The sequence below is a fragment of the Schistocerca piceifrons genome, chromosome 3 (genome assembly GCF_021461385.2).
Source record: "Schistocerca piceifrons isolate TAMUIC-IGC-003096 chromosome 3, iqSchPice1.1, whole genome shotgun sequence".
NCBI classification, from domain to species: Eukaryota; Metazoa; Arthropoda; class Insecta; order Orthoptera; family Acrididae; genus Schistocerca; species Schistocerca piceifrons.
The window spans coordinates 406,115,674-406,259,852 of NC_060140.1; positions in this window are offsets into that span (position 1 = coordinate 406,115,674).

A 144,179-nucleotide genomic window follows, 5' to 3' on the forward strand; every position below is an offset into this window, starting at 1 on the left:
TCTACACTGAACTTACGCGTTATTTTCATGTAAGCTATGCTTACCCTGCGTGGGATATGCTCCGAAATACTCAATAATGTTTTGGGACACATCGGGTGCCTCGCCGTCGTGGATTGGCCTTTCACGACGCGTTACACCTGGAAAGTTGCATCGGTTCTTAAACTTATCTCTGTATATCTGAGAATGTGCGCGGAAGGTAGACGTCGCTTTGGGAAACGTCTTGAATATGGCCTTCGTGCATCAGCTGTATTGCTGTGCGTCTCCAAACATATCAGTATCATATCGGTGTAGTCTTCACTGGAGTACATTGCACTTGTCACATGTTTGACTGTAAAACCTGACTCGACCTACAAACAGACGGCCAAGTGACCTGACCGGAGCGGAACCAGGAGGAAAAGGCATGCTGATTTCGGTTGTACGTGTACACTTCCCCTTTTCACAGCAGTGACAAGGCAACTTTTCTTCCACTAACGTGTGGGTGAAACATAATACGTATCGCCCATTAACAAGACAATGAACATCCGCCTAAATATAAATGGAAACTTCGACGGGAAATATAGTTGTAAGAGTTCCTCTAGTTTGTATGTTCATTCATGTAAGAGGTATGCCCCTCTAAAATTGAATTGTTGTTTTGAAAATAAAGCCATATGCACAAGATAAAATTCACCCTAAGATAAAATTTACTCAAACAGAACAAATAGTGTTCTGAAAGCGAATGAATATTTTTGAAACACGCAATGTAGTGTGCTGAGATGCTTTTAGTAATAGCTCCTACAACGGCCCGTTTGAACGTGATATGGTGCCATTCTATGACAGCTAGAGAATGGGAGAGTAAATACACAATGATATGCCTCTGCGCTGTGCTTTCATTAATCCCCGTCGTCAGGTGCAGCCATGCGGATAATCTAATTATTTGCATAACTGAATATAATGATGGGTGTTAATCTTCCGGTACTAGCTGATAATTTAATAAATGACAATACAGTGGGAGAGATATAATACCTCCCTTTTCGTGCCAATATATGATTGCCTCTAGCATAAAAAAAAATTACAGTATGTGACTTACACACTTTAACTGGTTACACCGTCCCATGCAGTTCCACGCGCCTCTGGTTTGGTTATCCATGAACTCAGTCCTTCGCTTTTCGGAGCGTGTAGTAGGGCATGCATCCATTTTACAGTCCCGTCAAAGAATAGTAACTAAAAAATTCAACATTAAGCGGAGACAACAACCGTTACACGTCATTGCTCTAAACATTTCCTTCATCACTTCAATACACTTAAAGGAAGTGGCCCAAATCAAAATGTTATCAGCAAATTCTTAAAGAATTTCCAATTACCGGCCGCCTTTAGCAGTTCACAATAGTTAATAATTACGATTTTAGTGACTTTGTAGAAAGCACCTCAAAACTCTACTTTTGGAAGAACTGACTAAAGAGAAACTTTAAGCTGAACAAAATTATTATAACTGTCAAGAGAAACACGCAGGCGAGTTGGTGATGAAGAAAAAAATCAACCAAATTTCTGAAAAACAAATAACACCACCATAATGAAGATCTCCCTGCGGTGGTGAAAGAGAAATTAATGCACAGATAGCTGTAACGCTTCAGTCTGGAATTTCGCGACCGCTACGGTCGCAGGTTCGAATACTGCCTCAGGCATGGATGTGTGTGATGTCCTTAGCTTAGTTAGGTTTAAGTAGTTCTAAGTTCTAGGGGACTGATGACCTGAGATGTTAAGTCCCATAGTGCTCAGAGCCATTTGAACCATTTGAATTTGATAGCTATAATAATCGCCCCCTCAGCACTACGTTAAAACTTGAAATACACATAATAGGCAGCATGGTGAGCTTGTTATCGGTGATGACCCAGAAATATTTACTTTAACAAACGGAGTGACACATCTTAACTGAGGAGCACTTCACAAATACGACACACTAGCCAGTACGGAACCTGATAACTGCGTGCATAAAACGGCTCAGAACCAGTGCTCCATTCGTCACTCAAGTTTATAAGTGAAGTTAAGGTTCAAAGCGTGCACCATAACATAAAACTTTAACTTAAGACATGATTCCGGCGTCCAAAGAACCCCATATATCAACTAAAACGGTCATGACACAACACTTACAACTTAATACTGCTGACACTTACTTGCCAGCCTTAACAAGAGAAGCAAAGCTTAACAGTACCGGCTTCATTCAGATTCAAGCCCGATTTATCAGCCGCAGTTCTCTTAACCACACAAAGGCGATACAGTTACACAAATGACTTCAGCTCTGCCACAATTAAAACAATCCTGGCACACGCCCTGGCTACTAAAGTTGTAACGTAATTGAGTTGCAACCAGTGGGATCAAAAACACTAAGGGATGCTCTTATACGAACACGAACAGATATGTCTTGAAGCATCAGTACTCTCACCGTATTCTCAATATTCAGCAGAGTGCAGATTCCCCAACCATTGCTGTTGTGTTTACAGCCTCACTTATGAACGCTAATTGTCCAGTTGCTCCCGCGGCCCAAAAGCCTTACAGCAGTGCCGTCTCATTCCTCGTCAAACCCGGCCTGCTCCACGTCAACACCATCTTGCAACACCGTCCTGCAACGAGCCCACGAGTCGCTCCAATTTCTGTTTCCTGGGGATGACTTCCCCGAGATCCAGATCCCCCCCCCCCCCCTCTCCCCTGCCACCACTAAACATAGTTCTGACCAGCCACCGTTGCCCTTTCCCTGTGTAAATCCCATGCTCCGTCCACTCAAATCAAAGAATACGTAAGTGAAGTATCGATATCGAATTGAGGCCAAGTGACAATTACTCACAAACTGACCATTCACCGATTGACTTGTTTCCTCCAGTCAGAGGACAGGAGACGAACGTCTACTCCTTTCAGAATAAAATTTTCCGTTTAGCGGCCTGAAATTTTGAAGGCGGCGCTCATAACTCTCAGCCAACGGCCTTGTCGCTGTGGTAACACCGGTTCCTGTCAGATCATCGAAGTTAACTGCTATCGGGATGGGCTAGCACTTGGATGGGTGACCGTCTGATCTGCCGAGCGCTCTTGACAAACAGGGTGTACTCAGACCTTGTGAGGCCAATTGAGGTAGTAGCTGCTCCGTTGCAAAAACTGACAACATGCCCCTCCACATCCGCATGCAATAACGCCTGCGGGCTGAGGATGACACGGCGGCCAGTCGGTACTGTTGGGCCTACATGGCCTGTTCGGGCGGAGTTTAGTTTAGTTTCTAGTTCGTAACTCTCGGATTTGAAACGGCCAACTGAGGGGCTCTGTGCCTACGGAAGCGTCTGCACGTGCGGTCTGACAACGTCAAGCCACAGCGTCGTCACCGGAGATGGATTCCAAATTAACGTTCAACTGCCTTCCCAGGCAGCTACTGCAACGCTTATCTAAGAGCCTCCACCTGAATTTCCCTAGTTTCAAGCATTTGTAATTACACTATGTTTATTCACAATGAGCGAGCACTCATGTTTGGGACAGCTGGTAATAGGTACGTGTTGTATTGACTGTTGATGTATTTAGCATGAGAATAAAGACATCCAAATTCAGGTTCCCAGCGTTATTTTCCTCCCTAGCATGGAAAATATCAGCGTGGAAAATACGAGTAAATTCATATTCTGTCGAGCTTGGTAAGACAAATCCATTTATGAGATGCGGAATGATCGAAGCCTTTCTGCCATTCTACAGCACTATCTTTGAAATATTTTCAGTTTCTCCTTTTCTGTTTCTAGTATGGTCCACTCTTATATCCCTTATAATGCAAATCTCCAGATGCGCACGACCAGGAACTTCCTCCTCGATTCCATATCCGCATTTAATTCCAGTGACACCCTTTTTTCGAAAACACTTCCTTCCTCCGCTGTACCAGTCTGCTTATGTTCTACGTCTACATACAAACTCCGCAAGCTCACATACCACTGTTTGACACTGCCTTTCCTTTTCCACTGGAAAACGGAGCGAGGAATAACCGACTTACTGTATCGTTAGTACCAACACCAGTTTCTCGCACCTGATTTTTCGCTGCTTATGCGACGTATATGTTTTGTGGCATTAGGATCGTTCTGCAGTTTATTGGAAACGCTGAAAAAGCCTCTCCATTTCTCCAGGGATTTCCATTTGAATAAATGTAGCATTTCCTTAATACTCCCAGTAAAAATATCTAGCAGCAAGCCTTTGATTTGTTTCTAATCCAGTCTCGTGGATATCCGGATGGTGAAAATAACTTTTCAGACCAGACAACGATGTATGAAAAAGAAGCCAAATTGATGAGTTATTTCCTTCATAGAAGAAAAACAAGGAGTATTGCCAAAAGATGAGTGAGCTGAGTGAATCAGTAAGCTGCGCTAATCCCGTTGAAAAGCTGCTTCAATCATATGGACATAGGGCCAGAGAGAGACCCTGTCAGTTTGGATAGAGGATTTGAATGAGCTCTGCTGCTGGCCATAATTTTCCATGGTAGTCCTCAGTAGATGTACGTTCCCAGGGATTGGGTAAGACCACAGTTCATACCCGTCTACAAGAAAAGAAAGTAGAATTCATCCATAGAGGTACCGTTCTGTATCACTCATTTGTGTTTGCAGCACAACTGAGAATTAGGATATAATCTGAATTATGCCCTAATAGGAGCAAATTAAACTCCACGGAAATCAGCATGGGTTCCGAAAATTCCGATCATGCAAATCTCAGCTTTCACTTTTTACTCACATTTCTTCCCGTTACACGTATGAAGAAAATTTGGGTGGCTGGTTGTGTCTAATCTTTCGAAAACCTTCGATTCATTACCTCGCCGTTATCATCTAAACTGGATATATAAATAGATATATAAATAAATTTTTCGGTGGATGGAAAATTTCCTCACACGCAGGACGCAGGTGTCCGCTCTCAGTGGAGAGCTGTCTACAGGTTGTGTAGATGTAGCTGCAGATGAAAATGAGTGGACATGGAAACGTGATGGCGTAAGGTGGTGTTTGTTGCTGTGGTCTTCATTCCGAAGAGTGGTTTGTTGCACCTCTCCACGCTAAGGTAATCTCTGAGTAGCTATTGCAGCCTCCTTCGTTCTGTATCTGCTTACTGTATTCATCCATTGGCCTTCCTCTACAATTTTTAACGCCCCCCCCCCCACCCCTCCGCACACACACACACACACACACACACACACACACACACACACACACACACACACACACACTCACTCACACGCGTCCCTGCAGTACTAAACTGGTGATCCCTTTACGTCTGAGAATGTGTCCTACCAATCGATCCCTTCTTATATTCAAATTGTGCCACACATTTCTTTTCTCCCCAGTTCTAATCAGTACCTCCTTGTTAGTTACGTGATATCAGCATTTTCTGGTCTCTTCTTGTGTAATCTATTTACCATCCATGTTCGCTTCAATACATGGCTACCCTCCATACAAATACTTTCAGGGAATAAGGCTAAATACTTGTAATCGACTTTTGCAGAACAAGAGGTAAAAGTTACGTTTTTGGCTATTTAGGAGAAAATTTTCGTGCTAAGACTGAATACAAATACAGTTGGATTCTGGCACGAAAGTATAAGCAGAAACCAGCCACTATTCAGAAAGCTACTTTTTAAATAAAAATAGAGCCGTTTGCCGTCACGAACCGACAGATTCATCTGCATGTTAGAATTACATTTTGTTGGTGCTGCACATGTGATGTTTCGTTGTGGCAAATATTCCTTTATTTGGTTCGTATTGCCAACGAAAATCATGAGTTACTTTACAGTACTGTTTACTGCGTTTTTAAAAGTTCATATTTCGCGAAATAGTAAACAAATTCAACATTTACTGAACTCTGAAGAGGCAGAGATAGATACCTAAATATTTCTGCCTCGGTATATGTTTATATACGGTGTACAAACATTCTTGTTCTCAGAGAGTACAGTACATAAACTTCCTTGTGGGCGAAAAATTTTTGTGTGTGTGTGTGTGTGTGTGTGTGTGTGTGTGTGTGTGTGTATATGTGTGTGTGTGGCCTAGTTTACACTGTATCATCAAAGTTCAAAAAGTGCTGAACCTCAGGTACTATTTCGCACAGAACGGTCTGGTTCAATAGTAGGCAACAGTTCCATAAAACATTGGAGAGTTTTCTGCCGCTTTATACAGCGACTAAGTGCTGCATTTTTCTTTTTTTTTTGCTTTTGTGGCAGTTAAAATACACCCTAGCTGCCCAAAATATTGTCTAAAACTGTGAAGTGACTATAGTGTATGCTGTCTCAGTTACAGTGTGTGATACGCGCAGAATACGTCATGAGAACCACCATTCCCATAATTTAGTCTGTAACAGGGTATTGCAAGCACACTCATCGGTCTCATACTGGCTTCGCAATGTTAGAATGTGCTTTCGTGGGTCTCGTAGAGATCTTAAATGTGTTAAAGAATTCCATGTCTTTGTTCTCTTTTAGGGAAAGCAGTTACAGGAGTCGAAACCTATGAAGGAGAGGTATTAATCGAAATGGGAGTTATATGGAGCTGTAGCCTATCCCCGATGTTATTCAGTATGTACACTGAGCACGCGGTTAAGGAAGCCAAGGAGAAAATTGGAAAGGTAATTTAGATTAAGTGACAGGTAAACAAAAAATTTTGACTTTTGTCGATGACATTGTAATTTTATCAAAGACGATGGAGAATTTACAAGTTAAACGGAAAGGGCAGTATCTTGAAAAGTGTCTGTGAAACGAATATCAAAGGAAGTAAAAAAAGAGTGGTGGAATGTAGTCGAATTATATCGGGCAATGCTTAGGGAATTACATCAGGAAATGAGGAACTAAAATTTCGGAGAGAGGTTTCGCTGCTTGAGTGGGAAAGTAACTGCACATGGGGGGTGGGGGACATAACATACAGGCTGACAGTAGAAACCAATACCTTTCTGAAAAATATAAATTTGATTTGTAAAAATCGAATTTAAAAATAAGTTATGAAGTTGGAGGTGTAGCCTTGTATGAAGGGCAGTCTTGCACAGAATTGAAATGTGAACAGTGAACGGTTCGGAGAAGGAGGGAATAGAATCTTTGGAATAGTACTGCTGTGGAAGAGTAGAGTAGACAATGTTGGGTAGATCGGATGGTGAAAGGTAGTGAATTGAAATGGGGGGAAAAGATGTATAGCACGACTTGACTAAAGGAAGAGGTCAGTTGATAGAATACAGCCAGAGGCATCAATGAATCATCAATTTGGTAACTGAAGAGCATGTGAGGGATAAAATTTGTATAAACAGATCTATGCTTGAGTACAGCAAGGAGGTTAAATTGATGTAAGTTGTAGCTATCGAATTATGATGAGACGTGCACAAGATGGATTATCCTTGAGAGCTACATCCAACCCGTCTGCGATTGCGGGCCAGAATAACAGTTTAGAAGACGATAATTTTTCACAGATTTTTTCCGCATCAGATTTGTACGTAAACTCATTCTGGGAGTTACCAGCAGGCTGTGTATTATTTTATTTAGTTTGCCGATTTATGTCATGGAGAACACAAGAAATCGCGGGGCTACCACATGCTATGAGATATTATGTCGTTTCTATAACCTCACAACGCTGGTCTTAGCACCGACACCACATCAAATACTACGATTTTGACAATCCTCTGTTAGTGAACGCTGCCTCAGAAACATACGATTATGTTTGATGTGTAACGCTGTAGTGTTTGCGTTGCTACGCTGACACCAGTGTTGCAGGATGTTCACTTTTGCTCACAGAATAGCACGTGTGGAAGTCTATGGGACAGGAATCTTCCACTACGGCGCAATCAAGAACGCTGGCTCATAGAAAAGTTCTTTATTATTCGGTCGTTCCTATATAGTAGGACGGTGGCTGTGGACCAGGTGCTTACCATGACTAGTGGCAGCGGGTGATTCCAGTGAGGTAGAGGAGAGCTGAGGCAATGTAACACTGGCTGGCGGCGAACTTACGGCTAGATCGGCACAGTCTTCCGATGGACCAAGGCGGTTGGCAGTCGCAGGCAGCAGCCGAGGCGAACACAGCACTCAAAAGATGGGACCCACGTAGAGGCTTTGCCTCGGCGGATGCAGTTTGAAGTCTGGAACCATCAGGGTCATCTGACAGCTCGTAGAGCAGTGTCTTCGCCTAGCTGATGACGCTGCTCGATGATGTTGTAGCGGGTATGCCACATGCCTGAACTTCATCTGGCGCAGAGTTTGCGCCGGATTAATGTACGCGCCGATGGAAGGAAATTTTTGGCTGAACTGGCGCATATACGGCGTGCTCTAGGGGCAACGGTCAAATTCAGGGATGTGAAGCGAACCATCATTTTATGCTTCATGTGAACATATGCCCAATTCCGAATGATTTTCAAGGTAGAGCACATTTAATGTACATTCTTATCCATTTTTTTGTATTTTTCAGTACTTTATCAGGTTTACATGCATACATGTACTACGGTAAGCAAACACTACAATGTGCGTTTTACATAATATCAACTGGAAACACGTGTTTTTAAGACGTTCACCTCTCCGGTTATACTGCATTACACATTACAACTGTTGAATAATTAACAATAAATATTTGGATATCAAACCATCAACTCCAGTGCAGTCGCGGTAGAATATGTTGCGGGGTTGTAGAAAAATATCCGCTACCAGTCACAACAAAAGGTTGTTTATTCGTCACACGACCGGTTTCGGGCTTGCGCCCATCTTCAGGTGTTTATTCATTCATTTACATGTTTGTACTGTTGGAGATCAAAAAAGATGAAGCACCATTATTACAGTTATGCTGTGATGATAGTTTTGCCACTTAGTACACACTTATGGTCATTTTCACGTCCATATATCAGGTATAGCTCCATATACACTATTATGTTGTGCACTCGTGAAATACACTATGTTTACATACAAACATGTGGGAGCCGCTAGCCCAAAAACGAAAGTAGACTAAATGTGTTCTACCTCGGAAACCATTCGGAATAGGTAATATGCCCATATGAATATTATTGCTTCAAATGACACATACCCGAATATTGACCATTTCGGTTGGGACATCACCCTGTATGCACTGAGGTGACAAAAGTCATGTAATATCTCCTCATATCGTGTCGGACCGCCTTTCGTCCAGCGTAGGGCCGCAACTCGACGTGTCGTGGTCTGAACAAGCACCATGCAGAAATATTGGGCCATGCTGCCTCTGTCGCCTTCCATAGTTGTGAAAGTGTTGCTGGTGCAGAAATATGCACACTAACTATCCTCACCAATATGTCCCATAAATGTTAGATAGGATTCATGTTGGGCGAACTGGGTGACCAAATCATTCACACCAAATGTCCAGAGTGTTCTTCAAATCAGTCGCGAACAATTGTGGTCTGGTAACATGGCGCATTGTCATTCATAGAAATTCCGTCACTGAATGGCTACAGATTGTCTCCAAGTAGCCCAACATAACCATCGATTCAGTCAGAACAGACGACCCAGTCCATCCCATGTAAACGCGGCCAACAACACTATGGAGCCACCACCAACTAGCACCGTTCCTTGTTGACTGCTTGGTTCCATGGCTTCATGTAGTCTGTGCCACACGCGAACCCTACCATCAACTCTTACCAACCTTCTTTCTTTCGGTCTTTGTCCCGCCTCAACGCGGGGTCGGCCGTGTTACTATTGCTTGGGCAGTGTTAGTTGCAGAGCGTGGCCGGATACCCTTCCTGCCGCCACCCCAAACCCTCTGGGACGGAACTAGTATATCTCAGCTGTCTGCATCTAGTTTAAGCCATGGAATAGTGCGAATGGTGTCAAATGTCTGCGAGTAGAGTAACTGAGGCGGAACGTGGGGACCAGCCCAGTACTGGCCTAGCGGGATGTGGAAAACCGCCTGAAAACCACCTCCAGGCTGGCCAGTATACTGGCCCTCCTCGTTAATCCACCAGGCGGATTCGATCCAGGGCCGTTGCGCCTACCCTGCTACCCTGGCGGGTTAAGCTCTTACCAACTGGAATCGGGAATCATCTCACCAGGACACGGTTTTCCAGTCGTCTAGGGCGCAACTAGTATGGTCACGCGCCCAGGAGAGGCGCTGAAGGCGACGTCGCGTGTTAGCAAAGGCACTCGGTTCAGTGGTGTGCTTCCATTGTCCATTAACGTCAAATTTCGCCGCGCTGCCTAGCGGATGTGTTCGTCTTACGTCCCAGATTTATGAATGCAGTTATTTCACGTAGTGGTGCACGTCTGCTAGCACTGATAACTCTACTCAAACGCCGCTGCTCTCGGTCGTTAAGTGAACGTTGTCCGTTGTGGGAGGTAATGCATAAAAGTGTAGTATTTTCGGCACGCTCTTGGGACTGTGGATCTCGGAATATTGAATTCCTTACCAGTTTCCGAAATGAAATGTGCCATGCATCTATCTCTAACTACTATTCTGCGTTCAAAGTCAGTTAACTCCCGTAGTGCGGATATAATCAGACGGGAAACCTTTTCACATGGCTCGCCTGAGTAAAAATGACAACTGCGGATATGGACTGTCCTCTGATACCTCGTGTACGAATTGTACCACTATCTGTGTATCTGCATATCGTTATCCCAGACTTTCCTCACCTCAGTGTACTAACCGTGACTAGGTGTGCTGTGAGAGGAGTCATGTTCGCATCACATAGCTGGCTGTGAAACGTTGATTTATCTTTAGCGCGTAGCATTTTGGCCCATCACTACTACAGATTGCTGTATCGCTGCGTTATTGCAGCGCCCAACTATAAAATCGTATAGGTGACTTGACCGCTTACCTCTGTTGGCTGTCGTGCCTGCCTGCAACCGATACCGCAACAGATGGAAACCTTAATCAGAAACTGCTAAACGCAATATGTCATCAAAGAAGCGGTTGAGATTTTGATGTACAGCAACTGCAGAGTACACTCAGTTGTACGTGGAAACGACTGCCAAGCTCCCACAGAGGAATAAGCTGAGTCATCCACCATTTAATGAAATCCGTATCGCTACTGATATTCCTCCGTCAAAAGCACAGATAAAATCTGTGGAAGGACTATGGAGCTTCCGTGGACATATTTCGACCAACTACATAAAATATATCTGTCTTAAAAGGTGACGAAACGGCAACCGGATTTTTGAAATTTCTTGTATTCATGCTACGTGAATTTCTTCAGATCTCAGTTATTAATTCCCAAAAACAGTTCTATATAACTTTCAAAAATTCTCGGTAAAACTTACTTTTTAAGTTTATGGACCGTCTTTAATATGCTAATGCAAGGTTAATTTTTCTCCACAGGTCGTATGGGTGTGTGGTAAAATGCTCACTTGTCATGTGTGTGCACTGCTATCGACGCACAGTCCCGTCAAAATTTTAAATAAATGTGTCTGTTTCACGAACACTTCCAGGAGGCGTAAAATAAATAAGGATGAAACTAGCTTAATTTGTATCTTTTGTTGTTTAAACAAGACTTTGTAAAATATCAGCAATCAGGAATTTATGTTTGCGATGAAAACTGGATTTTTGTGTGTAATATATGATTACAAAAATGGAGGCGTGTATTTTTCTTAGAAATATAAAATATATATCTGTTAATTGTTAGTATATATTTATATTTGAATGACATAAGTATTCGAACTGAAAGGAAGAAAAGATAATATCTGAAACTAGACTCGAAGAAGCAGTTACCAGTCTCCCGTGCTACTGATTTTTCTTTCTTTACGTATTTTATACTTCACGGAATAGCTAGAACACGCACCTGTAATTAACGGGAATCGAACCTTTGACCCATTCGTGACAGATGATCGGAAACCTGAAAGTCGACTTTCTCAAGAAATTTTGATAGTTACATAATTACAAGGAATCATTTTGGGGGATGTGTGTTTGAGTTTTGAACTTCATGTAAATGAAATATAAAAAGCTATCTAACGAACAAGGAATTGCTCGGGTGTTCATTTTGCCAGTTTTATACTGGAAACGAAAACAAAAATGAACTGTGTTTGTAGTTTAATAGCGAAAAAACTTTCGATTCCATTTATTCTTGAAAACATCTTTAACATTATCTCGAACAGCTTTTGTACACTGCTCGCTCCTGCTTCACGTGTCTACAATACGATTTTGTAAACATCTCTGCAGCAAAGCCTCTTCTTAGCTCTATAGACGCCTATTGTTTTCGCGTACAGCCGTTTGTTCTTCGCAGCTGGAAGCTGTCAGAACCGCTGCAAGGTGTTGGAGATTTCCGTAACTCGACTCGACTGTTGGAGCATCTTACTAGTAAAGAAATATCTATTAAAACCTCCTACCTGATGAGACATGTTCTCGTGCATCTCTGTACGTACAGTGATATATTTCTATAAGTTCATTCAGAGGCAGATGTGAATATTTTCTGCGAAATATATTGCGAATAGAGTTAGCAGCGAAGAAGTAATAAATTTCAAAGTCGGCAGCTTTTCGCTCATCACATATTTATGATATGTCCTTACCGACGTGTTACACTATGATATAATTTTTAGGTACGTTTTGCTGCATTTGTGGATACTGTCCGAGAAATGTATTGCGAATAGAGTTAGTAGCACACAAGTAATAAATTTAGACGTAATGAATGACGCTGTAGTTTTGTTTATGACATCTCATGAAGTGTAATAAATAAGTTGTTCTTACTCAACAGTGACCATTGCATGATAGAAAGGGATATGTGTACCAAGTCTTGTCGAAATCATTCAAATGGTTTGAAGAAGATGCAGAAGATACACTGAAGATACTGATTTTCCAGAACATTGTCGGGTGTTCGAGGAGTGCTGTGGTGAGTGTCTTCAACACGTGGCGAAACCGAGGTGAAACCACGTCCAGACGTCGTGAGATTGGTCAGCCACCCTTCATCAGAGATGTCGGACGTCGTGCTAAAACAGGACAGGCGGCGAACTGTGGCGGAACTAGCATCAGACCTTAAAGTTGGGCAGAGTACAACTGTGTCTGAACACAAAGTGCACCGAACACTCTTAATGATGGGCCTCTGCATATGCCAACGGTAACACGACGACATCGGCAACTACAACTCAAATGGGCACGTGACAGTTGGCACTGGACGCTGGCGCATTGGAAGGGCATTTCATGGTTTGATGAATCCCGATACCTTCTTCGTCATGCCGATGGGAGGCCGCAAATCCGTCGTTTTCCAGGAGGATAGCTCGTTGACGCCTGTACTATGGGACGGCGGCAAAGTGGCGGTGGCTCATTTATGTTCTAAGCTACATTCACGTGGACATCCATGGGTCCAGTGGAGGTCGTGCAAGACACCATGACGGCCTTGTACTATCGTACACTGGTTACGGATCACGTACACCCCATCATGATGGCCGGCCGGAGTGGCCGAGCGGTTCTAGGCGCTTCAGTCTGGAAGCGCGCGACCGCTACGGTCGCAGATTCGACTACTGCCTCTGGCGTGAATGTGTATGATGTCCTTTGGTTAGTTAGGCTTAAGTAGTTCTACGTTCTAGGTGACTGATGACCTCCGCTGTTAAGTCCCATAGTGCTCAGAACCATTTGATCATGATGGCCATATTTCCCGGCGGAATTGCCATTTTTCAAAAAGATAATACCTCATGTCACAAGGCCAGAAATGTGACGGAGTGGTTCAAGAGATACAGCGGCGAGATTCAATCCATGTACTCGCCCCCCAACTCCCAAGAGCTGATCCTGATCAAACACATCTGGCACGTGATTGAAAGTGGCGTCAGCACTCATCGCCCCCTCTTCGAAATTTACAGGACTTTTGTGTGCAGATGTGGTGCCGAATCCCTCCAGCGACCTACCAAGGTCTCTGTGCTTCCAATGCTTCCATGCCTCGACGCGTCGCCGCTGTTATCCGCGGCAAAGGCTGACATACCGGCTATTAGGTAGCTGTCATAATGTTCTGAATGGTCACTGCAAAGTGATGGCAGTGATATCACGTACACCAGCTGTAAAAGGGCAGTGCATTGCCGCAGCTGTCATTTGTACTCAGGTGACTCTCGTAAAAACATTTCCGACGTCCTTATGTGCCCACGACTGTAATTAACAGGCTTTGAAAGCTGAAGCTAGACGCATGGGACATTACATTTCAGAAATCGTTAGGGAATACAATATTCAGAGATCAACAGTGTCAAGAGCGTGCCGAGAACATCAGAATTCAGCTATTACTTCTCACCATGGCAACGCAGTAGCCGACGGCTTCACTTAACGACTGAGAGCAACGGCGTTTGTGTAGAGTTGTCTGTGTTAACAACAAGCAGCACTTCGGGAAATAACCGCAAAACTCAATGTGGGACGTAGGACGAACATATCTGTTAGGACAGTGCCACGAAATTAGCGTTATGGGGTATGGCAGCAGAGAGCGAGGCGAATGTCATTGCTAATAGCAATAGATCGACTGCAGTGTTTTTCCTAGGCTCGTGACCATAGCGGTTGGACCGTAGACGACTGGAGGACCGTGGCCTGGTCAAAGGAGTCCCGATTTCAGTTGGTAAGAGCTGATGCTAGAGAGCCGCGCGGGATTAGCCGAGCGGACTGTGTGGCTGGTCCCGGCGGAGGTTCGAGTCCTCCCTCGGGCATGGGTGTGTGTGTTTGTCCTTAGGATAATTTAGGTTAAGTAGTGTGTAAGCTTAGGGACTGATGACCTTAGCAGTTAAGTCCCACAAGATTTCACACACATTTGAACATTTTTTTGATGCTAGAGTTCGAGTGTGGCGCAGACCTTACGAAGCCATGGGCCCAAGTTGTGAACAAGGCACCGTGCAAGCTGGTGGTGGCGCCGTAATGAGATGGATTGGGTTCTCTGGTCCAATACAACTGATCATTAACCGGAAATGATTGTTTGGCTATATGGAGACAATACGTGGCATTTCAAGCATTTCATGTTCCCAAACAATGATGAAATTTTTATGGATGACAGTGCACTATGTTACGGGGCGATAGCTGTTCGTAAATGGTTTGAAGATGATTCTCGACAATTCGAACGAATGATTTGGCCACCCATATCGTCCGACATGAATCCCATCGAACATGTATGGGACTTAGTCAGAGGTGAGTTCGTGCAGAAAATCCTACACCTTCGCTATTATAGACCGCTATAACCTCTTCAGTCCCATGGTTACACATTCTTGGACTTCGAGGTTTCACTTCGTAAACTGATAAACAGTTTTTACTAACTTAAGACTGATGGTATGCGTTCGTGTAGGTTGCGTAGGTTCAGTTTCTGCCGCTATATCACAGCACATGAGTTGGTAAAAACTGTTTATTAATTTTACGAAGTGGAACCTCGAAGTCCATATACAGGGTGTTACAAAAAGGTACGGCCAAACTTTCAGGAAACATTCCTCACACACAAAGAAAGAAAATATGTTATGTGGACATGTGTCCGGAAACGATTACTTTCCATGTTAGATCTCATTGTATTGCTTCTCTTCAAATCACATTAATCATGGAATGGAAATACATAGCAACAGAACGTACCAGCGTGACTTCAAATACTTTGTTACAGGAAATGTTCAAAATGTCCTCCGTTAGCGAGGATACATGCATCCACCCTCCGTCGCACGGAATCCCTGATGCGCTGATGCAGCCCTGGAGAATGGCGTATTGTATCACAGCCGTGCACGATATGAGCACGAAGAGTCTTTACATTTGGTACCGGGGTTGCGTAGACAAAGAGTTTTCAAACGCCCCCATAGATGAAAGTCAAGAGGGTTGAGGTCAGGAGAGCGTGGAGGCCATGGAATTGGTCCGCCTCTACCAATCCATCGGTCACCGAATCTGTTGTTGAGAAGCGTACGAACACTTCGACTGAAATGTGCAGGCGCTCCATCGTGCATGAACCACATGTTGTGTCGTACTTGTAAAGGGACATGTTCTAGCAGCACAGGTCCGTATGAAATCATGATAACGTGCTCCAGTGAGCGTAGGTGGACGACGAAACTAAAATGAGCTCTAACATGGAAATTAAGCGTTTGCGGACACATGTCCACACAAGATCTTTTCTTTATTTGTGTGTGAGGAATGTTTCCTGAAAGTTTGGCCGTACCTTTTTGTAACACCCTGCATGTGTATCCATGGACTTGCGAGGATAAAGGCAGCGTGGCTCGTTATTTCTGAGACGATTCCACGACGAGTTGCTGCACTACGCCAGACAAATGGAGGTCGGACACAACATTAGGAGGAATCACGTGACTTTTGTCACTTTAGGGTACACACATACGTACAAAGGCACATATGTACATCCATTTTTGTAATATGTACGGATTTCGAAAAACCGATTGTTGTGTGATCCGCTTGGCAGTAGGAAAGCCGTGAAACATTTATATAAAATATTGCAGCTAAAAGCTACTTTCTCAAAGTTATTTGTCTATGAAATACGACACACAAGTTCTGCTTTAGTGCTACGGCGATCAGCATTTGTGGTGAGACGCGAGGCGTCCGGCACCACGTCGCAGTTATTTTGATGGGGCCCACGGACTGAGCTGGAAGCCATTCATTGCCGGCAGGTAGGCACTGCAGGCGGGTCGGGTGGCGACTAGCTGCCCAGGATTCATGGAGCCCGGGAGCCCACAGCCCGCAGCTACCGCCCCACAAAGGCGCGCCGGGGTGTCGCGTGCGCGGCTCGTTTATATTCATTGCAGGGGTTAGGCCACCCTCAGCCCCAGCCCGCGGCCTGCGGCGCCTCCCGTAAACGACGCCGCTACACCCCCCCCCCCCCCCCCCCACTCCGCTGCCGCCGGCAACCGCTTACAGACCACCCCTCCTCCAACCAACCCCCAGCCATGTCCGAGCTATACTACTTCCTGCTGAGATGTTTACGAAGAAGTCAGTCCTGTTCACTGGTAGCATTCAGTAAACCCAGGAGTTTTCTAGACGACCTTCAACACCAAAGCACGAGAAACGAAATGAATACCAAGAGTATAAATAATTCTACACAACTGTCCATCCGTACTCCTCTGGATCTCGCGCTCCTACATTTAACTTCTGCGCGTATAGTTTGAGAGTACTTTTGACCTCGACCCATGTCGTAAAGCGAAAGAGAACGTTAGGAAAGAAAGAAATTACTTCAGAGGGCAGTTCAGTGGTCATCATTCCATTATACCAACAACTTTCGACAAGTTCTCAATTGAATATCAGTGCAACTTTCACAAACCAGAATTATATTACATATCGTTGTTTGTGCTTACAAATTTATAAGCCTCTTCCTGTTGTCACATTGATTAACGGTCCATACATGACTCTAAAGAATATATATATATATATATATATATATATATATATATATATATATATATATAAATTACAAATATACTGGGTGAACATTAATAAAACCAACAAACTGTAGGGACGGATTCCTGACTGGCAATGGAGGAGAAAATATCCTATGACTGATCGTCCGCAAACGTACAATTGCCGCTAACGAATTAATGCTCCTCTGACTATTTCCGTGTGTTCCTTGTGTTCTGCAGTCTGTCTGACTGACGCATCGAACCGTAAGCAGCAGAATGTTCCGGTATTCATGTCGGGAATAGGCCGAGGTGATGTTTGTGTGTGGCCAAGCTGATGGAAACGGTCGAGAGGTATCACGGCCATACGACATCACAAAAAAATTGAACGCCTTTTTGAGTGTTTGTGTGATCAATGGTCCTTTCAAACAGACGAACGTGCAGGATGGCGGCAGACATCAGAGTTCTAGGACCAGGTTCTTCAGGATATTGAGACGAACTCTAGTACAAGCTCCAGGCAAGAGGCCCTCCAACATAGTGTAAGCCAAAGTACGATTATATGTATCCTGCATGACAACCTTACTAACCCTATTGTAAGTAGCGTGAATAAAACGTCACTATGTGTAAGAAGCGTGAAGTGCACTTTGAGTGTATCCTGATGGCTAAAAGAGCCACGCGCACTTTGAATAAGAAAATGCTATCTGACTTTGAAATCAACGTAAAAGATTGGGTCGTCACCAACTCTAGCCACACGACAAATAAGAGGTTGCGCTGAGTCGGAAAATTACTTAATTTATTCATGAGAAAAACTCACAAAAGAACATTCATTGTAAAGTCACTCATAAGGAATGGGATGTGATTATTAATATGATCCAGGCATGGTTCACGTGAATCGAATAGTGAATATAAAGTAAAGAGTGCGTGAACCCTGCGCATAAGTGCAGCTTGCAGCAACATTCCTGAAAAAAAGATCTATTCCAAAGCATTTTTGGAATAAAAAGGGACACTAATTATTGGACCTGTGTGCATGGAAACGCTATGAATGGCCTAACAAGGAAAACTACAAGGTAAATGGCGTAGGTTAAAGAGACGTAACGTCGGTACACTGGATAAGATTTAAGGTAAAATTATTTATTCCTTAAAACATGGATGTAATGCTTATATAGAACTGCTGTTGCCTGGGAACTAAGTACAGCTGCTTGTGAAAATCTATACGTTTCACAACAGACTCGTCTGCCCACGTAGTTCGCGGAGACACAATTTCTACGTACCGTGGCCAAATTTTAGTAACATCAGGCCACGCAGTCGCGAACAATTAACATTTTACAGAGGACACATTTGAAGAGACAAATGATAATGGCAGAGGGCCAACAAACTCTAATATTAACCCATGTTGATGGTTTACACCGGACATAAAGTAATGAGACAAAGAAAATTCGCAAAGAAGCAAAAATTACCATGGTTAGAATGCAGACACTCGCAATTGCAGGCACACAAACATTCAGAGTGAACCGAGGTCGCTTCAACATATACAACACTTTTGTGCTATGTTCTTCTTACGGATCAAAGTCAAGTCTGCACTAGGAATCAAACTGAAAGTCTGCAAAAGCCTTGCATTCCTTGCTACGTCCTAGAAAATTAATATTTATAAAATGAAACGCGAGAACAAAAGCTAAAACCTCCCCTCTTGATACGAGACAACGCGTCACGCCGTTAAGTCAACTCACCCTTCTTCGAGGAGACTTCGGTTGCAGACCCTTGGCGAGCTGGAAGCAGAATGACCATCTCACAAACTCCAAAGTCTCCCACGCGACCCCTGTGGCCAGGAAAACCCAGAGATGAGGCTTCCGCCACCAACCTAACACCGGTAACTTTCACACAAAGGGAGCAAACCTCTTTGCTTACCTGGAACCTACAAGCGTTGGCCATTCTGTACGACTACCGCTGATTCTCTGCAGCAGACTAAACCACCGTATAGCAAAATGAAACACACCCACATTCATGCATTCATTCACTCACGCATGTCAGAGAGTTCTGTACCACTGGAAATCAAATAAAATGATAATGAAAGGGGACTACAGGACGGTTCCACCATTGATGGTTTTTGCAACACACCATCACAATTATGGGATTTCTGTCATCAGTCCTCTTTAGCGACGAAGTAACTTCTAAGTGTCGTTAGCACTTTATTTATTGGTTATTAACAGAAGTCTGCAATGACTGAACAAGTCGTACTGTCTCATTCGTCGACGCAAACAAGATTATGAAATTAGGCACTGAGAATGTAAATTACGCATTTTGTTGACGTCTTCGGAAATACCATGTTCGACTTTGTTCTGTTGATTTGAAAATGGGTCTCGGCCCGACACTAGCTAGCGATTGAAAAATAAAATACTGCAACTTGCACTGGTTTTTCGTTCTATTGGTTAACAGAAGTTGCTGACGCAAGTTACTCCAGCATGCTGGAGGTTCGTAAAGTTAAAATAGTAGAAAATTGTTAAGGCTTTCGTGGCCACTTGTTGACAAACTGCCTAATGGCTTCTGTCTCGGGTTCTTCGGCCGACGTTCATCTAATGATTTTTCCGACGTTTCGCCAGCACGAGTGGCTGGCATTGTCAAAGCTTCACCCTCCATTGCCATAGATCCAACGGCGTACCGAAAACTAAGCGCAGATCCGACGCAGCGTATCACACGGAATACGAATCGATTAATCAAGGCGTCTTCTCTGCCGGCGGACATACAGAGAAACCTGCGCAACACAGAAGCCCTACCACCTCGGCTGTGTGTATTACCCAAGATCCATAAGAACAACGTCGCACTGAGACCGATCGTTAGCGCTCCTGGATCACCGACATACACTCCTGGAAATTGAAATAAGAACACCGTGAATTCATTGTCCCAGGAAGGGGAAACTTTATTGACACATTCCTGGGGTCAGATACATCACATGATCACACTGACAGAACCACAGGCACATAGACACAGGCAACAGAGCATGCACAATGTCGGCACTAGTACAGTGTATATCCACCTTTCGCAGCAATGCAGGCTGCTATTCTCCCATGGAGACGATCGTAGAGCTGCTGGATGTAGTCCTGTGGAACGGCTTGCCATGCCATTTCCACCTGGCGCCTCAGTTGGACCAGCGTTCGTGCTGGACGTGCAGACCGCGTGAGACGACGCTTCATCCAGTCCCAAACATGCTCAATGGGGGACAGATCCGGAGATCTTGCTGGCCAGGGTAGTTGACTTACACCTTCTAGAGCACGCTAGGTGGCACGGGATACATGCGGACGTGCATTGTCCTGTTGGAACAGCAAGTTCCCTTGCCGGTCTAGGAATGGTAGAACGATGGGTTCGATGACGGTTTGGATGTACCGTGCACTATTCAGTGTCCCCTCGACGATCACCAGTGGTGTACGGCCAGTGTAGGAGATCGCTCCCCACACCATGATGCCGGGTGTTGGCCCTGTGTGCCTCGGTCGTATGCAGTCCTGATTGTGGCGCTCACCTGCACGGCGCCAAACACGCATACGACCATCATTGGCACCAAGGCAGAAGCGACTCTCATCGCTGAAGACGACACGTCTCCATTCGTCCCTCCATTCACGCCTGTCGCGACACCACTGGAGGCGGGCTGCACGATGTTGGGGCGTGAGCGGAAGACGGCCTAACGGTGTGCGGGACCGTAGCCCAGCTTCATGGAGACGGTTGCGAATGGTCCTCGCCGATACCCCAGGAGCAACAGTGTCCCTAATTTGCTGGGAAGTGGCGGTGCGGTCCCCTACGGCACTGCGTAGGATCCTACGGTCTTGGCGTGCATCCGTGCGTCGCTGCGGTCCGGTCCCAGGTCGACGGGCACGTGCACCTTCCGCCGACCACTGGCGACAACATCGATGTACTGTGGAGACCTCACGCCCCACGTGTTGAGCAATTCGGCGGTACGTCCACCCGGCCTCCCGCATGACCACTATACGCCCTCGCTCAAAGTCTGTCAACTGCACTTACGGTTCACGTCCACGCTGTCGCGGCATGCTACCAGTGTTAAAGACTGCGATGGAGCTCCGTATGCCACGGCAAACTGGCTGACACTGACGGCGGCGGTGCACAAATGCTGCGCAGCTAGCGCCATTCGACGGCCAACACTGCGGTTCCTGGTGTGTCCGCTGTGCCGTGCGTGTGATCATTGCTTGTACAGCCCTCTCGCAGTGTCCGGAGCAAGTATGGTGGGTCTGACACACCGGTGTCAATGTGTTCTTTTTTCCATTTCCAGGAGTGTATAAACTGGCAAAACACTTGGCCTCTCTGCTCCAGCCACACGTGGGGAAGACCGACACATACATTAAGGACTCAGGACATTTCATTGAGAAGCTGAAGAAACTGAAACTTGCACCAAACGACATCTTGGTCAGCTTTGATGTTGTTTCATTATTTACGAAAGTGCCACCCAGTGACGCTCTGGAGCACATCGGTTCCATTCTCCCGCAGGACATCAGAAAGCTCTTCCATGCATGTCTCACCACGAGCTATTTCACGTGGAATGGAGATTTCTACGAACAGCTGGAAGGCGTCGCCATGGGTAGTCCTTTCAGTCCAGTGGTGGCCAACTTCTTCATGGACCAATTCGAAGCACAGGCACTGGACTCGGCGACTTGCAAACCTAAGGTGTGGTACAGGTACGTCGATGATACTTTCGTGGTGTGGAGCCATGGTGAAGAACAGCTCGGTGATTTCCTAAGACACTTGAACAGCCTCCATGCCAACATAACATTTACCATGGAAGTAGAAAAGGACAAGAAACTGCCATTTCTAGATGTGCTGGTCACAAGGGACGGCGAAAACCTGGGACACAGCGTGTATCGAAAACCGACACACACGGACAGATACCTGCACAAACTGTCAAACCACCACCCGAGCCAGAAAAGAGGCATGATTAGTACGCTCGTAACGAGAGCAGGACGAATATGTGAGCCGCAACACCTCAATAGAGAAATGCAACACCTGGAAACTGTCCTGAGGAGCAATGGGTACTCCAAAAATTATATTAAAAGTGTAACGGAGCCAAACACTCGGCGAAGTAAGGAACCAGGAAAAGAAATGTCGGGTACGGCCTTTCTGCCATACATTCCCAGAGTGACGGACAGAATCTGCCGTATATTGCGCAAACATGGCGTAAAGACGATTTTCACACCGACAAGGAAGATCAAAGAGTGTCTTAGATCGGCGAAGAAGAAAAGAGACCCACTTGCAATGTCGGGAATATACCGTACACCATGCACATGCGGAAAAGTTTATGTCGGAATGACTGGACGATCCATCAACACCAGGATCAAAGAGCATAAGCGACATTGCAGGTTGGGGCAGGTGGAGAAATCGGCCGTGGCAGAGCACGCACTTAATGAGACCGACCACGTAATAAAATTAGCCGACACGGAAGTTCTGGCTGTAGAGAAGCACTATCACACGCGCTTGTTCAGAGAGGCTGTAGAAATACAAAAACACGCGAACAGTTTGAACAAGAAAGAGGAAAGCCTTAAGGTCAACGGATCCTGGCTTCCCGTACTGCAGCGAACGACCGTCGCTGGTAGCAAGAGGAGAACCGCACCGTAAATGACCGCGGAGAAGCCCTCGGACGTTGGCGCGCCAGGTACATATAGTCTGCGCCCGCGAGCTCGGCTCCAGTTCACCACTGGCAATGGAGGGTGAAGCTTTGACAATGCCTCCACTCATGCTGGCGAAACGTCAGAAAAATCATCAGATGAACGTTGGCCGAAGAACCCGAGACAGAAGCCAATAGGCAGTTTGTTAAAATAGTAGCATTAATGAGTTACGTTTAGGACCAGTCTGAATAGCCGTGTGTGTTCGCACGCCAATTCCCGGGATCATGGAGACTTGTTTGTTGTGTGACATTAATCCTCTAATCATAAATCTTTGTTTCAGATACTCCTAACGAAACTAAATGGGAGACCGATTACCTCCTGAAGCGCAAACGGGATATTACTGTCACGGAATCCGATACTGTGAGATGAAACAGGCATTAAATTCACGTTCTGGCTAGAAGCTACATTAACTCAAACAGCGCCAACCTGGCGACGAACTGAGCACAGACTATGCACACATGAGGAGGACAGAGGCCACTGAGAGCGTGACTCCGATCCCGTGACGATCCGGATGACAGCGGAGAATGCGCCTAGTGATCTGCCCCAAGTATGGTAAAGTTAACGCAAGTGTCCCATACGTACTTCAGAGGGATTCTTCCAGAACATTGTAAATGCTATAAAGGGAGGACCCGCTCGAGAAAGAGAGAACGCAGTTCGGAACTCTTCTCGGACGCTACCCGTGTGTCGGTCGTCACCAGGTTGCAGACTTAGGACAGTAGGAGAACATCAGCAGAGTTTCATTAATGAGAAGATCACAAAAAAATTGAACGCCTTTTTGAGTGTTTGTGTGATCAATGGTCCTTTCAAACAGGGGCAGCTGGCTCGTAGTGCTGCCAAAGACAGTGCTAGCTTTCACTGAGTTAGAGTAACGCCATTCAGTAGTGTCAGACTTACACTTCCATTGAAACTAAATTATTCTGAATTTCATTACCGCTGAGCTTCCTTGAAAATTACACCGGGTTCTGTGTTTCCGAACACCATTGTAGTTTGTAGGTGGCTTGCAGGTCGGAGTCCTGCGAACTGCTCACACGACAGTCCCTCATCAGTTGCATCGAGCGCGGTAAGCCTTCATCGACTATTACATGTCCTTGTTTCTCCCTCTCACGACACGACATCATGCGAAACATTCAACTCAAATTATCTCACATCAGAGATTGCTGACGGAGTTGTGGATGATAGCAGGTGAAAACATTACTTGCACTTAAGATTTGTTTCGACAGCTAAAAAGTTTCACGCTTTCAGAAAATTGAGTAACATCATTAGTAAATATATCTCATGAACTTCCGGTACGTTACCTTAAAACTTAAGTGTCGTAAATAATACTAATTAGGAAACACCTGTCCCGGCGGGGTCAGGGATTTTCTCTGCCTCGTGATGGCTGGGTGTTGTGTGATGTCCTTAAGTTAGTTAGGTTTAAGTAGTTCTAAGTTCTAGGGGACTGATGACCATAGATGTTAAGTCCCATAGTGCTCAGAGCCATTTGAACCATTTTGAAACACCTGTTAATGTTCTGCTAAATTGCACTTAAGTGGTCACTAATCAACTTTCGCCTTCTTAGCCCCTCTTCAGGTGAAAACTGAATGTAGCAAACACAGATGAATCGATGTCCCACTTACAGAGAAATTATTTGTATAGAAGTTACAAATTTGACATTGAGTGTTTACATAGGAAAATATATAGAAGGTTTAATGGGTATAAATGCAGATATTTTTAGATATGGTGCCTTAATATGTACGCCTATGAGTGGTTGGTTGTTTTTTTCTGCGTCTAACAGCCTTCCCACAAACACATCACACTATGTACTAGTTGATGTTTTCTGCATGGTTGAAGCTGCATCACTAAGTAGGCTACTACTGTCAGTATAGACTAATGGTTTTGCGTCCATGCATCATACTTCAACATCGGACCTGGTCCCCATGAGAAATTTACCATTAATAGCTTGCTCTTGCTACTAGTGCTTGAAGGTACTGACCAACCCGAAAACATACTACTCCTAATAGCTACAATTATTAGTCTAAAAATTAAGACCTGTCCTCAGTCACCAATAAAAATATCTGCATTTATACCTGTTACACACTACCTTTATTATATAAACAGTATACGACATTTTTGTATCTTCCGTAAAAATAATATCTGTGTAAGTCGCACATCATTCTACCCGTGTTTGCGATATTCAGCAGTCACCTGATAAGGGCCTCAGAAGCCGAATGCTTGTTCGTGAGCATGTAAACATAAATCCGCAGAACGATAGTCAGCGTCTCCTATTTAGTATTACTATCTTGTTCTGCCAAGCACCGACGGAAAATGGACCCGATGTCGCAAAAAAATTAAAATGAAAATGTGGTGTATTTCTTCAAGAACACTCACAAGACATCGGTTACATCCATTTACACTATGTAATTTGCGACGTTAAGGATATTAAATGAAACGTGAAAAATTACGTATGTGTTACGTACAGGATGTGGCCTCCACGTGCTGCTGACGAACTGTCAGTCGTACAATATTTGTGAATAGAGTACAAGTTCCGAAACTGAGTGCGTAAACATCTTACATAATACAACTGCTTGATCGTGTGCAATTCTTCCCAGATAGTCAACTCCATTGCGTGTGACTCCTTCCTCAATATTTCGTGGCCTTCCAACAATGATGTGAAGTCGCTTACTTATTCTACAAACAGTGAGCTTTTTTATATCACTGGATCGAGAGACTGCTCTTTATCTCATGCACAGCACCTTTATTTCTTTTCATTGGAGCCTGCCGAAGTGGCCGAGTGGTTCTAGGCGTTTCAGTCTGGAACCTTGCGACCGCTACGGTCGCAGGTTCGAATCCTGCTTCGGGCATGGATGTATGTGATGTCCTTAGGTTAGTTAGGTTTAAGTAGTTCTAAGTTCTAGGGGACTGATGACCTAAGATGTTAAGTCCCATAGTGCTCAGAGCCATTTGAACCATTTTTTTCATTGGAAATTAATAAAAGCAGAGGACGTACAAGTATCTAATTTTAAAAAAATATCCTCTACCTATTTTCTTGCTTTTCTTTTCCAATAACACACCACACACTTACGTAGACATCGTGTTAAATAAGCATAAAGTAGCAGCAACTGCCGGCCGCGGTGGCCGTGCGGTTCTAGGCACTTCAGTCCGGAACCGCGTGACTGCTACGGTCGCTGGTTCGAATCCTACCTCGGGCATGGATGTGTGTGATGTCGAGACCCATAGTGCTCAGAGCCATTTGAACCATTTAGCAGCAACTGCACAGAATTCTAGTTACACTTCCAGTTTCCACCAGCCACGGTCATTATGAACAACTTTGGCACATAGCGTCTGCCCATGTGAAAATGAAATAGGTTGCGTCGGAAAAGTTTTTCTGGTGTAACCACAAGCGCCGGAACAACGAGGAAGAACGCAAGACCAGACAAGGCGGTGAGGCGTCGTCAGCCAGTAGCCCGCTGACAAGGACCGCGTCAATACAGGAGCGACCTCTACAAGCAGTGAATACAAGCGCCGCTTCTGCTAGCCTCGGCTGGACATTAGTGGGGTATTAGAATGGCCTAGCAGAGAGTGCTACGATATCAGATTGTACTGATCCATGTCCATTGCTTGTGTGAACACTGTGTATGTCAAGGACTCGGATTTATGCTGCATGTCGCCCGTCGCTTGCGACACCTTTGTACATTCAAGTTAAGTATTGTCAACCACCTTTACTGAAATAAAACTACTAAAGTTATTTGCTGGAATTGTTGTATAGCATTCCGAGAACCCAGCATCCGTTAAAGCACGCTATACGAGACGAGTGGGCGAGACCCCACAAAAGCAACTTAAAAAATAATTGATATGTGAAGAATTGATATGTGTAGCAAAAATTAATGGGGGAACAACAAATGATCTGCGTAACTTGAAAACTGAATGACATATTCAAAGTTGGGGCATCCGAGTGATGTGATAGGACCGGATGGAAGTTCATGAAACATAGTGTGAGAAGGAGAAGCAAGACAACGTTACCACGTTACGGAGAGCCTTGTCTGATGGTTTACAGAAGATAGAACATGCAGAGTAACAGGTAAAAAGTCAGAAATGAAAGAAATGTATACAAAGATGTAATACAGATAGCACTGATACAAAAAAGCTCAACAGAGGACTTAGGCTACAACCAAAGATGCAGACCGTCTAGCCAGCAGATAATAAGCGCACTGAACAAAATGTATGAACCACTCGCAGGAGAAATCACACTAATACTGTGCAACACCATCTCTAGTCTTGATAATGAACTGAATTTGGCGAAGAAGAGAGATTCCACAAACCTTTTCTGGTATGCTGTATCGAGCTGAGACCAGTAACAAGGGGGTGACTGGCCTGTTGTCAGGTCAGCTTAAGAAAACCCTTAGGATGTGAGTAAATATGCAAAAACATAAAAGTTGCGTACGAGTCAAATTTTCAGCTGTGTTTGCATATAGACTATACAATACATCGAATGAACAGGCGTAATATAAAACAAAGAGGATCTCATAGAAAGTATCAATGCAGTTGGTAAGTGATTTTTTTAGACAACATCTCATTTAAACATCAAATAGCTGCACAATAAATGTTTTTGTGATCTTAGACATTGTTTCGGGCAATGACCTTTATGAGGATCCGACCTATTAACCGGAGAACAAATAATATAAAAGAAACTCTTCTAGAAATAAAACCTTTGACAACAACGTTGTGCAAAACTACAGTTTTAACATATAAACTGGTACACGGAATAATGAATTTTGCAACAACTTCCATATACATTTCATATATGTAAGTATTTCGCATATCGTATTTATTAGTTGACTGCAGTCGACTCTTTCATGAAGACAGACCAGTAATGTTTGGCGGTGTCGTGGTGCCAGTAGTAGCCTGGCCAGAGGCCACGTGACCTTCGTCCTGATGCAAGCAGACAGTTCCCAATTGTCTTTAGTGGTCCATCAGACGCAAGACGTACCCAGATGTCTTGTCTGGGTCATATTCACTCGGCCACCGCTACTCGCAAAATGCTTCGTTCTTGACTTGTTTCTGTACTATGCGGACGTCCAGTACCTGGTCTACAGGTGTGACAACGTTCCACAGACGACTGCTCGATGCAACGACACACAAACGATACATTGTACCCATTGAGCAGCAATCCGCCAATACACCCGTTCACCTTACCATAGGTCCACAGTGGCTTAAGTTGTTCAGTAGGCGTACATACTTATCGGAGTGCATTCATAGTACCCTATAACGAGTGTTCCGCTGTGCACCTCTAAAGACAGCATAGTTAGTGCCTGTAGGCCTAAAACGAAGAGGCCTCCTGAGCGGAGCGCCATCTGATTTCTGATGACCATGTCTTTGACAAATGAATCATTAAAACTACAGTCCTTCAGTTTGCACATATTATAATGCCACTGAAAACAGTCCTCTGGGGTGTTGCATCTTATTTTGGGGGTATATATGGATGCAATAATCAAGCCAAAAATAACAGTAACATAACAAGTAAATCCATTAAACTTGCCATTAATTACATCACACACTTCGATATTTCACTTAAAAATTTCAGACCAACTTACTTACGAATCCAATTTATCAACCCATTTAACGAAAGATTTCGTATCTCTTCCGTTACAAGGCACAGGAGACTGTTTAATGCAGAAAAAAAGAAGAAAAGAAAAAAAGATAATACATGCTGATGTAACAAATATATATTGTATCACCTATGTTAAGACCTGGGGTGCAGATAATCAACGTAATTTATAGTTTAGATGCGACACAATTCAGAGTCGTTGACTTTTACCTCATTTCGTATTCAACAAATGAGTATATGCACTGGTATTCAAAACTTAAGGTGACAGCAACATAGCAAAAAATGCAATACCCTAGAGGATTGTGTTTAGTGGCACCATAATATGTGCAAATTTAAGGGTTGTAGTTTTAGTGATTCATTTGTCATAGACATGGTCATCGGCAATCAGATGGCGCTCCGCTCTGGAGGCTTCTTTGTTTTGGGTCTACAGGCAATAACTATGCTGTCTTTAGAGGTGCACAGAAACATGAAACTTGAACAATGCATAAAAACACGCAATGAGATGGACATAAATGACAGTTTTATTCAAAGACATAATTACACTGATGTCATTGCGATTCATGGTGATACCTCCGACATTACATAAAGCAACCAGTGTTCTTAATGGGGTCTGTGATCACCACTGACGGCAGTGCATACTCTGCAACGTGCTTCCATGCTGGCCACAAGATAGGTAAGCAGTTGCTGTGGTGAAGTAAATGAACTAATATTTTCAGTGCGTATTTATCATACCTTCAGCAGCTGACGGGCGTTGATACATATCAACGGGGACAGGTGAAAATCTGTGCCCCGACCGGTACTCGAACCCAGGATCTCCTGCTTACATGGCAGACGCTCTGTCCATCTCTCTCTTTCTTTCTTTTTTTTTTAAGTTTTGGCCCGTTGTTGATCGTTGGGTTTGGTCGTTGCGGACGTCACATGACATCCGTTAAAGTTCGTTTGTTGATCATTCCATTCAGTTTTTTACTACAGAGGCCAACCAGCTCTCTGAACGAACACGCTGATCTACCGTGCCGGCGTCCATCTGAGCCACCGAGGGCACAGAGGATACTGCGACTGCAGGGACTATCTCGCGCACGCCTCCCGCGAGACCCACATTCTCACCTTATATGTCCACACACTACATTCGTAGTGTCCCTACCCAACACACTCATTACTCGTGGAGGACATTCTTACCAAGTCCCGTAAGAGTTCGGGTAATATGTGTGCATCCGCACAGAAGAGGAAGGTCATGGCCGGTATTGTCAGGACTATATACTTATATGGAAATGGTGTCTGTTCTGTCGGACATGTCCGCAAGAACAGAAACCATTTCCATATAACTGATGGCTGTTGGTGCATGTGGATGTTCCAGTACGTCTCCCCAATGCATCCCACACCTGATCGATCGGATTTTAATCAAGAGAACTGGAGGGCCAGTCCATCTCACGTACCAAGAGTTTCTCCACTTGCCCTTGATCACGCATTGTCACCCATAAAAATGAAGTCAGGGCCGAAGGCGCCCTTGCAAGGACGTACACGGGTAAAGGAGTACAGGGTCACAAGAATACGTTGACTGGTGAGTGTACAGTGTTCAAAGAATTCGAGGTCAGTACGCCTATGCAACGTTATGCCTCCCCACACCGTAACACCTGGCCCATCCCAGTGATCAGGTTCTACAACATTCTTGGGTGCATTACGTGCTCCCACCTCTCACCTTACGAGAGTACGTCCAGCATGAGGCTTACCGGTTTCATTATGGTAATTTTTTAATTTATATCTTCACATGAAATGAGTAGAAAAATACTATTAGCCCCTAAATGGTGAAGTAAATGTAATATTTTCAGTGCGTATTTACCATACCTATTGTAAGTTGCCAAATGCAAAAGTTCTTATAACGCTCTCTGGTTACACAAAAATTTCTTGTTGTGATTGCAAGTTCCATAAACAAGACGTAGCAATTTCTTTCCGGTCGGGCATTTTTGTGCAGTCTTCAAGGTACTATCTAATTGAGTTGAAAACTTCTGATGGAGTGTCATAAATCTCTTATTGACTATGTCATTACTGGCGAAGTTTCCTTTCATTCACTTTTATTAAAGACTGGAGCATAATTACGTAAAATGACGTCGTGTTTGAGTCCTCCTTCGCTCTCTTTGATCTTCATCGTTACTTGGTCCAGTAACTTCGAAAGACGTCGTCCATTTACGACAAGAAAGAGCATTTTTTTGCTGCCCCTCCTTCGAAAACTGTTTTTACCGAGCAACACTGACATATTAGGAAAGTTAATACTTCATCACAGCTTTGAAAGCTGCTTTTAGTATTTTCTTTTATTCATATACTTCGGCACTAATGTAGCAAGTGTACTCCTTTTTATGTGATGCCACAAATTAAATTATAAGAAACCAAAGACTGTACTTTATGATGCGCTTGGTAGGAGCTACAGGCCCTCTCATACCGAATGTTTTATTCTAATAATTCAGATAAAATACGGAAATAAAGTACTGTAACGATGAGGTGTGGAACTGAACCGAACTTCTCCAGATTGTAGGCCTGTTGCATTACCCGAAGTACCATCACTGTTGCAAATGCGTCATTGAAATATATCATTTCCACGTTCAATTTTAATAGTACTTTGTGTACCAAATTTATTTTATACAGCCCATTTTCACGAGCTTTAGGCCATTGGAAAATGGATAACAATCCAGACCACGTGATTATACTGGACACTATGGTCATTAATCAACGATCATCACGGTTGTGTCTTCCACACATGCAGTCATCACTGCAGTTCTGGTTGAAGCCGAACTCGATCGAAAGGTCTTTGTTTTGCTCATGAGTACAACATTAGATTACTCAGTGTACTCTGAGGTGTTTTCTGTTTTTGTACAAGAGCAGACATAGCCTCAGTTCAGCTTGTAGAAGACGATTAGTAGCCTCCAGTGCACTCACTTCCACGGCTGTTCCTATGCTTCACGGTCGAGTTAATGCCCTAAACGAAATTGAGTGGCACAATATGACGTTGATGATGAGATAACGGTAGTTCCACGCAGCGGTTACATGGTGTGGTCAATTATCTCCTTATTACAGCAAACAACTCATAGTGTAACGTTTCTGGGTGGAGAGATATTTAATGCAATGCGAGAGAGGAGAATGTTCCACATTTGTCAATGTTAGGATGTGATTACTTGGTTCACATTCTCAAGATACCTCTTGTACCAGCTACCGATACTACGTCTTATACTTGCAACCTATGATTACGTGTCAGGAATAATACCCTTCCAACATTCATACCAATAATATTTATGCCACCATAATAGCATTTGTTGAAACGTCTAGTAGCGGCCACATTGAGTGCACGAACGAGCATAGTAGAATATTGCATAATAGAGAGGTGACTGTCATGAAACCATGGGAAAATGGGTGCACTGCTTGAAAATAAAACTTGACAGGATAAGATCAGCACACACACAAATGATGGCTCTGAGCACTTCAAACTTTGTACAACTTCAGTAGGCCACTGAAACAACTTAATGTGCAAGTAGTAATGTACACCATTCTGGCAATTCCGAGAAAATCGCAAGAGAAGTTTTACGCATCTGTTATGTACCTGATGTATCTGTGAAAAGGGGCTCGATATAAGAGGTGATTGTGGTCAAGTGGTTAGCTTTTCAAATGGCTCTGAGCGCTATGGGACTTAACTTCTGAGGTCATCAGTCCCCTAGAACTTAGAAATACTTAAACCTAACTAACCTAAGGACATCACACACATCCATGCCCGAGGCAGGATTCGAACCTGCGTCCGTAGGGTTCGCGCGGTTCCAGACTGAAGCGCCCAGAACCGCTCGGCCATCCCGGCCGGCGCACAAATGATAACGGCAACGACAAGAAATAACTTCAACATAAATTACCAAAGTCTGATGTCACTGAGAGATGTAATAAGTTACACGATAAATATGCTCCTCTAAAACTGTAAGAGTAAGGAGGGAATCTGCACTATGGCCTACAGGTCAGGTCCAACACCTAACGAGTATCAGAGACGCAACACCCGACATCTGATAATCACGTCACCCATAATCTAGTAAGCAACCGAGTTAGTCCGTGAGAAATCAAAGCTCAAGTATGGAAGTATGACCACTCGTTAAATGAGGACTCCCACAGGTTCGCAGTGCAAACGGAAATATTTGTCCGCAGCCGGTTAGCTTTACCACGGTCAGGAAGTCAATTGCACGAATTCGTTCAGCACCTACGAAACAAGAAAATATTACACCGCTGATGATCAGTTTCCTCAAGGATCCACTACTGCCCAGAATAACGGACATTTTAACCATTCTGTTACGTATTGCATCTTACAAACAGCCTGTAAGCTGTGACCCATAAAACCGACACCCAAAAAGGAATCTGCCACACAACCCTCGGGCTACAGGGCCATTTGCATTGTATCAGACTTATTTAAAGCTTTAGACTACTTACAAGGTGAGGCCACAACTTTGGGATCACAGATTTTCACCAAACCTTGTACACCTTTACTAGGCTATTAAAACAACATAACGTGCAAGTAAAAAGGTGCTCTACTCTGGCAATTCCAAGAAAATCACAAGAGAAGTTTCACTCGTCTGTTATGTGCCTTACGTATCTGTGAGTAGGTGCCTGTTGTTGGAGTTCATGGTGGTCAAGTGGTTACCGTTCCAGCTTTCTCTGATGAACGTGTCAGAGGTAACGATTCGGCTCCCACTCCAACTTAATTTTTAATCTACACTATCGGAAGAAACAGAGATTTTTCCAAATGTCGACGTGGTGTGTACTCTTTTAGAAACTCTGAATATTCCACGTAAATGCGAGAAAACTGCATTCATTCGATGTAGTAGACTCCATTTCAATTTATGTTTTTCATGTCTGTATGACAAATACCATCCTGCAGCGTGTGATGTCGAGAGCATGAGAGGTGGCATGAGCCCCCTCTCATATTTCTATCTTACGATTCTCCTCTCTAATTGCATGCGGTGGAAAGTTGCTATTCCTTCACATGCGGACTTCCCACGCAGCGTCTCTCGTCACCCAGGTGGTCCGCTGACAGGCAGGCACCATTGACCTCGAGAGGGTTAAGCCGACGGGTGGGAGGCAGTCGAGTGAATGCTTTCCAGACGCCGACATTGTCAAGAGACACGCCCTCCGGGGCCTGAAGTAGCGGCTGGGCTAGAGGTTCCGTTACTTCGCAGAAACTTAGCGAAAACACTTTCTGGCGGGCTACCAGCGAGGCGTGGGAATGACTTGTGTACCCAGGCAGTTGTGGCGGGAACATTCCCGCGCTTTCTGCAAAATAGTAACTGTGATTGGCTTGCTCAGGGCATAGCTCCGTGACGCAGCAAAAATCAGCGCAGAAATTGGCGCCAAGAATCTCCATTGGTGGAATGGTAGTGCTCCGGCAATGGAGTGGAATTTTCCGCCGGTTTTCGAGTTGCTGATTGGAACGTTTAACCACGGCCACTGTCGTGGGGGCGGGAATGTTCTGTGTTCGGCATGTACGGGTGCTCTGGGTGGTCGGCTCTCCCCTTTCGGTCGAGGACATCGAAGCAACCAGCCCTCGCCTCCGGTACGCCAGATCGTGTTCTGGCAGTTAAGAAGACAGTTTGGTAATGTATGTCCGCAGCACCGGCAGATAGGGATTTTCCTAGGTGATAATCAGAGCCCAGCAGAGTGCGCCTGTTCGTCTTTTTCTAACTTTGTTCTGTCTTGAGTAGCAGCAATTAATGTTGGGTTAGTCGTGTGTCTCTCTTAAGATTTGAGTGGCAAGGAATTGGCTCCACATACCACTTCGTCATAAACCTCACAATCTAGTTTAGGGACAACTTCACCTTCACAGCATTTGTTTGTGTATCCAATTTGAGCCAATTTGATCTATTATAAATGTTTCATGTGTTTTTGTTTATTATTTTGTGTTTAGTCTTAATAAATCATATTGTTATTTTGGACAGAACTTTCATTCTGTTAATCGGTAGAGCAACCCATCATTTCTCACTACGTTAATGAAACCTTCCTTTATTTAACTTATTTATCAAATTAAATTATTGCAGGTGCCAAACTCTTTTCTACTCCACTTGCAGGGTTGATTACAGTCAGTTCGCGTATATTTTTTAATCCTTGTGCAACAGCAAAAGTCGGAGTTAGAATAGGGGGGGCTTAGAGCATCATTTACATGTGTAGATTCTAGAATTTAGTGTTAAATACACTGCTAGCCCCGGCACCTCGCAAGCATATCCGACGAGTAATTGCACATCGTCACTTGCTATCTTACTGAATAACATCATTCACATCATTACTTGTCGAGGTTTGACTTGGGCTTTCAGGCCTGTCCCTCGTCATGAAAATTTAATTAAAAATGGTAAATAGTCAAATAACATATTAAATTTACGACAACATCATGAAACTGCATGTTTATTTTTATTATATAACCCCTCAAATTTCTTACAAATGAAATGTGACCAGTGATGGAAAAAAGTGTAGATTGAAAAACTGGTGTTGGCCCCTTTCCACAGATACATCAGGTACATAACAGATGCGTAAAATTTCTCTTGCGATTTTCTTGGAATTGCCAAAACAGTGTACATTACTACTTGCACGTTATGTTGTTTTAAAGGGCTGCTAAAGGCGTACAAAGTTTGATGTAAAATCGTGATCCCAACGTCGTGTCCTCTCCTTGTCAGTTCACGAACAGACTACTAACGGCTTAACATCAAGTCACCTTTTAGATGAATACCAGTCTAGAATCCGGCAAAAGTGACTGACGAACTGAAACAAGCAATGGACAAACAAGGGGCAACTGCTATTTCGTTTCTGGATTCCAGTAAAGCCTTTAACAATGTCGAATCTAACAATCTGGTTGAGAAACTCAAAAACCATGATTTGTATTCACATGCTGTACAATTACTCCACTCAGACCTTCTTTGTTTAATGATCTGAACAAAAAAGTCCTTTGGGGAGGAATGTAGTCATAGGGGTCCCGCAAAGAACACTACTGGTTCCTCTATTTTTCTCATTATATGTTAATGATGTAGAAACTGTCCCATTTCAAATATCACTACATGATGACTGCTTTCAGTTATACCTAAGACCATGTCCAACAAACCTGTGCACAGAAATCCATCATGTAAACGCTGATTTGCTTCTCTTACCGAAGTGGGTGCAGAACATAGTTTTGAAATTTAACCCATCTAAAACGCAAGCAACCTTAGTCGCTCAGAAATGATTAATTACCATGCAGTTCAGAGAATCTCCACCTTTAGTCGTAAACGACACAGAAAACACATTTTCATCTTCTGCAAAGAACTTGGGGATAATTCGGGACCGTAAATTTTACTGGGCTGAACACACAACTGCAGCCAGTAAGGAAAGGAATTCGTTCTCGAGCTTAAGAATAAACTCGTAGAGTCATTAACACTCCCGACACTTGGTGAAACTCTTCTCCAAAGATTTTCGTTTGAGAACTCTCGATGGCTAGAACTGGCGATAAATTCTTGGGTATACGGTTTTGACGTGCAATGTTTCGAGCACCACTCTTGCCTGCGAACCATTACCATGGCTTGAGCTGATAAACTCGGAGACTATCGTAACCTGTGTTTGCTCTAACGCCTTCTCAATCACTGTGCTCTTCCATTTATCAGCAATATTGAGTATAGCGTAGTGAAATATAAATCAGTCAAATTCCCTCCATATGTTCCTTCCTGGTGTACTGTGTACCGTACAGTAAGTCATGCACTACCCTCATGAGTTGCATCTTCTTGTTTTAATGTTAGCCGGCCGGAGTGGCCGAACTGTTCTAGACGCTACAGTCGTGAACCGCGCGACCGCTGCGGTTCAAAATGGTTCAAATGGCTCTGAGCACTATGGAACTCAACTGCTGATGTCATTAGTCCCCTAGAACTTAGAACTAGTTAAACCTAACTAACCTAAGGACATCACAAACATCCATGCCCGAGGCAGGATTCGAACCTGCAACCGTAGCGGTCTTGCGGTTCCAGACTGCAGCGCCTTTAACCGCACGGCCACTTCTAAGTTCTAGGGGACTGATGACCTCAGCAGTTAAGTCCCATAGTGCTCTGAGCCATTTGGACCATTTTTTAATCTTAAACCTCTTTTTCAGCACTCTTTTGACCACAGGAGATCAGCACGTACAGTGAAAGGAAACGCGAATTCTGACTGAAGTTGTGTACAGTGCGCTCCCTCTCCAGTCATACTGTTCTCTTTGTCAACAAGAGGGGTTGTAAATATGGGACGAGTGCCAGAGAATGAGCATGCATCACAGCAACGTTATTCGAACATTCCACTTCTCTCGAAGGATACTGCATCCACATCGAAATTTTAAGAGTCCACTAGATAGGGTGAACCCAGATCAGTCCAGTGTGATATTAATTTAATTTATATGTATTAGCAGGGGCAGTGAAACACGAAGAATAAACATCAGTCCAGCAGCATCTCAGTAGCCCTGCATGCCTGGCGGCAGCAGCCACCACGGACCAGGCAGTGCTGTCGCTGCTGTGGTACTAATTATTCTTGGAGTTTCACTGTCTATTTTAATACTTATCTATAACACTAATAAGGCACTAAACTAGTCTGGGACCTCTCTATCGATTGCGCACGTAATATTCCCCTTATCAAATCATTTTGTTTGTAACGGAAAACAAATCGACGCTTTCCGTCGACAGAGGGATTCGCTTGAAAGATTTGAAGACCACTATTTCTTCCAGTTGACCCCAGTTACACAATGCAATAATGAAGTTCCATATATCTACTGAAACATCAGAGAAAATGTGCCTGACGACTCTCAAAATGGCTCTGAGCACTATGGGACTTAACATCTATGGTCATCAGTCCCCTAGAACTTAGAACTACTTAAACCTAACTAACCTAAGGACAGCACACAACACCCAGCCATCACGAGGCAGAGAAAATCCCTGACCCCGCCGGGAATCGAACCCGGGAAGCCGGGCGCGGGAAGCGAGAACGCTACCGCACGACCACGAGTGGCGGAACTGACGACTCTAAGGAGAGTCACATGTACAACGTAAGATATCGTAGACATACCATGTTTAGTTACCAATCTGTGCCATTTCTGCAGTTAGTTAAGTTAATGCAAAAGCAATTATATGTGCGATTCAACTAAAAAAAGGAGCTACATCTAAGTTCAAGAGACCATTTTATTCATTTTACGGAGAACTTTATACTTAATTGCTCACTTGTCTTCCTCGAAGGCATATGGTTATCATTGTGCTCAAATATTAATTTTGTTCTATTTCTTCAATAAAAGAATTTTCTACGAGAGCTGGAATTATTATCCAAAATGGAATTACTCCCTTCCATGTAACAATTCATGAAATGATTACCATGTCTGTAACTACATAAATAAATGCAACGCAATTATGTAAGCATTACATCTAAAATGTAGAAGATATAACTAACTTCAAGAGATCCTTTTATTCGGTATAAAAGCATGTTTCCTGCGTATATATTTACGTTAATTGTAGCACTTGTGATACAGAAAAAGTAGCGTACAGTGGCTTGCGGGTTATAAATGAAGGTTTATATATGTAACCTTATTGGACGATGAAAACCTGTAAAATGGTTGTAAATATGCGTTTAATCTGCAGCACTAGCGTGTGGCTCTTTTACAGTTCTACGCTTGGAAGGGACAGGTCGGTAAGAGTAGCTCATTCAGTTTCATTACTTCTGGTGATGTTAATACCTAGAATGTTACGTGTGTGTCCTATTTATTTGAGGAGCTTCGGACTTTAGTCGAAATCTAATCACATGATACATTTTTGGATGTGGTGAAGGCCACGCCTAGTGGCAGAGCGGTTTCAGGCATTATGTCACGGATTTTGCGGTATATCCCGCCGTAGGTTCGAGTCCTCCCTCGGGCTTGGATATGTGTGTTGTTCTTAGCATAAGTTAGTTTCAGATAGTGAAAGTAGTGTGTACGTCTGCGGACCGATGACCTCAGCAGTTTGGTCCCTTAGGATTTCACACACATTTGAACATTCCGTTAATTGATTTCATAGTGATAGCTCACTTCGTGGAATCTTATTAAGCTGATTTTAACTCTAATTATAGTGTCTACTGACATTAATGTAACCACTTGTCAAAAGCGTGAATAACCATATTCTGCAGCGCGGACCGTTGCAGGAAGTGTAGAAAGAGAGTAATTGACATTATGGAAGGTACCGAGAGGGGTATGGAGCCATGTGGACTATAGTACCATGGCCAGCTGCTCCATATTTCTCAGTTGAGGATACACATCGCGAATAGCCCAACGAGTTGGTACTATAGATTCTCTGTTGGGTATAAATCCGGGAAGTTTGGTGGTGAAGAGAGTACGGAAAACTAATCCCGACGGCCTTCGGAACACGAAAGTTTCCTGCGAGCTGTGTGATAGGTTGCATTGTCCTGCTGGTAAATGTCTTCGTGCTGAAGAAAAACAGACTACTTTTAGGGGTGGTCATGGCCCCTAAGGATAGATGCCTACTGGTGTTGATATACTGTGACTCCCAGGTAATGCCACGAAAACATTCCAAAGACCATAATTGCTACAGGATGTATGCTTCCAGACCTTTCACCCCGTACGAACCAACGGTCATCTGTTCGATGGGGTATAAAATGCGATTCATCTGAAAAGGCCACCTGCTGCCATTCAGGGAACGTCCAGTTCTGGTACTGGCGTGATGAACAGTAGCCAACATGGTGCATGAACCAGGCGCCTCCTGCGGAGGCCCATACGTAGGAACGTTCGTTGAGCGGTCCTGGAGGAGACACTATTGGAGCCCCTTAGTTCATCTGGGCGGTTAGTTGCTGAACAGCTGCACGTCTTTTAGCCTGTGCACACGTCCACCCCTGTCGTCTATGGTCCGTGTTGCACTGCGGTTGCCTCGGCGCTGTTTTTGGATAGCGCTACATCGCCATGCAGGGTACACTTTAACCACTGCGACATACGATCAGCTTATAAACTTAACTGTTTCGGAAATGCTTCCACCTCTGGCCCAAAACTCAAATATAATTCCCTTTTGGATATCAGATAAACCGCTCCACACTGTTGTCCTCATCCCCCCCTCCCCCCCCCCCCCCCCGATGTGCTTTACGTACCCTACATCGCTACTGGTGCCCATGCCGCCTGCAAATGGTTATTGCACTATGACATCGAACATTGGTGGTAGCCACATCAAAGTGACTGCATCGCGTATGTTGAACGGTCATTTATATTAATCAGTATTTGGTCAAATAAATTACTGTACGAGTTTCTTAACTTGTTGAACTTTACTGTTAATTTCAGGGAGCTGTGCTGCGGCTCGCGTTGGTGCTGTTTGTAGGTTTCCGTCCTCTGTTGGAGGCCAGCCCGTATCGTTTAGCTGGTACGGTTGCAGTTGTTTGTCTTCTCCTCATGTTGACTGGCGCCACTTGGTTTCGCAAGCATTGCCTGTCCGCTAGTGACCGCAGTGGCGGTTATTGATATGTAACTGTGGTCCTATCTTTGGGGGCGACGTCGTTGTTCTTCTAGGTCGTATCAGTGTGCAGTTCTGTTAGGGACTCAGGAGGAGCCAGGAACACGCAGTGCGCGAACACGCCAGGACCACTGGCGGCGCGCATGGACTGCCGGATGGAAGGGCTGTGGTCACGATGGTGCACGACCTCGTCGGAAACAAGATTCTGCGGAATTTAAGATGAGTACATTTCAATCCAAGCAGAGAAACCTCCACCATTGTGACATCTCACGATTCTCCAGTGACTTGGGTTCGTGTTGCTGCTCGTAGTGTCGCCAAGATGAGGAGCAGCGAGTGGAGTGCTTGGAGAAGGCGGATCTGATTAGCTTTCCTCGACTTATTATTACTGCGTTCAGCTTGTTACAATTTGTTAAGTTCAACCAGAGGAATTTTTCCTGCCTTGTGGCCGCTGCCTGGGAGGTAGTGTATGTAATGGCGGTGTATGTTTTCTCGCCTTGCCACTGCTGTCTAGTAAGGCGTGTAGTTTTGACAGCTTTCTTGATTGTATGCCGTCGGTGATTCTTCTACTCTGGTGGTAGTGATTCCTTTCTCGTTCAGGGCGCTCTGAGCACAGTATTCTGCGGGCATAGTGCAGTCCGCCGCTTTCAGGTTGGACGTGTTATTCCATTCTTGCCTTTGGTCTATTGGACGTCAGGTAGCTTCAGCAAGATTATCATTAGTCATTCGTTAGACTGCCACTAGTCTGAGTTACCATCTTGTGAAGTGAATGCAACTCTTGGCTGACTATGTTATCGCTCGCGAAAGTGTTTTTTGCCGGACCTACTAAGCGGTCGATTCCTGGTGCACAGTCTGTGACTGGCCCTTGTGTCTTATTATTGTATTTGCAGTTTTATTGTATGTTTCTAAATTTTTATATATAATTGCCATTCTTGGTCTTACAGTAGGTTTAAATGATTGTGCTACCAAGTTTACCATCATTTTGTCTCACCTGTTTGGTGATCAGTTGCTTGTCATTTTAAATTAACCTTTGCTCTTGTATTTGCTGTTTTACTGTATGTTTTTTGAATTTTTTTATAATTGCCGTTCTTGACGTTAAAGGCCTTCAGCCGTGACTGTGGTTACTTGCCTTAAAATTCTAATTGGGATCACATTTAGTAAATTTTAACGCACTGAAAGCACTATTAATTACACAGTTCTTTATTCCTTCATAAATAACGTCTGATATTTTATTATTGCTGAGTCTATAATTACCATTTTAAAACAAATGTTTGTAATTGCAAAAGGGTACCAATAGTAATTTATTACGGCCCCGTCCACAATCGTAACCGAATTCTACCTTCCTTGACTACCAGATTTCATTCAGTACTACTTTACTGATAAATCTGAATTCAGAGCAGTTAATATATTCAATGTCTTTTTTTTATTGGTTCATATCTGTTGTACCGTCCAGACAATGAACCACCACCTGAGCGTCGCATACGACGCCGGCATCCTACGTTTTGTTCGTGTAGTCTCATGTCAGCTTACAACCCTGATGGAAGATGGCAAGCGGGTGCAATTGAATGCCAGATGACACTGTTATTTGCAGTACACAAATCATGCGAACTTCAATAGTAGATAATTTGTACAACAGATGACCTCGATGTTTATTCGATGTGAGTCTTTTGTAACGGCTGAAAATTTTGCAGCTATCACATTGCTACCTGCGCTGTTCACCAGTTAAGGGTCATGTAATTTGGCGAGCTGGAACAACGTCCACGAAGATTTAATTAAAGCCAGAATTCTCATCAAGAGTCGTGGCGCTCTATTGGGTGGCGTAATATGCCGCTACAGTGTCATGTCAGGCGGATGCTCACAGACAATGACGCACGGCGCGGACAACAGCTTGGAGAGCCACCCCGGTGCCCTGCACGACGCTGCTATTGTCCCCAGTTACGTCCAGGCGTAAGCGAAGCTTATACACACGTGAAACGCATCCTGCCGAATTAGTCGAAATTCCATTTTATCAAAGACATGAGATTACAATTATCCGTACAGTGACGGTACGGTACTCATCCTCTCGGGAAATGTTTCAGCAAATTTGTTTCATTTATCTCACTAGACCCCACCGAGTGCTGCATTGTGTCACCAAAAGCGCCTCAGCCAAAAAAAGCTGAGAAACAACGGCCTGCATTTCATGTCTCCCTAAACAGCAACATGTTAACATTTTATTTGCTGAAATCTCTTTCTAAACATTACTGGTATGTTCTTATTGGTGTAAGTTGTTTGAAGAATTACTGACTTATACACTGGTGTGGAAAACTTTAGGACTACAGTAACTTTAGCATGAAGTGTCGCTCCTAAGTAACAACACAGCTCGATGAATCTTGGGCCATGCATAGGTAGAACTGATACAGTATAGTACAGAAGGCAACTAAAAGAAAGCCGGCCGCGGTGGCCGAGCGGTTCTAGGCGCTAGAGTCCGGAAACGCGCTACTGCTACGGTCGCAGGTTCGAATCCTGCCTCGGGCATGGATGTGTGTGATGTCCTTAGGTTAGTTAGGTTTAAGTAGTTCTAAGTTCTAGAGGACTGATGACCTCAGATGTTAAGTCCTATGCTGTTCAGAGCCATTTGAACTATTTTTGAATTAAAAGAAATACATACTGAGACGAACAGAAACTACACTTTTATTGAAAGACAATAATTACATTGAAGGCGCCACGATTTGTTGCGGTCGGCTGGGCATTGCAAAAGGCCGACATGGCGCTTGATAGGATGACTGATCACCACGGACGGGCATATAGCCCAAGTTTGATCGAAACATGTTACTCGGCAGTGATACATCATGTGAGAGCTAGTTTCGTCGTGAACCCCTAGTTGGTAACACTCGTCCCGTAAACAGATATAAAATTTCGTTACACATTGTTAGGATACGTGCATTGTTAATTTGACCTGATGTTTCGACTATGCTTCAGGCGTGAGTTGAACTTACTATTATGCTGGTGTCCTTGGTTCATTTCCGAGGTAGTATTGTCTTACTTGTGCACATACCTCAGCCACAGGGTCGCACAGGCGGATATTACTGAGGAGGTAAGAACTTTCCTCAGTCAGATAGACAGATATTACTTTAAAGGACGACCTTTTTGTGTTATACACCTTAATTTACAAATATCTCTTTATTTGTAGGTGGCTAATAGCGAGTGGGCACCTGATGTTTCACAAAGAAGCAAAAGAATTGGGCTGATGGCTTTGGAGCAGTTCGAGTACAGATTCTTGTGTTCCTGAAGAAGGTCATCATAAGATTCAGACCATGACAGTGATTCTCAGAAAGATGTGAATGATGTTCTCAACTAGTCTGAGAATGAACAAGACAGTGTTGACTCTATTCAGAATAGGGGAAAAGATGCCACCGAAACTGATATAGCTTACCATGGCAAGACGAACTGTTTCATTTGGAGTTCCAGACCGCCCGTCTGCGGCACTAAGACACCACACAGTAATGTGATTGTCGTCATGGCCAAGCCCTGCCAATCAATTAGGTGTTGGTCCAGACCCTGAAGAAATATGGCGTTTGTTTTACAACTCTGAGGTTCTCGAATTTGGAAATTTGTGGTAAGGTCTTATGGGACCAAACTGCTGCGGTCATCGATCCCTAAGCTTACACACTATTTAATCTAGCTTAAAATGACTTACGGTAAGGACGACACACGCACTCATACCCGAGGGAGGACTCGAACCTCCGACGGGGAGAGCCGTGCGGACCGTGACAAGACGCCGCAGACCGCACGGCTACATCGCGCGGCACTGAGGTTTTGGATGAGATTGTAGTGTATACCAACTCAAAACTGCAATTCATAAGGAATAAATTAAAGAATCCTTCCTCCTCCAGCTATAAAGATAGAGAAAAATCTGAAATTGAGGCACTGATTGGTTCCATTATCAAGTCTAGACGAGGAAAATTGGCATCTAATGCAAATGACTGTACCAGACGTCCCATTATTCGTGCAAGTACGTCTCTAAAACATGAAGTTTAATGGTGGCTCTCATATTTGATGACGCATCTACTCTGCGAAGCGAAGAGATGACCCTCCAGCAGCTGTGTCCAACTTTTTCAGCATCTTTATTTCTGTCACAAGGTATACTACGTTGGATCTCATAATTCTGTTGATGAGAGTCTAATCCCATTTAGAGGTTGGTGCCGATTGGGAATATAAATGCGGAAGAAACCTGATAAATATGGCATAAAGGTCATGTGTGTCAGATACGCACACTCCTCAACGCTTATATTTATGTGGGGAAAGATAGCGATGGAGCAACACTTAGAAGAATAGAAGAAGTTCCAAAACTTGACTGAATCTGTGATTCGCCTATCCAATCGTATGTATGTATTAACAAACAGGAATATCACAGCAGATGATTGGTTTTCCTCCACTGAACGGTGTAAGACGCTGGTGAAAAACAAGATGACGTATGTTGGAACTCTAAAATCCGACAGAAGAGAAGTTCCAAAAGAGTTCCTTCCCGATCCACAGAAAGAAGTGTGCTCCTGTATTTATTGTTTCAATTAAGATGTTACACTGTCGTCATTTGTTCCAAAAAAACTCTAAGGTAGTTATAATGCTTTGTTCGATGCACTACTCTGCATATACCGATAAAAACACAAAATCCCAGAAATTATTTATTTCAGTAGTGCCACGAGATGTGGCGTAGACGCTCCAGACGTGAAGCACAGTAACTATTCAGCTAACCAGTGAACGACGAGGTGGCCATTGGCAATATTTTACTTTCTGATATCAGTGAGCTCCGCAAATGGCTGTGTTATGCACTTATGTAAGGGTGCAATGACAAGATTTGAGTTCATGAATAGAACAGAAATGAGCTTAGTCGGAAGACACATACAGAGAAGGCTTCATATTCAAAACTTATCGGATGAACTTAGCAAAACAGATATTTTGGGTGAAGAGCAGCGACAAACTAGTAAAGAGAAAAATACTGTCGTTACTGTCCCTACACACTGAACAGAATAACGGCAAACAAGCGCATGAAATGTTATAAACACAGTTGCTTCCAGTCTTCCATGTTAATATGTTAAATATATGCAGAAAGTTTGTAGCTTGTTTCTTTCCTCACTACCACATATATCAGTATATCTGATAAAACAGGTCAACATTACATACTATTTCATTGGAAACGCTATTGTATATATATTTTTTGAACTTTGTAAATGAATAATCAAATTTATAAATTATTCTATGAAGTAAATATACATAATTTCTGCATATTGTAAGGCAAATTATTATTTAAGCACAATCAAAATATTAGTATTAATATTTTATCACGCTTTTAATCGGTTATTTGATATCGATATTCGCTAAAGGGGACATAAATTGCAAAATTTGGTAATCTTAGTCTCCCAAGCGCATGTTACCTCTAGCGCACTTTTTTACAGGTTACCAATTAAGATTTAAGTTTTGCACGCCACTGACACCAGTGTATTTTCAAAGACTTATGTCACAAAAACTGATGATAAACCTGTTGAATAACTGCAAGTACAAGATTCTGACGCATTGTTTATGGAATACAATTTAAAGTTCAGTTATTACTGAGCTAATCAGAAGACGTACGACACTAACACTAGCAGAAAGCATCTGTATCGAAAGCAAAACTATCTGTATTACAACCAAAACACAAGTTATTAATGGTTTACATTTCGCTCGCTAATACCACACAGTTCATTACTTGGAATCTGCTTATTTTCTCTAAGCGACATCTGCGTTATGAGCCAAACAGTGTTACGACATTTATTAGTACATACAAGTTTCACTCCATCAAAATAAATTCCCAGAAACGCCATCCTTGCAAGTTGTAAGTTTCTCGTGTGTTTCTGCTATTGTATGTAGTTCACCTTTACTGCGCTGGGATAAGGATGAATAAGCGCACTACATGAGTAATGACTAAGATATGTGACTCTGTGTTTAGTTTATCTGTGGTTGACTTGCTAGTCAGTCTGTTGTGCAGCGTTGGGGAGTTCCTGATTGACGCATAGTAGCGAGCAGATGAGTTTTCCAGAGAATAAGATCTTTTTTTTCATCTGGAATATTTTATTATGGATACGGAAACTCATTTATAATACGTTACCGTTCTTTATATTGACGGAGAAAATTTTGGAGGAGTTTTAAAGGTAATGAAGACACGCCTAAAAAAGATATGTTTGTCGAAACTATTAACTGTGGGAAATCTTTGTTCCTCCGATAAATAATAACTTTCATGTTAATTTAATCTCAGCATGACGACTATCTGCTTCTACTACTTCCTGGAACCACACTAGAGATTGCTGTCTTGCTGCCCGAAGCATATTTTCCAAATGTGGCCACAGCTCATGCTCTGATTGAAAATCACACATGCCATGCTGCATTATTAGCCATAGCAACAATAACTTCAACACCTAGTGGCACAATTGAGCGCCGGCATCTCCCAGGAACAATTCCCAAATCGCCAGTTAATTCGAGCTTATGAATCACGTTCTTCAACCTCGATGCAGAAAGTGGATCTCTCCACATTCCTTTAATGTATCGATACTCGTGGAGCGCAGCGACATTACTGCTGTTGTTTCGATTAACCAGCTTTACGAGTAAAGCACTGCTCGTCTTATCCAGACCCATGTTGACTGTATGCAGCTATAATGCACAGTGTTGCTTACGTTTCAACACGACGTCGCCGTTCCAGTACCAGCGCCTACAGTAAATAGTTTTCCATCTAAGCTGGCTCAAGTAGCGCAAGTATAATTATAACCACCTTGTGCGTTGACAGAAGCAGAAAGGTTGCACATTCAGCTTTGAATAAAGTTTCTGTCAATTTTAGCCGACAAGTTTTCGTGAGAACTATGTAGTCTTTCTTCCAAAGATTCGAACTTGAGTTCCCCGAGTATACAACGTTTTCCAACACATGGCAGGGATGGCACTGTAACCAGTAGTACAGAGGCGGACAAAAATATTCAGACATAGGTCACATGCGTATCTCAGGGTCAATTGTGACTGATGCATACACTGATGCAAAGCTGAATGGGTATCTGCGTATGTGCAATAATGCAGGGAGCATTTCGAAAGACGTCGACTATGTGAATGTTACCGTAGCCTCTACCTGGAACTACATTAGTTCTGTGGTACCACCACAGACGCGTGTTTCACGCGGGTCAAAAGTAATCAGACACCGGCCCGCTTGACAAGGTAGCTGCAGTCGGAAGGCACAACTCGGCGGCAGTAGGCAGTCAGTTGTCTCGTACTACAGGAAAGGACTCGTCAAAAAAGACCAACGTAGCGCCATGCCTCGTAAAGGTAGGGAAACGACAGTCGAAGACTGAAGGCTTATTATGCGGCTGCATAGTGAGGGAAAATCATATGTAGAAATAAGCAATGTCCTCAACCGAAGCAGAAAAACTATATTTAGTATCGTTCAGAAATGGAAAGAAGAAAAACTCTCGTCAACCGTCCGCGACAGGGGCGTCGTTAGAAACTCACGAACAGAGACAAGAGGAAGATAGTTCTAATGGCGAAAAACGACCCGTGGACAACAGCCTCTGCTATAGCTGCAGAAATGGCAAGAGGCGTTCGTACCGAAGTTAGAACATTGCGCAGATGCCTGAACGGTGCCAAGGTACTAACCGTTCGCCGGTAAGTGTAATGTAAGAAATCAGATGTTTCTTGCAGAAGAATGTGCCGGTAAAGATGTGACCTTTTGGATAAGACTCTGTGGACTGATGAATGGAAAATTACATTGAGGCACGTGGCCACAGATTAGTGTGGCGTCAAGCAAACACAGAGTGGAAGCCCAAAAACATGCAAGCAACCATAAAAATGGAGGCAGCAGTGTGATGATGTGGGGGTGCATCTCTTCTAGCTGACGAACTTATCATTATTGAAGGCACCATGGATAAATTTGTCTGTCTCGATACACGCAAACAAAATCAGACGAAAAGTGCTGCGAAATTGGATCTTGGAGGTATCTTTTATTTTCAACAAGACAATGATCCTAAGCATACAGCGGAAATGGTCAAACTGTGGATCCTATACAACACGCCTCATCGCCTCATTTCCCCACCGCAGTCTCAGGAGCTCAATCCATCGAAAAACTCGCAAATGAACTGAAAACGATACTACAAAAACGCCATGTGAGCAGTTTGACACATTTTCGTGCATTGATAGAAAAAGAATAGGTGAATATCGTTTCGGATGCAACGAAAAAGGCTGTTTGCTCCATGCCACAAAGATTGAGGGCTGTAATGCAGAGAAACTGACGCATCCCAAGTACTGACTGAGGAGTGAATACTTTTGCCCATTGTATATTTCGATTTTCTTTTTTTAAAGTAAGGCGTGTTTTGTTTCTTGTTGTTCTGCATACTTCATATTGACACATGTATTACACACCTGCAAAAGAATAAAATATACGCTTTGCGTTAAAAACACATTTAAGGTTTACTTCTCTAATTACTCCGAGTGTCTGAATACTTTTGTCCGCCTCTGTATGTGGTGAAGAAGCAAATAGTCGACCTTGGTTGCATGGATATATTTATTATTTATTTACCGATGAATATTAGATACCGAGCATACAGAATAACCCAGAAAATAATTGCCCTCGTCAAGTATTTGAAAACATATCGCGGTGTTTTGGTTTAACCATGCGATGTAGACCAATGAAGCAAAACAGGATGAATCCTATATAGATCTTTCAAAGTGATGGAGCACAGCAGTCAGTCGTCTTTTTCTTTCATTTAATAAAAGCAAATCTAGATTTCGACTAATGCCTGTTATTCGGGCTTTTGTCACAGTTCATTCAAGACTCAAGTCTTGAATGAACTGTAATTGAAACCCGAATAACAGGGGACGACGTATTAGGACATTTATTGAAACTACGAAATAGTGCAATGATAATGTCTAGGCACTATCCGATTTCTAGATTTGCGTTAATAAAACCTGAAAGAAAAGGACGGCTGGCTGTTGTGGCCCATGTTTTTGAAAATCATGTCACAGTCGTTGAGTGCTCCACATACATAATGGAAGGTAACTACATGGATCTGTCATCGTGCAAATATGTCGGACGTGTGGACTCTCATGTCTGGACTACTCACGTAGTGCAGTTATTTGCTGGGACGTTCCGTATACTCAGTACCGATGTACCCAACACCGTTAATATTTAGCCGATATGAAGGTTTTTTTTTTTTTTTTTTTACACATCGTCTGCACCAACTTGTTACGATCGTACTAGCACCGCGTCTCTGAATTCGTTCGATGTCTGTCCTCATGCCTAATCGACAAAAGCTCCAAACACTGGAATAATATTCTAGACTCTGTCGCACTAGTGTGCTGCACACGATGCTCCTTACAGATGCATCGCACTACCTCCACTTCCAACAAATCTTCTACTCACCTTCACTAATAGTGATTTCAAGTGACCACCCATTTTGTATCGTCTAATGGTATTAGTCCCAAAAATACTTACGAGATGTGGCGTGCTCAAGACGCACACCATTAATCGTGTAATTAGATACTGTACGAGTATGTCAAATGTCGTGCTGCGGTAGAAACACATGTTCCCGTCAGATCACGAAAGTTAAGCATCGTCAGGCGCGGCCAGTACTTGGATGGGTGACCTCCGTATACGCCGCGTGCTGTTCGTAATTTTCCCTATGCCTCTGCGGCAGAGAGGACAGGAGGGGTGGTGGCTTAAGGTTCCTGATCACCAGTCATTGGGCCATTGGCCTGGATCAAATTTCACACCTCTCCGCATTGTCTCATGGTGAGAGGGCGGGAGACACTGTTTACGGTGATCCGTCCGTAGGATGAGAAGAGGACTTTAAACTCGGAGGACCACTAATTGCTATTCGAGAGTAGTAGGCTATGTGCTGGCACCGGGTTTCTCACTCTCCCTTCTCTCGTTATCATCCAACGAAATCACGACACCTCACACACGCACGCACGCACACACACACACACACACACACACACACACACACACACACACACACACATACACAACATAGTCACTTACAATTAACTGTCACAGTTAAACACACAACGTTCGCGCTTCGCAAAGGAAAGGTACCTACGGCTCCGAAGAAACGAGAACACCGAAATTCACTGGGCTGAACCTGTCCTGGGTGTCCCGGCCAACCAAGCTATACGACTTCACTTACCATAAGACTATTTCTTGTTGTTATTGGCATTATCTTAAATTAATTCGATTCAAAGTGAGCAGCCCTCCCATCAGCCTATGTAAATTTGGTGTAAGTCTTTCTGCATTTTTTTTACGATTATCTAAAGATGATACTGTTCTGCAAACTTCTGCATTGTCAGCTAACAATATTAGTGCTGCTGATCCTATCTGCTAATTACGTAAGAGCATACTGAAAGAATTAGAACTTCTCCTATGCTTATTGGAAACTCACCCAATGTTGCTTTCGTTTCCGTGAAACGTTGGCCATCCAGCATAAAGAATTGGATTCTATGAGTGAAATATTCATCCAGCCAGTCACGGATTGAGAAGTTGTCGATGATGTAGTGCCGAACACTTTGAGGAAATTTCAGAAGACAGAACCTTCCTGTTTACTTATATATGTATGTCCTTAGCAAGACGTCGTGTATGAGTAAGGCAAGGTGTGTTTCACACGAGTGACTTTCTTTATATTTATATCATCAAGAGGTGATATTAAATAATACTTCATTCTTCTGTGCAGTAAAATAATATGTAATAGCAGCTATTAGTGTATAACGTGTTCCATACAGTATATCGAGCTGTCGACCACATTTTAAAAATATTATGTGCTAGTTAACCCGTATCTTCTATGATTGTATTAGATTCCTGTTACGGATGGCATCATATATTGTTTTCTCAACAATCCTGTGTGAATTGTGGTAAACTGTAGACGTATCGCACAGTTATTGTGTGATGTGGCTTGTTAATGTCCATGGAGGCTAAACTGTCTAATCGTGATCGAAATAACTTGACTTCTCTATATCTAATTTTTTTTTAATAAATGGGAACAGCCTCATTCAGGAAAATAGCTTCACTCAAACTACGAGGGCACATTGAAAAGTGATGCCTCCTAAGTTTTTATCCGAAAAGTTTCAGAGATTTTTAAACAAAACAAACGTTATTAACATTCTGCATCTTTATTCTTAATATCTACACATTTATAGCCGTCTGCTGCTAGAGGGCACCGAATTGTAGTTTATATAATGGCGGTAGGTAACGTAACTATGTCGTTGCAATAGAAACAGCTTGATGTAATCGAGTTTAGAAACTGAAGAGTTCGTTCACACGTGAAGCATCCTCTTTGAAAATGAGAAATGATAGTTTGTTCAACTGACTGAAATGGCTCTAAGCACTATGGGACGGTAGACCGTTTGCCGGGTGCAGGTCTTTTGATTTGACGCCACTTCGGCGACTTGCGCGTCGATGGGGATGGAATGATGATGAATAGGACAACACAACACCCAGTCCCTGAGTGGAGAAAATCTCCTACCCCGCCGGGAATCGAACCCAGGCCCTTAGGATCGACAGTCTGTCGCGCTGACCACTCAGCTACCAGGGGCGGACTTATGGGACGGTGAAAAGCTGCCTATAATGAAGGCGGACAGCAAGACATTACTTAAAAGGAAACAAAAGAAGAAAATTCCAATAAAAGCCAGTGTCCTGCACCTGTCCAAAAATGTACCGTAAATCTTATTTGCTTGGGTCAGTATTTGCATACCGCATGCAGCGTACTGAATTTCCCACTTAGAAGCTGCTCCAAGAGTTTGCGGCTTTTTGAGGAGAGTGGCTGCGCCACTTGGTTCTGCAGAGCGGTTCACCTCGTGCCGTACAGTGAGGCCAGCTTTAAGATATCATGCAGACAGAGGAGATTCCGCAGACTGGCCCGTTTAACGAGAACACTGCCGCTGCTGCCACTGCTGCTACTGCTGTGGGGTCCCTGACTGGGAGCCGTAATGAAGAGCCCTCGCCGCTGAGGTTTTACTGTGCGCAGCCGCCGTGCCAGACGAGAGTCAGCCAGCTCGTCTGCGGGGCGCGCCGGCCCCGCTTTTATAACGTTTTACGGCTTTTAAAGAATTTCATCTCTCCGTTGTCCCATCGTAAAGTTCCCCAGGGCGCCCTTTTATACCCATTCCGATTGAAAGAAAAGTGGCGTCTGTAAACGTAAACAGAAGACACATCCCCTGGAAGCCTCATTTACTACCAAAGTAGGAGATTGTTTCGGCGTGCTATCTCCTGCTCCTGCAAACTGAATTTACTGTAAACTGAAGATTCAAAAGACCGGAGCGAGGGGGTGAAAAAGCCTCGCTGATCGTCATTATCGAGTACTTATGAATAGGCTGCCACAGAAATTGTCGGTGTGAAACAAATCCTACTTAGATTCGTGACGCCAGCATAGAGCACAGTAGCAGTGTCTTGGGAGCGGAAGCAGTGGGAACGTCTCGTGGGATTGTGAACAATAAGGAAAAAGTTCAGAAGATCGCTCCCGGTAGCGTAATGAACAAATGCTTAGAAACACATTCTTCCCTTAGTACACGTTGAAAATTGTCTCTTCATTTGTATTTTACTTTCATTTTGCCAAATTTATTCTTGCTCTCCTAATTTCGGGGTTTTATCTTTCGCAGAGCTTAGCCTGTTTATGCTGTGGAGAGCTTCGGTTGGTCGAAATTGATACATTTTGTACCTTTGCAGGACTGCTTAGGTCATCAGCAAATGGGAAACGTTCGTGGTTGTGGATCCACGGGGTAATACAGTTTCTATTGACTTTTCACCTTTCTGTTCCTCGCTACATTTTGGGTGAGATATTTTCAGTTGCATCCCATGGTGAATAATAAATGAACATATAGGTTATCTGAGACGTGCATTCTAGATGTTCGCTCAGTTATCTCGCATCCACTCAGCATAAGTGCAGTGGCCTCCTCGCACTTGGTGAAACGAAGGTTCATATCTTGCTAATTTCTCGTGAAATGAAGCTGATTGTAGGGTCGGAGAATATCTTTTGAACTCGTCCTCTTGTGGATTCAAGCTTATCATCCTCTCCTGTATTATAAATGGTTTCTTGACCTTAAGCCGGCCGGGGTGGCCGTGCGGTTCGAAGCGCTACAGTGTGGAACCGCGCGACCGCTACGGTCGCAGGTTCGAATCCTGCCTCGGGCATGGATGTGTGTGATGTCCTTAGGTTAGTTAGGTTTAAGCAGTTCTAAGTTCTATGGGACTGATAACCTCAGACGTTGAGTCCCATAGTGCTTAGAGCCATTTGAACCATTTTTCTTGACCTTATAGTACATGTGTATTGATAATATGTAACTTTATTACTCTGTTTCAGAAAGTCGCTTTGTATTAACTACATTGAGAACTTATGTGGATTTTTGACTTACCTGCACTGTTTTGAGAACAGTTCATATGCAAATATGTATATATCAGTCGTACATTATCTCTGAATTATTTCTTTCAACGAGTTATTTGATTTTCTATCTTACGCAACATAATTACACGCTGCTATATCGCTATCTTGTTCCCACCTCAAACCAGAGGCCTCCTCACATCCTTGCTCGCCGGCCAGGGTGGCCGAGCGGTTCTAGGTGCTACAGTCTGGAACCGCGCGACCGCTACGGTCGCAGGTTCGAATCCTGTCTAGGGCATGGATGTGTGTGGTGTCCTTAGGTTAGTTAGGTATCAGTAGTTCTAAGTTCTAGGCGACTGATGACCTCAGGAGTTAAGTCGCATAGTCCTCCTAGCCATTTGAACCATCCTTGCTCAAATATGGCATGAAAATGTAACGAAATTTAGTCATATACTACCTCTGAAAACGATTTGCAATAAATGTCCTGTTCATTGCACGGTTTAAGGTTACAGTCGACAGAGGTGAGTCATTTGATACTGTTGTAGAAGACATGATTTCAGAATACAGTCCGTTGTATTCCGGTATAATGGTAAGATGTTCTATGGAGCACATGATAGCGAGGAGCTTCCTATTTACAGTAGTATTCCGTTCTTAAATCATATCCTGAACTACGTGGTTTAACGAAATGTTTAAATGTTCAATGCGCAACACAGTTGAAGGATAATGTGTTCTAAACGCCCTAATTTCCTCCTGTCGGGAAGCATAAGTTTGAAATAACTAATTGATGAGGGTCAACAGCGGCCATAATCGAGGAGGGTTTTTTTTCTTTTTTTGTATCATCCTGTCTGCAACAGGAACCCTGTTTTAAGGTAAGGGCACAACACAGGGTAGTGATGCTCTGCACTCCATCACCCAGTTAGGTCACACAGTGGCAATGCACGGAAATCGCTTTGGAAAGGATGGTGGCTGAAACCCAGATTTAGGTTTCCCTTGCATCGTTTAAGAAAACTGCCTGGATGTCTCCCCAGAAAATGGCATGGCTGATTTCTTAATCCATTATTGGTGAAACCGAATTTGGGCTCCACCGCTAATGCTAGCAACGTCGACTTCTTTTTTGCCAACGGCCGATTTTTCAGTTTAACTCGTGCGCGTCCCTCATGACACACCGAAATATTTTCACCGTACCTTTTAGTACTTACAGTGCTGCCGAATTAAAATTGCAGCACAATAAAGACTGCACATAACAATGGTAAACTGGCATGAAGAGTATTACACACTTGGATGTAAAAAAAAAATCATCACTTCAATGTTGCATAGGAGTAATGCCATCTACGTCCTGCACACGAGGAAAGATTACGCAGCGAATTTCTCATTGAAAAGGTTACTATGAACTTCATGTTATTCCTTGTGTAAGAGACACGTCGCCACTTGTAGGAGTTCGATTGTAGCATAATTGTGGCGTATCGCGACTGCGGTTAACCCTTCTGTCACACTGGTGCACAGGTTAGCTGGCAACACAAAACTGTTATGCGAATATGGAATAAGTGCATCAGGAAAACCATACCCAACCAAGTGCTGGATCGTAAAGGCACCACGCGGTTAGTGCGCCAGAGCATAGACATATTATTCCCTCGTTCGTACAGGATCGTACAGCCTCGATTCTGAAATAGGCTTTGCAGCAAAAGAAATATGTACATGGACTTTGCAAAAACATATGAAGCACCAAGACCTTAGAGATGACATTTATCGCTGAAACAACTGGTTTTTAGTTATATCGGCTTTGAAAAAACCTGAATATTAAAACCGCTTAAAATAAGCTGTTTATGAAATAGCTTATTTTCGGTTTTTGTTGCTATTGCTTCCCGTAATAAACGTAGAAATCTAACAGATACTGAAAAATATTGCCTCCTTCAGTGTCAAGATACATAGGATCGAAATACTAAATTAAATTTGCAAATAAAAAGAAAAAGTAGTCAGTTCACCATTCGCTGTTCTTTTCGAAAAGTGATAAGTGTTTGAAGACCACAAAAAGTCATCAGTATTCTCTTAGTCATACTAACATTTTTAAAACTATGCCCAAGAATCACATTGCAATCGAGGATCATTCCACCAATCGGGCATGAGGAATAGTCAGTGCAAAGGGGTGAAAACTGAGCTTTAAGCACCATTTTTCACCTTAATTTGAGTGTTTTCAAGAGCTACAAGTAGATAAAAGCAAACTATCTATACACAGGAAACAGATAAATTACTTTTTGTTTTTACTGTATACAATCAATGAATTTTTAAGTTATAAGATTTTCCTTATTTGATGACAGAGACATGAATACATTCAGCATATAATTGAGGACGAAGGTTGTGAGTGCTAATCACAGATGCAGAGGCTGGCACAGGTGCGAAATTCGTGGCGATCTGCATCAAACCAGTCAGAAGACTGATGACCCAAAAAAAGAAAAAAAGGAACCAAGAAGTGTCATCATGCCTGCTGCTACCTCTGGCGTGACAGCAGAGAGAGAAGCGCCGATAGCGAAGTGGCCACTGCCAGCTCTGGAAACAGCCGTGGCTACGCGTCTTCTCTTCAGACGAGTGAGTGCTGGTTCTGCGTTCAGCATCTCGATGGTTTTATCCACGTCCGACGATTCCGAGGGGAAAGAAGCCTTCCATACTGAAATCGTCATCGTTACATAGAGGATTCTAACACTTGGCGTTATAGTGTAGGGTGCCATTGGACACACAACGTGATTATCTCTAATTCACATTGATGGTAATGTGCAAAGAAACCGTTACAATTTCTGTGTTGTGGCCGATAACTGTGCTCTGTCTTTGAAGTACAGCGGTTAAACAAAAATATGGAAACACCGCGAGAAATACCTGTTTGAACATAAATTCAGATGCTAGAGAAGCGTGCATGTTGCGCTGTTGTATTCGATGAAGATGGCATCTGTGGAATGTCCTGCATACATTTCAAGTGTCAGTCGTGGCCAAAAGAGTGTTTTGTGTAGCTGTGAGTGCGTTATGTTCGAGCTAACTGACTTTGAACGTGGTCAAATTGTTATTGCTCGTATGGCGGGTGCCCCCATAACGAAAGTAGCCGAAGAGTTTGGTGGGTCAACAGACACCGCATCCAACATTTATGCCGCATACAGAGAAGGTGCAAAAAAATCATCCACTAAGTGAAATCTGGAACAAAAGTGTGTATTAAGTGATCATTGAAGAGAACTGTGACGAATAATGAGAAGACGACAGCTGAAAATGTCTCAGCAGAACGGAATGTCACCTAGGCAATACTGTCGGTGTCAAACTAATACGAAGGGAGCTGCATAAGCAGAAAACTGCAAGGGAGCTGCATTTCCAAAACCACTCATCAGTTATGCAAATGCCCTTAACAGGGAAACATGGTGCTGAAGCCATGAAACCTACACTGTGGAGCAATGCAAGAATGTCATTCGATCAAATGAGTTTTGCTTCACATTGTTTCCATCTTCTATCCAGATGTATGTCCTATGATTAAAACGGATGGAGGGGGGTTTGGTGATCATTTGAGCAGCCGTACCGTGCCATTCTATGGGCCCCATGGTTACTCTGCAACGTCACATTAACTTCAAGGACTGTGTGACCATTTGGCTGATCAGGTTCATCCTGTGGTATGATGCAATGTTTATTTATTTATTTATTTTTCTTAATGGCTTTCACAACGTGCTCATACATCTATATCATCAGTGGAATGTCAATTATTACGGTACGAACGTAAGGACAACATAACACAACAGTCAGTCATCTACCAGACAAAATCTCCAACTCGGCTGGGAATCAAACCCATGCTGGTTCCCCAGGGCTCCTCTTCATACAGATGTAATCGTGCACGTCTTGTTTTGTGACCACGAGTACGAACTGTCGCATCTGTCCTGGCCACCACATCTCAATATTATCCGGCCATTGACGTTTACTTTAGTGAGAAGGATGCGCGATAGCTATTCACCATCATCGTTACCTGAATTTGACATTATTTTGTAGCAAGTGCGGTTAAGATGACATTGAAACCTATACCGGACCTGTATTTATCCATTCAGAGACGCCTGGAAGCCACTGGGTTTCCTACGCCGTATATGGCTTGAAAATGTGTTTTTGGTGTTTCCACACTTTTGTCCAACCCCTGTACCTGTGACGTGTTTCAACAAGGCCAGAGAGTAACCTAAATTGCCAATACCGTCCGGGCCTAGTCCGATATTGTGTGGCCAACACATTCTCCATATTTCCCACCTAAAGTATGTGTCTGTCCGTGGGTTGGCAAGAGACTGGCACTCTACAACTCACCAGCCACTACCACTGACGAATTCTGATACAAAGCTGGAGGAGCGTGGAATTACGTCCATCGTAAGTCCGAAAAGTTCCGGGCCTGATTTTATTCCTGACATATAAGCTACAACGTCGCTCTTAACTATGGTGGCAGCTTTAAATAACAACTGTAAACAACAAATCTGCAACCTTTCAAACAATTCCGATGGATAGCACAGCACTACTAAACCATCGAAATTGCGTCTACCGAAGAACCTCATAAGAAGGACTTAGTGTTATCGAAACGAACATACCACAAAAGGACAAAGTGCAGGAAGGCTCTGTCACGGTTCGCCAAGACCGAAGAAAGCACTGGTCATCGCCCTGCTTAACGCTTATGGTATTATCGAACTTTCTTCGGTCTTGGCGAACCATCAGAGACCCGTTCTGCACTTTGTCGTTTTGTGGCAGGTTCGTATTAATAACACCAAATCTCGTTAGCCGTTAATTCAATTACAGCTTGTCCCTTGTAACGAGTAACTTCTGTACATGGCATTATGATGGTTCGCTACGTCTTTGCCATATATCGGAATCGCTCGAAACATCGCAGACTTGTCGGTTGTTCAAGCTGCAATCGTACTTACTCTGCTGACGTCTTTTATACGCCAGTAATAAAATCAGTCTCCGAACATTTTGGACTGACGGCGTGCACGTATTTATCAAACAAAGAACTATCAAAAACTACAGTACAGTCCAGATTCGATGTGCCAATCAGGAAAAATCGCCGTGACCATTGAAGCAATCATCTCAGCGGTAAAGCGGATAGAACACACCAGTTTGGTGAAACAATGTGTCCTGCTATGTGAAGAAGTCCGCAACTGTCTCCTTCACATCCTCATCCGACAGGATTCGTCGACCCTTCAACGAATTGTTTATGGGTCCGAAGACCTGATAATCGCATGGGGAGAGATGAAGACTTCTGGGCGAGTGTTCGAGTGTCTCCCACTTGGCGCAACTTCTCATCTCTCCCAAATCGACCGACCTACTGTGCCGAATCGCAACCGGCACGAATCTTGGCGTGCCATTTCGCAACAGTGGTTTTCAACAGATATGCTGCCCCTACACGTTCTCCATTCTGCGATGGATGTCTCCTGATGTCTGTCCTTCAGCAGCACGGGGTCCAGTTGGGAAGACTTTGCTAATAACAACGTCTTAGTTCACGTTTCCACATTAACCGAATCCATGTTCTAAAGATACGAGTACCACGCAATTCCCCTGCCTACATGTCATTGCTGATGTATCACTATCGGAGTCGCGTTACACTGCATATAAGCTTCAGCAGCGCCGTCAGTTCGACTCTATTCCCAGCCATGTTATGGCTGTTGTTGTTATCTTGTGCGCTAAATTTCGTACCTTGTGTACCCACAAATCACGTACAAGGTTAATAAAGTATTCCTCCTGCTACACCGCATACGCGCATATTTTGTTGAATGCTATCCATCCCAGTGCTATAATTTTAATGGTGACAAGCACATTTAATGGGCTAATGTTGTTTTATGTACGAGTACCGTTAAGTAAGTAATGTAACCCTTTTCTTTCTTGAAAGTAGGTTGGTTCTGTTCAGGATTCCGATAAACAACATTAATCCCCACTCTTTCGGCTACAAATTCCTATTTTTCGACATAATCTCCGCTCAGTCATACGCCATTCGCCACCTTTCTGGGAGGGTCTATATTCCCGCGTGGTACCATTCTACCTTCGACGACAAAACCAACGTCCTGCTGCATCAGTAACCTCTCCGTCATCGACGTTCTGCTTCCCATGGAGTGCATCCTTCATTGGGCCAAACATACGGAAATCGGAATGTGTGGATGAGGAAGAGAAGTCGAATAAGGTTTTGTGTGCCCCTCCTGGTGCGTAGATCCATGTAAGGCCACGAGATGTCGTGGAGAAGGTGGAGCTCGATGACATTTTTGTGGCGACGACACTTTGAAGACGTTCCTACATTAGACCTTTCAGTTGATCGTCCTTGAGGGGGGACATAAAAGAGAACAATCCGTTGATGAACTCGCGTTCGATAGCCTGTAACGATGTTCGACAAAAGATTATCAAGATCACACTCGTAGGTGGAAGCAATACTGCGCAGGTGGTCCTTCGTTGCTCTTTAAGCCTTCTGTTAGGCTGCGAGGAACCCAGGGGGCACATATCTTTGAGCACCTAAACTGGTGGACATGTGCCAGCACTACCAACAGAGACGTCCTGTTGAGAAGCGAGTTGTTTGACTGTGATCCGTCGATCACTTTGAATGAGAGTGTCTGCACGTTCCCACACTGCAGGAGTCACAGCTGTGTGCGGCTGGTCAGCTCGTGGGAGATCGGCCAAGTTTGTGCGAGCTTGTTGCGATGATGACGGACGCCTTGCCCAACGACTCACCATGATTTTGTTCACTGCCACGTCTCGGTAAGCATTCTGCAAGCGCCTTTGAATATCTGCGATGCTTCGGTTTTCCACTGACAGAAACTCAATGACACCTCTCTGCTTGGAATTCACCTCCGTTACAGACACCATTTTGAAGGCTAGATATCGCAACGCCACCTGTCGAAAATTCATGAAACTATAGGGATTGAAGCAGGAATATTCCACAATGTTTCACAATAAATTCCGCATTTTTCAGCCGAAATTGGCCGAGCAATGAAATGTGTTATTATATTTTGCACACGCAGCTTTTTTAGTATATTTCAGTTATAGCATCATGGACGATTTTACTGTAGGCAGAGTCGTAATCCGTGAGAGGTTCCGTTATCCCCTTGAGCGCAGGCATATACTCAGGTCTGAACTAGTTGATCTATTCAGAATACGGTATTCAGTGAAAGTTGCACGGCACTGAGACCGGGATCAAACAGGCGGCTGGGCTGCGACACTGGGGCGCCTAATGAAGTGGGGCTCCCGCCGCCCACGGGGCGTGCAATTACTCGCTCGCTACGTGGCCGTGGGCCGCGCCACCCCAGGAACTTGCGGCTTGCTTCTTGCGGTGGCCTAGCAGCGGAGCGGTGTGTGGTGCGGGTAGCAGAGGCGCAGGGGCCAGCCGCTAGGCGGCTGACTTGTCAGCGAGGGTGGCCGCTGGGCTTTAGACTTGATGAGGGAGGTGAGGCGCAGCCAGTCTGAAACCATCTAACTGAACTAAGCTTCAGACATCCGATTACTATCACTTAAACCACGAGATGACTTGTTAAACAGGGATCACACGAGAGTGGGCAGAAAGCTTTCGACATGGTAGGGTAAGGCTCTGCTCTAGAGATCAAAAAACTGGGACTGATGGTCTACCGCTAAAATTAATGCCTAGAAAGGAAAAAATATGTGGACTGAATCCCGAATGAACCTCAGAATCTTTCAACCTCGTTTGATACATCATGCACCGTGGACGTCAGCTGGTTAAGTAATTGACAATATTAATCAAATTTATTTTATTTTGGCTACAACCAGTTTCAGCATTCTACTGTTCCGTGTGGGGCCTGAAGATGGCATAGTGGAATGCCGAAAATGGTTGTCGTCAAAATAAAATAAAGTAATATCTTAGCCACATGGCTGTTGGAGAATTTCATTAATACTGAGAAGTACAGAATATTTCAGTCTTCCGGAAAACCCGGCTTCACCCCTCAGCATTGTGAAAATGCGCAAGCAGCGACACTTTCTTCGGATTCCACGTTAAATTGTGGGTCCACTTCCCGTGGTAGGTAATGAGGGGAACCACAGATTTTGGTAGGTCGTTGGACAATATCGACTAATTTGGTTGCATAATGGGCAACCAAGACGTTTTCTCTTGAGGACGTTGCTGCAGTGTACATGCAACTCAGAACGACTCGTATACTGGCATTTAAGCACCGACGTGTAGGTAGGATACTAGTGTGGCATTCTTGTCTTTACAATCTGCATGTGGTAAACGCGGAAACATGAGCTATGGCGACGTTATTACCAAATTCGTTCAGACAGCACCAATATACTATTTTTCTTTTTGTGCCTGCCAAAGGACACAGATAATGAACGTGTGTGTAGGGCAGCATGTCTGCCGAAACCCAACGATATGGAGTGGAGCGCCAAGTTGCGTGCTGGTTGCGATTCGTCCCTGCATCGCAAATGTCATCTCAGAAGTTAGACCAATTAAAGTGGGAGACACTCAAGCACTCGCCCTGTAGTCATGATCTCTCCCCATGCTATAATCACCCCTTTGGTCCCGTAAGAAAGGCATTAAAGAGCCAACGACTCCTGTCGAATGAGGATATGCAGCAGGCAGCTAAGGACTTCTTCACGCAGCAGGACAGATTGTCTTACCAAATGTGTATCTTCAGCTTGGTGCGCAGGCAGGATGATGGCCTCAGTTCTGTGATTTTGCCTGGATATCAAACGGTTCTGCCATGTAAGGCTTTCGAAAGGAAACTTTTTGATCGCCCCTGTCGGTTTCATGTATCAGTTGAATTATTCATTTATTCTTTTGAGTGAAGCCCGTCTGTGGGAGCAACCAAATGGTAAGAGACGACGCAGTCCGCTCATTGAATTCTGAGCAGACACATTTCATAGTTTTGCAGTTGTCGAGTGAACTCTCTTTTCGCCTGTCGTCTCTAACGTTCCGATATTTGCTTTCTATTAAGTGCCAATAAGTAACTTCAAGTTAAGTTTTTCGTCCATGTGTATGACCAGTAATAGTGAACTTTCCGTCTGGATCACAATGCCGAAATGTTCCTCGCAATACATTCAGTGCAAGGATGATCACTATTATGAACCTGTATTAATTAGAAAATTTAGAAACATTAACTAATGGTGACAACTACTTTGCAAAATAAAAATAAAATTCTTCCAAGTGAGAGTACATGCTTAAAAAGCGGTTGATTAAGTCACCAAAAACATGTATTTTATATGCTTTCTGTTCACGTCATCTCGCTATTTATGAAAGTAGTACTATCGGTGATGGATGCAAACCAGCGGGAAGGTAGAGAATTGAAACAAACAATAACTGTTCATTTGTATAAACAAAAATTTATAATGTAGCATTAAGTATTAACCTTTTAAAACCAACCAAAAACCATATTGATTGCCACAAGTACGAAAAATTTGTCGTGAATTAATTGAATATATCAATTTTGGAAACACTTCTTTTTAGCAAATATAATTTTTATTTTCCTCTCTTTGAAATTAGGTACGTTATTTGTCTCTAAAAAAGAAGCCAGCTGTAATCGTGGTTACATATAACCGAAGAGGCTGAAAAAGTATGTAAGTGAAATCATTCAAAGCTGGAGAAAACATTCATCTAACCGTCAGTCCTCCGTTTTCTTTCATGAAAAGAAACCAGTCAAAACAGGAGAGCGCGTTAACACATTTTTACAGCTGGCATGGTCGCAGGGACTAGTTTCATTCGGTTGTTTTAGCTCAAAAGGCTCTGAGCACTATGCGACTTAACTGCAGAGGTCATCAGTCGCCTAGAACTTAGAACCAATTAAACTTAACTAACTGAAGGACAGCACGCACATCCATGCCCGAGGCACGATTCGAACCTGCGACCGTAGCGGTCGCTCGGCTCCAGTCTGCAGCGCCCAGAACCGCACGGCCACTCCGGCCGCCTCGGTTGTTTTATTCGACTAGAAAATCCGACTGCTCAAAAAACAGTCGATGTGCCAGTTGGTTGTGAAAACCAGACGGCTATCTCATTACTGGAAGACCACTGGAAGGGGACTCGTTATGGGTCTCCTCTCGGTCAGTCAGTCGAATGGTAAAATATCCATGTTAGCGGGGAATTCGGATGTTATAGTGACCTGATACTGGACCGTGTGGGAATGTGTGGTAAGGAATAATCGTTGTCAGAATTACGGTCGACTACGTCTGACAAGGAAGGATCATAATATTGTGTACCAAGCATCGGACCATGTTTGTGACAGGGTCCAGGACATCGTTGCAGTCCTCTGACAGATCCGATGCAGCCTGCCACAACTTTCTCTCCTGAACCAAACTCATAACCTCAGAGTAGTACTTCCAGTGTACATCCTCAACTATCTGTTCAATATATTCCCCCTTACAGTTTCTGCTCGCTTCAGCAACGTGGAAGTCAATCCCCGATGTTGCGAGCTAATATCCCTCAGATGTTCGGGCTCACATGCGGTTCGTCTTCGTCGAAATGTCTTGGCTCAAACTCGTCTGAGGGTTGAACCATACGTGTCGCATTACACGTCCTAAATTACACACCTGTGACCATTCGGTTGAATTGTCTGGCTGATGACAAGTATTCAAAATACAAAGTTAATGCAACATATAATATCAGTAATATTAATATCTGAACTAAATTAACGACCCATAAACGATGTATGCCACACAGTTGCGATTTGGTTAGAATAATGTTTATTCAGAAAGTAAGCTAATAGCGAAAATGGTTGTACTTAGAGTTACTGTTGCACTCGAGGGCATACCACACAGCGAGAAATTTTCCAAGTCGTCCACTTCCTAGCTGCCTAAAGACCTACTGTCCGCTTTCGCGTCTCAATCCGAACTGTACCCTTTGGTGTCTGCAGCCGAACTGTCCGCTTTCGCGTCTGCACCCGTACTGTCCCTCTGCCCGTTACCGGCCGCGTTTCCCTCGCGCCGATTATCCTCCCTCAACTGACTTGGGCAGTTCCCTTTCCAGAAGCCGTCCATCTCATTGGCACAGATTAGTCTACATTATTTTACATTTTAACACATTTAAATAATCCAAGCTTGACCACTTTTACGTTCTAAATAGAGTGACAATAATAGCCATTACATAATAAACGTTAAACTCGTTTACATAAAACCAATACAATTTCCTTCTTAGCTTTGAATGCCATGGCCAGTAGCCTTGCACCAGTGTGCTTTCTGATAAATAAAGACCAAAAGTAACTATTATTCACTAAACGTTACAGCAAATATTCTATTACCTAATGATTCAATAAGCTGTCATCGTTCAATCTGTTTCGCGTGGAGGAAATGATGATCTGATACTTAACTGAAAATACTGATAACTTAAATTTACTATATCTTTTGAACAAGTAAAGTTACAGACTTGATATTTACAAAATATGTCGTTTTAATGAGGCGCTTCCATATGAAATGTCGATCGTCAAGATTGACCAAAGCTTTCAGATTTTAGCATTCACGTCTTTGTTACTGTCAATTTCACTTTAACAGTAAATCCTAAACTATTATAGATATGATCAATATTCAAGTTTTATTGGGATCACCATGAAAATTTATGGAGGAAAGCAGATTAAAATTGCTGTGGCTTCATTCCCTGAAGTAATACAGAATTAAATAGTTTCCATAAATGTTTCTCTTTATGGACAATCTCAGGTCTGCCATATTTAACACTGCTGCATCTCCTTGGCCACAAACGCCTTATACTGGGTTTTCCAATGACGTAGATTCTCGTCTGTCTCACTCGCACACTACAGCGCTTATGCCTCAATAGACAATAGACGCCTGTGAATTTCCACATCTCGTGGTGAATCTGCGCCCTTTGTGGCACATGGTCCTGGACGACAGGGTTCGTTTCACAATACCTGTAGGCTGACTCTTTAGTCCATATATTTAAATGAGGGCGAATGCTCGTTAACTCACAGTGTGTAAACATGGGTCTTTACGTCCTGACCCTTACTTGTCAACGTTTTATGGATATTTCTTTCGTTGCCGTCTTTGCTGGGAACCTCATTTATTATCTTAAACAGACACATAATTTTCGACATCTTTCTACAGCAATGTATCTCAAACGCTGCGATTCTCTTCTTTTACAGTTTTCTCAGAGTGTACGACTCACTATCATACAATACTGCGCTCCAGATGTACATTCTCAGAAATGATATCCTCAGAGTATGATCAATATTTGACACAAGCAGACTTCTCTAGGTTAGAGATAACCTATTTTCCTGTGCTAGTCTGCCTTTTCTGTCCCCCCGTCGCTTATTTTGCTTCCAGGGTAACATAATTCCTACACTTCCTGTACTATGTGATCCACAATTGTTATGGTAAGTTCTTCACCAGTCTTATTTCTGCAATTACATATTACTTTCTTCTTCATGTATACTCAATCTTTATTCTATGCACAGTGGCCTGTTCATTCCATTCAGTATATGCTATATCTCCCCACGTTCACTGGATGGAGCAATGTCATCAGCGAATCTTATCGATATCCTTTCACCATGTGTTTTAATCGCACTCCTGGACCTCTCTTTTCTTTCCGTCATTGCTTCTCAGTTCATAAACTAGAGAAGAATCCCGGGGTTGCCCAGGTATCGTATGTGAGAATATTGTGTGTAAAATGAATCGTGAATGTAGTTAGAAGTAAAGCGATAAATTATAACGCCATGTCTCATGTGATAATTTTACCGCGTGAAAGATGGAAAAGTATCAAGCGACAAACATTTTTCTTTTCATCATTTCGTAGGAGTTGTCAGCGAAAAAGAAGTTTCTGAGAGCTTTTAAACAATGTGTAAAATTTTCTGCCCTACGCTAATTGCTCTCGTTCTCGAAAACTGGGTGAATAAAGTCTAGGAATTCACGCGTCGAGGACTACGATTCTTTTTCACCCCCACCCCTTTGTTACGTAGGTGGGCCTTACCCCCAAAGTGATTGTTGCTTGACAGTGAGGCATATATGTACCATGTTTTGTGGAAATCGGTCAAGTGGTTTAGGAGGAGATGTGGTACATGCACACACGCGACTGCACAACAACAAACACACACACGCCGACTGTCGGCAACAGAAACCAATACATTGCATTGAAACAAGCGCTCAGTTCATAGTGCTGTGGAATGTGGAAAAAAGACCGCAAATTGGCATTCATAAGAAGAAGACCAACACCAAAACTGCAACAGGAGCGTAATATGTAAGAAACTGTCCACACAACCGGCCACTGATGATGCCTTGCAGAAAATAAAGGCGAAACGCGTATGGCACTAAAATTGTGTTTTATTCAGTTGCAGTCAGACGGTCCATAAGTAAAAGTTATTAATATACCGTAATATGTCCCAGACGTGTATCTGCAGCAGTTTTCCAGAACTTCTAGAGAAGCAAAATGAGTAATTTCGTAAAATTTTTAATTTATTAACTGCTTGGATCGATTTGTTTTTTAAATTCCAGACAACTGCACAAAGATTTCAAAGGAAGTTGTAGATAATTTAATTTTGGAAAAATCGTGGCAATAACTTTAACTGAAACTGTATGTATAAGCCTGATAATCTGTTTTTATTAATACCATAGCACAAGTAAATTCATGTTAAACCGGAAAAAAAACAAGGGTCAGCGTTAAGGAATTGTACAGCGCACATACAGTTTTACAATATATTCACAATAAATGTTCAGAAATATCTCCACCGAGTTCAGTGCTTTTAGCTGCACGTGTACGAACAGAGTTTGTTGCTCGTTTCAGTTTCACAGGATTGTTCTTAATTTCGTCTTTTGCATTCATAATGCGAGCAAGTAATGCCTCAAGTGTATTTACTTTGTTCTCATAAACTATGTCCTCCTTCCATCCCCATACAAAAAAATCCATTGATGTTAAATCGGGCGATCTGGGTGGCCACAAACGTGTAACACCACGACCAATCCATTTCTGGGCAAAATGTTCATTTAAATGTGTAGTAATGGTGTAAGTGAAACGTGGAGGCGCACCGTCATGTTGAAAATACATCTGCAATCGCGTAGCAAGTGGAACATCTTCGAGCAAGCGGGGCATTTCTTCTTGAAGGAAATGTAAGTACGTCTCGCCAGTTAGACGTCGTGGGAAAACGAATGGTCCAATAATGTGTGTGTTGATTGTACCACACCACACATTTATGCTAAATCGCTGCTGGAAATTGCGTTGCACTGTTGCATGTGGGTTTGCTTCAGACAAAACGTGCTCGTTATGTAAATTGTTCACACCATTTCCAGTAAACTGTGCTTCATCAGTAAATAAAACGTATTTGCGTAACTGCCGAATAGTATTTAACAAGTTGCACAACTCCAGGCGAAGGGCAGAATCTCCTGAATGTAAATGATTCACTTTTTGTTTATGGCAAAGATATAGATTATTGTACTTCAGTGTACGCCATACCTTACAGTGTGAAATACCTAATCCTTGAGAGATACGTCGTGTACTGGTAACCTGTCTATGTCGAACAGTATCCATAATATCCTCATCAACGTCTCCACGTATCGAGCACTCGTATTGATTATGAACGGTAGGTAGAGAACCTGTCTCCTGTAGCATTCGAAATACCCAACTAGTGGTTCGTGCATTCTAATTCTCCGAGCTCCATAACGTACGCAATATTCGTTAACTCCAGCCGTATCATTACCATAATATTTGCCATAAAAAGCACCATATCGGCGTATACCACTGTCGTAAATTTGAAAGGCATTCATATTTCATAAATAATCTACAAACTGCAACAGTTCCTATGTGGTTTCAGTTAAATGCACTGTTGTTATTATGTTCTTACGCTGAACAATACAGAAAACTAACTCGTTTCAAGGTTAGGAAACGACTGAAATAACTCACTAATGGTTACCAACAATAACATAAACGTTTCTATATTCTTAATAGAAAGTAAACAAATTTATTTGTATAATAATCTTTGCTTCTTTGGATGTTCTGGAAAACTACTGCTGATACACGTCTGGGACATGTTTTATTAGATTCACCCGACCAGTAACAACAAAAAGATGGAAATCGTGCTTTACTTTATCCTCATACAGTTTTTCCCTGGCTTCGTATTAGCGAAGGTGCTAAATTTCCGGTAAAATCTTTTATTAGCCGTAACTCCGTATTTAAAAATTTGCGGACCTATGTTTATATGAACTTTTTTCTGTAGCTTTACTTGTAGAGTAACATATTGAAATATTTGAGTATCTTCGTAAATCATCCTGTATATCGTTATTCCTAACATGACAGTGACATGGCGTACCTTCGTAGGTGTTTCGGTGAATCTATCGTAGGAGACCTGCTTCCTGTGACTGGGTGTGACGAGAGCCTTCGAGTCTTTCTTGAAGGTCCGATATCAAAACTGTTTATAGAATTCAGAAAATCTCTGACTTCCCCACAATGCCAATGCCGTTACTATGTGCGACACAAAGACTCCAACTGAATGAGAACCGACGTCCTTGTCCGACAGTGGGATGGGGCGTAATTCGCTGTGTACTGGCACGTGCACCCGTTCTAGCCGACGACGATCCACAAAGTGTCGCCCAAGACTGCGATGGAGGAGGGATTTCCCGAATAGACATACTCCTGGTAGGGCCTTTGACATGAGGAGTTTAGTACCTTCAGTGTCTCATGTCCGTACACTCGCGATCTGGTCGCTGATATTGCGCATCTTACCCATACTGCGCTCTATTGTCACGGTGATGAGCAGTGGGCGGATTTACGACCTCCCGAGTACCTATCTCGACTATTGTGTTCACCGTGGTAACAGGCTCGCTGTCTTGCCTATACAGCAACCGTCTTTAGTTAATTGCATCAAGCATCCAAGGGAGAGAATGCATAAAATGCATGTCATATCTATTGTCACATAACGCTGCCGGTACACATGCTCACGATAGTTCGTACTGGCGTGCCACTTACGCTCTTAAGACACTTAAAACATCTGGCACGGCGGTATATAAACTGTGGTGCCAAATAGCATAAAATCAATTATAATTCACTGAAAATAAAAGTACGACACGTAAAGTAGTGGCACTCACTGCGTTCGTACCTAGAAAAGGAAAACTTAATTACATTTGCGCAGAGCTAGCTTTTGACAAATTGTAAAATATTTTATATGGTCAATAATGAAATGTACCAACCACATTTAGTCTTCGTTCTATATATATATATATATATATATATATATATATATATATATATATATATATATATATATATATATATATATATATATATATATATATATATATATAACTTGATTTCAACATTCTGTGTGGAGACACTCTAGATACTGGCAACTACACAGGTGATAAATGTCAAACCAAGGATGGTGCAGAGCGGCTGCATAAACCGATTCTAGTGACTAAAGTCATCCCGAGTATACCTACTATGTGTCATATGTAACAATCAGCATTTGTAACTGTTATACATGAAAATCTAACCAACGTTACGTTGCTTGCACAATTACGGTGAAATAAATCATTCATTAACAATGTACGACAGTAGCATTTCTTTCTTCAGTGATATTGAAGGAATTAGCTGCGGTCTTCTCAAACCCTTATGGACGCAGATAACTGTATGAAGCCGGCCGGAGTGGCGGTGCGGTTCTAGGTGTTACAGTCTGGAACCCGAGCGACCGCTCCGGTCGCAGGTTCGAATCCTGCCTCGAGCATGGATGTGTGTGATGTCCTTAGGTTAGTTAGGTTTAATTAGTTCTAAGTTCTAGGCGACTGATGACCTCAGAAGTTAAAGTCGCATAGTGCTCAGAGCCATTTGATTTAACTGTATGGAGCTCAAATACTGTGTGCTAAGCGCGAACAATATGCTTGGTTTCTGACTATGTAAACAAAAACCCAGTTTGGATAAAATAATTTTGGTTATTGGGCTGCGTCATTTGAAACTACCAAAAGAAATAAATTGCCGACGTCTCCACCGACTTGCTGACCACCTCTTCAGGGCAGTTCTCAAGCGCAGTTTCAGATTAATTCGTTTTTATCTTGTGAAAAGTCTGTATGCCTTATATGAGAGCTTGTTAAAAAGTAACGCTTGCGAAATTTTTATTCTATTCTCAATGTCGGTGAAGGTATTCCGTGTCATGCATATCACTCGGCCGACTTCCTCGCTGCGCTGACACAAGTTACAGCCTCTGCCGCTAGAGGGCGCTCAACTGTAGCGTGTAGAGTGGCTGTGTGTCATGTAACTATATTGGTGCGTGAGAAACAGTGTATTGTAATAGAGTTTCGAAATCGACGAGTTCGTGTACACATGGAGCACCCCTCATTTCGTATGACAACGCCAGACACACACGATCGCTGCGACATCTGCAACACCTTGACGCCGTGGGTTCGCTGTCATCGATCATGCTCCATGTAGCCCCGACACGAATGCATCAGATTTTAATCTGTTTCCAGAACTTAAAGAATACCTCCGAGGACTTCAGTTTGATAATAATAAAGCGATGGACGCACAGATGAGATTGTGGCTCCGTCACCAAGGTCAAACATTCTACAGTGACGGTTTCATCAAAGTGATCTCTCGTTGGAAGACGCCAAGGCGACTATGTCGAGAGAAAAATATGTGTACATGAAGAAATCAGAAGTAAAATGTTAATAAAGTCTGTATTATTTAAAAAGCTTTGAGAATTTTCACAAAGAAAATTCGGAGGCATCACGTTTCAGCATGCCATCGTAAAATACGCTTGTAACTGTGCTGACCTAATCAGCCGTCACGTAATGAGAGGAAGCTGAGTGACTGAGCATTACATGGATTGTGACCAGGCCGCCAGAAGTGTGAACACTTTAGTGAAACGTATAACTACCAACGTTAAAGTACTAATGCTTTTTAAAAAGCATCAGCATATCATTAGAAACGTTTGAACGCCTACCACGTAGCTTGGCAAACTAATAGTAAATGTATCTCAGTTTTGCCATTGTCACAACGCGAATATAAATTATGCTTCTGTGGGGATCCATAGCCTCTAAGAGTTTAACAAAAGAATACATTATCTATTGTAGGCTGTATTGTGCTTTATTGAAATCGTGGTATTAGCTAATTTCGGCGGTGAGGCATTACTAAGCACAATTGTTATGTCGTATATTACATTTCGTGTTCATCCCAATCTTTTATATCACATGCACGAAACGAGAAATCTTATTCCATCGTAACAACTATAACGAATCTAAATGCTAATAAGTTTTGCGGGCAGGAACGAATTCTAGTACTAGTTATTAAGTTGGTATACTAGTTCGCCATCTTCAGTCCTCCAAGTTTATATGAGAAGTGAATGTCACCGTCCACGCTCTGTACGTTGTCTTACTCGGGAGTTTCATATCATCAGTCACGGACAGATGACATATTCTGCTAGGTGAGCACTTCTTAACAAGCGTCAGTCATACACACAATCACAAGACGACTATTCCCCCCCCCCCCAACGCTTTACAAACTACTTTTTCTATTATTTCTTAATATTCGCTTATATTAAGTTCTCGTTTCCTTGTGGAACTTAGTTTTACCTCGATGCTGAGCTACTTTTTTGCTACTATAAATGTTAATTTTAATTATAGGTTTGTTTAGTTATCTTTGATTTCCGACTTGGAACTCAGACCTCAGCCACAATCAGGCATTGAAATAAATCCAGTGGCGACAAGCGCAAATTTGTGCCCTACTGGAATTCGAATCCCGATTTCTCCATTTACGCGAAAATCACTTCGGCTGTCTGAACACGCTTCACCCAAATTCTCAACCTGTGGTACACTACACATGAACTTTTACTTTCCATTATCCTCGCTGCTCGCAGCTCCACCTGATTCCCACAAGAGTTGGGACGTAGAGTACTTTCGCTCTGAAGATACCATTTTTCGCCGTGAGGTGCGTATACAGAGGGTGTCTCCCCCATCGCTCGTCAGGCGCATTTTGTCCGTCCGTTCGGCAGATATTTGCAATTTGTGTTTTCCAAAGAGTAAATGGAGTCAGCCCAAACAAATACAGCTCATCGCGTCCTTCACGTGGTGCCAAGCGTCGGCAGAAAGTGTCGGTTTGCTTCCAGTTATGAGAAAAATGAGATTTAAATCGGAATTTTATAGGTTCTGTTCCATTGAGCGGTCCCAAATTAATTTAGTTTCATCGATAATTATTAATAGGCATGGTGAAACACGAAGAATCACCAGTAATCAGCAGCGACAGTACCAAATTGACTGCAACCGTCAAGCTGCAACGTTGCTCAGTGCCTACTCGTGGAGTACTGATTTGTCTTCATGTTTTAGTGTCCCTCATAAAAAATAACGATAAAAAATAGCACTCCACTAATTTGTGATTGTTCAGTGGAATGGACACGTAAAATTCCGCTTTATATATCAATTTGTTAGTAACGGGAGACAAACCGACACTTTCTGTCGACACTGGACGTCGCATGAAAGACTTGATGCGCTATTTTTGTTTGGACTGAATCCAGCTATGCACTGCAAAAAAGAAATTGCAAATATCTGTCGAAACACGAGAAAATGCGCCTAATGACCCATAAGAGAGACAGATTGTTCACAGTATTATTATATGTGTGGACGCGTCCGAAAGAACAGACACTACACGTATAAAATCTGATTTTCAAATGGTTCAAATGGCTATGAGCACTATGGGACTTACCATCTGAAGTCATCAGTCCCCTACAACTTAGATGCACTTAAACCTAACTAACCTAAGGATCTCACACACATCCGTGCCCGAGGCAGGATTCCAGCCTGCGACCGTAGTGGTCGCGCGGTTCCAGACTAAAGCTCCTAGAACCGCTCGGCCACTGCAGCCGGCTTCTGATTTTCTGAGACCGTATTTGACGTACAGTCTTCAGTAACCACCCCGTGACGACAGTTATCTGTCCCAACTCTTCGTCCAAGAGTGGCTGCATCAGTGTTCTTGTTTTCTTGGAGGACACTTCCGGGAATCCAAAGTGATTTTGATCTGCAATGCGATACAACCTGATTGTGGCACTTGCCCAGTGTAGCGACCCTTTTTTCTATACCGACTTCCGTATCTTGCATGAAAGTAGGAATGTTAATTTATCTATACATTGACTGGTGTTGAGGGGTTTTGTTTTATCCCGGCTAATTCTTAACTTAACCACAGTGAGTCACTAGACGTATTGTCTTCCCACTTCTGAAGGAAAAAACCATAAGTAAATTAGTACTAGTGTTTTCAGTAGAGTCTCATTCACTTGTTTCAGTTACTAGTCTGCAGTTTATTCTTGATGAAAATCACGTAACCTAATTATTTATGAACCTAAATCGAAGTAAAGTTCAAGACGAATAGTCAGTTTCAAATGAACACGTTGTTTTATTTGTCAATAATTATTAATAAATCAGTTCATTCACACGATCGCATTCAAAGGGGTTCTTTGAATAAGTATCTAATCTGGAATCCCGTCAATATCAGAGATACTAAACAATGTTCTGTCACTTTCGATAAAAAGATTGTTCCCGTTTAATATCCATAAACTGTCGCGAACTGTGATTACTAGTCGCGTGAAGTAAAGCTTTTCCACTATCACAATACAAAGTCCGAATCTGTCCAAAAATCGTTAATTACGTAAAATATTTAAATCTTCACATGAAGTGAAGTTAAAGTCAGAGAGATTATTGATCACCTCCCCGTTCCTCTAATATGACAGAAGTTCTAATTCTGATCTGAAATTAATGCTTCCCGAAAAACAATCTCGTCGCGATTTATTCTTGCGTCCTGGTTTAATAAAGCTCCTATTGTTGCTTCCTAAAGCTGTACGTCCTAATTGACTTCGAACAGACTAGAGGATAGTGACTGGAGTATCATAATTGCATTGTATGTCTATTTATACTTTAGTAAACGCTGTCTTTGGTGTTCAAGACCTACGTTCTGTGACTATAATATTGATTTTCTCATATATAAGAATAACTAATCATTTAACCATTTCTATCGTTTTTCCCCCCTCCCATGCTTCCAAAATTTATGATTAACATTTCTTTTCTTTTTCAATTATTTTTCTATTATAGATTTCCCTCTATTTGCCTCTTATTCCTATTTCGTAAATTACTACTTGCGGAGGGGCTTGGGACATTTTCTAAATTTATATTTCGAGGGTATGGGAGCTAATTTGGGAGCTATTTTGGTTTATTAACACCGAGAGGCGTTGTAGGTATCACACCAGTCAGCGCAGAAAAACACACATAATTTTAGTGTCTATCATTTTAAATATGTTTTTCATATCTGCACGGAAGGACTGTACTGTTATATATCTCACATCTCTCAAGACGTCGCCGGTGGTCTTCGTTTAATCGTCACAGTTACAATGTCTTCTCCTTACAGCTGCTACCCCCTTCTGAATAAACAGAGGAGCTGCGTGTCCCAGCGGGCCAAAGCGAGTGGCGGGAACGCGGGTAGAAGTTTCGCGGCATGAATATGCAGGCCGCGTCTAGTTACGAGCGATGTGACGTCGCTGCCGCAGTATCTGGCGAGTGCGAACATGCACGTGGCGCTGCCGCCGCCGCCGCTCCCGCTCAACTCCGGGGATAAAATCAGGCAGCGCGGAAACAAATGCGTGCTATCTGGCCCGCCAGCAAAGCAGAGTAAGTGTTCCACGGAAATTGCTCGTGCGTCGCCTGCGTTGTGAGCGTCTGAACCACGCCACGCTCCTAGCAGCCTCCAACGAGCTTCAAGGCACCTCAAAACTTTTCTGGTTTCGTTATGCGGTGGGAACCAGTATGACGTGTAAATTCCGTGCGATAGCACGTGTTGGCTTCTTTAGCTTCTCCTGAAGAAGCGGTAATACCGCGGAAAGGACATAAGAGTCATTATTATCTGTGCTGCCACTGATGCAGGCAGCGCATGTATACTAAATTTATTAAGTCAAAAGCAGTAAAGCTGTAACCATATACTAGCCCTGTAACTTTACTCAAACAAGAAAAACAAGGAGCAAGAAAATTTAGTAAACATGATTCTTGGACATTAAATATAGTTCTTACAAGTATACAGTTCTCATGTTGTTGAATGATATGTGTGCATTGACCCACAGATGCGTTCAGTTACTAGAAATACGCTGACATCCAACCGATGCAAATCATGTAATATGATGAGCACAGCAGCCCCAAACTCGTGCGCATAAGGTGTCAATGTGAAATACCACACGGCTTACGAGAAAAAAAGCACACTTGTGATAGGTTTGCGCGCACGCTGTAGAATGGCGTTTCCAAAATTTATGTACTTCAGAAAAATATTTATTTAATACGTGAGGAAATCAGAATCTGCGAAACATGAGTATCCACTGAATTAGTAGAAACACGTGTGAGCAATTTTTTAACGAATAATCCCAAATATTATAGAGAAGGATGTGAAAAAAACGACTAGATTCATTTTGCGGCAACAATGTTGTCGTAGATCGACAGATTACAATAATAAGACTGGCACAACATTTCATTTGGAAGAGAAAACAGGTATTAAATTACCTTTTTCAATTGGAAGCCTCATTTTATCCAATAGCCTTTTCCAAAAATCGATTCACCTCGTCAGGGGATTCCGAGGCAATGTGGCGACTACGACGCGCGATGCTGATATTTGAAAATTCTGCACTGAAAAGGATGTTTTCAGATCCGTAATACACTCCTGGAAATTGAAATAAGAACACCGTGAATTCATTGTCCCAGGAACGGGAAACTTTATTGACACATTCCTCGGGGCAGATACATGACATGATCACACTGACAGAACCACAGGCACATAGACACAGGCAACAGAGCCTGCACAATGTCGGCACTAGTACAGTGTATATCCACCTTTCGCAGCAATGCAGGCTGCTATTCTCCCATGGAGACGATCGTAGAGATGCTGGATGTAGTCCTGTGGAACAGCTTGCCATGCCATTTCCACCTGGCGCCTCAGATGGACCAGCGTTCGTGCTGGACGTGCAGACCGCGTGAGACGACGCTTCATCCAGTCCCAAACATGCTCAATGGGGGACAGATCCGGAGATCTTGCTGGCCAGGGTAGTTGACTTACACCTTCTAGAGCACGTTGCGTGGCACGGGATACATGCGGACGTGCATTGTCCTCTTGGAACAGCAAGTTCCCTTGCCGGTCTAGGAATGGTAGAACGATGGGTTCGATGACGGTTTGGATGTACCGTGCCCTATTCAGTGTCCCCTCGACGATCACCAGTGGTGTACGGCCAGTGTAGGAGATCGCTCCCCACACCATGATGCCGGGTGTTGGCCCTGTGTGCCTCGGTCGTATGCAGTCCTGATTGTGGCGCTCACCTGCACGCCGCCAAACACGCATACGACCATCATTGGCACCAAGGCAGAAGCGACTCTCATCGCTGAAGACGACACGTCTCCATTCGTCCCTCCATTCACGCCTGTCGCGACACCACTGGAGGCGGGCTGCACGATGTTGGGGCGTGAGCGGAAGACGGCCTAACGGTGTGCGGGACCGTAGCCCAGCTTCATGGAGACGGTTGCAAATGGTCCTCGCCGATACCCCAGGAGCAACAGTGTCCCTAATTTGCTGGGAAGTGGCGGTGCGGTCCCCTACGGCACTGCGTAGGATCCTACGGTCTTGGCGTGCATCCGTGCGTCGCTGCGGTCCGGTCCCAGGTCGATGGGCACGTGCACCTTCCGCCGACCACTGGCGACAATATCGATGTACTGTGGAGACCTCACTCCCCACGTGTTGAGCAATTCGGCGGTACGTCCACCCGGCCTCCCGCATGCCCACTATACGCCCTCGCTCAAAGTCCGTCAACTGCACATACGGTTCACGTCCACGTTGTCGCGGCATGCTACCAGTGTTAAAGACTGCGATGGAGCCCCGTATGCCACGGCAAACTGGCTGACACTGACGGCGGCGGTGCACAAATGCTGCGCAGCTAGCGCCATTCGACGGCCAACACCGCGGTTCCTGGTGTGTCCGCTGTGCCGTGCGTGTGATCATTGCTTGTACAGCCCTCTCGCAGTGTCCGGAGCAAGTATGGTGGATCTGACACACCGGTGTCAGTGTGTTCTTTTTTTCCATTTCCAGGAGTGTATATCTATTGGAGTTAAGGGTAAGACTCTCCTGTACTGTTACAGCTGTGGATGTTTGTTTAGTGTCGCGAAATTTTAGTTTCAGTGTCTGCCCCACCTGGGGGTAAACAGCACTGAGGGGTAAAATTAAATTTTTTGAAGGGGAAATACAAAAGAGTTCGACAGTGTTTCGGTCATGAAACTGAGTTACTTTTAAAATATCATTACTCTTATCACTGTTTCATAAAACTGTAACACTAATTACGTAAATTTTTGAAATACTGGGATTAAAGTGAGACACAATGTGATGGTTGCAGGTTTTGAAACGAATGTGTGATCGTCGTCTATCTCACTTAATCCACTCACTATTCAAATGATTTATAGTTTGTACGAAGCAAAATTGAGACATGTACGTCATATGTGCATCAATATCTCATGAAAGTGGCTTCTCGGAGTAGTAAGTAGTTCCCGTAATGGACCAGACATTGCTTCATTATTCACTTCACAAAAAATAAACGAACTAATCAACAGCACAATACAATAGTAGTATGTAATGAATACTAGTTCTTCACCAAGTCCCTACAGAATATTATTATTATTATTATTATTATTGTTATTGTTAAAGGCTACGGTCATACACAATGCACTGTCATCCTAAAGTCTTCCAATTTCTTATAGTTCAAAAGTAATGAGATCAGAAATCAAGAAACTATAGTGCACACATTTTATCTGGGTTGATTTTGGTTCAGAATGCAGGCTGTAGGTGAAACAAGGGTCGCTATGGAGAGTAGTGGTGCAGAGGAAGTAAGTTTTAGCAAGTGTCTACCCTCAGTGTAGATAGCTAGCTTTCTCTCCTAAAAAGGAATCGTAGGAAGCACTCGCAATTCGCAATGGACTGAGAATTGCTTAATGAAATAGGAGGTTGTTAGGAATAAGCAGTAACCACTATGTCGCTGACTCATTACTTATTAGTTGAATAAACCATCTACCAGAAAAAAGAACAATCATCTTTATGATTTTGAAATTCATTTTATTGCTAGTTCAGTTAGCCGCTAATGTTGATAATGATGTGGGCGGTGGAGTAGCTAGTACCTGACTAAAGACGGGGCTAATTCTATCGGAAAGGCTGAAAATCTTGACGCTACCCTACTCCCTGGGACTCGCGAAACAATTCCCATTCAATGACTAGACGACCCATTTCAAGGTTTTCATACAGACGCGTTGTTTTATTATGAGCAACTGGTCTTCCTCCATTGCACACTCGAAAACTTAGTCCATTGATGAATAATTATTACCGTCTTTATGCAGTCCTCATCGATATGAAATATATACTGATGAGCCAAAACATTGTCACCACTTGCTTGATAGCTTGGTTATCCGTCTTTAGAACGAAATACATCACTGGTTCTGCGTATCAGGGATCCGACAGTTTGCTAGCAGATTTGTAGAGGTATGTATCAGTAGATGACCCAGCTTACATCATGTAATTCACGTAAATAACGGGCTGCTGATTGGCGTATGCAGTAGTGGCTGCAAGTAGCGACCCAGATGTGTTCCGTAGAGTATACGTGAGGCGAATCTGGTCGCTGAGACGTCAACGTGCGTTCACAATAATGCTCCTCAAACCATTGTAGAACAGTTCTGGCTCGGAGACATGGACAGTTGTACTGCTGAATGATTACGTCGGCGTCGCAGAAGACGTCAAGCATGAAGGGACGCAGTTGGTTCGCAGCTGTCAGTAGGTCTTCAATTACTACCACAGGTTCTATGCAAGAGCAGAGAATGTCTCCCATAGGAAAATACTGCTCTCACTAGCCTCCATCCCTGGCGCACTGCCGGCCGCTGTGGCCGAGCGGTTCTAGGCGCTTCAGTCTGGAACTGCGCGACCGCTACGGTCGTAGGTTCGAATCCTGCCTCGGGCATGAATGTGTGTGATGTCCTTAGGTTAGTTAGCTTTAAGTAGTTCAAAGGTCTTGGGGACTGATGACCTCAGAAGTTAAGTCACATAGTGCTTAGAGCCATTTGAACCATTTGAACCTGGCGCACTGCACGTTTCGAGCTGCCGTTCACCTCGATGACGCCATTTATCGGGACGACTATGGACCTTGTGTAGCAAAAATGTTTTTCACCAGAAAGTCGAAACACTTCCACTGATCATGAACACTGACGGTCCCGTGCCCACTGCAATTATAATTGACAATATCTGTGGGTCAACATTTGAACGCGTAGTGGTGGTCTGCTGCGGAGCTCCATCTTCAACAATGTACGATGAACGATGTGCTCCGAAACACTTGTGCGTGCACCAGCATTGTGCTCTTTCGGTAGAGATGCCACATACCATCATCTACCCTGCTTTCCAGAGTAGGCAAGCCTCCGAACCTGACGTTCTTTGAAGAGTCGCAGCCGTCCAACCATTTAGCGCCTAGCGGTAGTTTCAGTATCCTTCTACCTCATTCCGTAGATGTTGACGACAGCAGCACGTTTCCATTTTCGAAAGCAGGCTCCCTTACAGCAAAGTATATACGAGTATATCGAAATATTTTTGTTCATAGGTATATATGACTTGAATTTACGAGGGTTGTTCGGAAAGTAAGGCACGATCGGTCGCGAAATGGAAACCACAGTGAAAATAACAACCGGTTCCTTTTTTTTTTCTCTGCATATTTAACTACACCTTCCAGGTACTTCTCCACATCGTCGCCTCTCCGACTTAAACATTTGTCGGAGCGTTATATCAAATTTCCAACACCACCGTCATAGAAGGCAGCCGCCTGTGCTTTCCGATAATTCTCTGTGCTGGTCTAAAGCACCCAAGTGCTGTCTTCGTATCCAGCGTTTCATGTGAACAGAAATGATACTCAGGATGAGCCAATTAGGGCTGTGTTGTGGGTGATCGAACACTTCCCATCGAAAAAGCTGCAGGAGCGTCTTCACTACCCCTGCAGAGTGCAACTAAGAATTACCTTGAAGAATGAAGTGCGTGGCAGTCGTGTTAGGGGGCTACATTCATTAAGGCGAATCCTCACAGCGAGCCCTCCTACTTGGTGGGAGACATTGTTGTTCTAGGCACCTTTACTCGCTCACAGTGCGCCCACAACTGGAAAGAGCGTCTTGATGCGATCGACGGGCACGCTAGAGACCGCCCAAATCGTCTGTGAAAATTCTCGTCGGATTTTCACAGTGGTTTCCATTTCGCGACTGATCGTTCCTCTCTTTACGAATATCCCTGGTATTTACAGTTTATTTTGGTATTCTTTTTGGAATTGTTGTCCTAGACATCAGAGGGCGTCAAAATGGTCACCCAGCCCTTCCTACCTCGCTGTTCGACCCCCTTCCCCCAAATCAACCAACCAAACAACAAACCTACCAACCAGCCCTTACTGTGTGTGATATTATGAAACAAGAGACTTCCTAGAGGGTCGTTAGGCCGCACACACGATCTCCTTATTTAACAGCAATAGATACATTTTATGGTGTTATCTAAAGAATCGTTTTTATGTTATTGAACCTACACCCCAAATGACTTCAAACAGCTCTTCGATACAGCTTGTCGCTCCATGACACACCAACATTTGCAGTGAGTTGCGCATTCAGGTACTATTCAACAACGATATTGTAGCACTTGGCATCCAGTGGCCAGTGAACACACGGTGACATTACAGTAAACAGGTACGGTAGTGATTAAGGAAAACGCATGATTTTCTCCGCTCGAGAACTTGACATTGTGCTGACCTTACGTTCGTATCTTCATAATTCACATTCCACTATTGAGATGGCTGAATGGGCACGTCCTGGAGCCATGAAAAAACTTATCGTATGTAATTGATATTCAGGCAGTTGTATGTATACTATTAAGTAGTTCACCATGTCCTCATGAAATAACACGATAAAAACTCACAATAAGCCAAACGAAGAGCCCTGACTCCATGGTGCAATATTATAGTCTACCAATAAATGAGCACTCGTTGCAGAACATCACTTAGATAAAGTTTCCGCTACGAAAACTTCCATCTGAACAAAGCACTTAGGACTCCCCTTGATTTGATTTAAACTGAGTTGAATATAGTTGGTTGTGCGTAATTACATTAGCTACATGACAGGAAAAATAATGTTTTATTTCAAAAAAATTACTTTTTTGCTGTAATTCTGTGGTAAATAAGTAAATAAACTATCAATAATTCAAGGGAGAGATTGACGTCAGTCGCAACTGGGAACTGAAGTAATTCATTAGTGAAAGTTGAAAATTTGTACCGAACCGGAATTCGAAACCCTCGATTTTCGAGAGCAGTCTCGTTAACCATCTCGGCCATCCAGACACGCTTCCCCTCCCACCCAAATTCTCAACTGGTCACACGCTATTCCACACAACGAATAATGTTTCTTACATTTACCTATTCAGATAGGTAAGCCTTTCACCTACTATCTTGAAAGTTGCAGAGAAGATCTTATCACCAGCATCTCGTATATTATAATAAATGGTACACCAGTTATGTGGTCAATGAAACGTGCAGCTCCCTTGACAATCTAACATTTACGTCACGTGCTAGCGCTGCCTCTTTAAGGGTTGACTCCGCTTGGGAGCTTAAGATAGACACACGATGTGTGGCACACGTGTGGCTTCCGTACTTTATGTTCGCAACTCTGATTTCTTGTATGTCGAATTTTCATCCAGCATCCCATTTTTTCAATTAATGAATAAATATGAATACCGAGATAAGTTTATCTATTATTTCCACCTTTGGTCACACAAAAAATATCAGCACTAATTGCAAAATATGAAGATAAACTGTAGATCTGGACCTCCAGACTAGGTAACGAGGCGTAATAGTTAAGTCACAGTGTCCACGAGACATTTGTTGGTACAGTGAAACTTGCCAGTAAATAATAATAGGTACAAAGCAGAGAGATATTTACTGCCCACAACAACAGCTGCTTTATCGCAGATAAATCTGTTATGTTACCACGTTAAATTGTGCGCGTCGGTACTTTCAGATTTTGTCAGTTGGCTTTATTAAATTATTGCAAACCCTTTTTTCCATCCTTTCATGAACTGTACGAGTGAAACACGACTTCATGAATGAACTGAGGCACACTTAGTTTTAATGTGTAGAGCTGTAAAATGATTTCCTCTATGTACAGTTTAGCTTCTCTCACAGCGTCTTAAAGGAAACATTTGAAAATGATTTTTAAAACCTCAAACCCGATCATGGAAGTATAAAGATCCTACCAGTGCCTGTTGAAAGATCATATATTGCTCTCATGAGACATTACAGCCGCTACCTCATATGAAACATACAGATATAACTGTAAGGCGTACATAATATTTGTTTCTTAGGAGAGGATTAACGGACGACTTGAAATCTAGTGCCAACGGCCTTGCCGCAGTGGTAACAACGGTTTCTTTCGGGTCACCCAAATTAAGTGCTGTTGGGCGTGGCTAATAGCTGGATGGGTTACCGTCCAGGTTTGCCGTGAGCTGTTGGCGAGTGGGGTGGACTCAGCCCTTGTTATTATTTCCCACGTGGAAGCGAATTGCCACCTACCATCTCTAAGCTGTGAGATATTAACATTATACAAGTAACTGTAAGAAATGGAAATAATGAAAAGTGAGGTATGACTAATTCAATATTGCACGACTTTATCTGGAGACATGTTACAGGGTGGTGCGAAAGTGTTGGTAGGTAGTCTGTGGCACTGCGGCTGCTGGTATTGTAAGTTATGAATTGAACAGAGCTGGAGGACTTTTAAGATGAAAACATTCAGCGTGTAAAACTTGAATGTGAAGATAAAATGCACGGATACAGATAGTGAAATGCAGCTAGTGGATGTAATGTTGAATATAAGGAGAGTATGTGTAGTACTGTAAGTTCCTACGTACTAAATCGGCATATCCCATGTAGTTCCACTACAAATCTTGAAATTTGAGTCAAGTGTCCATAGGTATGGTCTTGAGTTCGCAACAGCAGCAAGAATAGTTCATTAAGTAATGTAGAGGATGTACAACCTATCGCCACCTATAGTTTCCATTTTATCCATGAACGTGATATTGTTCCTACGTTCTCTGTGCATTTTTAGCATTTCTCTTCTCACACATAAAAATAACCAAATTATCACCTTTTATCAACTACATACAATGAATCAGTTAGAGCAGTGCATCCAAAATCCATTCGCAATGAATAAATACACTGCCTGCCCGAAAACGTGAAGTAAACGTAACTTCGTACACGCTCGCACAACCCGCGGGTGTGTATATGAACAGAGTTACAATTCTCTCTGACAGCTAGAAAGATCACAAAGTGTATTAGAGTTGTTCGCGTTTAATGTTGTTATCAGGTCTGGTAGGGTGTATAAGGAGCATTAACAGCGACTACGAAGACATGGAGATGCCGCCTGACAGGGTTGAAAGGGTCCTCATTCTAAGTCTCTATTTGGTCACTTTCTGAATCGTGGATTATCCAGGTTTGTAAGACATTCGGATGTGACAGGGACCAGATGCTGGACAGTATGGGCAGTCATACTCGTCGGCAAGGTTACGGGCGATCATATTTGATCACCACAAGGGATGTTCGCCGCGTCGTGCACCAAGCGTATCGTAGCCCCTCCGCATCTGAGCCTGTCATCCAAGAACAGGTAAGGCACTTCTCCCAACATTCTGTATCATCTGCACCATTGGCCGAAATTAGCAGTAACCGGACAAGGGAATTACCGTTTCATGCACCACAACACAAACGGCTGTACCTGGAGTGGCGTCGTGACAGGGAGCATACACGTGATAAATGGTGCGTTGTGTTCAGCTATGAACACCGTCAGCGAGTATAGCGATCGAGCTGAGGAGAGGTTCCAGCCACCATTGTTTTGGAAAGGCACGGTGGTGTCGCTACTGGTGTCATGGTGTGGGGACCCGCCGGGTATGACTTCAGGTCATGGATGGTAGTGAGTCAGGAAACTCTGATGCCACAGCGGCACGACACAGTCATCCTGCGTTCTCGTGTTTTAACTCTCAACGGACAGTATCGTATTACCGTTTTTCATCAGGACAATGCTTGTAGACAAATGGCACCTATCTCTATAAACTGTGTATGATGCTTAGAGTCGAGTCGGCGTGGGCTGGGTGCAGCACCTTCGCGAGTCTAACCAAGAACGTAACACGATATTGTAAACGTTTCTATGGCAACGCCTTAGTGCTGTTAAAGATCTGAAAGCGGCTACTGTTTGCGTCTGCATCCGCTAGCGCTTTGCAGTTGAAAGCTGCAAAGAGCTCTACGAACTGTCAGGGAAGTATTACGCCGTCTCGATTACAGATACTTCCGTGGCCAGCAAAATCCCCTTACCTGTCATCGATAGAATATGTGTGAGACCAGATCTGACGTCTACTTCGTCCCAGTGCCGGAAGCCTAAGCCTAGATACCGAGGACCAGCTACAACAGTCGCGAGTTGGCTGGCCTAATGACACCTTACCGAACTGAATCAACCATGTTCCCAGGCCAGAGTGGGTGGTATGTGGTACTGATATGTGGACCCATACTGTGAAGCTCTTTGTAAATTTGACTCGACTTTCAACTGAAATAACATCACATATCCTGTCAACTCACGAAGCTTCAACCCGTTTCCTCCTCCATTTCTGTGTGCTTTCCTCTCTTTTAACAGGCAGTGTATTTGGTAATACCTTATTTTTCACTCCTTCTGGACATTTGACTGAGGCACCTTGTAATATTTATATCTTTCAGTAAAAGTTTTAAGTGTATATTCTCATCTCGAATTTTGATATGACTTACAATTCTGACAGTAGTTGATCTTTTTCATCAGAGTTCGAATACCCTTCCACTTCAGTGATGACGGGAACCTAACTGAAGAGTGGGATCTAGACACAAAATAACTTGCGTCAGCCACGGTTCCACTTGTCATGGCATTCAGGTCACATGAGGCTGGTCTTTGGTCGACTACGAGAAATAACTGTTCTGACTGATGGCTTGATTGAGGCTGTATTTCGGTTTCGAGAGCTGAAGTCTCTTTTTGGAACTCCGGTTGTGTTGTTTAAGTTGATTCCGTTTTTACTCATTTGTAGAGACCCAAACCCTTGTTACTTACAATGGTCACATTGTCTACGATCATTTGTAAAGTCGACTTAGCGACGGTTTTGGTATCTGTGTACTACGTTCTAGGAGGCAGCCACGTGCCTAATTTGTCAGGCTAAGGCACAAGAAGAGTAGTTGATGGTAAGTATGATATGCAACGACACTGAAACACTTTTCCACAGTATGAAACGACCAGGTTACATACCTAGAAAGGTTGCGAAAGCTAATGCCCTCACGTACGTGCTTTAATCATCCACTTAATTTATTGTAAAACATATTTATCAGCTGTTTATTAGAGATAACAAATCGTTTTCTTCATATGTCATTCCCTAAGTATAATCGTTAAAGTATAAACAACGTCAGCCTCACCCAAGGAAAACAGGCTCCACCATCACTAATTACTACTCTAGAAAGGACGTCATAACAATTTTGTGGCTGCAGAATGTTTTTATTTTGGTACTACATTTTCGCCGGCCGGGGTGGCCGAGCGGATCTAGGCGCTACAGTCTGGAACCGCGCGACCGCTACTGTCACAGGTTCGAATCCTGCCTCGGGCATGGGTGTGTGTGATGTCCTTAGTTAGGTTTAAGTAGTTCTAAGTTACAGGGGACTGATGACCTTAGAAGTTAAGTCCCGTAGTGCTCAGAGCCATTTGAACTACATTTTCGGCGTTACGCCATTGTCAAGTACAAATAATTGTTACAGTATTATAACACTGGTATACTTATGCTTCATAATGTCAACAGTGGCAATACCAGCATCGTCTTCATCTTCCAAAGACTGTTGGGCAATCGTTTTCCCTTGTATTTTGATGTCTTCTTCATTTATTGATAATTTTGGCAGTTTGTTACTTACAATTGATTTTGGTCTGCTTTTGTTCTTGGTTAAAAAAAATGGCTCTGAGCACTAAGGGACTTAACATCTGAGGTCATCAGTCCCCTATAACTTAGAACTACTTAAACCTAACCAACCTAAGGACATCACACACATCCATGCCCGAGGCAGGATTCGAACCTGCGACCGTAGCAGTCCCGCGATTCCCGACTGAAGCGCCTAGAACCACGGCCGGCTTTGTTCTTGATGCCTCCTAGGTTTTGTTCCCCAAACGTTCTCCTTCCAATATGTCTGTTAAAAATTGATGTTATGTTTTCATTTTTTTGTAATTGCTGTAACGTTTCTCTCCTTACTGAATACTTTTGGAACATCTCCATTGACATTTATTTGTGCCTATCTGGTCCTCGTTAGTCTTTTCCAAAATCACGTGTCCATAGGAGCTAGGGCTTTTGCCTTTCACAATTTTCATCTTTCACAGCCATATAGAAATGTTCTCCAAATGAACGACAAATAATTATTTTTCTTCTCTAGAGTTAACGGTCTGTTCGCCTATAGTTGTTTGGCAACAGATAATTAGAAACTTTTGTAGCCATAAACGGAATATGACGTTCTTTCGACGATTCACACGAATTGCAGACCCAGGTTACAAGTAATGTGCCAATTTTACCCTCACACGCGTTATTATATCCCTCTGGCGTGCAATAAGACAGTTGTCAGGTCATTAAAAGTACAATACATAAATGAATTTCTACCAGTACCTCGCACAAATTTTCTGAAGTTTTTCAAGTGATATAGAGTAATAGACATAATAATCCTCAATCACTCGCAGCTATGGATTTCGAAAAACAGGATTGTTATAACACAGGAGGAAAACAGAAATCGCAAGATATTCACTGCGTAGAAGCACGCTTTTTTCAAGTCGTGTATCCGACGAAGAAGTTTGAGTCACTGCAAATTACGCCGTAATGAAGAAAGTCGCGCTAGAGTCATCCGTTGCATTTTATTCCGTCTGCAAATTCTCTTAATAAAAGGAAGAGGCGCACCCGATTTCTGGGCGAAATTGAAATTTCCTTTCCGTTAGTAGAGGGTCTATTGAATTCTAATGGAGGTATAAGTTAGTAATTGTTAGGGGAACTCTGCGAAGAAGCACAGGCTGCGGAATAGGCCAGCCAGGTTTTGTGTTTTAATTATCGGTCTCCCCACCCCTCGGCGCAGGGTGGGCCGTGCCACAGCAATTACGAGCGGCCCAGCCACGCACCCTTTTCACCCGCCAGGACCGCCCCCTCCGCTCGCCACCCTTCCCCCACCCCCGTCTTTCCCTACCGGAGAAAGGAAGCGCGGCAGTTGGCAGATGAGGGAGTCAGCAGACCTTTACGCGAGGCGTGGCTGGAATGGTCAGCAGGGAAGCGCAGCGCCGCGCCCACCGGGTAAACGGCAGCGCGCTGGCGGATGAGCTGCATGGCCACACGTCTCTCTCTCTCTGAGGGTCAGTCTGAAGTAGCGGTGTAAATCCCACACCTCGTTACTGCAGAGAAATCGAGTAGCGAGCGAGCTGGTGCGGTGCTTAATCACGCTGCACTTGTATCTGCAGCAGGGCGATTCTAATCCTCTGCCGCTCATCCTGATTTAAGTTAACCACCGTTTACCGGAAGCTCATCAAGCGGATGCCGGAATGGCTGCTTACGTGAAATTACCAAAATTGTCCTACCTCATCCACTTCAATGTCTAATGAGGCCAATGTCAACTGAGCCTTCTTTGTATGTCTTGTCTATTAGAAGCTTAGTCTTCTTCTTCCATCAAGTTGCAGGTTTTATGGTTCGGAACGATTTCAGTTCAACTTTTGCTAAATTTTTTTTATTTGGTCTGTCAGCATTTATTTTTCCTCTGTTTTGTTGTAATGGAAACTCATCGCCGTTTCCATACACAAGTTACACGATTCTGTTTTCAAGTTTCTTGTGCTGCATTTTTGCCAGGAAGCTGTATATAAAATGCAGTAGCTCAAACAGAAAAATTGCGTTTTGCATGCTGCACTTCTTTTTATATATACGAGGTAGAATCCAAAATTTTCGGGACTGGTGCTGCCATCTGGAAAATAGGAATAGTAGATCTTTGCACCGCTAGGTGGCGAGAGCTGCATATATGATGAGTCAGTGTGCCGAGTGGCATTCAGCTGCGAGGACGTGTTGTGTCTCCACAGTGATTTCCGTAATAGTGTTTGGTGTGCGGCTGTTTTACGATGGATCCGAGAACAGAGCAGCGCGTGTGCATCAAATTCTGTGCGAATATAGGGAAAAGTGCTAAAGAGACCCTTGCAATGATTCAAAAAGTGTTTGGGGCACGCATGTGTTTGAGTGGCATGCTCGGTTCAGGCCCGATCGACGTCGAATCGTTCAAGACCTTGCGGATGAAGTGGTTATTGGCCGAGCGGTTCTAGGCGCTTCAGTCCGGAACCGCGCGACTGCTACGGTCGCAGTTTCGAATCCTGCCTCGGGCATGGATTTGTGTGATGTCCTTAGGTTAGTAAGGTTCAAGCAGTTGTAAGTTCTAGGTGACTGGTGACCTCAGATGTAAAGTCCCATATTGCTCAGAACCATTTGAACCATTTTTTTTTTCTTTTTGGCTGATTAATTGGGCATGCATCGCTTCACCGCAAAATTTGTGACAAGGATCTTGACCGCCGATCAGAAGGCACAGCGTGTTGAAGCGTGCACGGACCTTCGTCAGACCGCACCTGATGATCCAACCTTCGTGTCACGGTTTATAACCGGCGACGCGAGCTAGATTTACGGCTATGGCCCAGAGACAAAGCATCAGTCGTCCCAGTGGAAAGCCCGGGCTCTCCAAGACCCAAAAAAGCGAGACAGGTGAAGAGCAAAGTGAAGAGCATGATCATCGTTTCCTTTGATACCAAGGGAATTGTACACAAAGAATTCGTCCCACTCAACCAAACAGAGAATACCGCGTACTACTGTGACGTTTTGCGACAGCTCCATGAAAACGTGCGGCGGCGACGGCTCGGACTTTGGCGTCAAGGGAACTGGCTGCTGCATCAGGACAACACTCCCTGTCACACATCCTTGTTCACCAGGACCTTTTTTGCAAAAAATAACATGGCTGTTGTACCCCACCCACCGTACTCGCCAGATTTGGCACCTTGCGACTTTGCGCTATTCCCAAAACTGAAACTCGAGTTGAAAGGCCGCCGGTTCGACACTCTAGAGCGAATTCAAGAAGCAGCGCTGGCGGTAATAAACACAAGAACAAGACTTCCAGAATACGTTTGGCCAGTGGCAGAAGCGCTGGGACCGGTGTGTACGTGCGGATGGGAACTACTTCGAGGGCGATAGTGACCATTAGTCCAAAGGTAAGGTTTTCGACAGATGGCAGCACCAGTCCCAAAAATTTTGGGTAGCACCTCGTATTCTGCTCGCAGACGCGTTTCGTCTTAATTGCACAGCATCTTAGTGGGTGTCAGATCAGCGTCTAATTCCACAAGATTTCGGGATTGCAGCCGGATCTCATCGACTTCTTTCCACGATATTTCGGCTGACAACCTTACAGCTATCTTCAGGGGAGTGTTTGACACTGGAGATTGCTAGTGCAAGTCGCTCTATTTATACGCAAAAGTGTCGCAGGCGCGCATGCGCAAGTTACCGTAGCATGCGCGCCACCTGTCGATTCCAAGGCCCTCTACAATATTACTGCATCTATGGAGCGCCAACGAATGCGTGAAAAAAGTAAAACATGCACGCAGACGTGTCCAAAACATAAAATGCAAAATATCAATATTAAAATTAAAATTACTTGTCGCTCGACATGTCAGAAGGCATAAAAAGTTTTCTTTTGGTTGAAATTAAAGAAATCAACGGGTCCCAGGCCTTATTCAATAAAAAGCCGCCATCACGATTAATGAGATTTTCCGCTAAACGTATTTCCACGGATTCCTTCACAACTGAATCCCAGCAGGATGTCGATGGGGCCAAGATTTTCGTGGCCGAATAATCCATAGTATGTCCTGTGGAAATACAATGTTCGGCTATGGCCGACTTACTGGGCTGTAAAAGGCGAGTGTGGCGCTCATGTTCAACGCAGCGGCCGTGTACTGTGCGTGTGGTTTGACCAATGTAGGCTTTCCCACACTCGCAAGGTATTTTATAAATTCCAGTCTTCCGTAATCCCAGATCATCCTTGGCTGAGCCCAGAAGAGCACGAGTCTTTGTAGGTGGCCGGGGGATTGCTTTCACACATGTTTCTTTAAAATTCTGCCTACTTTCGATGAAATGTTCCCGACATATGGGAGAAATTCTCTGGAATTAAACACCTCCTTATCCTCTTGATCTTGTGGGTGGTCACGTTTTTTCCTCCTTAAAGCAGTACTGACCTGATGTGCAGAATTTCCATTATGTTGAAATACCGATTTCAAGTGCTCTAATTCGTCTGCAAGGCTGTCTTTATCAGACACGACATGTGCCCTATGCACCAACGTTCGACGAACACCCATAGTTTGTGACGGGTGATGACAGCTTGACGCCTGCAGGTACAGATCCGTATGCGTGGGTTTTCGATAGACTGAATGCCCCAATGACCCATCCACCCTGCGTTTAACCATAACGTCCAGAAATGGTAGGCAACCATCCTGTTCAACTTCCATCGTAAACTGAATGTTTGTGTGGATGGAATTCAGATGTTGTAAAAACTGTGAAAGCTCTTCTTCACCGTGAGGCCACACTACAAAGGTATCGTCCACGTACTAGATGACTAGATAAATCATATGTTGGAGCACCGACATTGCTCACTATGGGGCGTAAGGGCACATTATCCTTATGGATCTTTGGAAGACCATGTAAGCTTGATAAAGACCCTACTCGGAAAGTAAAAAGGAAAACGTCAGAGTTGCTAAACCCCTCTTCTCTGCCGCAAGAAGTTGTGAAAAGATTGAGACCTCACAGTTCTGTTCCACCTAGGTTTTATGGTCTTCCAAAGATCGATAAGGATAATGTGCCCTTACGCCCCGCAGTGAGCAATGTCGGTGCTCCAACATATGATTTATCTAGTCATTTGGCTTTGCTTCTGAGACCTTCCGTTGGCAAATGTACGCACCATATTCGCAACTCTGCGGACTTTATCAATAGACTGAGAACACTATAGCTGAAGGATTCGGACTTGTTAGTAAGTTTCGATGTCGTTTCACTCTTCACGAGGGCCCCTCTTTTGGACTCATTGTCACTTATCGGTAATAAGTTTACGGCCGATATAACGGTGCTGTTTCACCATGCCCTGTCCTCTACTTACTTTCTATTTAATAATGAATATTTTGAGCAACTTGACGGTGTTGCCATGGGCAGTCCTCTGTCCCCTCTGGTAGCAAACTTTTCTATGGAAGACTTTGAGGAGGGGGCTCTCGATTCGGCGATGTTGAAACCAACAGTCTTCTGGCGGTACGTGGACGATACCTTTGTAGTGTGGCCTCACGGTGAAGAAGAGCTTTCACAGTTTTTACAACATCTGAATTCCATCCACACAAACATTCAGTTTACGATGGAAGTTGAACAGGATGGTTGCCTACCATTTCTGGACGTTATGGTTAAACGCAGGGTGGATGGGTCATTGGGGCATTCGGTCTATCGAAAACCCACGCATACGGATCTGTACCTGCAGGCGTCAAGCTGTCATCACCCGTCACAAAGTATGGGTGTTCGTCGAACGTTGGTGCATAGGGCACATGTCGTGTCTGATAAAGACAGCCTTGCAGACGAATTAGAGCACTTGAAATCGGTATTTCAACATAATGGATATTCTGCACATCAGGTCAGTACTGCTTTAAGGAGGAAAAAACGTGACCACCCACAAGATCAAGAGGATAAGGAGGTGTTTAATTCCAGAGAATTTCTCCCATATGTCGGGAACATTTCATCGAAAGTAGGCAGAATTTTAAAGAAACATGTGTGAAAGCAATCTCCCGGCCACCTGCAAAGACTCGTGCTCTTCTGGGCTCAGCCAAGGATGATCTGGGATTACGGAAGACTGGAATTTATAAAATACCTTGCGAGTTTGGGAAAGCCTACATTGGTCAAACCACACGCACAGTACACGACCGCTGCGTTGAACATGAGCGCCACACTCGCCTTTTACAGCCCAGTAAGTCGGCCATAGCCGAACATTGTATTTCCACAGGACATACTATGGATTATTCGGCCACGAAAATCTTGGCCCCATCGAGATCCTTCTGGGATTCAGTTGTGAAGGAATCCGTGGAAATACGTTTAGCGGAAAATCTGATTAATCGTGATGGCGGCTTTTTATTGAATAAGGCCTGGGAACCGTTGGTTTCTTTAATTTCAACCAAAAGAAAACTTTTTATGCCTTCTGACATGTCGAGCGACAAGTAATTTTAATTTTAATATTGAAATTTTGCATTTTATGTTTTGGACACGACTGCGTGCATGTTTTACTTTTTTCACGCATTCGTTGGCGCTCCATAGGTGCAGTAATATTGTAGAGGGCCTTGGAATCGACAGGTGGCGCGCATGCTACGGTAACTTGCGCATGCGCGCCTGCGGCACTTTTGCGTATAAATAGAGCGACTTGCACTAGCAATCTCCAGTGTCAAACACTCCCCTGAAGATAGCTGTAAGGTTGTCAGCCGAAATATCGTGGAAAGAAGTCAATGAGATCCGGCTGCAATCCCGAAATCTTGTGGAATATTCGATACGCCGAGAAAATTTCAAGAGTCACAGCGTCTAATTAATTATTTTTAAGCCAAACAGCTTTCTCTCAGGTCTCAAACTAGTTGAAAGTTTATGTGTAAATTGAAGGGGATCACTGCTGAGAGCTTCACCGTGACATTACGTGGAATCATCGGCGACGAACGAAAATGTACAGCGGACCAGGATTCGAACCCGGGATCTCCTGCTTAGTAGGCACGAGTGTTAACTACTGCACGGACGACCTCGGCACACCACACGGACGATACATATTCCTACCGGGCGCCACCTATTCCTAGTCCCAGTCCATTACACTCACTGTTCCCTACTCTGAGTTTCCCACTGGAGGTTGGGCGTGTTTATGCATCGGCGCTGTAGAAAGTGCATCCATTGTCCAGCTAGACGTATTAATTATATGAATGCGTCGTGTCTGTTCAGTCGGACATGCCTGAAAGAACAGACACCACGCATTCATACAATGGTTAAAAGTTGCAGCTTTCCTTTTAGTCAATCTTTTCAACATATAGCACTGTAGCTGTCATTTTCTGTTTGACATATTATGATAGTTAGTGTTATAGCAAAAGCAAAACTACAGTCTTGCAACCAGTTTGCCATCTGAGGAGAGCTATTTGGCTTAAAAATAATGAATTAGACGCAATTTTGACACCCACTGAAGATGCCTTGTAACTATTAGTCGAGTTATGTTCCGGAGACATTTCCTCGCGTCATTCAAACTTCGTTGTACATTTCTTCGTTCCAATCCATATTATAGTATATGAAAGGTGTAGCCGCCGTTCTATGGACGCCACTTCTGCGACAGATCTTGCGTAGACCTTAGCTGAGCATCAGAGTTCATTGATTTGATGCTATGTTGAGAACTGTTTCAAGATAAAAACTTATTTTATCTTTGCAATGTAGCTAACTGGATTGTATTCTAAACTGATCTAAGATTAATGTGAGGAAAGCATTAGGTAATTGCTAGTATACACTTCTGTGAATTACTTATTTTCCTCACTAACAATTTAAGACAGCAAAGGAATAATCTGTAAAAGTTATGCAATTGTAAATTTCATGTGCAATTTCTTGATCATTTCCGGAAGGCAGAATTACATATTCGCTAGTCACACTAAATTTTATTGTGATGACACAGGAACGTGCTATACATGTTGAATATTAAAGCCTACAGTAATTTGCGTGTGTGTGTGTGTGTGTGTGTGTGTGTGTGTGTGTGTGTGTGTGTGTGTGTTTTGGGGAAGGAGACCAGACAGCGAGGTCATCGGTCTCATCGGCTGAGGGAAGGACGCGGAAGGAAGTTGGCCGTGTCCTTTGAAAGGAACCATCCCGGCATTTGCCTGGAGCGATTTAGGGAAATCACGGAAAACCTAAATCAAGATGGCCGGACGCGGGATTGAACCGTCGTCCTCCCGAATGCGAGTCCAGTGTCTAACCACTGCGCCACCTCGCTCGGTTCCAGTAATTTGCATCTTTTCTAATGCCACCTGCCGGCAGATAAGAAGTTTTATTGTTGTATTGAATACTAGCACTTTGAAACAAAGCTTTATTTAATCAGGGCTCGATTATATGATAGCCCGTGAGCAATATTGGATAATTTTCATTTGCGTTCAGATTTTTGATAAGACGTAAGTGCTGATGAGTGCTGACGGTTGTTTGGTGTACGTAAGATTTTTAGAGGGTCCAATGCCACTCATTTCTCTGGTACTACTTTCAGTGCATGGATAATAGGGGATTTATGTAACCGATTGTGAGTTTTAAGCATACTGTTTTATCACAGAGGATATAGTTGTTATGATGCTCTTCCTAAAATTATTTTAGCTCGTTTTCTTGAATCTACGAGCAAATTGCGGAGGCGTATCTGCGCCACTGTCTAAAATTATATTTGGCTTTAGATTGTTATACACTATAGTCACGGTGAGATGAGCGTTTTCGGTTTATGAATATTGCTCCGTTTTTGTGGCAGTCATTTGCTGCAGTAAAATTGAACCATCAATGGTGTCTTGGTGAAATACAACTAGAAAGAAATTTATTACACCCATATGAACCTAGGCATCTCAATCATATAATCTATTTTAAATATCAACAATATCAAAACAAGTGTAACTGAATGGTTTGGTAACGGAAAAAAGTGAGGGAGGGAGCAACTAAGAGGGAAGCCAAGGCTTCATGGGCAGGTTCAGACAGATGTAGATTCTGGTAGTTAAGCACAGATGAGGACGCTTACACAGCAAAGACTGGAATGGAAAGATACAACACCAACGACAGTTTAATGAACTGGAACTGAATCTCAGGGGGTGCAGAGGAAATGAGAAGTCTGCTTTGAAGACAACCATTTTAAACTAAAAAGTAAATTTTAGTTTATCTAAATGATAAGCAAAAAAGTGGAATCATAGTTAGTTGTTGTTTGGGAGTCTTCAATCATTAGTACAGACGCTTTAACTAAATAATTATTATATGTACTTGAAAACAACGTGATACAGCAAATTGCTCAATGTTATCGATAAATATTGCATATTTAAAATTCTGGTGATCTATCTGAAAAACTAAGATAATTCTGTAATATGTTCATTTTCTTCAAAATAGTTGGACATTTCCCATTAATCACTCGTACGATCAGTCACAATGATGTGGAGTAAGTCCTCTCACATACACATGTAAATATGGCTACCATTAACCATTTTTGAACTGTGGTGAGCTATTTGCAACAAAATTGGTGATGAATACATATAATGTGAAGCAGTACTTAAAATGCCTAACTTCTTAAATAGATGTCTACAAGATGATGGCGGGCGAGAACCAAATTTCGTTCTTAAAAACACTTTTTTGAGCAATATTAATTTTCGTTTTTATAGATGAGTTACCACAAAGCGTTATTACATGAGGCATTTTTGAATGAAAACTTACCGATTTGGCTCTCCCCACTCACTCAACGTGTGCTGTGTCTGTACTGAATTACTTCAGTTCGAAAAGGGGTTTTCCCACTTCAAATTCTGATCAATGTGGATACAAAAAAAGTTTGAATTTTTCGGCTTAGTTATTATTTCATCACCATTTGTTACATTTGTCACTGATGTAGCTCCTGTAGGTGTACAGAGCTGAAAATATTCTCATTTAGAAAATGAGAGTCACTCTGTACAAACTCACTCAATAATACTTTTAAGAACATTATTTGTCATGTCTTCTGTTGCTATACGTATTTTGATTACAATACTATTGTCATCTGGTAAAAGAACTAATTCCTCGGAGTTTTGTTCCGATTATGAATCTTTCGTTGGTCTCTTGTAATTTTAGATCTACTGTATCTTATCATGACGCTAAAGAACAGTACAAAAATTTCCTGATAACCTTTAAAAATAAGTTGAAAAAAGTTACTTCTCTTTTAATATGTATGTAACCTGGATAAGAAAGAATGATAGAGCATGTCTACATCTCGTCAAGCACATGAATTAAATATCGTAAAGTGGTTCACGAAAATGTGACTGCAGTCGCTAACAGAAAACAGTGTAAATATTTTTCCTGTGTTCCGAGCTAAATTAAAAGTTGCAAAAGGTCACCATCCCGTACCTATCACGTAGGTCGTCAATTGTACACTGCAGATTCATTTCTTTCCTGCGCAATACATACCGTTCGTTAGCGAACTTACAGATTTTGTTATATGTTTGACAACATAGAAGATAATAGCGCTAAACTTATACACCAGTAATTAATCTTTTTCAGGTTGTTCGGAACTGTGTCTAATTTAATATCCACTCCGCATTGTAACGCCTGTCGACTGCCTGATGTTTACATATGAGCAGAATGGTTATCACTGTGCACCGAGGACCTTAATAATGAAGGAACTTGGTACTGGGTAATCCAACATCGCATACCACGTCACCCACAGTTTCTTAATTCGTGTCTCTTGTGGAAAGAGACTGTCGTCATTAATAGGTTAGGGGAGGCCAAAAGGCTACTTACAAAACGATCTGCCTGCTAAGATAAATACCCATTCCTAACTGCAATTACCACTTAGACGTAGAGAACTTCACGCCCTTTTAACAGAAAAGAACACTGCTCGAATTATAGGTTTGAATATTAGTTCGCACTCTGATTAATTATAAGTTGTTTGAAAAATCTAAACTCTAGAACTTCATTAGACTTCGTAAAAGCGTTTTTCAATTTAAGTTTAAGTTTTTAGCTCCTTCATGCATAGTTCCTTCATTTGATTACTTTATAGTAAAGGCAAGCAGAATGGGCAGTTTCTATTCGAAAACAGTGTTCTGATAAAAAGGTTCAATACATTTTGCGACCTATATGGAAAGTAATTTAAGTTTCATAACACTTTTCTGAAATTTGTATTTGCTTTGGACAACTAACGGTATCTACTTGAAAGTTAAATAATAATTTGCGATTGAAACATTTTTCAGACAACAATAAACAACATCAGAATATTCAAAAGAATTTTCGCTGTGACCACTTACCTTCTGCAAGTTTACATTTGCCTCTGAGCACTATCGGACGTAACATCTATGGTCATCAGTCCCCTAGAACTTAGAACTACTTAAAATTTACATTTGATTAGGTAACATGTATACTGCAAATTTGATGTGGCAGAGAGAGAGAATTGGCACACGTGATAGCCAAAGATCATCGAGATACGGGGTATATCAGCTGTTTTCCAGTAGTAACAGTATGTGATGTAGTTTGTACATTAACGCGAAAAATCTAATTATAATCGGGAGAAAGAAGGATGTATATGGAGAGAAGACATATAATTATTGTCCATATTTTTCCAAAAACCGGATCATAGAAGTTGCATACAATTCCGAATCTTACTAATTCGTTGTCGTCGACGACAATACATAATTTTTTCGCAGTAAGTCGAGCTTCCCTGTCTTTACACAGTCAGGTACCAATCGGCAGTTCGTGCTATAAATTTCTTTCGTTATAATCATGGCAACTTTGGTAGAAGATTGTTGTTTCCTCCTGGTCCAGTGCTCTCCACTCAGTGGCACCCGTTAGCAAATCTCACGACGAATCTATCCACTCTCGCGCTTAATAGAACGGTCCTGTCTTTGCTTATCGCAAGTTACGAATATCATCCTTGAGAAACGGATGGACGTCATTAATTCCCACCTATCCTTTCTCTTTCTTTCCCCGTTACCTATTTCACGCAAAAGGCGCCATAGCACTATGAACTGTACCTTCGGTCCTGTGTGTGTCCATGAGGCCAAGTACACATGCCAACTCCGAAACTACAAACTAAGAATTATTACTGAGTGGTGGCGACCTATTATGGTTTTTCACATAGGTAATGACTTTCCGGACGTAGCAGTTTTTTAACTAGGTAGAAGAGTTCCTTAAAATAAAGTCCGTCTTCGTGTGGTCACACTCAGCACCACTAAAAGAGACTTCCCTGCGACCACATCACCTCAAACATCTCCCGCTCTACAGAAGGTCGACATACGCAAAACGATTCGATAACGTTCTGGAAACATACAGCTTAAATTGTCCAACTATTGTCCCTGTGCTTTTCTAACAGCTGGCTGAAATGGTTCAAATGCACAAGGGACTTAACTGAGGTCATCAGCCCCCTAGAACTTAGAACTACTTAAACCTAACTAACCTAAGGACATCACACACATCCATGGCCGAGGCAGTATGTAGCGGTCGCGCGGTCCCAGACTGAAGCGCCTACAACCGCTCGGCCACAACGGCCGGCCAGCTGGCTGAGAAGAGCCGCCTACTGCTCTGTCCATGGAAGTATTCCACGCGTGCCTGTTTCATTTGTTCCTCTATGGGCACGCAACTTTCTCAAGGTGCGAATGAAAACAGACATAATACACAATTGACGCCTCGTGAGAGACGTCATTTCTACGGTATTAAATTTCAGTGCAGTCTTTTGGAAAATTCTTACTATCATGAAAATAAAGCAAAGAATTACTTAACCAAGTCGTGGAAGGAAGAAAGATCTCCATAATAAAATGGTTCAAATGGCTCTGAGCACTATGGGACTTAACATCTGTGGTCATCAATCCCCTAGAACTTAGAACTACTTAAACCTAACTAACCTAAGGACATCACACACATCCATGCCCGAGGCAGGAGTCGAACCTGCGACCGTAGCAGTCGCGCGGTTCCGGACTGAGCGCCTTAACGATCTTCATAATACAAGTAGTAGGCAAAGGTGCTACGGTTCAATTTGTGGACACTTGCTAGTTGTACTAGAATACCATAGAAAATAGAAACTAAACAGTTGTACAGTATTCTCAGTACAGGGTTTAAGAATCTCTTGTCGACGATGACGACATTGCTGGCCAGTGTGGCCGAGTAGTTGTAGGCGCTTCACTCTGGAACTGCGCGACCGCCACAGTCGCAGGTTCGAATTCTACCTCTGGCATGGATGTGTGTGATGTCCTTATGTTAGTTAGGTGTAATTAGTTCTAAGTCTAGGGGACTGATGACCTCATCTGTTAAGTCCCATAGTGCTCAGAACCATTTGAACCATTTGATGACGACATTCTCCTATCTAACTTACGCTGAGTGAACTACTTAATTCCTTTTGAATTGTCCTGTATTATGTCACAAACCTCATGACAGACAATAAATAGAGATTTTTTTTTTAAATTAGGAATTAGTTTATCAACGTCCATAGGACCGCTTGTATGACACTGTAAAACAATATAGGAAAGAATATGGAAGGATGTAGAGTCAGAGTTAGTTGCACAAGATTGAGTATGACAGTTCAGTAATGGCACCGAATGGATTCGGCCATTTCGACTTTATCGACATTACCGTTTCAGATTTTTCGAAGTACGGTAAGAAAATAAATCAGAATGAACGGATGAGGACTTGATATGATCTACATTTAGAATACAAGGCTAGTGGCTTCATTACTGTACCACCTGATACTGCAATTCTATAATTTCCACGTACAGGACTGTTTCAAATGTCAGAAACACTACACTTGACTATACAGTACACAGCTCCGAGTAGAAAGTACCTCATTGTTCTTACAATGAGGCTTTCGTCTAACTCTAGTTAAATACGTCGTGCTCCTTGTCCTTCTTACGTCGATAGTCGTGGCACACCGACGTTTCACATCTCCTGCTGACGATGTTATCTAACCTTTAACTAGAATGTCTTGGATCCCGTATTAGAACCCAGAGACTGCTGAAATTTTGAATAAATATCACTACCAGTAGCATCCAAAGATTTCTGGAATCATGAGAAACCCTAGGGCTGCGAACGGTCGGTCAAAGAGGTCAAAAGAATCGGATAAAGGTTCGGGGCACCCTCTTGCCCTTTCGATTGGAAACTGCCGTTACAAGGCGGAATAATTAACCACTTAATGAAAGATACATAATGAGTGTCCACAGGACATGCGGACTGTAAATGTAGACTATTATTAACCCTCCGTTTAGATCTCCTGGATGGAATCATTCACGGGGAAGTGATCACGAGAGAAAAATTAAATAATCAACGAAAGGATAACATTTTACGAGTCGGAGCAGGGAAAACCGGTGGTAGGTGAGCTAGAGAATCTGAAAAGGAAAATGCAGAGACTTAGTTTAGATATAGTGATACTCAATGAAGTGGAAATAAGACAAACACTCATGGTCAGACTAACAAAGGGTATCTGATTAAGATAGATACATCAATGGTGGTGGAAGGTGGAATAACGGTATAATAGTTCCATGAGCATCGAAAAAAATAGTTCAAATAGCTCTAACTCCCCTAGACTTAGAACTACTTAAACTTAATAACTTAAGGACATCACACACATCCATGCCCGAGGCAGAATTCGAACCTGTGACCGTAGCAGCAGCGCAGTTCCGGACTGAAGCGCCTAGAACCGCTCGGCCACAACGGTCGGCTCGGCATCGACATAAAAACAACAGTGCAGGCGTGTATGCCGACGCCACATGTAGATGAGGTAGAATATTGAATAGATAATTTAGTCTACATCTACATCCACGGGATTAATCTGCAACTCACAATCAAGTGCCTGGCAGAGCGTTCGTCGGACCAGTTTCAAGCTGTTTCTACAGCGTTTCACTGTCAAACAGCGCGCTGAAAAAACGGGAACTTAAATCTTCCAGTGCGAGCTCTGATTTCTCTTAATTTCTTATGATGGTGATTTCTTCCTATGTATGTGGGATCCAACATAATATTTTTGCGTCCGGAGAAGAAAGCTGGAAATTGAAATTTCATGAGAAGACCTGCTGCTACAAAAAGCACTTTCCTTGTAATGATTGCCCCCTAATTTGCGTATCATATACGTAGCAGCACTCCCCTATTTCGCGTTAATACAAAACGAGCTCTCCTTCTTTGAACTTTTTCAATGTCCGTCAATTCTATCTGATGCGCAACTGTATTACAGAAGAGGCAGGACAAGCGTAGTTAGGCAACCTCGTTAGACGACCTGTTGCATTTTCTAAGTGCTCTGCCGTTCTGATGTAAGTCTTCATAATTGTAATCCCTAAGTCTCAGCTGAATTCTCAGCGATTCGATATGTGTGACTTATCGTGTAACCGATATTTAGCGGATTCCACTTAGTTCTCATACGGATTACATGGATACTTTCCATTATTTAGAGCCAATTGCCACTTTTAACAACATACAGCACGAAAAAGGAGACGATAATTTAATAATCACGGGAAATTTTAATTCGTTATTAGGGGAAAGAGCAGAAGACTGGTTTGACCGGAGAAAGATCAAATGAGTGCTGCAATAAATTGCAGCTAGTAACGACGAATATGCCGTTCAAAAATTATAAGAGGACAACGTATACTTCGTAGTGGCGAGATAACACAAGAAGATTCAGTGAATTACGTCTTGGTTAGACAGAGGTTACGAAATCAGACAATGGATTAGAAGATGAACACAGGGCAATCATAGGAATTGGACAAACATAGGTACAAAGGAAGTATCGGCGTGGAACCTTTGATATCAGAAGACATACTTCAAATAGTAGACGACAGAAGCAAATAAAAACTATTCAGGGGAATACGGAAATACATCAACGTGAAATACAAAGGAATTAAAGACATTAGCTGCCAGTGAGCTTTGATTTAAATCAATGGGGAAAGTTGAAAATTTATGCCAGACTGGAATTCGAACCCAGGTCTCTTGCTCACTAGGCAGATAAGCTCACCACTACGCCATCCGGACACAGTGATCATCGCAACTCCACGTACTACCCTAGCACGCCTCCCAAATTCCCAGCTTATCTACACACCACTAATGTAGTGCCTCTTGCCCATTATAATTACTAGCAGCATTTTGTCGAATCCCGTAAGAATTTGAGCATGGCATGCAGTCGCATTGAAGTGATCAATCCTCGCCTTAATTACATATGGAGTGTCTGTTCTCTTGTGACATGTCCGAAAGAACAGACAACACATACACAGCGCAGTGAGGGATTTAGAAACGAAATAAGTGGGAAATGACTGCAGGAAAAATGAGAAGAAATAGGGAAAGAAATGGCCGTCGGAAGGGCTGATTCAGCATACAGAAAAAGACAAGCAACCTCCGGTGACATTAAAAGCAAGGGCTTCAATAGTAGAAAGTACTAGAGTAAACGCAGAGTAGATACTGCATAGGTCGGCACAGAGCAAATACTGTAGGGCAAAACAGGATTTAAATATATTCAACAGATACTTTATGATGTTGCGTGCAAGTGCTACTTTGGGGTAAAGTGGAATTTGTGACGGGCAGCACCAAACAAATCTAAAGATTATTGACAAAGAAAGATAACGAATGACAGTCGGAGTACAAAAAGGTATGTGCCTTTCCGGGCGTGGGCATCACGTTCGACAGTAGCTGCGCGGTGGAGTTGTCAGAAAGAGGTTTACAGTGAACTGGACCGCCGATGGTGCGCTAACGAATAGCGACGCAGCTCCGGCAGAGAGACCGCACCTCCTTCACTTGCGGATGGCACGCTCGCTCTGAAAGCCTGAAAGCCTCCTTGGGCGCAAGTGTTTGCTCGCTGCTCATCCTGAGAGTGCGTTAAGTTTGTCACCGACCGGGCTTACCGCGTCCCAGGCAGGTGCTACCATTAGCGTGGGATACGCTGAGCCGCCGAAGTCATTAGAGCTGGATGAAATGAGGCTATGCAAACGGAGACCGTAGCCAGACTTAAAGTCTCAACGGCAACGTCCATTTTATAACTACTAATTTGATTTTAGTGGTTACTGAAAAGAGGACCGTGTTTTGGCTTCTGTAAATATGCTAGATGCTCGATAAATAGACTTGTATGTAAATAGGCACTTGTGATGAAACTGGATGCATGTACATCCCAGAAGACCACCTAGAAAAATTCACTTTGCATTGAATGTATTTGTTTGCTTCCTTAAGAGGTGTGACAGACATAAAGGAAGTATGACATATGACATCTCCGGTGACGATATAGCTGGAAATCGTGAGTGGCAATATGATAACATCTCCCAGTCATTAATATTTTTGTAATTGAACTATGTGCTTCAAAATTTTTTTGTTGAAATTGACTCACGAGAAGAATGTAACAAGGATCTGGAGATTTCTATAGCACAAGTGACGGAAGTCTTGTTTTATTGGCAAGAGTTATCACAATTCCGCTTCTCTGAATACCGTATAATGTACAGCGGTTGGACAAAAATATGGATACAATACAAACGAAACACATTACCGTGCCTAATACGGAGTAGGAAAAGCTTTGGCATTCAAAATATCTTCCAGTGGACTCCGAATGGATAAATAAAGGCCTTGTTTGGTTTTCAAATGAATCATATGATGAAACTTCCTGCCAGATTAAAATTGTGTGCCGGACCGAGACTGGAACACTGGACCTTTGCCTTTCGCGGTAAGGTGCTCTACCAACTGAGCTACCCAAGCACGACTCATGCCCCGTCCACACACCTTTAATTCCGCCAGTACCTCGTCTCCTACCTTCTTATCAGCGCAAACTCCGCTCCAGAGTGAAAATTTCGTATCCCCCAGGCTGTGGCTTAGCCATGTCTCCGCCATATCCTTTGTTCCAGGAGTGCTAGTTCTGCAAGGTTCACAGGAGAGCTTCTGTTAAGTTTGGAAGGTAGGAGACGAGGTACTGGCGGAAACAAAGCTGTGAGGACGGTATGTGAGTCGTGCTTGGGTAGCTCAGTTGGTAGAGCACTTGCCCGCGAAAGGCAAATGTCCCGTGTTCGAGTCTCGGTCTGTCACACAGTTTTAATCTGCCAGGAAGTTTCATATTAGCGCACACTCCACTGCAGAGTGAAAATTTCATTCTAGAATCTTATGATACTCTTCTTCCAAAACAGTGGCAAGTTCAGGTAACTATGATGAAACTGGATAGCGAACACTCACCCTTCTCTCCAAAGTAGACAGACAACAGAGGCTCAATTATAGTGGCATCTGGCCACTGCAGGGCCAGGCCAGATACTACAATTCATCCTCACCCTCACAAAACCAGTCTTGAACAACGCGACCTATTTCAACACAGATCCTGTCTCCTTGGGACACAGCATCACCATTGGAGAACAAACACTGTACCATGGGATGGACCTGACCAGACAATATGGCCACCCAGTCATTAGCACTAATGCGACCTTGCAGAGTAACTAATGGGTCGGAATATCGCCATCTGGCTGCCAAATCCCGCCACATTTCACTATTTGGACGCAAATTCGACCATTAGTTGGTAACAGACCCCTAGCCAAAAGACGTTCCTCCAATGTCCCATAGTCCAAGTGTTAAAGCGTCGGTCCCCCGTTTTCCTGTTATGGGCATTTCAATTGCTTATTTTCTGTTATGAGCATTTTCATTGCAATTAGTGGTTTTTTAATTCCAGTTCACCCGCTACATTCTTGCTCCTGGAGCTCCCTTGTTTTGCTAAAAGCAGGGATACCGACTGTGACATTGAGATCTGCAGTGACTTTTGGCGCTATCGTCCTATATTTCGTCACAATCCTCTTCTATGACTGTTCGTCACGATCACTGAAAATAAACCTTCGTCCTTGTTGTGACTTAGCATATGATGCTATTTTGTTTTCTCTGTATGCTATTGAAATCTTCGATAAGGTGCATCTTGAATACCAAACACTTCGGCTACCTTGGTTAAGGAAGTGCCTAATATACGAGCAACAACGATTTTCCGCCGTTCGAATTCACTTGACTTCGACATAATGCACTTATAACTACAATGGCCACAGTTCTCACCACGACTAACACTTACAATTTATTGAGAACATTGTACAGATGTCATTCGTGGTCAAGTACAGCAGTGCAAAGTGGAGGCTTGGCTAGCATCTGGATAGATGCATGGTGGCCATTAAAATCGCAACACCAGGAAACATAGAAAGTAACAAAGCTTTGCGAATTGTGCGCACTTCATGCTCTAATCCATATGGTACCGAGTGAATCGTCTGCTAAAATTTCTCGCTAGGGGCATGAGAGTGGCGCCAGCAATGCTACTGTGAGGGTGCAAATCAGGTTTGCTTCAAATACGGGCTGCAACGAGCGTCAGCCATGGTTGCCTTTGAAATTGCATCTGGTCACTTGATGTTAGTCGAGAATGCCCCTAAGACGACAAAGACGACATATTTCATATTTATTTAATCGTGTGGCTAGGGCCCCCCGTCGGGGAGGCCGTTCGCCGGGTGCCGGTATTTCAATTTGACGCCACTTCGACCACCTGCAGTCGATGAGGATGATAGGATGAGGATGAGGACAGCCCAACACCCAGTCCCTGGGAGGAGAAAATAATCCGACCCAGCGGGAAATCGAACCCGGGCCCAGAGGATTGACAATCCGTGACGCTGACCATTCAACTACCGGGGGCGGACAAAGACGCCATAGCCAACACCTCACTGAGTTTGAACGAGGTCAGGTAATATGGCTACAAGATGCTGGATGTTGCCTCTGTAATTTTGCAGGAAGACTTGGCAGGAATACTGACACTATATGATCGCTAGCAGCGGAGGTCACGAGAATGTATGGTGGCAACGAGACTGAGCCCCGGACGGCCACTTGGCAGTACCTAGAGAGAAGAGTACGGTGGTCAGAGTGTGGCTCTGGCGCATCGTACAGCATCTGATGCAAGAATTTGAGCAGCAGTTGGCACCACAGTGATACAACGAACTATTACAAGTCAGTTATGTCAAGATCAGCTCCCAATCGGACGCCCTATAGTGTGTATTCCACTGACACAAAACCACACAGTCATTTGCGACTTCAATGGTGTTAAGCGGGACCTCACTGGAAAGCAGGTTAAAGATCTCTTGTATTTTCTGCCTCGGTGCCAGTGGTAGCCGTGTTTTGGTTAGGAGGCCAGTTGACGGCCTGCATCCAACATGTCTGCGTGTCAGACACACTGGATCTGCAGCCGGAGTTATGATCTGAGATGCGATTTTGCATGGTAGCAGAAGCACTTCTGTGGTTGTCCCACGTTCCCTGATTGCAAAATTGTATGTCATTCTTGCGATCGACCTGTTGTGGTGCCATTCATGAACAACATTTCAGGGAGTGTTTTTCAACAGGATAATACTTGCTTCTATTCCGCTGTTGACTTGGCCTGCTCGATGATCTTTCCCCAATCGAGCACGTATGGGACATCATCGGACGCCAAGTGCAGCGTCGTTCACGGCCGACCAAGCGTAACAGGCATGGAACTCCATCGCACAAACTGACGCCCGTACAACACAATGCATGACCATTTACATGCTTCAATTCAACACTCTGGAGGTTATACTGATTATCAATATACCAGCATTTCACATTTATCTATAATCTTGCAATGTCAATCAGTTACATACATTAACTAGAGAAAAAATGTATTGTCTAAATTTCATTACTCTACACTAATAATTTTTGGGGATGCGATTTTTTTTCCATTAGTGTATGTACCCAACTGTCTGCGTATAGTGTTATGAAAGTGAAAGAGTGAGAACGTTTTCGAAATGTTTGCAAAACCTGTAACAGAGGTGTGACTTGTGTACCACCTGTTTGGGTGGGTGTAGGAAACCTCCTAAACTACACATGCGGGCTGGCCAGCACATCGGCTTTCGCTGATAGTCCGCCGGGAGTATTCGATCTGCGGCCGACGCACCTAGCGGAATCCGGGAAATGGGATGCTAACACGGGTGACTGTCCGCGCGGGTGAACACCACTTTTGTCGAAGTTGTTAGAGCGGGCAACATGAGTTCTTGCTTAATCTTGCAGGTAAATGTCCGAATACCTCAAAGGTAGGTCGCAGTCATCGCCATATAAATTACCGGATTTGAGAAAAAGAAATATGTACCCAACGGCATCTCATACTACCACGCCAGTTGCTGCACCGGGATGATGAGCCTTCACACCTAGATACTCTCATCGTGAAGCTGTAAGTAGAGCAGGAGGCAACCTGTGATGACCAGCTTGCTGGGCACACCATGTAGGCGCGTTTCTGTCTACTGTCGCCATACGATGTCACAGTGCTAACAGTCCAGACTCCTTGGCACTGTCAGTGTGTGATATCTTGTCTTCCTGCAAACAAGCCCATTTCATGACTCGAGATATGTGACGTGTTGACGGCCGGGTAGGCGCGCGGTCTCGGGCGTCTTGTCACGGCCCGCGCGGCTCTCTCTGTCGGAGGTTCGAGTCCTCCCTTGGGCATCGGTGTGTGTGTTGTCCATAGCGTAGATTAGTTTAAGATAGATTACGTAGTGTGGAACACGTGAGGCAATACTGACCTTATCACTTATCTTAGAAGAAAGATTAAGGAAAGGGAAATCTACGTTTCCAGCGTTTGTAGACTTAGAGAAAGCTTTTCGCATTGTTGACTGGAATACTCTCTTTCAGATTCTAAAGGTTGCAGGGATAAAATGCAGGGAGCAAAAGGCTATTTACAATTTGTACAGAAACTAGATGGCAGTTATAAGAGTCGAGGGGCATGAAAGGAAAGCAGTGGTTGGGAAGGGAGTGAGACAGGGTTGTAGCCTTTCGCCGATGTTATTCAATCTGCATATTGAGCAAGCAGTAAAGGAAACAAAAGAAAAATTGGGAGTGGGAATTAAAATCCATGGAGAAGAAATAAAAACTTCGAGGTTTGCCGATGACATTGTTATTCTGTCAGAGACAGCAAAGGACTTATAAGAGCAGTTGAACGGAATGGACAGTGTCTTGAAAGGAGGATATAAGATGCACATCAACAAAAGCAAAACGAGGATAATGGAACGAAATCGAATTAAATCGGGTGACGCTGAGGGAATTAGATTAGCAAATGAGACACTTAAAGTAGTAAATGAGTTTTGCTATTTGATGAGCAAAATAAATGATGAAGGTCGAAGTAGAGAGGATATAAAATGTTGACTGGCAATGGCAAGGACAGTGTTTCTGAAGAAGAGAAATTTGTTAACATCGAGTATAGATTTAAGTGTCAGGAAGTCGTTTCTGAAAGTATTTTTATGGCGTGTAGCCATGTATGCAAGTGAAACATGGACGATAAATAGCTTGGACAAGAATAGAATAGAAGCTTTCGATATGTGGTGCTACAGAAGAATGCTGAAGATTAGATGGGTAGATCACATAACTAATGAGGAGGTATTGAATAGAATTGGGGAAAATTGGAGTTTGTGGCACAACTTGACTAGTAGAAGGGTTCGGTTGGTAGGACATGTTCTGAGGCATCAAGGGATCACCAATTTAGTACTGGAGGGCTGTGTGGAGGGTAAAAATCGTAGAGAGAGACCAAGAGATGAATACACTAAGCAGATTCAGAAGGATGTAGGCTGCAGTAGGTACTGGGAGATGAAGAAGCTTGCAAAATGCTTCAAATGCCTCTGAGCACTATGCACTATGCAACTTAACTTCTGAGGTCATCAGTCGCCTAGAACTTAGAACTAATTAAACCTAACTAACCTAAGGACACCACACACATCCATGCCCGAGGCAGGATTCGAACCTGCGACCGTAGCGGTCACGAGGTTCCAGACTGAAGCGCCTAGAACCGCACGGCCACACCGGCCGGCTAAGAAGCAGCTTGCACAGGATAGAGTAGCATGGAGAGCTGCATCAAACCAGTCTCAGGACTGAAGACCACCACAACAACAAGTAGTGTGTAAGTTTGACGACCGATAACCTAAGCAGTTTGGTCCCTTAAAATCTTACCACAAATTTACAATTTTTTGACGTGCTGAGTGGAAAATAAGTCCTTTCGGGTGCTGGTCCTGTGAGATCGTAGAGCTCCTGCATGACCTTGAGCATGTTCCTCCTTAAATCAGTTAATAAAGGCAATACTTCAGTTCCAGATTGTTAACAGTTAGATTCCTTTCAGAGTATGTTGATAAGGTACCTCCATGGCTAGCAATCATACATAACCACTCGCTCCCCGAAATATCCGTACCTAAAAACTGGTAACTTCACTGGTCATGCCAATAACTAAGAAAGGCTATATGACTATTGCGCTGAATTCACACCCATATCACTGACGTCGATTTCAGTAGTTATTTGGGCGTTGTTCTAGACGAGATAAGAAACTTTCTAGAGCATGTAAAATGTGTTTGAACAATGCGAATTGGCTAGAATAAAACGAGTTATTGGCATGTAATAAGCATGACTTCAGGAAATATTACTCTTTTGCAACAAAAGCAGCTTTTTATTCACATGAAGTAATGAGTGCTGTCGATAGAGGATCTCAAATTGTTTCGATATTTCTAGATTCCCAGAAGGCTTTTAATACAGTTCCTCACAAGACATGTAATCAAATTGCGTGCCTGTGGAGTATCGTCCCAGCTGTGCTACTGGATCAGTGATTTCCTGTCAGAATGGTCGCTATTGGTAAAGATCATCAAGTCATCGAGTAAAACTGAAGTGATATCTGACGTTCCCCAAGGAAGTGTTATAGGACCTCTGCTGCTCCTAAGGTATCTAAGGATTTCAGGAGATATTCTACGCACTTGCCTTGGATTCATTGAAGATGATGCTGTCATTATCGTCTCTTAAAGTCATCAGAAGATCAAACACAATTGCCAAATGATTTAAATGAATTATCTAGGTGGGTAGAAAAGTGACAACTGACTCTAAATAATGAGAAGTATGAAGTCATCCACATGAGTATCAAATGGAATCTACTAAATTTCTGTTTTTACATAAATTGCACAAATGTATAGGATCTCAATTCAAGTACAAACCTTGGAATTAAAATTCAGAAAATGCTGTGGTGAAGGCGAACCAAGGACTACGTTTTATTGGCAGAACAGGTGTACTAAAGATACTGCTTCCATTACGCTTGTCCGACCTCTTCTGGAATACTGCTGTACGGTGTGGGATCCTTAGCTGATAGCGTGTCTGTACTTTCAGACAGGTCCGAAAGAACAGACACCATACCCATTCTGGCAATACCGGCCAGGACTTTCTTCTTCTGTGCAGATGCACCATATTACCCTAACTCTTAGGGCACTTGGTAAGAATGTCTTCCACGAGTAATGAATGAGTGTGTTAGGTAGGGACATTACGAATGTAGTGTGTGGGCATATAAGGTGGGAATGTGGGTCTCGCGGAAGGCGTGCGCGAGATCGTCCCTGCAGTCGCCTTCGGTGGCTCAGATGTATAGCGCGCCTGCCATGTAAGCAGAAGTCCGGGGTTCGAGTCCCGATCGTGGCACACATTTTCACCTGTCCACGTTGATATATATCAACGCCCGTCAGCAGCTGAAGGTATTAATGTATAATTCTAATCTCGATATCAACTGTTGTGTGATTTTATCCAACGACATCTACTCCCTACACTTCTTACTACTACCTACGTCCATCCCCGGTAGCCGAATGGTCAGCGTGAAGGATTGTCAATGCTCTGGGCCCGGATTCGATTCCCGGCTGCATCGGGGAATTTTCTCCGCCCAGGGACTGGGTGTTGTGCTGTCCTCGTCGTCATCCTTTCATTCTCATCGACTGCAGGTTGCCGAAGTGGCGTCAAATTGAAAGACAGGCACCCGGCGAAGGTTCTGCCCGAACAAAGAAATACTTCTACCTATTACATGCGCGACAGGCTTTTTTTTAAATTGTACAGTTACTGACATAAATTTTCATCACTGTCTGTATGGTGTTAAGAATTTGTAAGGGGTTAGGAGAAATTATTTTGTACTTTCCGATACAATTTGAAAACCTTTTATATTAAAAATTTTCTTATTTAAATTATTATTTTGTGCTTTTCAGTCTCGTTTGAGTGATATTTATCTAACGATTTTAAAGATTTTGACGAGATTGCAACAGAGACATGTGTTAAAATGCAGTTTCTCTTCACGTGAGTCAACCAGTATATTGCTTCCTCCGACGTATATCTCGAGAAACGGCAGTGAAATTAAAAATTAGGACAGAATAGAGACGACACAGTGGCTTAGCAGTAATCGTTCGTAATGCGAAACATTCCCTACTGAAAAACGAGGAGATATCAATGGTACACAAAGTATTCTCCGCCGCACGCCAGACAGGAAAGAGAACCAATATTCCATTCCCATCCATTTTTGAGCTACGCCGAAAGTTTCAGATCTGTGGATCATCGGGAAGTTACTTTAAGATCAATTGCATAATTTGTACTGAACAGACAAACGAATAAGAAACATGCTTCTCACTTCTGTGATTCAATTGCCACCGGCTAACATCCACGATGAACAATAATATCTGATGGTAAAAAGAGATGTATATCATGTCTGTAAAACGGTATGAAGTATGCATGTGTAAACAGAATAGTACACGTATTACAATAATGTAAGTTATCAATCACTTTTGAATATCAAGTCATTTACTGGAAATTTGTTGGTACTTTCCTCTAATATGTAACCGTAACACCAGTCAATAATGAAGGCTATATTTCAAAGTAGTGTCTCAACCACTAAAATTTTAAATTTATTTATCTGTACAACATTGGAAACAGATATGGCGTAAGGACGTAATTAGCCGTCACATTTAACATACGTGAATATACCAGCTCTTTCAACAAACCGAAGTTGATGAGTAACAACATTAGATCAGTTACGAAGTTCAAGATTGGAAGAACGGTTGACGTTTCGTACTTATTCCTATTGTGTGTTCTCAGTGTTTTGACACGGCATCGGATGTGCAAAACTGCTGCCGCAAGACACAGTGATGGATATAGCGTACATGTTGCTTAAAAATGACAGTTGAAATTACAACGTAAAGGTAGCTAATGCATACGAAACACAACCTACATAATATTAAATATTCATATACGTATAAATTTGGATTATCTACAAAAATACGAAATCACTGAAAAGACTCAGATAGGAGAATATATTTACGTTAGCAAAATGAAAGAGGCTATAGTAAATTTTTCCTTCTCATAATACTGTCAATCTCGTTCAGGAGGTAGCAAACATGCCTTTTACCGTAAGATTGATTACGGTATCGGAGCATCCTTACAACGGCGCTGTATGCGCCACGATCGGTTTTTGTTGAATTCGATAATTGGATGCTCTTGGCCTGATTTATTGGAGACTCGCGTCACAAAAGCTTTCATTGCGACATCAACAGCCAACGCTGACAGTGGTACGAAAATGGGTGCTATAAAACGACCCCCCACAATGTTCACGTGAAAGGTGACAGCTGGCTTTCAAATTGCCCCCGCTTCACAGTTACGTCAACCTTTGTGTAAAAAGAGCAACGAACGCAGTGGTGAAGGAAATAGGAAAATGAAATATAGTTTCCGTTATTCGATGCTTCGTGCTTGGGGGTTTACAGCGGTCGCGTCTCTTACTGACAGGACTTATGCAACTGAACACCAAAAAACATCCCAACGATAACGAAACCAGTGGCAGGGCCGGTTCTACAAACAAATCATTAGGCACGCTGAATAAAGAAAAACCATTCCACCGGTGATATCCGAGGTCTTTGAATTAAATTTTATAGTGAACCGTCACTAATGAGAAATCGGTAACAGTATATTCCCGACAGCCGCGTGAGAAAATGCCATTTTTCCGGGGCCCATATCTCGCTTTCTGTTCATCACAGAGATGAAGAGTTCAAGTGTTTTAGATAACCGTTCGCCTAGCGACCATATGTGTACTTATCGGAAGAACGGCAATACTGTAGCTACCATATAGTACAGGGTCAAAATCTAAACATTACACACTTCCTCCACTCCAGGTGAATTAAGCAAATCGGTTAGATTTTCCACATTAGGTGTTATGTAGGTCGGCTTATAAAACACCGTTCGTTTCACGTGCGGTACCTGAGAAAAACAGGTCAAACCATGATTTTCAGGTACCACAGGTAAAAAATTTTGCGGGTGGCCACTTCTGTAATTTCTGTTCGTGGCAAGTAGTCGAAATCTTTGCCGTACTTTCTTAAGATGATGTTCTCAGGCGACGTTGAAAATTTTTAAATTCATCACCCGTTACCTAAATCCAGAGGTTCAAAGCTACCGTGCTATGAACGTGAAATACGCACGTAATATTCATCTGAGGCGTAAATGTGGTTTCAGCTAACGCAGTGAACGCGCGACAAAGGTTCTAAGGTCGTCACAAGGGCTCTAAAGGCAAACTATGTTTTTAGTCAGCATTTTTCCCAATAAAACTCTATGACGCTCTGTCTCTGTGTAATGGACAATTTACGTTAGTAAAAATATGCCCAAAGTGGTACTGCAGTGAAAATGAATGGACTAAAAAAGACCTTAAAATGCCTAAAAAGAACTTAAAATGACGGCCAAAGATGGAAAGACTGAAAAATCGGTAAAATCTTTCTAATAACATTTTTACTCTTTGGTGATACAAATCATAAGTTTGAGATGTTCGATGAATTGTGATCGATGTTTTCTCATCAGATCAGTGACCAGACAAAATATAACACAATTTGTTTTGTATTAATCTTACGTTATGCGTACTTATTTGTTGTTTGTATGTGTTAAAGTGTGTAATGTGTCGAATAATATAAATTAACTATGAAAATTTTACTGAACTATTTAATTCGCTTTATATAAATTTTACATCCTGCTGTGGCAAGGAAAAGAACGGAACCTTGGAAAAATGCCGCTGCAAGAGCACAGAAACGGTGAATATGTTCTTCTTTAAACGATTCTGACAGAAAAATAGGGAACCAGCTGCTTCGATCCTTATTCCGCTAGCTTCACCAAAAATTTTGGCATGTGAACATACCCACACTCTTTGTGTGCTGAAGGAGGGCAGCAGCGAGACAGTGACTGTGGAAGAGAGAGATGGCAGTGTTAGTGGGAGAGACGGTCATGGCGGAAGACAAATTGGCAAATAAAGTGAAAAAGAGTTGTATGAAGACAATAGTAGCGGGAGCCAAAGATAGAGGGCATACTGAAGCCCAATGAGAGACTGCGATAGTAAGAAGACAGAGATGGACGGAGAAGTATTTGGAGCAAAAGAGAGAGGAGGCAGTGAAAATTAAAAGTACATATGACTGGAGACTGTGAACTCTAGTACGTAGATATAGAGGAGTGTGCGTTTTGGACAGAAATTTTAGACACTTGGGTACAAGGGAAATTATAAATTTAACCCCCCACCCATTCAGAATTTTTCAGATGCCGAGGTATGGTGGAGAAACAGTGTCAGTGGGAGAGAAGCCAGTCGTAGTGACATCTAATTTGCCAGGGCTGGAGCTTTAATAGTGGACAATATTTATTTACAGATCGTACTAAATAGACACGTGTTTCAAAGTTTTATGGACATTTAAAGTAGTCACCAGCATTATGTATAACCCGTTGCCAGTGATGCGGAAGTCGTAGGATACTCTTAGCAGTGACAGTTGTGTCGACAGTTCGAGCGGCGCGGTCTATTGCCCGACGAATTTGCAGCAGTTGTAATGCGAATGCCGTGAAGTGTTTCGTACTGTTTTGAAATTAAGTTGAGCTCACGAGGGCTTAAGTCAGGGGAGTGCAGTGGATGGTACGGCACTTGCCAGCCCTATCAGTCAAACACATCACTAACAGCTTGCACTGTACGTGCTTGAACATTGTCCCTTAAAGTGATGGTCAGGTCCTGCAGAAAGTGTGATCACTTCCGTCTCTAAGCTGGTGATAGGTTGTGTTCCAAAAATGAACAGCATAGAGACAGAAGTGTTGACACTTTCTGCAGGACCTGACGATTATTTTGTAGGACAATGCTCAAGCACGTACAGTGCAAGCTGTTAATGATTTGTTTGACTGAAGGGGCTGCTAAGTGCTATACCACGTACTGCACACCCCTAACTTAAGTCCTCGTCAGTTCAACTCGATTTCTAAACGCCACGGCATTCGCTTAAGAACTGCTACAAATTGGTCGGGCAATAGACCGCGCCGCTCGGGCTGTCAACACAACTGGCACTGCTAAGAGTATCCTACGACTCCACATCGCAGGCAACGGGTTATACACAATGCTGGTGACTACTTTGAAGGTCAGTAAAACTTTGAAACACGTATCTACTTTCAAAGAGCTGTAAATCAAGAGTTGCCACTATTAAAGTTCCAACCCTCGTATATGAATGAGACAGAAAGGAAACGGTAAAAGAGAAACATTTATAGACAGTGTCAGGGGGAGGATGATGCTCAGTATGCAAGCTTATCTGGAGACTGGTTAACAGGCTTTATAATTTCTGAGTAAAAAGAACGCGAATATGTTCGCATGCCAATATTTTTGGTAGGAAAGGCCAAATGGGGTTGAGGCTTTCAAAGAGGAACATACTCGTTTTTATTGTGCTGAGGCAGGAGCATTTCTCCGCTGGTATCGCTCTACTTAAACAAAGTAAGTAGGCATCAGAACCCTTTAAAGCACACAAAAAGAAAATGTTTCCCGACCTGAGGATGCCCTTAAATAGCACATCGTTGAATTATTGTTGCTTGTAGAGAAATAATTTGTGTGTAGCTTTTGATGGTCTCATACTCCTACAACATGACGTTATAAATGAGAAAAGTATCTGTGTCTGTGGAGATAAATATGCTTATACTGGAAAACATAAAAAGTGGATGTAAAGAGTGATTAAAGCCTTTATTAATCGCAAAAACGCTGTGACTTTCTAGCACAGGAATTCAGCAGTACAGCTTCACAGAAACCGTTGTTTGAGGCAGCACATCAACTCGACAACAGATTACACGTGAAAGTATCATTTAATTGTTTTGAAACAAATATTGTCTCCATTGTGTAATACATCTCAAATATTTTGATTCTCTTATCGTCCTCTCTTCTTTCATGCCACCGTTTTTTCGTCTGTCTTGCGTTATTTTGCTTCTCTTGTAGCAGATTCCTTAAGAGCGCTTACTACGTGGTCGTCAGTTCTAATGTTAAGTTTATCGTTAATTTTACTTTCGTATTCAGATGGTTTGCTCAGCTTATGTTAATGTTGATTATGCGGTTCATTTTGTTCAGTGGGCCCAGCAATCTCACCTCGCTGTTACTGAGGAGAGCAATATCATCAAAGAATCTTACTACTAACGCTCTTTCACCCTGAATTTTAATCTAACTACTCTAACTTTCTTTTATTTTCGTATATCATTTGTGACTGGAGAGTAACATTGTCCACCAATCTATTGATCTTGCTTTTCCTCTAAGGCATGCATCTCTTTGCGGGCTTTCAAAAAAATTGATGGTGGCCCTCAACTATGTACCCTCAGACTCAGAGTTGAAATATTAAAAGTTCTGGCTGGTTTCGTTGCCTAGGGGTTGGGATACGTAGTTGCCGTATGGCATGCCAAATACTGCTGTGTCTACAGTATACAATATGAATATACACATGAATCGAATGGTCGAAGGTTCCTATGACTCGACAGTTGCGAATTTTTATTGTAACATAGAAATTTATAAATGAAAGTTTGCAATTAAATAAAATCTGCAGGTTCCATTTTAACAACTTTAAATGGTGAGTGCGATAGCAGAAATACCTTTAAGAATGCCGTTTATTTGTGTAAAACACTTATTGGTGTCTATGGTCCAACAATTAAATAAAATATGAGTTGATTAACAACAACATACCTCGCGAGATATTCACATCTAAACGCATACTACGTCTTCACTGCAGAAGCCATGGAAATCTCACAAGTGCACAAGCCGGCACTACGAAATATTTCTGTATCCTGCGACCACGCGAAAACTGCTCAACACTCTCCAAGTATTTCCTCCGACCGTCCGTCGCGCCTTCCCGTCCAGCACTCCCACGTCTTGTGTGACCCGATGCTCCACCCCCACTTCCATCCAGACTCTCCATTGACTTCGGTAGTCGCCTAACGTACTAACGAGTGCTGTAATAGGCTAGAACGCTCTGGCCATGTCTGCAAGCCCAAGCATGCTCACAAACATACTGAAACACATCCGAAATACTGGATTTGCATTTAAATAAATTGAAATTAAATAAATATTCTTATGGCTGGACCATAAACACGCTCTAACACACATCATTAAATACATAAACAAATTTTAAAAACATATGTTCAAGGAACAGAAGCAAAAGTAGGCCAGTAGCCTAATGTCTCTGTCCTTTCTAAAACACAGTAAATATTTGACCAATTTCTTCATGAATAGTATATATCGGATATAAAAAATACATAGACGAATAAATATTTATTTATAAGCATGCTGCTACCGTTTCTTCGTGTAAATGTGGAGTACTTATGGCATTGCGTGATCAATAGCAATCGGCCACTTTGACCTCCAATAGCTCATGTACTATTCAAGTTACATGCCTGTAATTCATACCAGTTTGGGTTTACACTAATTGCATTCTAAACACACGTCGATGACACAATCGGATGAACCGTTTAGATTTTGGAAATTCGTTGCTGGGTGTCAGTTGTATAATTTACAGTCAGATACTAAACTTTAAACAAGTAAAGGTATTGAAAATCTGATTGCACCATCAGAAAAGTCGTGCAAATAATGCTGAGGTACATGTTTCTTTTTAAGGTATCATGATTCCTCAGGCTGTTATTAATTTTTACATGAACTGTGAAATGTCTGCCATTATGGTTTCACAATGTGCGCCATATTTGGCACTCCCAGCATACAAATCACCTTCATCGACACAAAGAACAGTCCTCGACACAGCGCCAACATGGAATTCCCAGCCACGCGGTCGGCCTGGACCACGTGCTGGGGCTGCCCCTCTTGCTCAGGTTAATGTTCAGCACAACGTGGTTGCTTGCCCGAGTGACCCGTGCAGGAATTCTGGTGAACAGAGAGCTATGAGTACAAAACCAAATAGGGATCATGTAGGATTAGGTTCAACAATATATAAGAAAAATGGGATGTGGGTAGGCTACCATAAACGGTATTGCGAACGCACTATCACAGTCAACATAGACATGACGCTAACATCTAGTCCAGTAGTACAAGTTTATATGTCAGCTAGCTCCACAATGATGAAGAAATCAGAAGAATGTATGTATAAAAAAAACATTCATACAGTTAAGGGAGGGGAAAATTTAATCTCGCTTGGGGACTAGAGCTCGCTAGCAGAGGAAAAGAAGGAAAAGGAAAGTAGTAGGAGAGTATGGACTGAGAGAAGAAATGAAAGAGGAACTCAGCTGGTAGGACATCTACACGAATTGTAAGTCGTCTGAAGGATAATGAAAGACGTTATACAGGGTGTTACAAAAAGGTACGGCCAAACTTTCAGGAAATATCCTCACACACAAAGAAATAAAATATGCTATGTCGAAACGCTTACTTTCCATGTTACAGCTCATTTTATTACTTCTCTTCAAATCACATTAATCATGGAATGGAAACACACAGCAACAGAACGTACCAGCGTGACTTCAAACACTTTGTTACAGGAAATGTTCAAAATGTCCTCCGTTAGCGAGGATACATGCATCCATCCCCCGTCGCATGGAATCCCTGATGCGCTGATGCAGCCCTGGAGAATGGCGTATTGTATCACAGCCGTCCACAATACGAGCACAAAGAGTCTCTACATTTGGTACCGGGGTTCCGTAGACAAGAGCTTTCAAATGCCCCCATAAATGAAATTCAAGAGGGTTGAGGTCAGGAGAGCGTGGAGGCCATGGAATTGGTCCGCCTCTACCAACCCATCGGTCACCGAATCTGTTGTTTAGAAGCGTACGAACACTTCGACTGAAATGTGCAGGAGCTCCATCGTGCATAAACCACATGTTGTGTCGTACTTGTAAAGGCACATGTTCTAGCAGCACAAGTAGAGTAACCCGTATGAAATCATGATAACGTGCCCCATTGAGCGTAGGTGGAAGAACATGGGGCCCAATCAAGACATCACCAACAATGCCTGCCCCAATGTTCACAGAAAATTTGTGTTGATGACGTGATTGCACAATTGCGTGCGGATTCTCGTCAGCCCACACATGTTGATTGTGAAAATTTACAATTTGATCACGTTGGAATGAAGCCTCATCCGTAAAGAGAACATTTGCACTGAAATGAGGAAAGACACATTGTTGGATGAACCATTTGCAGAAGTGTACCCGTGGAGGCCAATCAGCTGCTGATAGTGCCTGCACAAGCTGTACATGGTACGGAAACAACTGGTTCTCCCGTAGCACTCTCCATACAGCGACGCGGTCAACGGTACCTTGTATAGCAGCAACTTCTCTGACGCTGACATTAGGGTTATCGTCAACTGCACGAAGAATTGCCTCGTCCATTGCAGGTGTCCTCGTCGTTCTAGGTCTTCACCAGTCGCGAGTCATAGGCTGGAATGTTCCGTGCTCCCTAAGACGGCGATCAATTGCTTCGAACGTCTTCCTGTCGGGACACCTTCGTTCTGGAAATCTGTCTCGATACAAACATACCGTGCCACGGCTATTGTCCCGTGCTAATCCATATATCAAATGGGCATCTGCCAACTCCGCATTTTAAACATTGCACTGACTGCAAAACCACGTTCGTGATGAACACAAACCTGTAGAGCAATGAGTCGCATGTCAGCACAAGCACCGAAGTCAACATTACCTTCCGTCAGTTGGGCCAACTGGCGGTGAATCGAGGAAGTACAGTACATATTGACGAATCTAAAATGAGCTCTAACATGGAAATTAAGCGTTTCCGGACACATGTCCACATAACATCTTTTCTTTATTTGTGTGTGGGGAATTTTTCATGAAAGTTTGGCCGTACCTTTTTGTAACACCCTGTATACTTGCAAGGGACCTGGAGACGCGGGAAGGATTTAATAGATTATATAATGGTAAGACAGAGATGTGAACCAGTTTTCAAACTTTAAGTCTTTTCAAGAGGCAGATGGTTTTGAACTACAGATGAAAACGGAAGAAACTGCAAACGGTTAGGAAACTAAGGCGATCGGAACTGGATAACTTAAATGAACCAGAGGTTGTTCAAACTTCGAAAGGGAGCATTATACAATGATTGACTGCAGCAGAGGAAATGACTACGGCTGCGGTAGAAGACGAATGGTATCTTTCACAGATAAAATAGTCAAGGCAACAGAGGATCAAATTGGTGAAACGACATGGTCAGGTAGATATTGTTGGATATCACGGGAGATGTTGAGTTTAACTGATGAAATGGAAAAAAATATAGAGTTGCTACAAATGGAGCAGGCGAAACGGAATACAGGTGTTTACTAATGAGACTGACCAGGAAGTGCAGATTGGATCTGTAGGAATGGCCAGAGCAGAAATGTAATAACATAGAAGAGAAAGGGACGACGAGCGCTTGGAAGATTTCCCTGACCATACATAGGCTGCTATAGACCATACAGGTCACCTGTTTCTTACCTTGAAGCGAGAGGTTCGAAAGTGGTTCATTCATCAAACTAATTTTGCATTGCTACGGTACATTACTGAACAAGTAGTCTGAATGGAATGTTTATCTACTAAGTACTGTCAACAATCTTAGAAACATGTAATAGAAATTATGAAACACCCCATGTAATTTTTTTATGTATTCTGACAACAGTAGCTTTCAGTCGATCGATTTTTCTATGCGGTTCTTTCATTAATCATAGGATATCACCCATGTATCTGTTCCGTGACGACTTTTGTTAAAATTAAGTGTTCAACATGATGCACAAAAAATTTCCTGGTGCTCCTAAAACTAGGTATATCATTGGAGATCCATCGTATTCACTCCATACTGTTTCATTTCATTGGTACGTCCTCTGATACCTTTTCATCGGTTGACTACTGGAGTGTGAAATAATTTTCGTGCCGGTTGCATTATTCGTCAGATAGAATTCCACTATCCGTTCGTATCTGAGCTTATGTATATTCCGTGAGTGCATTGTGAATTTCATTTAATTTCAGATCTTTCTAAAGAGCTATCGTATGGTCTCAGTCAGTCATGCAACCAAATTCCAGGAAAAATTCAGAGCATTAAGAAGGTGCAGATCTTCACTAATACTATAGACCCTGCCAAGGACAAAATTAAAATAAACAAAGTAAAGGCAACCAAAATAGTAGATTTAGTCACTGAGGATGACAAGGATAAAGTTTTGAACAATACAAAACTGAACAAAGATATAAAACGTGAGCCACCAAAAACGCGGAATCCTCTGGTGATTCTTTATGATGTACCATTTGCATTAAAAGACTTCGACATTTATGAGACAATGTATAATAAAACTTTGATGACATGGAATGGGAAACTTTTGAAAATAAGTTCAATCTACGTTTCAAGACCGGGCCCCGGGATCGCGATGTAGCATATCACGTTGCCGAGGTCTCTGGGAAAATGTGGCGTAGGCTCACCACTATGGCAAGAATCTATGTAGGCTTCGATGCCATCAATGTCGGGGATTACTTAGTGGTTCCCCGATGCCACAATTGTGGTGACCTAGATCATGTGCATAAGCACTGTGAACGAAAACAGGCTTGCTCCAGGTGTGGGGCTAAGGATTAGGACAGGAAGAACTGTGGCAAAGCTGGGATATGCATCCCATGCGCAATGAGAGGAAAGAACACCTGTAACACCACCCGAAGAAACTGCCCTACCTACAGGATGTTAGATCAAAGGCTCATTGCCCGAACTGATTATGGCTGAGGCTAAACCTGAACACAGGAAGCCTAAGAGGAGACCTCGAGAAAGAGGTTGAGGGATGCAATGAGGGCAAGTAGATTCAGGGAATTCTTTCAAAAGTTTTCAAAGTCGCAGTCTCCTACAGTGGTTGTGAAGGATACATGTGTTCAAACAGACCCTTGTAGTCAGAAAGATGCTCCCTCTCCTCCAAGCCGGGGACTAAGGTCGCCCGAAGATCATGTACCAGTGAAAAAGTAAAATGAAACGAGTACTAAAGAGCAAGAGAAAGGATAATGTTGTGAGCAGCTCAAGTTAGCCAATAGGCTTACCACATGAGAGAGGGCTGCAAATGGACCCTGCTAGGATATACCCCGACCTGGAGCACACTCTGCAGTTAGCTCGCCTGGAGGAGCCGGCTGTTCTCACTACACTCATAAGGCATGCGGTGCACGTCGCCCATGATTATGGAAGAGACATCACTTTTCCGGTAATGGAGGCTGTGGATAGGATACAGCTTAAGACGATGAATCTCCCCTCTCACTTTGGGGCCCTGCGGGACTTAGTCAAAAAGGTGTCTGAAAGACGAAATAAGAAATTCGATCTGTATGAGCTATACAAGCAATCCGTTATTACTAATGGAAGAATAGCACATGATTGGAGTAGGAACTGGCCGGATTCTCATATTCTTACATACTTTCCACGTGAACCTTTTAAACGTTTGACAGATAAACACACATAACAGCAAATTAATCCTGCAGGAACTCCGAAGAGTGGTGGAGGAGAGGAGTCTGGATGTGCTCTGTCTGAAGGAACCACACTCCCAAGCTGGGCGAATCTCTCTCATGGCAGTCAACTGGCAAGTAATTCACTGCGGAGCTGAACCGAGGGCCGCGGTCATAGGGCGCTGAGAGCTACAGTCCTAGCGCAGTTTTCTGATGACCACTGCAAAGTCGTGGAATTACAACCACCTGTAGGAGTGCTATATATCGTCAACATGTACTTTCAATATGGCAGAGAGATTGACGAATTTCTAGATAAATTAACACGGCGTAGCGGGGGCGCAGATTTATAGCAGATATAAAGGAGCAGTCCCCGCTATGGTTCAGTGGCACTCAAGATAACAGAGGTGAAAAGGCAGAAGAAACCGTCATTGCGCTGCAATTAGTGGTCACCAACATGCAAGGGAACTCCCTCACCTACTCTGGCGGAGGGGGGAAGGCACAAACATTGAAGTTACTCAAGTAACGCCAAACCTTGCAACAAAGATAATGGTTGGTTGGTTGTTTTGGGGAAGCAGACCAGACAGCGAGGTCATCGGTCTCATCGGATTAGGGAAGGATGGGGAAGGAAGTCGGCCGTGCCCTTTCAGAGGAACCATCCCGGCATTTACCTGGAGTGATTTAGGGAAATCACAACAAAGATAATGCACTGGACTATATGGGATCAGGTGACAACAAGCGACCATAATCTAATAACCTTTTCTTTAGGCGACAGCGAGTGCCACTGGTAAATGGGGTGGGAAATACGACTTAATTACAACAAGACCCACAGGGACCGCCTAGCGAGGGAATGAGACATACCGATATTGCCGGAGGGTGATGAGAACGTAGAGGAATACGCTGAAGAGCTGGTGAAAGCCGCTATCATTGCGGTGAGGGCAGCTGTACAGAGCCGTTGCGGCCTCCTCTTCACCGTGGTCAGCCGAAATGGGACAGATGTGCCAGTCTGTAAGAAGGCCGAGGAGGTATTACCAGCGAAGTGTCGTCTGGGAAGAAAAGCAACGATGGTTGCAAGTGTACAGAGAAGCCGAAGAACAGTTCCAACAGGAGCTCAGGGCACTCAGGTTGAGGAGGTGGGATAGGTACGTACAAAGCCAATTGGCTACTGACCCTTGGGGTGTCCCGTACAAGTTATTACGGGAAAAAATAAGGTCACATGTGGTGTTATCTACCGTCGGGGATGGGGACTAGATGACTGAGACTTGGCGGGAAACCGTAAGGTCCTCCTCCGGGTTCTGTTGCCCGACGATAGAGAGGAAGACGACACGGAGGAACAACAAAGAATCAGGAGAGAAAACCAACGGGTCTATGAAAATAACAACATGGTTTATCCCTTCTCCGAAGAGGAGGTAGGTGCCATATAAAAGCCCTTAAGTAGGGCAAGGCTCCTGGCTAAGATGATATTACAGAGGAGGTGGTGAAATTCCTCGCCCCACAGCTGGTGGCACCTATCATTAAGTTATACAGAGTGTCTATGGCTAAGAAAATTTGCGTCCATCTGGAAATAGCAAATGTGGTAATAATCAAAAAATATCCGTATAAAGACCCTAAAGAAGCGAAATCATACAGACCCATCTGCTTACTGGAACTGCTGGGCAGACACATTGACAGCACACCAGGTGCTGTGTGGGATGAGTGACAGACAATTCGGCTTCCGGTCCGGGCGATCAGAGTCTGACACAATCGCGTTGGCTGCGGATGTCTGTGACTCTGCCCAACATAAGTTCATTGTCGGCGTCGTGGTGGACATCAGTGGTGCCTTTGACAACCTGTGGTGGACATCGCTCTTCTCCGCTTGCTGGAAAAGGATTGTCCAGGCCCACTACATGCGAAGACAGGGAGGTCTGGCTATCGGCCGCTAGCGGAAAAATTAGCAAGAAGGTAACAAAAAGGTGTCCTTAGTGACCCCTTGTGGATGATTTAAAAAGGAGTAAAGATGTGCTAGAGGTCATAGCCTACGAAAACGACCTCCTCTAGCTGGTTGGCAGTCGTAGCCGCGAAGGCTTAGAGCCTAAAGTTGAAAGAGCTATATCTATTTTGACTACATGGTGCCACAATGCCATAATGACAATAGCGCCAAGCAAGTCCACTATTTGCTACTAAAAGGACAACTTGATAGGAATCCAATTGTCAGAATGAACGGGTCACCAGTTCTTCGGCACCGTGAGACCATGTGGTGTATGAGTGCCCCCTCTTGGACGATGCTACACGTCAACTTAGGCAACAACTTCCTAACCCTGACACGCACCACCTGCTCAGGCAAGAGGACTCTTTCCACATCCTGAACAAACTGTCAGATGAAATATCCAGTAAAGTTCTTAAATAATTCTTAAGGAATAATCGACAATGATCAAAATCCGAATTAGACTCCGTGCAACTGTCCTGTTCCGTCGAGGCGTGGACTTGGCCAGCCACTTCAAGCCTGGGATCCGCCATGTGTTGGATTAGGGGGGAGGGTGTACATCTCTAACCGATCGTGACAAGCACCGACAATGACAGTAGACATAATAAATAGGTTAGTTTTAGGATAAGATAGGAAAATTTATTAAGATAGCACTACAGTGATTCAACGTCTTAGGCCAGCCCAGTGCCAGGGGCACGGCCCATGGAGTTAGTTCGGTGGGCAAGGCCAACAACGTAGGTTTGTAACATGTTGGCAACCTGTAAAGCTGCAGGTAGTGTACATCAGTTTATGTATAGATAAAGTTGGATATACGTAACACAAACAACAGCTGTAAGGAATTAGTCACAATCAACTAGCAACCAAGATACACGTAGAATAGAGAGATAGTAAATAGTTAGTAAGAAATGCTGTAATGGTGAAATATAAACACACCTGTAGTGTTAGCTAATTTAGCTGCAGTAATTCTAATATGATGGTAAATTTAGGATCCACTAATGTAGTTAGATAGTGGGTTGACATGCACGATTATAGTTAACTTCGAATAAAGATTTTTTTCTTTTTCTTTAAAAAAAAAAAATCAGATGTGTTGAGATTCCAGCGCAGGCTACCGCAATCCTCTCAGATATTAAAATTGGTATCAGGGCAAATGCAGCATTCCGCAGCGCTTGTCTGGTGCCCTCTTTCTGTCCCATTCCGGGCACGTCTTAGGCCTCGGAGTCAGACACCACGGGCGGTGTGGTGAGACGAAGTGGCGATTGCATTCCAATAGGCGCGGCGCAGACGTGTGCCGCCGCGGTTCTGAATCCGTGCACCGACTGCCGCCAGCAGAGGCCCTCCTGCGGGAGACGTCATGCATTCGCAAGCTCCGCGGCGAACGCCCGCTGGCTCTGCACTGTACGTGCCTGTCGCGACCTCACAGCGAGACGGGAATAAAATTTCGCATTACATCCCAGAGCTGTCTTCAGTTGTGTAAAGTGGCAGAACGCAGTTTCATTAACCCAAGTCTAGAGAATTATGCTTCAAAACGTACTCGGCAAGTATTCCTATCCGACGGTTTCTGAGAGTAGTAGAAGCGAATACTGAAAAGATATACACCGAAGAGCCAAAGAAGCTGGTACACCTGAATAATATCGCGTAGGGCCCCCGCGAGCACGCAGAAGCGCCACAAGACGACGGGGCATGGACTCGACTAACGTTTCAAGTAGTGCTGGAGGGAACGGACAACGTGAGTCCTGCAGCGTTGTCCATAAATCCGTAAGAGTAGGAGGGGAGGGAGATCTCTTCTGAACTGCACGTTGCATTCGCATCCCAGATATGCTCAATAAAGTTCATGTCTGGTGAGTTTTCTGGCCAGCGAAAGAGTCTAATTTCAGAAGAGTGTTCCTGGAGCCACTCTGTAGCAATTGTGGACATGTGGTGTATCGCATTGTCCTGCTGGAATGCCCAAGTCCGTCGGAGTGCACAATGGACGTGAATGGATGCAGGTGATCAGACAAGATGCTTACGTACGTGTCACCTGTCCGAGTCGTATCTAGAAGTATCAGAGGTCCCATATCGCTCCAATTGCACACTCCATTACAGAGCCTCCACCAGTTTGAAAAGTCCCCTGGTGACATGCAGGGTCCATGGATTCATGAGGTTGTCTCCATACTTGTACTCGTCCATCCTCTTGACACAATTTGAAACGAGACTCGTTCGACCAGGCAACACGTTTCCAGTCGTCAACAGTCCAGGGATGCTGATGGGCCGAGTCGAGGTGTAAGGATTTGTGTCGTGTAGCCATCAAGTGTAAACGAGTGGGCCTTCGGCTCCGAAAGCCCGTATCGATGATGTTTCGTTGAAGGGTTCGCACGCTGACACTTGACGGTCCAGCACTGAAATCTGCAGTAATCTGCCGAAGGGATGAGCTTCTGTCACGATTAACTTCAGTCGTCGCTGACCCCGTTCTTGAAGGAGGTTTTTCCGGCCGCAGTGACGTTGGAGATTTGATGTTTTTCTGGATTCCTGGTATTCAGGGTACACTCGTGAGATGGTCATACGGGAAAATCCCCACTTCATTGCTACCTCGGTGACTCTGTGTCCTATCGCTCGTGTGCCGATTCACGTTCAAACTCAATCTTGATAACCTGCCATCATAGTAGCAGTAACCGACCTAACAACTACGCAAGACACTTGTTGTCTTATATAGATGTTGCTGACCGCAGCGCCGTATTCTGCCTGTTTATATATCTCTGTATTTGAATACCTGTGCCATACCATTTTCGCGCTTCAGTGTACCAAGCATAACCATTGGCTGACTAATTTTATGCAAGTTGCTCATTGTACACAAAAACCTCGAGAAGATTTATGTTGCAATGTGTGGAAAAGAGACTAGCATTGCGCACAATGCCGAAATTAGTATTCGCAAGCGCCTCCAAGTCTCGCTGGCAGGGGGCAAAATACCGGGATAGAGATCAGGTTCAATTCATAACACCGCCAACGCCTCAAATGAATGGTTCAAATGGCTCTGAGCACTATGGGACTTAACATCTCAGGTCATCAGTCACCTAGAACTTAGAACTACTTAAACCTAACTAACCTGAGGACATCACACACATCCATTCCCGAGGCAGGATTCGAACCTGCGACCGTAGTGGTCGCACGGTTCCAGACTGGAGCGCCTAGAACCGCTCGGCCACCAGCGGCCGGCGCCAACGCCTCACATGCGCAGAATGAAAAACGAAGGGTCTTCAATAAGTAGTGTAACGCATGTTTATTTTTCACCCACTTTCGGTTGAAACAATACAGAATTTGTTGTGGTACATCGTGGGATATTCCCTTCAACCCCTACAATTTCATGAAGTTACGATACGTGGCGGCGCGTTTCGTAGGCTTATAATGACGTCTGTAATGGGGTTGCGTTCCAGGCAGAGATCTGTCATTGAGTTTATTTTGGTCCAAAACCAGAATATCTCAGATATTCATGTGCGCTTGTGGAATGTCTACGAAGACCTGGCAGTGAACAAAAGCATGGTGAGTGGTGGGGTGTGTCGTGTGTCATCATCGCAACAAAATCGCGCAAACTTGTCCGATTTCCCGCGTGCTGGCCAGCCGCACACAGCTGTGACTCTTGCAATGTTGGAACATGTGGAGTTCTCACTCGAGGTGTGCGATGGGTCACCAACACCTCGTTGCACAACTGGATATCTGTGTTGGTAGTGCTAACACACTTGTTCTGCTGTGGCATCATAGACATCATAGAGCCTACTGCATCGGCATCCACTTTACGTCCAAACATCACGGGATGCCTTCATTACATGGTTTATATTCACCGGGAAAACCTACGTCGTCTGTGTTGTTAAATCAATGACTTACTGGCGGCCACAACACAACAAACCACCAGCTCTCCACCAACGACCGTCAGGGACCGCTACCCGTTCGCAGAGCCTCCAGAACAGCTTCACCAGAGGTCGCAGCTAGCCTAGGATCTACTTTGCTACGCCAGGCACGTGAACGCAAATAGTTCAGCCAGATACATCCGCCAACGGGATTTATAAGGCGGCGCACTACCGGCAAAAGGCAATCCGATGCACCACTCGGAAGGACACAGAACTGCCGCCCCGGCAGCTACGGCTAGACGCCTCTTCTAGCGTCCTGATCTCTTGATATAGTCGATGAACCCCTGGTCGCTGTAGAACTGTTTGTGTTCGCTCCTCGTGAAGAGTCAGGTATTTATTATTATTATTATTATTTCTATTTTTCTCAAACCTTAGGTCTGGTTAAAAATGGAAAGTGACACGGACCTTGATCAAGCGTGACTTTCTTATAACTGTACGGTATATGTTACGTTGTATTTAGGAACTTTCGGGTTATTGAACACGTATCAATAATTAAGGATTTCTGTAGTTGTATATATACGTTTGGATGTAGCTGTATTGCGTTGATGTACTGGTGGATATTGTGTGGTATGACTCCTGTAGTTGATAGTATAATCGGTATAATGTCAACTTTATCCTGATGCCACATGTCCTTGTCTTCCTCAGCCAGTTGGATGATTTTTCAATTTTTTCTCCTGTTTTCTTCTGTATATTTGTTGTATTGGGTATGGATATTTCGATTAGTTGTGTTAATTTCTTCTTTTTGTTGGTGAGTATGATGTCAGGTTTGTTATGTGGTGTTGTTTTATCTGTTATAATGGTTCTTTTCCAGTATAATTTGTATTCATCATTCTCCAGTACATTTTGTGGTGCATACTTGTATGTGGGAACGTGTTGTTTTATTAGTTTATGTTGTGTGGCAAGTCGTTGATGTATTATTTTTGCTACATTGTCATGTCTTCTGGGGTATTCTGTATTTGCTAGTATTGCACATCCGCTTGTGATGTGATCTACTGTTTCTATTTGTTGTTTGCAAAGTCTGCATTTATCTGTTGTGGTATTGGGATCTTTAATAATATGCTTGCTGTAATATCTGGTGGATTATTATTATTATTATTATTATTTGTTATTTTGTACTTGTGTCGATTTTCAGGTGGAATCGGGTCGGTTGTTCTTTTGGATATTGTATTATTGTTTCGCTTTGGTGAGTCTAAGAAATTGTTTTCGGACTTGTGCTTTCCGCATTTCTGTTATGCTAACGGAGATACTTACATTCACCGCTTGGGGTACTCAAAGGTATGCGCCCCGTACTTCCATGTGCTTGGCCCAATGAAGGATGCACCCCACGGGAAACAGTATGAGGATGATGGGGAGGTTATTGATGAAGCAAGAAATTGGCTCTTTTGTCAATCAGTAGAGTGGTACAATGCGGTCATACAGACTCTGCCAGTAAGGTGGGGTAAGACCGTCGCACTGAACGACATTATATTGAAAAACAGGGATTCGTAGATAAAAACAGGGGGGAGACTACGGTGTATTGGAATCCTGAGTGAAACCTACCTGCTTTCAGAAGGATAATGTTTTGCATCATTTATTGAACACCACACACATTTTGTGATCAGCGATGGGTCCCCTTCGGTCGCGTTGAATGTTTTCTCGTGCATTTGCAATTAGAAAGTACTGTGCGACACGCAGGGAGAGACAAATTGGTCCCTAGAGAACTCGTTACCTTGGTAGCTGCAGGCCTGGAAAGGGCGCTAATTTTGAAGTACACTATAATTTTAATTAAACGTTAGCTACTCGAGAGGGCTCCCATGAAAAACGAGTAATCCGAGGACAATGAAACTTTGTAGAAACTATTGTAAGGGCATATAGAATAGAAGTAACGAATAAACCACTGAAAGGAAATCGTTTTAGTTTCTACATGAGAGGGTTACCTTTTAATTCAAAAATGGTTCAAATGGTTCTGAGCACTATGGGACTTAACATCTGTGGTCATCAGTCTCCTAGAACTTAAAACTACTTAACCCTAACTAACCTAAGGACATCATACACATCCATGCCCGAGGCAGGATTCTAACCTGTGACCGTAGCGGTCACGCAGTTCCAGACTGAAGCGCCTAGAACAGCACGGCCACACAGGCCAGCTTAACATTTTAATTGCGTACCATGTTACGTTCTAGGTTACAGACGTTGCACACTGTGATGACCATCTGCATCCACTACAACCTGGAAGTTTGTACGGATATCATTTCACATGTGTTCGTAGCAATTTTCGAATGGTGTACAACGGAATGTTCAGCTGTCGTGACACACCTCATGCATTGCTTGAAGGTTACACATTGCGTCCAGCATTATCAATCATGGCAACAGTGAGTTCTTCAACAGTTTGTGGCGCAGTTGGCCGTCGGCCTCTCCCAGGAGCATTTCTCAAACTGCCAGTTAGTTCGAACCTCCGATCATACTTTTCAGCTAAGATGGGGAAAGAGGGACCTTTCTCGTTCTTTTAATGTGAAGAGCAGCAACATTATTATTGTTGCTTTGATAAAACAGTTTTACCAGTAAAGTATTTCTAGTTTTGTCTAGATCCATGCTAATTGTCTGCAATTGTAATAAACACAGATGCTCGTGTTTCAGCCCAACATCGCCGTACCAGTATTGGTGCTCACCGGTAAGTCATGACACTAACACTACAAATAACACAAATCCTGCAGAACACATTCTGAACAACTTTACTATAAAGTTGAGTACCTGTACGATCAATAGTTTTTCTCCTACACTGTTAGTTACAGCCACCCTGTGCAAGAGATCTGAGACTCTTTTGCAAGCACGCTGGAATTGAAAATTAAGAGAAAAAATTATAAAGAACAGGAGAATGAGGAGAGATCGGAAGACATAAACTTACTAATTCGACAAGGATGCAGCTTTTCGCAGATGCTCTTTAATACACACGTTGAAGAAATTGAACTGCAGTGGAAACCGAGACTATAGTATTTTACATACGATTCGAATCAGCTCTGTTTTTAATGACAGTGCTATTTGCAGATGACCAGGTTTTAGTGTCTAACAGTGAAGAGAGCTGTCTATGAGCTACACCAAACATGTCAGATACCTAACACGTGATAATAATCCAAAAGAGACATAACATGTCTTTCAGTGAGAAAAAGGCAGTAAGGGTAAAAATAGTAATAGCATAACAGCAAAGGAGATCATAGAGCAACTAGACAGATCTAAATTTATATGAAACATGAAAACGAACAGTTGTGATCTAGATCAAAAAGATAAAACTGAGAAGCTCAATTACTTAAAATGTACCATTAGAAGATCTCTCCAAAATAAAGTAAAAACAGGAATCTTAGCTTTTATAAATTTATATAATGAAATAATAACAGTAGTTAACAAATGGTTCAAATGGCTCTAAGCACTACGGGACTTAACATCTGAGGTCATCAGCCCCCAGACTTGGAACTACTTAAACCTAACTAACCTAAGGACATCACACACATCCATACCTGAGGCGGAATTCGAACCTGCGACAGTAGCAGACGCGTGGTTCAGGACTGAAGCGCCTAGAACGGCTCCGCCACAGCGGCCGGCTAGTAAGTTAACATTTATAAAGTTATGTTGGTAGCAGCATTGCTGTACGAGAGTGAATCTTGGATAATGAAAAAGGATAAAATAATATTACTGTCCAATGAAATGAAATTCGTCACGAATGTAATATCTCTTTATATTCGATGAATTATTCAGATACAATTCTACCCTTGAATGACGTTTACTAATTTTCTATCTTCATACTCGCAGAATCCATGCGAAAAGTAGTTCATACAATAGCTATGCCATGAGCACATAAGTATTCTTTGTAGTACTCTCTCTGGTGGTTGTTAGAAAAAAAAATGAAAGGGAGCTTCCGAGATTGTCTTCGTGCCGATTAGCCTGAGCTTGGTTTGGAAGAACTGTAATCTGATTATGGAGATTTATCACAGAAGATAACTGATACGAACTGTACGATTAAAAAGGAAACATATATAGATTGTTCCTTCGAATAAAATGTGTGTATTTGACATTTGAGAATTAATGATATTTATCGATATTTTGCGTAGTTGTTAATCAGAAGGGAACTTCCGAAAGACTGGATACGAACCTGCATTTAATAATCCAAAACCTCCATTACTTCTTCGAAAGATTAAACTTCATCAAAGCCAAATATCCGCTTGATATGAGGTTTCCCGGCGGATTATACAACGCTCCCAAAAATTACGAGGCATTTTATTTGTACAGATTAGCAGACTGCCGTAAAGCACGAGCCTCCAGAGAAGAAGAATCATCGCCTGATTTCATTCTAACAAGTAAAATTTCAGAATCGTTTTGAGTGACTGAGCTATGACTGTGTTTCCTATCATGAATGATTGATTGCTCGAACGAATTGAGAGCTACAGAACTACGTAGATAGGAGGAAAAATTACACGAACATAGCAGCATACGAAAAGTTAGACTGTAAGAGAAATATAGGCATTAGAAAGGAATTGAAAATATCTCATATAAATGAAATGTTTGAAGAAAACAGATAAATGTGGATATCTCAACTGCTGAAAATGGAGGAACCAAGATTACTATTATTTTTTTCTGTACATTCCGCAATGTAAAAGTTGAGATGGAGAACCAGCAAAAAGAGGAAAGGACCAACTGTAGCTGCAAAAGACCGTCCAATACCTAACGCATGAAACAAGGAGGACAGGCTCTCTTGTTACTATAACAGAGATCTGCGGATACACAATGTGAACTAATACACAGGTGATGATATTACCAAAGCCCCGGTCTTGTACGAAAAATGGGACCTCAAAATTGATATTTGGCACATTCTATGAATAGTCGTAGACTGGAGACTTAGGGAGACGAACTCTGCAGCATCCTAGGTATATATGGATGCTTAATGAACGGGTACGTGGATATTGTTGATTAAAGGAATGCCAAACGGACAGCAGGGAAATATGCTAGTGTGACGTTCTCCGTAAAAGATTTTGAGATTTAGATTGTGGTCTACAGAAGAACAATGCCGTCGTCTCTGTTTACCAACGATTGCTAGTGTTAGATTCCTTTTCTTCCCTTCTTTTTTCACGGCCAAAATCCATCTTCACAATAAATCAACTCACTCTTTACCAAGAAAATCAAATAGGGGGAAGATGTTACCTATGGTAAAAATCTGGACGCTCTCCTGGTTTACAGCGTGGCATGCCTGAACACAGTGCTCGACGATGGCTGTAGCCATCGACAGTGTCATTGTTCCACACAACGTTCTTGAACTGAACGTACAGTACGTCTGATATATGAGAAACCACACTGACAGAGAATCTTATACATCTCAGAGACAATGACCGTGGCTTTCTATGATGCTGGCCGCCGTTCGATAAGCAGCTGCAGCAGCAAGTCGTATACTCCTAGCTCACTCATTTGTTACATAGTTTAATTCTTAATTTCTTTGCGTGTTTTTGGTACTTGCATTATCTAATTCCTAAATTTCGGGCGTATTATAGTATTTGAGAGTTGTAGCATCGCATTTTAGTACCTGAATAGTGTAAATTCGCGTAGTATCCTTCCGCCGCCGAGCAGTGTGTCAGCAGTGCGCAAGTAGCAGCATTACTGCATTTACTAGGCAATCTTGTATTTTAATAACCGTTTAAATTTTGTGTCGATTGTTTGCGCTCTCTGTAGATTAGTTCAGACTTCTTTGCACAACAGTTTTTAGCATGGATAGTGACTGCAACTGCTGTGTTCGGATGCAGGCTGAGTTGGCATACCTTCGCTCCCAGCTTCAGGCAGTGTTGGCTTCGGTCACACAGCTTGAGGCTGTTGCCAATGGGCATCACTGTGGGGTTCCGGATGGGGGTTTGTCGGGGTCGGCCAGCTCGTCCCACGCATCCCCCGATCGGACTACGACTGTGGTTGCCCGGGATACTGCCCGCATTGAGGCTGATCCCTCACCTGTGGTAGAGTGGGAGGTCGTCTCACGGTGTGGCAGGGGACGAAAGACATTCCGGAGGGCTGAACGGAAGGCCTCTCCAGTTTGTCTGACGAACCGGTTTCAGGCTCTGTCTCAGGCTGATACTGATCTTCGGCCTGACATGGCTGCTTGTCCTGTTCCAGAGGTTGCCCCTCAGTCTGCAAGATCCGGGCGGTCGCAGAGGGTGGGCTTACTGATAGTTGGGAGCTCCAACGTTAGGCGTGTAATGGGGCCCCTTAGGGATATGGCAGCAAGAGAGGGGAAGAAAACCAATGTGCACTCCGTGTGCATACCGGGGGGAGTCATTCCAGATGTGGAAAGGGTCCTTCCGGATGCCATGAAGCGTACAGGGTGCACCCATCTGCAGGTGGTCGCTCATGTCGGCACCAATGATGTGTGTCGCTATGGATCCGAGGAAATCCTCTCTGGCTTCCGGCGGCTATGTGATTTGGTGAAGACTGCCAGTCTCGCTAGCGGGATGAAAGCAGAGCTCACCATCTGCAGCATCGTCGACAGGACTGACTGCGGACCTTTGGTACAGAGCCGAGTGGAGGGTCTGAATCAGAGGCTGAGACGGTTCTGCGACCGTGTGGGCTGTAGATTCCTCTACTTGCGCCATAGGGTGGTGGGGTTTCGGGTTCCGATGGATAGGTCAGGAGTCCACAACACGCAACAAGCGGCTACATGGGTAGCAGGGGTTGTGTGGCGTGGGCTGGGCGGTTTTTTAGGTTAGATGGCCTTGGGCAAGTACAGAAAGGGCAACAGCCTCAACGGGTGCGGGGCAAAGTCAGGACATGCGGGGACCAAGCAGTAATCGGTATTGTAATTGTAAACTGTCGAAGCTGCATTGGTAAAGTGCCGGAACTTCAAGCGCTGATAGAAAGCACCGAAGCTGAAATCGTTATAGGTACAGAAAGCTGGCTGAAGCCAGAGACAAATTCTGCCGAAATTTTTACAAAGGTACAGACGGTGTTTAGAAAGGATAGATTGCATGCAACCGGTGGTGGAGTGTTCGTCGCTGTTAGTAGTAGCTTATCCTGTAGTGAAGTAGAAGTGGATAGTTCCTGTGAATTATTATGGATGGAGGTTACACTCAACAACCGAGCTAGGCTAATAATTGGCTCCTTTTACCGACCTCCCGACTCAGCAGCATTAGTGGAAGAACAACTGAGAGAAAATTTGGAATACATTTCACATAAATTTTCTCAGCATGTTATAGTCTTAGGTGGAGATTTCAATTTACCAGATATAGACTGGGACACTCAGATGTTTAGGACGGGTGGTAGGGACAGAGCATCGAGTGACATTATACTGAGTGCACTATCCGAAAATTACCTCGAGCAATTAAACAGAGAACCGACTCGTGGAGATAACATCTTGGACCTACTGATAACAAACAGACCCGAACTTTTCGACTCTGTAAGTGCAGAACAGGGAATCAGTGATCATAAGGCCGTTGCAGCATCCCTGAATATGGAAGTTAGTAGGAATATAAAAAAAGGGAGGAAGGTTTATCTGTTTAGCAAGAGTAATAGAAGGCAGATTTCAGACTACCTAACAGATCAAAACGAAAATTTCTGTTCCGACATTGACAATGTTGAGTGTTTATGGAAAAAGTTCAAGGCAATCGTAAAATGCGTTTTAGACAGGTACGTGCCGAGTAAAACTGTGAGGGACGGGAAAAACCCACCGTGGTACAACAAGAAACTTAGGAAACTACTGCGAAAGCAAAGAGAGCTTCACTCTAAGTTAAAACGCAGCCAAAACCTCTCAGACAAACAGAAGCTAAACGATGTCAAAGTTAGCGTAAGGAGGGCTATGCGTGAAGCGTTCAGTGAATTCGAAAGTAAAATTCTATGTACCGACTTGACAGAAAATCCTAGGAAGTTCTGGTCTTACGTTAAATCAGTAAGTGGCTCGAAACAGCATATCCAGACACTCCGGGATGATGATGGCTTTGAAACAGAGGATGACACGCGTAAAGCTGAAATACTAAACACCTTTTTCCAAAGCTGTTTCACAGAGGAAGACCGCACAAACGAAAAAATGGCTGACTTCGAAATAAGTGTCCAAGGAATAGAAAAGCAACTGGAATCACTCATCAGAGGAAAGTCCACTGGACCTGACGGAATACCAATTCGATTCTACACAGAGTACGCGAAAGAACTTGCCCCCCTTCTAACAGCCGTGTACCGCAAGTCTCTAGAGGAACGGAAGGTTCCAAATGATTGGAAAAGAGCACAGGTAGTCCCAGTCTTCAAGAAGGGTCGTCGATCAGATGCGCAAAACTATAGACCTATATCTCTGACGTCGATCTGTTGTAGAATTTTAGAACATGTTTTTTGCTCGAGTATCATGTCGTTTTTGGAAACCCAGAATCTACTCTGTAGGAATCAACATGGATTCCGGAAACAGCGATCGTGTGAGACCCAACTCGCTTTATTTGTTCATGAGACCCAGAAAATATTAGATACAGGCTCCCAGGTAGATGCTATTTTTCTTGACTTCCGGAAGGCGTTCGATACAGTTCCGCAGTGTCGCCTGATAAACAAAGTAAGAGCCTACGGAATATCAGACCAGCTGTGCGGCTGGATTGAAGAGTTTTTAGCAAACAGAACACAGCATGTTGTTCTCAATGGAGAGACGTCTACAGACGTTAAAGTAACCTCTGGCGTGCCACAGGGGAGTGTTATGGGACCATTGCTTTTCACATGTATAAATGACCTAGTAGACAGTGTCGGAAGTTCCATGCGGCTTTTCGCGGATGATGCTGCAATATACAAAGAAGTTGCAGCATTAGAAAATTGTAACGAAATGCAGGAAGATCTGCAGCGGATAGGCACTTGGTGCAGAGAGTGGCAACTGACCCTTAACATAGACAAATGTAATGTATTGCGAATACATAGAAAGAAGGATCCTTTATTGTATGATTATATGATAGCGGAACAAACACTGGTAGCAGTTACTTCTGTAAAATATCTGGGAGTATGCGTGCGGAACGATTTGAAGTGGAATGATCATATAAAATTAATTGTTGGTAAGGCGGGTACCAGGTTCAGATTCATTGGGAGAGTCCTTAGAAAATGTAGTCCATCAACAAAGGAGGTGGCTTACAAAACACTCGTTCGACCTATACTTGAGTATTGCTCATCAGTGTGGGATCCGTACCAGATCGGGTTGACGGAGGAGATAGAGAAGATCCAAAGAAGAGCGGCGCGTTTCGTCACAGGGTTATTTGGTAATCGTGATAGCGTTACGGAGATGTTTAACAAACTCAAGTGGCAGACTCTGCAAGAGAGGCGCTCTGCATCGCGGTGTAGCTTGCTCGCCAGGTTTCGAGAAGGTGCGTTTCTTGATGAGGTATCGAATACATTGCTTCCCCCTACTTATACCTCCCGAGGAGATCACGAGTGTAAAATTAGAGAGATTAGCGCGCGCACGGAGGCTTTCAGACAGTCGTTCTTCCCGCGAACCATACGCGACTGGAACAGGAAAGGGAGGTAATGACAGTGGCACGTAAAGTACCCCCCGCCACACACCGTTGGGTGGCTTGCGGAGCATAAATGTAGATGTAGAAATGGACTTGATTTTATATTTAGAGAGAAAACTACGTATTTTAAAGGCAGGTCCCCTAGGTACGGTTGGAAGGCCATAGGATTAAAACTTTCCTCTTGAGCTTCTTGAGGTGGGACGGGCCTTCAGTTTCAGCTACAAATCCTAACGCATATTCGTTGGTGGATAGCCGTTACCTTCAAGTCCTTGTCTGATGTGTTCGACTTCTTCCTGTAGATGGTCCTTTTCGGTTATCACATGTGCCAAGTGTGCAAGCGTATTCAGGACATTACTTACAGTTTTTCTTAAGAACACGTGAAATTAAGAGTGAAAAGTACAAAACAAAGAATGAGTATTATCAGAGGTATTGACGCTGTTGTGGGTTGGCAGGAGAGCCAACACCGGGTATTAGAGGAAGCCGAAAGGCACGCGTTTTAGTTCACGCAGGCTGGCGTGAGGTCTGGAACAGGACAAGGAATTTAGACTTTAGAAAAACGGACGTAGCTGGTGGAACAGTTAACTTTAATCCGTTAATGATGAGCGTCGCTCTTGACGGTACATGATTACAGTATTAATAGTAACTGGTAATGGCGCCTTGCTAGATCGTAGCAAATGACGTAGCTGAAGGCTATGCTAACTATCGTCTCGGCAACTGAGAGCGTATTTTGTCAGTGAACCATCGCTAGCAAAGTCGGTTGTACAACTGGGGCGAGTGCTAGGAAGTCTCTCTAGACCTGCCGTGTGGCGGCGCTCGGTCTGCAATCACTGATAGTAGCGACACGCGTGTCCGACGTATACTAACGGACCGCGGCCGATTTAAAGGCTACCACCTAGCAAGTGTGGTGTCTGGCGGTGACACCACAGAAGCCTTGTTACTGTTCGATGCAGGCAGCTTGATGAGCAAACATAACACCTGAAAAACGCATTTTGCTGCACACACTGGCTGTGGAGGTAAACACGCTAGCGTTTCGTATGCCGTGCGCTACCGGTATCGATGAGCGCCACTTAAGAGCGTCTGCACCGAGAACGGTGATTTCCCCAGAGTCGTTGGCGAGAGTAGCGTACTGGCTGGCGCGAATCCTGCACGCGCGGCCGGCTCTGGTTCTCGGGAAGCCAGCCGGCAGCAGCAAAGCCCGGCCGCCGAGGCGGGTAGCAGCTGTCAGTCGCGTTGCTCGCACTTGGCTGCTTTCCTCGGGCACCTTGCTGCTTTCCTCGGGCACCTTGCTGCTCTCTGCTTCTCTCCACAGTTCTCTACACTGAATGCAATGTTTGTGCAAAACGTCCAGCAACAAAAGCGAACATAACACTACTGGGAAGAATAAAATGAAAAGCACTATTGTGCGCTATTATTGTGTCAATCTACTGCATACAAACGAAGCCCATTGCAGAGGTCTCATATTTTTTTCTGTTTTCTTTCCTTTCCTTCAGTGTCCTGAATAGTCTGATGCGTTCTTGCTATGACTCCCTGTCCTTTATCACCTTCTGAGTAGTCGAGTAGTACTTACATAAAATCTTTTTAATTATTTGATGGGTATTTTCCTATTTCTAGTTTTCTCTGGAGCTTTTGTCCCTAGCGCTTGCCTCTAATGACGTGGAAACTATTCTCCTCATGTCTTAACACGAACTCTATCATCGTGTGCCTCCAAACCGGGTTCCTTCTCTTGCCTCTTCTGCAAGGAGTCTACACATTTCTTATCCACATCAGTCGACCTACTTTTCAAAATCCTTTAAGAGCACAATGTTCCAAATGCTCAGATTCTACTTTTTTCCGGTTTTACCAGAGGCCATTGTTCACTTGCATACAATGCTGTGCCCCAAATGTACATCCTCCTAAATTTCTTCTTGGTACTAGAAGACTTATATCACATCATGGTTCAGAACGAAACATCAGGAAACAGCTGTTGTCCCAGAAGCGCAAAAAACGCCTCCCCACTCCAACCGAAGACGCCCTCTTTCAGATGGCCTCGCGAGGTGACGACCGGATGTCTGACGCTGACCTCCCATATCGCCGCCAGTCACATGTTGCCAGTACATGACGACGGCGGACTCCCCATAGCTTTCATCTCAGCACCTAATTCAGCTGCTCCGAGAGTACAATACCGTCACATGTCTTCGAAATCAACACCATGGGCCAATGATGTTGATGAAGGAGCGGAGCACACTGCCAGCGTGTCTCAGCAGATGCACCTACAGAGAAGCCTGAGATGGCGCCCTGCCATTAATCATGGCCGTTGCGGCAGGCCTGTCGCGTCTATCCCTGCTGATGGTGATTTATGCACTCCTGACTTACAAGTGCACACCAGGTCCACTGCCCATGTTTCTCATGCCTCAGACACTGGTAACAGTGTCGCCATCCTCCTATGCGATGGTCTCCTTGCACAGCACGTCGTACACCGCCCCAGGCACGCGACATGGCCCTCAATCTATTTGGCGTGCGTATATTAATAACTGTACACCGTCTGACTGTAACCACTGTCATGACACACACAAATTCTTCATCGAGAAGGTCACACCACTCTTCATAGGCTTACAAAACGTTCTGGTGCTCAGTTGGGACACAAGGGCCAATTGACTGACTCCCACGCATTCACTTTGTGCGGCTTCCTCTGGGGTCATCAATCTCCTGCGACTCGTTGACACCTGGAAGAAGCTCCACAGAACCCAACCTATTTTCAAATTGGACACCACTCACTTGTCAATCTGCATGGACCGCATCTACATCACCTGCCCCTTGCTGACGGCCCGCCATGCTGAAGTCTGGCCCATAGCCTTTTCAGGCCACGAAGCATACATCTGCGACGTCACACTCGCCTAACAGCGTGCGCGATATTGATGGTCTGTGGAAATCCAAAGTCGCCCACTTGACCTCGCCAGACTGTCGCCGTATGATCGAGAATGGTTGGGCACGGTGCTAGCTTTACTGCGACGCCTATGACTCCACCTTACCTTGGTGGCTCTTCTGTGGAAAGCCGACCCTCCATAAAACATAATGAGCTATGGTACGGAACTCAAGGCTTGGCAAAATAATACCCTGCACGTCTATTACTCCATTCTTCGTGACTGTAAGATGATGGCCTCCTCATCAGCTCGGCAGACGATGGTACATGGAACAAAAGCGCCGATCTCCTTGATCAAGCACCGGCCCCTAGAAGGAACTGTGTTCCGATCTCGAATCTCTAATCGTATACATCAAGGAATTGTAGGCTGCTGTACTGCAATCCACACAACTGATCACACAGGTCACACAACTTACTACAAGTGCTCTCACTGTGGAGTAGTACATGAACTCTTGGAAGACACGACCGCAGATTTACTTCGTGCTATGAAAGGTGGGATTTGATAACAGATCCCCTGGAGTCGATGGTTTTGTGACGTCGATGCCACTGAAGAGTCTTGTACCACGGGAATCAAGGATAGGGTGTTGTTTGGTGGCCAGTATCCTCTTTCTGCAACATAACTGCACGCATTTATCAATACAGTTCTTTATTCATAAGAACAAGAAGCTGCTTATCTTTAAGCAAGTTTTTGTGGTACAAGCTCTTGCGTAATAGTCCACGTTAGCCTCACTGCTGGCGAAGTACAAGTCCTGCTATGAACACTACACTTTCGTAGCTGGTGACGTGAACTGACAGACGCCAACTAGTATAGTGGTTGAGCTGAGACTGACGACCCTGACTGGGCCCTCCGGTCTGTGGCGGCGATCTAAAGACTGGTGGTCCAGAGGGCGTTGGCGCTTACGCCAGCACAAATGGCAGCCCAGATCGAATTTTGCAAAAGTTTTACCTCTTCGTTGATTTTCAGATGGAAGACCGTCGCACAAGGGCTGATGTCACCTTAACATCTTTCTCGATAGCGCCATTATCCCCATTCACAAACAGCACAGGCGGTCAAGGTTACCATGATTATCGACCAGCCAAGCAATATGAACATATTTACATCGCTGCTGTCATCGCAGCTCAAGAAGTTCGTACATAACGTCACATCCTGTGACCAGACTTCCCTAGGAGGAGACAACAGTATCTGTACGGTCCTTTGATGTTACCGAAACCTGACAGTATTTGCACGTTTCTAATGTCATCCTGGTGCCTTACACTCGTTGGACTTTAGATAAGCCTTCGACCGAGTTGACCAGTCCTATTTGCGGGTAGTCTTTCAACATATGGGTCTCCCCAGGGGCACGACTCCCAAAACCGTGTACAACAATAGCCACACGCCATCCCAGGTCAAAGCACGATCTGTCTAGCAAGACTGCCCCCTTTCCACTAACCAGATCTGCACTAACGTTTGGAAGGTATGACGTTGCAGGCCTATGCAGACGACCTAGTCCTTCATCTGTACAATGCGGATGAAGTTCTAACAGCCCTGACATGGGTGGCAACTGACGGTGAAGCACTAGGCAGCTCTCTCAACGTGTCCAAATCCAAGGTCTTGCTCGTTGCTGAAGATCTACCGGAGAGAAGTGTTGCCCCTTTAGCCTCGCCGCCATCGATGGGTATCTGGGAATTCACTGCTAATCTCTGTCTCTCAGCGGCTATCAGTGGCAGGCATTTGCTACAGACAATCAGAGCAAGCCTTGCAGGTCACCGGCTTTGAGTCCTCAACATTATTCAACGCACACAATATGTGAACATCTATCATGCGGCACATATGCTACTCATGACTCGGGTACTACCGGTACCAACTATCCTAGCCAGACGGCTGTTGACGGCATTAGGCTCTTTCGTCAACTCAGGGATGTTATTCAAAGTGCACTCCCATGGGCCTGCGGTGGGACCAATATAGGTGCCAACCACAGTCGTGGCGCTGTACATCAGCTCCCAGCTCAAACTCTGGCATCGTTATCCACAGAGCATCACAGGACTTATATTCCAAGAATCGCGCCAGTCTCTTTTCTGCCGCAGATTTGGTATCGACCATTCAATCCCGCTTTCATCATATCTGACGATTTTTTCTGGGCTTCAGTTGTGTCTACTGGCCTTTACCACTTAACACATTTGTAACAAATGAAAACAGTTTATGAAGTGAAACTTCCTGGCAGATTAAAACTGTGTGCCGGACCGAGACTCGAACTCGGGACCTTGGCCTTTCGCGGGCAAGTGCTCTGCCAACTGAGCTACACAAGCAAGGCTCACGCCCCGTCCTCACAGCTTTACTTCTGCCAGTATCTCGTCTCCTACCTTCCAAACTTTACAGAAGCTCTCCTGCGAACCCTGCAGAACTACCACTCCCGCCGGCCGGAGTGGCCATACGGTTCTAGGCGCTACATTCTGGAGCCGAGGGACCGCTACGGTCGCAGGTTCGAATCCTGCCTCGGGCATGGATGTGTGTGATGTCCTTAGGTTAGTTAGGTTTAATTAGTTCTAAGTTCTAGACGACTGATGACCTCAGAAGTTAAGTCGCATAGTGCTCAGAGCCATTTGAACCATTTCGAACTACCACTCCTCAAAGAAAGGATATTGCGGAGACATGGCTTAGCCACGGTCCGGCATACAGTTTTAATCTGCCAGGAAGTTTCAAATCAGCGCACACTCCACTGCAGAGTGAAAATCTCATTCTGGAAACATCCCTCGGGCTGTGGCTAAGCCATGTCTCCGCAATATCCTTTCTTTCAGGAGTGCTAGTTCTGCTGGATTCGCAGGAGAGCTTCTGTTAAGTTTAGAAGGTAGGAGACGGTACTGGCGGAATCAAAGCTGTGAGGACGGGGTGTGAGTCGTGCTTGGGTAGCTCAGTTGGCAGAGCACTTGCCCGCGAAAGGCATAGGTCCAGAGTTCGTGTCTCGGCCTGGCACACAGTTTTAATCTGCCAGGAAGTTTCATATCAGCGCACATTCCGCTGCAGAACGAAAATCTCATTCTAGTTTATGAAGTGTTTCAACAGTGCCGCCCGCCCAACCCCATCGAACTTAACTAGCCGCAGTATGAGTGACGGCACATATAGAAAGCGGTGCACGCACTCTTTCTTTAATTTTCATGGCTCCTCTGAGGTTTCTTTCCTTTTTATTCTTTGACGCCCCCTCACAGCTCTAGGTTAGTCGTACTGGGAGTAGTTTTAGATATGGGCCAGAGCCTGAAGTAGTGTTTTCTTTTTTTTTTTTCTTCTACTTACGGCAAAAGTGGTGGTGGCAATTATCTTTCATTTTTGTGAATCTCTTTTACACGTCCCACCGAAGGATAGAAGAAAAAGAGGATAGTGTCTTTGATTAGTAATCAAACCATGTTTTGACTCGGGTTCGAACATCGTTACCGGTTAAATTGTGATTAAAAATCATCAGCAATGGCGGCCAAAAACTTGCGGCATAAGAAGTCACTCTCACTCAGCCAACGGCCTTGTCAATGAG